This window comes from Rutidosis leptorrhynchoides, chromosome 1, assembly GCF_046630445.1.
Source record: "Rutidosis leptorrhynchoides isolate AG116_Rl617_1_P2 chromosome 1, CSIRO_AGI_Rlap_v1, whole genome shotgun sequence".
Classification (NCBI taxonomy): Eukaryota; Viridiplantae; Streptophyta; class Magnoliopsida; order Asterales; family Asteraceae; genus Rutidosis; species Rutidosis leptorrhynchoides.
Genome location: NC_092333.1, coordinates 196,243,258 through 196,387,436, shown reverse-complemented (window position 1 = coordinate 196,387,436; position 144,179 = coordinate 196,243,258).

Genomic DNA, 144,179 nt, shown 5'->3' with positions numbered 1-144,179 from the left:
GACTAGTTCTTTAGGGTCTGCTAGGGAAAGACCATTCGGGTTCCATTTTCGAGAACTACATGAAAACAGACAATCTAACTCTAACAGAAATACATATTATCCTTTAAAGACTTGATTCTCCCCACACTTAGTTAGCTGTGGTGTCGAAATTGTGATTAACTTCGTTGTCGACTTCCATCGGACCATGTATGTAATGTTTAACTCTGTGACCATTAACTTTAAATTCAATCCCATTTGAATTTATCAATTCTATCGTTCCGTATGGGAAAACTCTTTTGACTATGAATGGTCCAGACCATCTTGATTTCAATTTTCCAGGAAATAGCTTGAATCGTGAATTGAAAAGAAGAACTCTGTCTCCTTCTTTAAATTCTTTTGAACTTCTGATTCTTTTATCATGCCATTTCTTCGTTCTTTCTTTATAGATTAACGAATTTTCGTATGCTTCATGTCTTAATTCTTCTAATTCGTTTAGTTGACTTAATCGTAGACGTCCAGCTTCATGTAAATCAAGATTACATGTCTTCAAAGCCCAAAATGCTTTGTGTTCAATTTCTACTGGAAGATGACATGCTTTTCCATAAACAAGTCTAAAAGGTGTGGTTCCAATTGGAGTTTTGTAGGCTGTTCTAAAAGCCCAGAGTGCATCCTCCAATTTAATGGACCATTCCTTCGGATTTGATCCTACGGTTTTCTCTAGAATACGTTTTAAAGCTCGGTTGGTATTTTCAACTTGTCCACTTGTTTGTGGATGATATGCGGTGGAGATTTTATGAGTTACTCCATATCTTTTAAGAACTTTCTCAAGTTGATTATTACGGAAATGAGTACCCCGATCACTTATTAAAGCTTTCGGTGTTCCAAACCTTGCAAAAAGACGTTTTAAAAAGTTGACTACAACTCGTGCATCATTAGTTGGGAGAGCTTGTGCTTCCGCCCATTTAGATACATAATCAATGGCTACGAGTATATATAGATTATTATTAGATTTTGGAAATGGACCCATAAAGTCAATACCCCAAATGTCAAATACTTCACATACTTGGATGACATTTTGTGGCATTTCATCACGTTGACTTATTTTTCCGGCCCTTTGACAAGCATCACAGGATTTGCAAAGAAGGTGTGCGTCTTTGTAAATTGTAGGCCAATAGAATCCAGCATCATAAACTTTTCTTGCTGTTAGTTGAGGCCCATAATGCCCTCCTGTTGGTCCTGTGTGACAATGGTTTAATATTTTACTAGCTTCATCTCCAAATACACATCGGCGTATTATTCCATCGGGACAACTTTTAAACAGATGTGGATCTTCCCAGAAATAGTGTTTTATATCACTGAAGAATTTCTTTCGTCTTTGGTACGATAATCCTTTTTCAAGGAATCCACAAACTAAGTAGTTTGCATAGTCTGCAAACCATGGGATTTCTTTATAATCTATCTTCAATAGATATTCATCAGGAAAGTTATCTTGAATGGCCGATTCATTTAGAACTTCTAATTCGGGATTTTCAAGACGAGAAAGATGATCGGCGGCGAGATTTTCTGCTCCTCTTTTATCTCGGATTTCAATATCAAACTCTTGTAAGAGTAAGATCCAACGGATTAATCTTGGTTTAGCATCTTGTTTTGAAAATAGGTATCTAAGAGCAGAATGGTCGGTATAGACCACCGTTTTTGCTAGAACGAGATATGATCGAAATTTGTCAAAAGCAAAGACAATAGCAAGGAGTTCTTTTTCAGTAGTTGTATAGTTCGTTTGTGCTCCTTGTAATGTCTTACTAGCATAATATATAGGTTGAAATCGTTTTTCAATCCTTTGTCCTAAAACGGCTCCCATTGCAAAATCACTTGCATCGCACATTAGTTCAAATGGTAGATTCCAATTTGGTGTTATCATGATCGGTGCATTAGTGAGTTTTTCTTTAAGAATATTAAAAGATTTGATACACTCATCTGAAAAGATGAACGGCGCATCCTTTTCTAGGAGTTTATTCATAGGAGTGGCAATTTTAGAAAAATCTTTTATGAAACGTCGGTAAAAACCGGCATGCCCTAGAAAACTCCTAACTCCTCTAACATTGGTGGGATGTGGAAGTTTAGCAATTACATCTACTTTAGCTCTATCCACTTCAATTCCTTCTTTTGAAATTTTATGTCCAAGAACGATGCCTTCTTTAACCATGAAATGGCATTTCTCCCAATTAAGTACTAGATTTGATTGTTCGCATCTAATTAGCATTTGTTCCAGATTAATTAGACATGATTTAAATGTATCACTGAAGACTGAAAAGTCATCCTTGAATACTTCCATGCATTCTTCTATCATGTCGTGAAAAATCGCCATCATACACCTTTGAAAGGTTGCAGGGGCGTTGCAAAGTCCAAATGGCATGCGTTTGTAAGCAAAAGTACCATAAGGGCACGTGAATGTGGTTTTCTCTTGATCTTCGGGTGCTATTGGAATTTGAAAATATCCGGAAAATCCATCTAGAAAACAATAGTAACTATTTCCGGCTAATCTTTCCAACATTTGATCTATGAAAGGTAAGGGAAAGTGATCTTTTCTGGTGGCGTCATTTAATTTTCTATAATCAATACATACACGCCATCCTGTTACAGTCCTAGTAGGAATAAGCTCATTTTTCTCATTTGTGATGACAGTCATGCCACCCTTCTTAGGCACGCATTGAACTGGGCTTACCCATGGACTATCAGAGATTAGATAAATTAAACCTGCATCTAGCAGCTTAATAATCTCTTTCTTAACTACATCTTGCATATTAGGATTTAGTCTTCGTTGGCGTTGCACATACGTTTTATGACCTTCTTCCATAAGTATTTTATGTGTGCAATACGAAGGACTTATTCCTTTAATATCATGAATCTTCCATGCAATGGCTGGTTTATGAGCTTTCAACACAGAAATGAGTTGTGATTTCTCATTTTCAGTAAGAGAAGATGATATTATTACAGGTAATTCAGATTCACCATGTAAATAAGCGTATTCCAAATGGTTTGGAAGTGGCTTTAACTCTAATTTCGGAGGTTCTTCCATCGATGATTTGTATCGATATCTGTCTTCTTCTTTTAGCATTTGAATTTCTTCTGTTGTTGGTTCATATCCATTAGCTATAAGTGTAGCTAACATTTCAGCTTCATCAATTGGTTCATTACCTTCTCCTAAAGAACATTCTCCTGTTCCTTGTAATTCTGGAAATTCTTCTAATAATTCTGCATGTGCATCTATAGTTTGAATATAATAACATGTATCATCTGCAGATTGTGGTTGTTGCATTGCTCTATCAACTGAAAAGGTAACACTCTCATCCTCTATACTTAGGGTCAGTTTCTTACCGAACACGTCTATCATTGCTTTAGCCGTGTTTAAGAATGGTCTTCCTAATATGAGAGGAACTTGAGAATCTTCTTCCATGTCCAAAACAACAAAATCTACTGGAAATACTAAAGTACCAACTTTAACTAGCATGTTCTCCATTATCCCTCTAGGATATTTTATTGATCTATCGGCTAGTTGTATGCTTATTCTGGTTGGTTTCAATTCTCCAAGGTCTAGTTTAGCGTATAGTGAATACGGCATTAGATTTATACTAGCACCTAAGTCTGCCAATGCTTCTATTGAACTAAGACTACCCAGAAAACATGGAATTGTGAAACTTCCTGGATCAGATAATTTTTCTGGTATCTTATTCAACAGCACTGCTGAACAATTAGCATTCATAGTAACAGCCGAGAGTTCTTCCATTTTCTTTCTATAGATCTTTCAAGAATTTAGCATATCTAGGCATTCCTGAAATCACATCAATGAAAGGAAGATTTACATTTATCTGTTTAAACTAATCCAAAAATTTGGATTGCTCGGCTTCAAGTTTTTCTTTCTTCATTTTACTCGGGTAAGGAAGTGGTGGTTGGTATGGTTTAACATAAGGTTTATCCTTAACTGTGTTATCTTCATTAACCTTTTCAACTACCGGTTCTTTTTCCTTATCTTGATCAGGTTGTGGTTCTTGTGGAGTAGGAATAGCTTCATCAGAAGTTACAGGTATTTCAGGTGGTTTAAGTGTTGTACCACTTCTTGTGGTAATGGCTTTAGCTGTTTCATTCCGGGGGTTAGCATTTGTATCACTAGGTAGACTTCCTGGTTTTCTTTCACCTATTAACCTTGCTAGGTTACTTACTTCTTGTTCCAGATTTTGAATAGAAGCTTGTTGATTTCTAAATGCTTGAGCATTTTGTTCATTGGTTTGTTTCTGAGATGTGAAAAACTGCGTTTGAGTTTCAACTAGCTTTGTCATCATATCTTCTAAATTCAGCTTTTTATCATCGGTTTGTTGTGGTGGTTTGTTTTGAAAATTCGGTCTTTGCTGATTGTAATTATTATTGGATACTTGTTGATTGCTAGGACCTTGTTGGTTGTTGTATGGAATATTTCTGTTATAATTCTGGTTTTGATTGTAAATCGGTCTTGGCGGTTGATAATTATTCTGATAATTATTTCCAGGCCTTTGGTTTATGTATGAAATATTCTCTCTTTGTTCCATTGTTAATTCAATACTGAGACAATCTTTTGTCAAATGTGGTCCTCCACACTGCTCACAACTAATTCGTATTGAGTGAATATCCTTAGTCATCTTTTCCATTCGTCTCTCCACAGCATCTATCTTTGCGGAAATGGAATCTAAGTCATGGCTAGAATCGGCTCTAGCTGCTTTAGATGATCTAATGATATCTTTTTCTTGGTGCCACTCATGTGAGTGGGAAGCAGTGTTATCAATAATTTTGTAAGCATCAGTTTCGGTTTTCTTCATAATAGAACCACCAGCTGCTATATCTATGTCTTTTCTTGTAGTGATGTCGCATCCTTGGTAGAATATTTGTACTATTTGACAGGTGTCTAAACCATGTTGCGGACATCCTCTTAACAACTTTCCATATCTTGTCCACGCCTCATATAGAGTTTCATTTGGTTTCTGTGTGAACGTAACAATTTCTGCTTGAAGTCTTACGGCTTTAGATGCAGGAAAGAATTGTTTAAGAAATTTGTCAACTAAAACATCCCATGTATCAATCGCCCCTTCAGGTAACGATTCCAACCAATCTTTGGCTTCTCCCTTTAAAGTCCAGGGAAATAACATGAGATATATCTGTTCATCCTCTACTTCTCGGATTTTAAATAGTGTGCAGATCCTATTAAAGGTACGTAGATGTTCATTTGGATCTTCCTTCGACGCACCACTAAATTGGCATTGATTAGTCACCATGTGTAGAATTTGTCCTTTGATTTCATAATCTGGCGCATTAATGTCTGGATGAGTAATTGCGTGACCTTGGCCAGTGCGTTTAGCTCTCATTCGGTCTTCCATACTTAAAGGTTCCAGATTCTCCATAATTGAATTTGTTGAATCGGTATCACTAGATGATTCTGATTTAATGGTTCGTTCCTCAACAATCTCTGTTTGAATGATTGGTGGCTCCGGAGGAAAGTTTAGTGGTTCAGGATCTACGAACCGTTCCTGAATATTCTCCGGATTCTCAATTGTGAGGTCGGGTTCAAAAAATGGATTATCGGAAATTTGAACTGAAGTACTTGGTCGACTGGATGACGATTCTAAAGAAAAATCAACGGCGGTTATATTTGCTAAATGTCTTGATCGAGTTACAGGTGGTGAACGTACAAAAGGTGATGAACGTTTTGCTCGGTGCATTCACTGAATATCCTATTAGTTTTTAAAAAGGAAAGAAAAATTATAATAAGTTATCCAATTAATAGACTTTTCTGATTTTGCCCACGTTTCGAATAGCCAAAAGATGCAGCAGAGGGGCAGGATTCGTTTGGTCTCAATATAATTGAGGACTGTTTGGCTCCAATAACCCGGTCCACGTACAAATCCAACTATTACTACGAACCAGAAAATTTTGATGTCTATCAATTTAACCACTCAAAATAAATTTTCGTAATTTTAAGAAATTTAGATAAGAAGTAGAATAAAAATCTATGTCCTAAAAACTAGAATAGCGAGAAATAAGAAAGAAAAAGAGTTCGTCGCAAAAGGTCGAAAAAGAAAAATGGTTGAAAAATAAAAGGTGACGAAAAAAAAAAAAGAAACTTATAAAACTTAAAAATACTTGACTAACCTAATTTTATTACTACAACTAACTTAAAATTATAATCGCAAATTGAAATTACTAATTGGAATGATAATTGATACATAGGTAAAAGTCGTCTAAAAATATTAAAGCTTACAGGAAAAACTAAATCCCAAATGGAAATAACTTAAAAAGAAACTAAAACTTAAAAAGGCGTCGCAAAATTCTAGAGTACCTAAATCTTAGTCTAAAGAAAATGCACTTAAGAAATTCTACGGCAAAGCCTAAAAATCTAAGAGTAAAAATAACTATGGCAAAAACTAAGTTTAAAATTAAATATGAGCGAAAAAATACAAATATTACGCTACAACGATTAAAAAGGGACAAAATATAAAAATATACAAAAAGTTGTAAAAAGTACAATTTTTATAAAAATATTATTTTTATATTATTTATTTAATAAAACTACTAATTTTACAATTTAAGTAAACTAATTAATACTAAATACAAATTAATTAAAAAGTAAAAGTTAAAATAAAACTAATAATAATAATAATAATTATTAGGGTTAAATAATAATAATAATTAATAATTATCCGTAATTAATGCAGGATTAGGGCTTCCTGTTCGCGTGTCAGAGCAGCTCCGCGAGTTGCGGTATTCAATGCTTCAAACCCCGCGACTCGCGGGGTTCAGAAATTCAACTGACAGGTTTAATTTCAACGCGTTTTTCTTTATTTATTTATTTATTTATTTTCTGTTTTTATATAAATAAAAGATATTTAAATAAAACTTATATTTTTTTATAAACTAAAATAAAAATAAAGAAACTTAATCAACTTAAATATTTAACAAAATCTTAAAAATACTTATATTTTTGTTTTTCTTTTTATATTTTCGAATATTTAAAACGTATTTTTTTTTTTTACAAAAACGAATTTTAATAAAAGTAAACTAAAAATCTTTTTTTTTTATTAGCGTTGCGCTTCCGGCGTTTAAGAAGTTCCCCGGCAGCGGCGCCAAAAATACTTGATGTTTTAGCAGAGGGGTATAAAATACTATTGAAGTTTACAACGAAACACTATTAAATACGATACAATTTTACACAAGATATTTATTTATTTAGAGAATGGATATACTTAAACCTTGCTACAACACTTATAGGCAGTGTACCTAATCGTACAGTAGTGTAGTTTTTAGTAAGTCCGGTTCGTTCCACAGGGAATCTTTTTTAAACAAAGCTCAACGCTATATTAATTTACTTTTATAAAAATACAAACATATATATAAGTAATATTATTATTATAAAGGGGGGTTTTTACCGTTTAATGACCGGTTTGTCGATTTTAAGACTTTAGTCGCAGTTAAAACCTAATGTAAAATATAAAATAAATACAAGACTTAAATTAAAGCGTAAAGTAAATAACGATAATGAAATTGCAATAAAAGTGCGATAAAATAAAATTGCGATAATTAAAAAGTACGATAATTAAAAGTGCGATTAAATAACAATAAATAAAAATGCGATAATTAGAAGTGCAATTAAATATAAAATAAAGGAAATTAAATATGAAATAAAAGAATTATGCTTATTTAAACTTCCGTAATCATGATGTTTGACGTGTTGATTTTAGTTTTATGCCCATGGGTTAATTGTCCTTTGTCCTGGATTATTTAATATGTCCGTCTGGTTTTTGTCCATAACAGTCCATCAGTCATAAATATAAAGTGCGAGTGTCCTCGTCAAATTATTCTTATACCCGAAGTTAAATATTCCAACTAATTGGGGATTCGAATTGTAACAAGGTTTTAATACTTTGTTTAATGAATACACCAGGTTATCGACTGCGTGTAAACCAAGGTTTTACTACTTTGTTAACAATTACACCAATTACCCTTGAATGTAATTTCACCCCTGTTTTAATTATTCTAGTGGCTATCAATCCATTTCCGTGTCCGGTTAAATGAACGATTATTCGTACATATAAATACCCCGCCCATCGTGTCCGATCGAGTGTATATGGTAATTTATAGGGACGCCCAATTGTAAATCTTTATATTAACATTAACAAACTATCATTTAGTTAAACAAATATAAAGCTCATTAATAGCTCATAGTCTAATTTCCACAAGTGTCGTTCTTTTGTCCAAACCCCAATTATGGTACAAAGCCCAATTACCCAATTTTAGTAATTAGCCCAACATCATGATTACTTCGTTTTAAATAAGCATAATAATAACTTAGCTACGAGACATTAATATAAAAAGGTTGAACATAACTTACAATGATTAAAAATAGCGTAGCATTACACGGACAGAATTTCGACTTACACCCTTACAACATTCGCTAACATACCCTTATTATTAGAATTATAATTAAAATTAAAATATAAATTATAAATATATATATATATTTTACGTATGAGAAGAAGAAGAAAAAGATTATGAAAAATGCTCAGAATTCGGTTGGCTTTATAGGCAGTTTCTCATTTTTGGGGCTCCGCGACTCGCGGCCAATTTTGCCTTCAAACTCCGCGAGTCGCGGAGTTTACTTTTACAGCTCAGAGGAGTTTGGCTCTTTGTTTACCGACGGTTTATAATATATATATAATATATATATAATTAATATAATTAATTATATATTATATTATATTTATATACATAGTTAACTTGTAATTTTTAGTCCGTTGCGTCGAGCGTTAAGAGTTGACTCTGGTCCCGGTTCCGGATTTTTGAACGTCCTTGCGTACAATTTAATATCTTGTACTTTGCGTTTTGAATCTTGTACTCTTGTAATTTCGAGACGTTTCTTATCAATAATTGGAACCTTTTTGATTGTCTTTTGTACTTTTGAGCTTTTTGGTCGTTTGCGTCTTCAATTCTTCGAATCTGTCTTTTGTCTTCACCTTTTATTATTTAAACGAATATCACTTGTAAATAGAACAATTGCAACTAAAAGCTTGTCTTTCTTGAGGAATAATGCTATGAAATATATGTTCGTTTTTAGCATTATCAATAATATATATATATATTTATAATTTAAAGTTTAATTTAAGTTTAATAATAATTGGGTTATTGTAAGAAATGTTTTAAGGTTTTATAAGACGGAACTCTGTCCGTTTAACGCTACGCGATTAATCACCACTGTAAGCTATGTTCTTCCTTTTTAAATTAATGTCTCGTAACTAAGTTATTATTATGCTTATTTGAGCTGAAGTAATCATGATGTTAGACTAAAAATTAAGATTGGGTTATTAGATTTTGTACCATAATTAAGGTTTAGACAAAAGACCGACACTTGTGGATATTGGACTATGACTATTAATAGATAAGGGGTATTGTCTAATTGAGCGATAACTCATTGGAACCTGTCGAACCTATCTTCAAATTAGTTAATCTAATAATTATTAAAATGATTATGTATGTCCTATTTAGTGATGTTTATACGACATCTTTTACGATCATTTAATTAATTATTCGGGTTGGGTAATTGATTATTCATTCTGATCAAGTGGGTAAATTAATATTCATATCTCATTAAAATAGGGGTGGATTATATACAAGGATAATTGGTGTAATTGTTAACAAAGTATTAAAATCTTGGATTACGCGCAGTCGATAACCTGGTGTAATAATTAACAAAGTATTAAAACCTTGTTACAGTTCGAATCCCTAATTAGTTGGAATATTTGACTTCGGGAATAAGGTTAATTTGACGAGCATTTTATAATTATGACCGATGGACTATTATGGACAAAAACCAAATAGGTATCAAATAATCCAGGACAAAGGACAATTAACCCATGGTAATAAACTAAAATCAACACGTCAAACATCATGATTACGGAAGTTTAAATAAGCATAATTCCTTTATTTCATATTTAATTGCACTTTTAATTATCGCACTTTAATTTATTGTCATTTTAATTATTGTACTTTTTAATTATCGCAATTTTATTTATTGTCATTCTATTTATCGCACTTTAATTATTGTCATTTACTTTACGCTTTAAAATTAAGTCTTTTATATTTTTATATTTTACATTAGGTTTTAACTGCGACTAAAGTTTTAAAATCGACAAACCGGTCATTAAACGATAAAAACCCCCTTTTATAATAATAATACTACTTATATATATATATTTATATATTTTCAAATATAGTTTTAAAAATATAGCGTTAAACTTGGCTAGCTCCCTGTGAAACGAACCGGACTTACTAAAAACTACACTACTGTACAATTAGGTACACTGCCTATAAGTGTTGTAGCAAGGTTTAGGTATATCCACTCTATAAATAAATAAATAACTTGTGTAAAATTGTATCGTATTTAATAGTATTTTGTAGTAAAAATATAACTATTTTGTACCCCTTCGCTTTAACATCAATGATGCATAAAAAGATAAACGTACATGTTTCCCAAAAACACATGCTTGACAAACAGTACTTTTATTTCTAGAATTACAAGAAATGTAATTTTTATTTCTAAGATAGTTATGGACATGCACGCCGGGATGGCCTAGACGATCATGCCATAGACTTGAGGAAGATACTGAAAAAGCTGAATGGTTGGACAAAGAACGCAGCAACTATGGATGAAACGTATAGAGCTCTCCGGTGCTATTACACCGCATTATTGGGGTCCCCTTTGGAAATTCCTTTTCAGTAAAACCGAATGGATCAAATTCAAAAGATATATGATTATCAATGGAAAGACGACAGACAGAAATTAAATTTTTAATTAATTTAAAAGAGTGAAGAACGTTATTTAAGTATAAATTGTGTATGGTAGATGTAGGAAGGAGAGTATGACCATAACCTTGTATTGGCAATCTGTGACCATTTCCTACAATAATGTAACATCCCGCCTTTTTTCGTTTACTTTTCTGTTTAACTATTTAAATCCCGTTATATGTTTATAACATCTCCGGTTAATACGTGTTTTAAAAATATCTCGTCTAGGTATTTCACGCACCCGCAAACGAACTTGAGGGACTAGTTTCGCCAAAATGCCAAAGAGGTGACTAGCCTTTGACTAGTCAACCCCCACCCCCATCTTTTCTTTTTCATTTCCCTTTTCTTCTTCTACTTCCATATTTTCACTCAATTCTCCAATTTCAAGAATCATCATCTAAATCAAATCGAGCAAGCATCCATCTAAACAAATTGCATATTCGGAATCCTCTCATCTTCCTATTCGATTCCATACCGATTTCATCAAGTTTGGGTAACTTTCTAAAATCACTAGATTTTGTGTTCTTGATGTTTTTAACTTATAAAGTTGTTAATTAGTGTCTATGGCTCAAGTCTAACATGATTATATGATTTATATGCTCGATTTCATTATTTGAAGTAACTAGCTTGAATATGAACTTTAGTGTGTTTGATTTAGTAATTTAGTTGCTTAAATGTTGTTATTATGGTAAAGTGCAAGTATTAAAGGTGTTACTAGTAGCACTAGCTTCAATTTGATGTGTAGGTTGTTTTAGAAAACTTCATAAACTTGATTATTGGTTTTGGTGGATTTGGGTTAGGGTTTGATGAACTTGAAATGAACTTTTGATGCTTTGAATGACATGAAATGTTATTTGTAAGTGTTAGGTTGTATTGTATGCTTGATCACCTTCGAAACGGCATATCATTCATGTAAATTGGTTGCGGAATCATCGAATTTCATTTATGAACTTGAGTGCATTTAATGAGGAGCTTTGAATGTGATTTTGGTTGTTGTAAAAGTAAATGTGATGGATGAAATGTGTTTATTATTTTCCTTGTCAAAATACCTTTCCGATGATATAAGATACATGCTTTGGTTGTTTGCGGGTCATAAATGGTGATTGGTTGAAGTTAGGTTCGTGCATAAAACTTAAAAACTGCCAGAATTCTCTGCACAGGTAATGGCGCGGCGCGCCATATACCCGCGCGGCGCGCCAAAGTGGTCTGTCCAACTTTGTCGATTTTCGAATAATGTTTGCTATGCTACGCACCTCCGATTCACATGTAACTTGTTCTAACATGCTCATATATGATTAAAAACCTCAGAAAAATAGTTCGGGACCCGACCCGAACGTGTTGACTTTTTCGTTGACTTTGACCGACTAAAGTTTGACTTTTTGTCAAACTTAACCAAATGATTATGCAACCTTCCTAACTTGTTTCTATACTTGTATCTTGCATGAAACTTGACAAGTTGATTTCACATGCTACATAATCGAGTCGTAACGAGCCATAGGACTAATTGAACATCTTTGACCTATCGTGTTTACCGTTATTGATACGACCTATTTGTTTAGGTCAAGACTAGCACTATCCTTCGCACACGTTACTTTGTGAAGTACTTTTCATACGTGCACTCAAGGTGAGATCATAGTCCCATCTTTCAAACAACTTTTATGCTTTAAACTATGGGATGAGAAACATATACGTATCATACTTTTATACATTGAACACAAGTACGAAAACGAACATTCCACGTACGGGTTTGAACGAAAATCCTCAATTCAATTATCATTAGTTACACTTGCAGGGTGTAAACGTGAACTTATATTATGTGATCACATGGGCTTGACGAGCCTCATTCGGATGGTTCACTACCGTTAGCGGATGAAATATATTTTCGGGTCTAGTGTATGTTCTAACACTACGCAAAGGGTGCAAAACAGTTAAGTTTGATAATTGGGTGCCCGCGAAACAAATAACAACTTTGGAATGCAAATGATTTTGATAATCATATTATATATTAAATCTTGTGGTTCAAATGCAACGTTTACTAAAACACCTATGATTTCACCAATGTTTTCGTTGACAGTTTCTATATGTTTTCTCAGGTCCTTGAAAGCTACTTAATACATGCTTCCGCACTCTTTTTGATACTTGCTTAGATGTCGAGTATGCATGCATAGTTGGAGCGTCTTTTGACTACTTTAAATTGTGTCGCATAGGTTTCATTCGTACGTTAAACTTTGTATTGTAACTAATCTTTTGAACTACATTTGTAAACTTGAAACATCCTTTTACTTATGAAATGAATGCGACATATTTTGGTCAAACGTCATAATAAAGACTTATGACCACGCAACGGGACCGAAGTAGTCGGCGCCGTCAAACATGATTTGGTCGGGTTGCTATAGATGGTATCAGAGCGTTGGTTGTAGGGATTTAGAGTTCATTGGTGTCAACCCCGACTCATAGGGTACATTGGTGAGTCTAGACTACAACCGGCATATAGACTTGAAGTAGGAATTACTTGACTACTTGTGCATTATACTCGAACTCGTCTATCACATCAAATTCTTATTCAACCTTAATCTCATGTTACTTAATTTAATTGACGCGCCACCTTGACTATATGAATTAGTGTCGAATACACATATGAATTAGGGTAATATAATTTTCAGGATTATATTACGGTGACTCATATGAACATTCCGACATTATGACATAAAGAATTTAAGGCGAGTCAAGGAAAATTTTTCTATATCCTTATTCCATATCATGGTTAGTATTATTAAGAATACTAATCAACGGTATTCTTGTGTTTTGAAGGAACAATGCCTCCTCGTCGTGTGCCACGCCACGAGACTCCCGAACAAGCTCTACAACGAATGATAGCCACCGCCGTGGAAGCGGCCATGGCCGATCACTCCTCCAACAATAACAACAACCACAACAACAACAACAACAATGGAGCCGGTAACTCAAACGAAGGGTGCTCCTACAAATCCTTCATGGGGTGCAAACCTCACACTTTTGATGGAACCGGGGGACCGGTTACTCTTACTCAATGGTTCGAACAAACGGAGGCCATCTTTAGCATAAGCGGCTGTCGGGACTAAGACAAGGTCAAATACTCCACTCACACCTTCGCCGGTGTCGCTCTTACATGGTGGAATACTTATGTACAATCGGTGGGTACCGATGAAGCTCACGCCCTCTCTTGGTCCGATTTAAGGGAAAAGATGGTCATCGAATATTTCCCTCGCGAAGAAACTCGAAAGCTCGAACAAGAGCTAAGAACCTTAGAGGCGGTCGGAAACGATCTTAAGGCCTATAATCAACGATTTTACCGAACTATCCTTGATGTGTCCCAACCTCGTGAACCCCGAATCTCAAAGGGTCGAAATTATAAGTATGGTCTTCCAAAGAGCATCAAACAAGGGGTGATGTCATCCAAACCCGCTAACCTACAGCAAGCATTGAACATGGCCCGCCAATTGATCGAAACGGTTGACGAAATTGTAGTTCCGGCACCTAAGGCCGAGGATAAATCGGGCGGCAACAAAAGAAAGTGGGAACCCTCCCAATCAAGCAACAACAACTTTGCTAAGAAGCCTTACACCTCCGACGCCAAGAAAAGTTATGGCGGAAATAAACCCTTTTGCAACAAATGCCACAAGCACCACTATGGTGAATGTAGTAATCTATTTTACCACCGGTGCCAAAGGGGTGGTCATGTGGCCAACGATTGTAGAAGTGCCGCCCCCGTCACTCAAAAGGTGCCCAATGCACCAAAACCGGGTACTTGTTATGAATGTGGCCAAACGGGACATTTTAGAAATGCATGTTCGAAGAAGAAAGCCAACCCCAACAAACGCGGCCGAGCTTTCAACATCAACACCGAGGAAGCCCGAGATGACAATGAATTAGTCACGGGTACGTTTCTCCTCAACAACACTTATGTTACTTGTTTATTCGATTCGGGTGCCGATAAGAGTTTTGTATCCAAGACTTTGACTCATTCTTTTAATACTCCACCACTCCCACAAGATACCACTTATACCATTGAAGTGGCCAACGAAAAACTATTGAGTGCCGACACATATCACCGGGGGTGTACGTTAAACATTTTGTGTAATGAGTTTGAAATTGACTTGATACCCATGGAACTAGGAAGCTTCGATGTATTAATCGGTATGAATTGGCTAGCCAAAACGAAATCTCACATCCTTTGTGATCTTAACGCAATCCGAATCCCTATCGAGAATGGTGAACCTTTGATCGTCTATGGCGATAAGAGTTGCACCGGACTCAACCTCATTTCGTGTATTAAAGTTAGAAAACTACTCCGTAAGGGTTGTTTTGCGATCCTTGCTCACGTTAAGAAAGTCGAGTCCAATGAGAAGCACACCGATGATGTGCCAATTGTTAGTGACTATTCCGATGTATTTCCCGACGAATTGCCGGGTCTTCCACCTCATCGACCGGTTGAATTCCAAATCGATCTTATTCCGGGGGCCGCACCCGTAGCATGTGCACCTTATAGACTCGCTCCATCCGAGATTCAAGAATTGCAAAGTAAAATCCAAGAACTACTTGATCGTGGTTTTATCCAACCTAGCCATTCACCTTGGGGCGCTCCGATTTTGTTTGTTTAAAAGAAAGACGGATCCCAACGAATGTGCATTGATTATCGTGAACTAAACAAATTGACGGTTAAAAACCGATATCCTCTTCCTCGCATCGATGACCTCTTTGATCAACTACAAGGGTCTTGTGTATATTCAAAAATCGATCTCCGCTCGGGTTATCATCAATTAAGGGTTAAGGGGGAAGATGTCTCCAAAACCGCATTCCGAACTCGTTATGGTAGTTATGAATTTCTTGTAATGCCATTTGGTCTCACTAACGCACCGGCGGTGTTCATGGATCTTATGAACCGCGTGTGCAAACCGTATCTTGACAAATTCGTTATCGTGTTCTTCGATGATATTTTGGTTTATTCTAAAAGCGAAGAAGAACACGAGGAACACCTCCGGCTGGTGCTTGAACTTTTAAGACAAGAACGACTATATGCCAAATTCTCCAAGTGTGAATTTTGGTTGAAGGAAGTTCAATTTCTTGGTCATGTTGTAAGTGACCAAGGTATTAAAGTCGATCCAACGAAAATCGAAGCCAGTAGTAAATGGGAGACTCCCACTACTCCTACTCATATTCGTCAATTCTTGGGTCTCACCGGATACTACCATAGATTCATCAAGGATTTCTCTTTGGTTGCTCGTCCTCTAACCGCTTTAACTCACAAGGGAAAGAAATTCAATTGGGCGACCGAACAAGAATCCGCATTTCAAATCTTGAAAACAAAGCTAACCACCGCTCCTATCTTGTCACTTCCCGAAGGCAATGACGATTTTGTTGTGTATTGTGACGCCTCGAAACATGGTTTTGGGTGTGTGTTGATGCAACGAACGAAAGTCATTTCTTATGCTTCTCGACAACTCAAAATTCATGAACGAAACTACACGACACATGATCTCGAACTCAGAGCCATTGTCTTTGCACTTAAAATGTGGAGACACTATCTTTATGGAACCAAGAGTACTATCTTTACCGATCACAAAAGTCTCCAACACATCTTCGACCAAAAGCAACAAAACATGAGACAACGAAGGTGGATTGAAACCTTAAACGATTACGATTACGATTGCGAGCTTCGTTACCATCTCGGGAAGGCAAATGTAGTAGCCGATGCCTTAAGTCGAAAAGAAAGAGCGGTGCCTCTTCGTGTCCGAGCCTTAAACATCACCATCCACACCAACCTTAATAGCCAAATTCGGGTAGCCCAAGATGAGGCTCTCAAGGATGAAAATGTTTCACACAAGCTCTTGAACATTCTCGTCTCTCGATTCGAAATTAGAGAGACCGGACTCCGATATTTCGCCGGAAGGATTTGGGTGCCTAGTTATGGGGACCTACGAAGCCTTATTTTAGATGAAGCCCATAAGTCGCGATACTCGATTCACCCCGGTGCCAATAAGATGTACCACGACCTTAAACAACTATATTGGTGGCCGAACATCAAAATGGACGTAGCTACTTATGTTTCCAAGTGTTTGACATGTTCCAAAGTCAAAGCCGAACACCAAAGACCGTCCGGATTACTTCAACAACCCGAAATCCCGCAATGGAAGTGGGAAAGAATAACAATGGATTTTATCTCCAAACTACCAAAAACGACGGGCGGTTATGATACCATTTGGGTTATTGTTGACCGTCTCACCAAATCCGCACACTTTCTCGCCATGAAGGAGACCGACAAAATGGAGAAACTTGCACGAATTTATATCAAGGAGATCGTATCTCGACACGGTGTACCTTTATCGATTATCTCCGATCGAGATGGCCGTTTTGTTTCTAGATTTTGGCGTACCTTGCAAGAAGCTTTGGGAACGCATTTAGACATGAGCACCGCATATCATCCTCAAACCGATGGACAAAGCAAACGTACAATTCAAACCTTAGAGGACATGTTACGAGCTTGCGTGGTTTATTTTGGAAAAGCTTGGGACAAGCACTTACCTCTCGCCGAGTTCTCTTACAACAATAGTTATCACGCGAGTATAAAAGCCGCCCCATTCGAAGCATTATATGGCCAAAAATGTCGTTCTCCTCTTTGTTGGGCCGAAGTAGGCGACGTACAAATCACTGGACCTGAACTCATTCACGAAACCACCGAGAAGATCGTTCAAATCCGAGATAGGCTTCGGACGGCCCGGAGTCGTCAAAAGTGCTATACCGACAAAAGATGCAACGACCTTGAATTTCAAGTCGGTGACCGCGTCATGTTAAAAGTCGCACCTTGGAAGGGTGTAATCCGTTTTGGGAAATGCGGGAAGCTAAATCCGCGGTATATTGGTCCTTTCGAAATCTTGGAGCGTATTGGAACCGTTGCTTATCGTTTAGATCTTCCGCCTCAATTGAACTCCGTTCATCCTACCTTCCATGTATCTAACTTGAAAAAGTGTCTTGCCGAACCCGATATCGTCATCCCTCTCGAGGAACTTACTATTGATGACAAACTTCATTTTGTGGAGGAACCGGTTAAAATTGTGGACACCTCCGTCAAGACATTGAAACAAAGCCGAATTCCGATTGTTAAAGTCCGTTAGAACGCCAAAAGGGGACCCGAGTTTACTTGGGAAAGGCAAGATCAAATGCAAAAGAAATACCCTCATTTATTCCCGGTTCCGGAAACGCAAGATCATGATGAAGAAACAACGACTACTACGCCTACTTAAATTTCGGGACGAAATTTCTTTTAAGGAGTAGGTAATGTAACATCCCGCCTTTTTCCGTTTACTTTTCCGTTTAACTATTTAAATCCCGTTATATGTTTAGAACATCTCCGGTTAATACGTGTTTTAAAAATATCTCGTCTAGGTATTTCACGCACCCGCAAACGAACTTGAGGGACTAGTTTCGTCAAAATGCCAAAGAGGTGACTAGCCTTTGACTAGTCAACCCCCACCCCCATCTTTTCTTTTTCATTTCCCTTTTCTTCTTCTACTTCCATATTTTCACTCAATTCTCCAATTTCACGAATCATCATCTAAATCAAATCGAGCAAGCATCCATCTAAACAAATTGCATATTCGGAATCCTCTCATCTTCCTCTTCGATTCCATACCGATTTCATCAAGTTTGGGTAACTTTCTAAAATCACTAGATTTTGTGTTCTTGATGTTTTTAACTTATAAAGTTGTTAATTAGTGTCTATGGCTCAAGTCTAACATGATTATATGATTTATATGCTCGATTTCGTTATTTGAAGTAACTAGCTTGAATATGAACTTTGGTGTGTTTGATTTAGTAATTTAGTTGCTTAAATGTTGTTGTTATGGTAAAGTGCAAGTATTAAAGGTGTTACTAGTAGCACTAGCTTTAATTTGATGTGTAGGTTGTTTTAGAAAACTTCATAAACTTGATTATTGGTTTTGGTGGATTTGGGTTAGGGTTTGATGAACTTGAAATGAACTTTTGATGCTTTGAATGACATGAAATGTTATTTGTAAGTGTTAGGTTGTATTGTATGCTAGATCATCTTCAAAACGGCATATCATTCATGTAAATTGGTTGCCGAGTCATCGAATTTCATTTATGAACTTGAGTGCATTTAATGAGGAGCTTTGAATGTGATTTTGGTTGTTGTAAAAGTAAATGTGATGGATGAAATGTGTTTAGTTGTTTTCCTTGTCAAAATACCTTTCCGATGATATAAGATGCATGCTTTGGTTGTTTGCGGGTCATAAATGGTGATTGGTTGAAGTTAGGTTCGTGCATAAAACTTAAAAACTGCCAGAATTCTCTGCACAGGTAATGGCGCGGCGCGCCAAAGTGGTCTGTCCAACTTTGTCGATTTTCGAATAATGTTTGCTATGCTACGCACCTCCGATTCACATGTAACTTGTTCTAACATGCTCATATATGATTAAAAACCTCAGAAAAATAGTTCGGGACCCGACCCGAACGTGTTGACTTTTTCGTTGACTTTGACCGACCAAAGTTTGACTTTTTGTCAAACTTAACCTAATGATTATGCAACCTTCCTAACTTGTTTCTATACTTGTATCTTGCATGAAACTTGACAAGTTGATTTCACATGCTACATAATCGAGTCGTAACGAGCCATAGGACTAATTGAACATCTTTGACCTATCGTGTTTACCGTTATTGATACGACCTATTTTTTTAGGTCAAGACTAGCACTATCCTTCGCACACGTTACTTTGTGAAGTACTTTTCACACGTGCACTCAAGGTGAGATCATAGTCCCATCTTTCAAACAACTTTTATGCTTTAAACTATGGGATGAGAAACATATACGTATCATACTTTTATACATTAAACACAAGTACGAAAACGAACATTCCACGTACGGGTTTGAATGAAAATCCTCAATTTAATTATCATTAGTTACACTTACAGGGTGTAAACGTGAACTTATATTACGTGATCACATGGGCTTGACGAGCCTCATTCGGACGGTTCGCTACCGTTAGCGGATGAAATATATTTTCGGGTCTAGTGTATGTTCTAACACTACGCAAAGGGTGCAAAACAGTTAAGTTTGATAATTGGGTGCCCGCGAAACAAATAACAACTTTGGAATGCAAATGATTTTGATAATCATATTATATATTAAATCTTGTGGTTCAAATGCAACGTTTACTAAAACACCTATGATTTCACCAACGTGTTCGTTGACAGTTTCTATATGTTTTCTCAGGTCCTTGAAAGCTACTTGATACATGCTTCCGCACTCTTTTTGATACTTGCTTGGATGTCGAGTATGCATGCATAGTTGGAGCGTCTTCTGACTACTTTAAATTGTGTCGCATAGGTTTCATTCGTACGTTAAACTTTGTATTGTAACTAATCTTTTGAACTACATTTGTAAACTTGAAACATCCTTTTACTTATGAAATGAATGTGACATATTTTGTTCAAACGTCATAATAAAGACTTATGACCACGCAACGGGACCGAAGTAGTCGGCGCCGTCAAACATGATTTGGTCGGGTCGCTACAAATAATACGTTTAGAGCACGTTTTCAGATAATAAAAGAGAAAATTACCTTGGTTATTAGTCATGTGGGACGTGGCACCCGTATCCAAGTACCAATTTTCATCAGGTGGATTCAGTGTCATGGTATGCATAGCGGCCTCAATATCAGTGGGCTGAGAAACAACAGAACCTGCATAGTTAGCATTGGGCTGAGGGCCTAATAACCTCGGCTGACCATTATTTATTTGTGGGCGAGTTCAAGGAACACTAGGGAAAGGACATGGAGGTACATCCCAACTATTATTAGCCCAGGCCCAAGGGCCATAAGTCCACCCCTGTGGTGGATTTGGGGTTCCAGTACTGTAAGAAGTAGAACCAGAATTAAACCCTTGATAGCTACGTCCCCTGCCACGATTGTTGTAGTTGTTCCGGCCACGATTGTTATTACCTCGATAATTCCCCCTACCCCGAGTATTAAAATATCGATTTGATTGTCCATCAGGAGGTGGCTAATTTGGTTGCGTGGTAGAGGATACCAGTGCAGTGGCAGCAGAAGATGCGGCCTGGGTAGCGAGATTCTGCTTACTTGATTCTTCAAGTATGAGCATGGAACGAGCCTCATAAAATGTTAGGAGTTTTTCCCGATGAGTGATAATGGAACGAAGACTTGCATAGCTATCATTCAGACCGGTTACAAGTTGTAGGACTAAACGATCTTCTTCAATAGCAGGACCCACGTTGTTGATTTGATCAGCGAGTATTTTCAGTTCTTGGCAATAAAAAGAGGCATCAGGAAAATTCTTAATGCGAGTATTTGCAAATTGATGTTGCAAATGGACAGCACGTGAGTTTTTGTTATCATGGAATATACCTTTTAGCCTTTTCCACGCTTGTTGAGCAGTTGCTTCAGGTTTGAAGATTGTTCAAAGAAGGTCATGAGATATTGTTCCATATATCCACTGCAAAACAATAGCATCAAGGCGTTCCCAGGAGGCAGGTCTTGTATGAGAAGGAGATGAATCAGGAGTGAGTGTAGAAGAAGAGGAGTCAATGGTAGCTGGAATGATGTGATCGAGTACTTCATAAGCTCGACAATGAATCTGAAAGAGACCTGCCCAAAAAAGAGTATTGACTCTTTTCCATCTCAAGGGTATGAAATTTTTAATGTTATTAACAGTGATTGCTGGATGAATTTTTGATGTATTCTGTGTATCAGACATTGTGTGTTGCATGTGAATGGAGAAGAAACAGGAAAAGAATAGCAGGAACGAAAGAAAATTTGTGATTTAGAAACTTTTAGCTCTGATACCATAAAGGAGATTGATCCTTGAATGTTTCATTTACATTGAACGTGTATATATATACACAGAATACAATCCGTTATACAAGGCAACTATATAATTAACATGCCATACCCGAACTCACCAACATGGCATTCACCATTTCTTTAAAGGTTCTATTCTTTCTTTCAGCAGTGCCATTTGATTAAGGTGAGTAAGGTGCGGTGAATTCATGTCTAATGCCATTTTCTGCACAAAATTCAGCAAAAGGTGCAACATATTCACCACCTCTATCACTGCGGATAACCTTGATTTTCCGTTCAAGTTGATTCTCAACTTCATTTTTATAAGCAATAAATTTCTCAATTGCTTCATCTTTACTTTTTAATAAGTAAACGTAACAGTACTTCGAGCTATCATCGATAAACGCAATGAAGTACTTGTTACCATTCCTTGTTGGAATGGATTTCAAATCACACACATCAGTGTGAATCATATCAAGGGGTTCGGTTATTCGTTCAACCGATTTGAAGGATGATATTGTTAATTTGGCTTCAACACATGTTTTACATTTATAGTTTGAGTCAATGTGTAAAGTTGGTATGCAATTCAATTTAATTAAGCGACGAATGGAATTAAAATTAACATGACCTAGTCTACCATGCCACACATTAGAAGACTCAAGCAAATAAACAGAACTAGTACTTGTTTTATTAGATTCAGTGTTAATAACCATTGCATTTAGCTTAAACATGTCATTAAGGGCATAACCCTTACCAACATAAACACCATTTTTGGTCAACACGACCTTATCAGACTCAAACACTAGTCTAAAGCCAAACTTATTCAATAATCACCCAGACACAAGATTCTTACGAATTTCAGGAACATACAACACATTAGTCAAAGTAAGTTTCTTTCCAGAGGTCATCTTTAGGATCACATTTCCTTCACCCTTGATATCAGCTGTAGCAGAGTTTCCCATAAACAGCTTATCTCCACTAGTAACCTCTTTTCAAGTGTTAAAGAGGATCCTATCAGCACACACATGACGGGTAGCCCTAGTATCAACCCACCACTCTCTGGTATTAGAACCAACCAGATTAACCTCGAAAATCATAATAGTGAGGTTAGAAACCATAGCAATCAGATTGTCAGCATCATCAACCATGTTAGCTTGCCGGGTAGTCTCTTTCTTTGGCTTCTTGCACTCATCAGCACGATGACCCAAATAGTTATAATTAAACATTTGCCAGAGAAACCTTTCTTTTTGGAAACACCACCTTTAGGTCCAAGCTTGAACCATTTCCCCTTGTTACTTTTCTCAGTCTTTCCTTTACTTTTGCTACTTTTTGAGGAGTGACCATGTTCAACAATATTAACCTTTGCCGAACTAGGGGTAATGCTCTTTTTAAGAGCAACTTTGTTGTCTTCCTCAATGCAAAGACGGACCATCAGGTCTTCAACAGTCATCTCCTTTCGCTTATGTTTCAAGTAATTCTTGAAATCAAGCCAGCTTGGTGGTAACTTCTCAATTATTGCTGCAACTTGGAAACTCTCACTGATTACCATTTTTTCAGCATGTATGTCATGAATAATGACTTGCAATTCTTGAACTTGACTCATAACAGTCTTTGAGTCAACCATTTTAAAATCCAAGAATTTAGCCACTACCCATTTCTTGGTACCAGCATCTTCAGTCTTGTACTTTTTCTCCAAAGACTCCCATAATTCTTTGGCAGTCTCTGTTGTGCAGTACACGTTATAAAGAGAATTCTCTAAACCATTCAAGACATAATTGTGGCATAAATAATCTGAATGTTTCCACGCCTCAACCGCACTCACAGTTTGAGCATCCCCTTCAACAAGTTGGGGAGCGGTTTCAGTTAAGACCCTCGCAAGGTTCAACGTGGTCAGATAAAAACGCATCTTTTTCTGCCAACGTTTAAAGTCCACACCAGTGAACTTTTCAGGTTTCTCAGCATGAGAAACAACCGCATTAGGTAGCGGTGCAACAGTTCCACCATTATTTGGGGTAGCATCCGACTGAGACATTCTGAAAAAATTAATTTCAAAATAGAATTAGTAATCACGAATTCAAGGTTGTGTAGCAAATCTATTAATAATATAAGATAACAAATCGATAATTAAAATATGAGTTTATGATACTCAAAATAACCAGGAGCATGCGAATAGATTAATCATAACCATTAGGCAAAAAGTAGATCAAAAAAGGCCGAGTTAAATATTGTGTAAAAAAAATATATAAAACCACCGAAAGTTAAGTTTATTAAAAGCATACATCATGCATACAAGTCTAAACCATGCATAATAAATATCTTCATAAGACAATTAAATCATATTAGATATCATAAATAAGCTCTACGAATATGAAAAATAACATGTCAGATTATGATCACAATCACTCTATTCCATATTTTCAACCTAATCCACTAACTTATCAATCATTTGATTAAAACAATCAATTAAATTATTATTATTAAAACTGATAGCGGAATATAATTGAAATTGAAAGCGTGCCTATCTCATATTCCACTAACATTCCACTAACATGTTTAAGATTCCACTATATGAGGGACACATGTCTTAAAAGGATAAGCAGAAATTAATAATCTATTTATAAATTGTAAAGGCATATATATTACTGATCTATTCCGTTCAGAATATAGCAGCCAAAACCACTCACATATTGAAAACAAACATTAGCATAACTTCACAATTCAATATAAAAATCAAACTAGCCTAATTTACCAAAACACACAGGGGTCTTAGTCAGAATTTCAAGGCGAACAAAATTGCAGAAACTGGCGGCTAACGTTGGCGGCTGGTGATGGTGAGATTATAAGCATATTAGCAAAGGTTCTACTGTTTAAAGTTTCAAAAAAATAGATGCATACACATATTCAACTCTATTTACCAGGGCAGTTTCGCAGAGAATCTATTTAAGTTTGTAAGAAAAATATACATATGAAGCTGAAAATTACTAATAAAACATGAATATTCATATGCAATATACAAGGATAAACATAAACGTAAAACGATCAAACCGAATTGAAGGGTTGAACCGGGCTTGTGTTTGACACAATTCCCTTAAACAGATTCGACGTCTGTTCCCAGGGTACACCGGTTCAAAGCAGCGTACTGCCGGACAAGAGCACTTGCCTGAAAAAGAGACCGAAAGTGGGGTGACCGAAGTTGTCGAAGAAGAAGCTGGAAAAACTAGTGTAAGAGGGTTATGATTTTTGTTTGTGTGTTAGTTGATGCTCATTTTCTCAATACCAAACTTTGGTATTTATCGTGCAAACATGATCTCAAAAGGTAAGAAAAGATTTACGAAATCACACAAAATATATTTAAAAAATCCCTGATTGATAAATCAAATCTTTTAGGACTTGAAACGGATTTACAAAATCACATAAAATTATTTACAAAATCCTTGATTTATAAATCAAATATTTTAGGATTTGAAAAAGATTTACCAAATCACATAAAAATATTTACAAACTCCTTGGTTGATAAATCAAATCTTTTAATTTCTTACTTTGCACTTAAACTAACAACTTTGAGACGCGATATCTCATTCACCATTAACCCGTTTTGGACACGCTTTAGTTCATTTTAAAGCTCTCATTAGTGGCTACAAATCCCACTAAATAGTCGTTAATATATATCACTTTAATATATATTAATTTGTGTCCAAAAATTGGTGGAACATACTTTTCCAACCAAGTTTTCCAACATGTTCACAGTTTGGTTTTGAGGGCTGTCATTCGGATGTTTTAGTTCATGGTGAGACACATGCCATTTTGGATCCTAATTTGGTCAAGGTTGGAGTGGAGTCGGAGTTTATGAATCCGGGTCCAAATGCTTCTGTTTGTACGAGGGATGGTGCTTCTGCTTCCATTGAGGGGTCAAAGAAGAGGTGAGGAAGTCGAGTTCAAAGATGGGAGCTGATGTGGTGGCCGTTCGAGATGATAATGCAGATTTAGTTTCAGTTAATTCCAACAGTTTGGTTGAAGATTCATCGGTTGTTCCTCCATTAGTTTCGGCGATTAATGTTCCAGCTAATTTAGATGGTCCATACGATAACGGGCTCGAGCTTAGAGACGAAGAGGATTCGGAGAAGTCGTCACTTAGGGGAGATGAAGAACATGGAGTGTCCGTCAATAATGGTACTGAGTCAATGGACAGAGTTTCAACAAGCATGGTTCGTCGCTTCCTACGCTGGTGTCGGGTTTTAGGATTGGTATCAGGTCATCAGATTTTTCATCTTATGCAATTGAGAATCGGGGTGGCAAGAATTTTAATCGCTTGAAGGTTGACGGTGTTGTTAAACCGATTATTAAGACTCGTAAAAGTAAAGGTAAAGGCAAAGACAAAGCGGTTTCCAAGTAGTTTGAGCGTGGCTTGTTCGTTTCTATGTTCATAGTATCTGACGTGTTTTAGCTTTTGTTGTGGTTCTAGTTTGTTAGTATTTTACCATGTACGCTTCTATGTGTTTCGGTGTTCCAAGGCTTGTGTTTAGTTACTTTAGGCTCCATGTTTAGCTTTAGGATATGCTAACTATTCCCGAGCCTTAGTTTGAGTTTAATCCGGTTGTATTTTGTTAGTCTTTTTCATCGACTGATGAAATGACTTGTTATATGTTAGCGTTATTTTAGCAAAAAAAAATAAAAAATTGATATGATGTTTACGACTTGAATGAAATAAGCAACAACAACAACAACAACAACAACAACAACAACAACAACAACAAAACTCAATACCACATAAGTGGTGTATGGGGGAGGTGAAATGTAGATAATCCTTCCCCTATTAGTGAATAAAGACAAGTCATTTCTCCGTCCAGAGTGAAAACACTCTCAAAAGTAGAGAAAGTCATCTCTCCCTCTATTCGACCGATACAGAGATTGCTTACGAGTGGACCTCCGACCAATAAGTAGGAAAAAAACTTTACAAAAAAAATTAATTAAATTAAAAATAAAATTGAGACACCATAAAAATGGTAATATCAAATTTTCATAGGTTTTAAATCCTGCCTGAAATTTACTTTAGGCTCTAAGAGTCAGTCAAGTCGCCAATAAATCGACGCTTGCTGTCGACTCAATAACTAGAGCCGTTAAAGCCTTGAAGGAAATAAGTGACATGGATAATTGATATGTATATTTCTGATCTTAAAATTCTGTTCCTCTAGTTTTTGTTTTTTTTTTTTCTTTTTAAGGCGAATTATTATATTAGAATAAACAATAATTACAAAATAATGGAAGGGAATATCCTAACTCAAAATAAACAACACACCAACAAAACAACCCAACCAAAAAAAACACTTAGATCAAGCTGTCTCATCTTTCATAACATGCTACACCAAATCGCCTCAAAAGTCCTTCTCCAGATTCAAATTGTTCTACTTTAAACCCCATATATCAGCCACCTTCTATGTATTCTTAATTTTCTTCACTTTAAGACTCACAATCTTCAACTGAATGTACACCTCAGTTGCAGCTATAATTTGCTCAACAGATCTAACTTCACCTTTAAACGACCCTCTATTCCTTTCAATCCAAACATTGTAAACAACAGCAGCACTCACCATATGATTAAGGACATTCCAAATATTCTCCTCTAGGTTATCATCTGGTCATGATTGTAGATTTTAGTTAAATTTTATTTAAAGATGAATATAGAGGAGAAGATAAAGATAGAATAAGGTGAACAATAAGATATGTAAAAGACGAAATTACTCTCAAATGTCTAGTAGGTGACGAACGTTATATTTAAGGAGCATTAGTGACGAGTATGATTTTGGGCTAAAAAATCAATTTAAGGACTATTTTTTCAGTTTTTAATTGAAAGGGATGAAAATGGACATATAGACTAGGCAGAAATATGATTTCATTAATTTTGTCTTTATTAATAATTTAACTTATAAAAATTTTGATAAAATATACTCCGTATTAACAACCTGTCAGTTTTTCACGCTACCATCTCCTCAGGTTCAAACGCCAGATATCTAAATCTTTACTCTCATATTGGAACATAAGCAATCGGAAATAAGAAGGCTGGTTCTCCAGTCGTGTTTACCGGATTAAATGACAGCCAAAGAGAGTTCGATTTGGTTACCGGTTTTGAACCGAGAGGAAACTTTAATTTTACAATCAAGTGGTGATAATGGTGGGTCCGGGATAACCGAAACACCTTCGGGTGGTTGTTTAGACAAAACCTTCAAATAGCTACGATAGACCGATAGTGATTATGATGTTGACAGGATTGAAGATACCCGGGGCCCTGTTTCATCAAAAGATCGTGATGCACTACCGCCACGTCATCACGATAAAACGGATAAACAAAGAGGAAAAACAAGAAAACGAGATGATCCGAAGCCTTTACAGAAACGAGAGCCGCAAGATATGCTGCCCGATTTAAATCATACGGACTTGTCTTTTGCTGATTATCAGATTCATGAAAGTGTGCACGAAGATCATACGCTGACAGGTGTCAGACCTCTATTGGTAGACAATGTAACCGAAGTTCAGTTACCTGCACATGAGTTGTTGCTATATCCGCCAGGAGATAACCAGTTTAAATCGTCAATTAATAGTAGCTGCTTGTCACTAGATTATGGGGCATTCTGTCCTCTTACTCTTGGTATGGATGGAACGACATCACTGAATACCGATTTTAATTATCTGCTTGATGAAGACTTTAATGAAGACGAACTCATGCAGTACTTCGGAGGGTAAATATCTAGATTGTTCTTCAATGGTTAATTGTAGTCCATTTTTTTTTATTTTTCTTTTATTTTTTTAACAAACCAACCTTTGTTTTGAGGTCTCAATTTCAACCAACCTTAGTGGGTAAATTCAGGGTTATATTTTTCTCTAATATTTTATCACCACCAGAATGTTTCAACACTACCTTTTTGGCTATTTTCTTAACCATCATATGATTGCCCGATGGTTTGAAGCTGTTATTCCCATAAGAAGTCTAAGGTTCAAGGCTCACTAGCAACACATTTTAGGTTGGAGGGAAAGGGTTGGAAACTGTCACGGGAAAACAGTAAGGCACCGTACATCTAAGTAAAAAAGGTGATGATTCGTACACGACCTATTTTTATCCATACACAACTGAACCTCCTTTGAAGTGTTGTGTATAACATCATAAAGCATGTTTGGTTGTGTATGGATAAAAATTAGTTGTTTACGGATCAATCCCCAAGTAAAAATACTTGCCGGTAACCTGAACATCGGTTTTTTTTTTTTTTTTTTTTTTTTTGCCTAATTTTGCATAGTAATAAAAAAAAAAATTTGTACATGCTCATTTCCGGAACTTGTCAAGGCACTTCTGTGTATGGACGTAGTGTATGTGTATAGTGTAGATATGTATCTCTGATAACATGTAAACGATGATGCAGCCTCATATATATGATTGTCGCATCGGTAATAAACTCCAGCCACAGTTAAGAGTTTGCCCGGGTACATACAGAAGCAAGGTTTGGGAAGTTTAATATTTGCAATATAACGTTTTCTGTTCGATACATAGAGTTACAAAAATGTTAAAAGTTTGATTTAGTGAGTTGTAATTTGCTTTAGGACAAAAACTAATCCTAGTGAATTGTTTTGGGTCATCCTGAACTGTACAAGAAATTAGCCACACAAACCACCCATTTTGTCACCTCATCTTCTTTTATCAAGATTTTATTAGCTTAATTTTTAAAAGCTTAGCTGTCATTGTGGGTACAGGCATTATGAATGCAAGAGAACAAGTATGGCATTATTATTATTTTTTTAAAGGCAAGTATGGCTTTATTTAAGTGATCTTTCTGATAAGGATGTTTCTGATGGGAACACCCTTTCTCTTATTGCTGATTTTGGTGGTTAATCAATAATGGTCCTAAACAGTTGCACATAATCTTTCTTGTTAGATGAATCTTTTGTTTTGGTTAATCAAAGTAAATGTTTAGTGTTTACTCTCTTCGTTCAACAAATTTATTACCATACGGTGGTGTCGCATTGTTTGTAATATATTTGTTCTTTTGACGTCTGTAAATATTATATTTATGTTTTAATGTGATCAATATGTTGTCAATTATAATGTCTGTACGAGAATGCCAACAGCTGCAGTAACCCTATGCACTTTGGCCACTCCCTAGCATTCAGTCCTTTAACCGAACTTCTCTTCTTCACATCAACGTCACATCAATAGAAAAACTAACAATATTTTAACTAATCCCTCCGTATCATATACTCAACCAACTTCAACCCATTCAAATTATTATTTTATTATTTAAATACATTATATAATTAAAAGATAGACACATGCTTCAAATTGGGACCCACACCTGCTCGTTAGAGCTCTGTTCCTACCTAACTGGCAAAAGTGGTCACGAATTGCTAATTATCATCGTCAATGGGTGACGGTTGTTAACGGACTCGTTGACGATCGATAGGAACTGCTCTTAGCCGCTTGCAACAATTGCTCGGACCATGGTCGTATCCAGTTCAAAGTTATAATGATCCCACTCATATTTTTATCAAAAAACTACTAAACTCTGCACTATAATACTTTGTTACCTCTCTCAATACCTCATTCCAAGTTCCAACTCAAGTTCACAAAACGAGGAATTGTGCTTGTCGTTCTTGTAGCAGGCCTGTTGGTAGAGCCCAGTACTATTAAAGTAGGGGTCGTGGGCTCGAGCCTTTGTCAGTTGTTTTTTAGTGGTTGGGGTCATGAGTTTTTTGTAAGAGGTAGCGAAACTCGCTATTCGGGAATTAATCGGTCGGGACTTTGGAAAGAGTAATTGGTAATTCGGGAATTAATCGGAAATTAATTCGGGAATTAACCAGAGTATATTTTATACCTTTAAATACTAAATTTCAAAAATTATATGTGTAAATATAGAAAAAAACCATAAAATTAAATATAAACTTTGACCTAATTGTCTAAATTTGTTCATTTTGTTCATATGCTATAAAGTTTTAGTATAAATTCATGTTAAAATATTGACCAATTTTAACTTTTACCGACTTTGATTACCAAATTCGATTTTGAGTTTTTGACCCATCAATCGACGTTGATTGATTAATTAAGCGGATTTTGGAAAATCGGAACGGGAAGCTCTTAAAAATGAGTAATCGTTGATTAATCGGAGAGTAATCGGGTTTTTTTACAACAATGGTCTTAAGTATAAATGTAAGACCCAAATATTTATTGTACATAAAGTATTTATGGTGTACGATGCGTGTATGAAGTGTACGTGTTGCTTGCTCGAACGTCGAAGGAAACTGGACGTTGTCTGAAGTGACAAGGTGTGTACGTATCTTTTCAACCCCAAATAAAGTTTGTGTTGATGTTTCAAAGCCTTACCATTGGAAAGGAAATCTTATTACGTTTCCAACGATATTTGGTTCATCGAAAACGGAGCTACGGTCAAAAAGTTATGGCCAAAACAAGAAACTGAAAACTGACCTGTAGGTTGGAGCGGCGCTCCACCATTTGGCGCGGCGCGCCGAACCCGTCTGATGCAATTTTCAGCCTTTTTAAAAGGTCTAAATGAGGGGTACTTTGGTCTTTTCATTTAGGATCGGTTTAGGGTCACCAAAACTGATCTAGAACTCCATTGGAGCTCATTTCTCACCCACACAAACACTCTCATCCACATTTAGAGAGAGAGGAAGAGTTCTAGAGTGAGAGAGCTTGATTTGGAGAAGAATGAGTCGAATTCTAGCCAAAGCTCGGGTTTTAAAGTTGTTCATCTCGCTCCTAGCTACGTTTTGGTAGTATTGGTAAGTTCTAACTCCGAATTTCATTTGTTAGATTTGATATTCAAGTTAGGGTTTGAGTTTGATTTGTAGTGAAACCCTCTTAGATGATGAAATGGGTTTATGATGACTAGTCATTCTTGTCACTTGGCGGGTTTTGAGTTGGTTGACGATTTGGCCTTGATTAGGCTTTAATCTTGAGTTTAATCACTAGGTTTAGTGATTATGGAAGTGTTGGAATCACTTTAGGTGAATTTGGGTTGACTAATTTTGACTTGAGTCAAAATTAGGGTTTGGTGATGATTATGACCCAATTGTCGATTTAATAAGGTTTATAAACTTAAAATGGATTAAGTTGAAGTATAAAACCGAGTTAAACATGTTTTGGTGTCAAAACTCGCTAATGGCGCGATGTTGACTCCTTTGGGTCAAAATTAGGGTTTAAGTGTCATTATGGGCAAGATAGGTGTTTAACACCTATAATTGGGTTTAATTGGCGTATTATGACCATTCTCACTTGTGTTAGTGATTATTGGTTAATTTGGGCGCGATTTGTACTTGGAAGTGCAATCGGGTCGATATTGCACTAGGTGTCAATATGGGTTGGTTTGTAATCCACCCTAATTGTGTTGTTTATTATTATGATAATGGATTAGGTACGTTCATTGACGGATCAACAGATTTGGCTTGTTTTCTTCAAGACTTCAAGGTGAGTGGAATAATTATACATGTATGTATATAATTTATTTGCTTGTGCGCGATGTGCACAATAGCCGAGTTTTGGTGCACATCGATGCGACGATAGCCGTTTAGACACCTTTGGGAATAGTGTCACAATAGCCGGATTTTGTGCACTACATGCGACTTAAGATTGTGGACCCGATATATTTATTGTAATGTTATTATTTGACGATGAGTCACATAGCCGTTTTTGTGACCATTGAGGTGTTGAATAGCCGTTTTTGCACACATTAATTAATGGTGTCACATAGCCGTTTTTGTGACCATAGTTGTGGGACATAGCCGTTTTGTCCAATTGATAATTATGCACATAGCCGTGTTTGTGCATATGGTGGTGAGTAATAGCCGTGTTTTACTCCCACGTTGTTGCCCGTATTAATTGTTGCACATAGCCGTGTTTGTGCACATGATTGTGAGTAATAGCCGTGTTTTACTCACACATTGATCAAGTGATGCCATAGCCGTTTTTGGAACACTTGGGGGTGATGCCATAGCCGTTTTTGGAACACCTCGGGGGTTAGCATACCATAGCCGTGTTTGGGCGCTAACGGTTGTTATGAACATCGATGACTTGTTTTGCGAAGTCATTCCCCTGCGAAGAGTTGGTTAACCAAGGATTATAGTTGTTGTGTAGCATTTAATTAATATTATGACTATTATGCTAATGGTGTTGCTAGTTGTACGATTATGATGCTACTAGCTTTGTTACGAGATGATATGCGAGATTATGCTAAGGTTTATGCTAGTTATACGTTTGATGTTACTAGCTTGTGCGAATTGATACACGAGGTATTTATGGTGCGTTTGATGTTACTAGCTTTTACGCTTGTTAAACGAGTTCATTGTGGTAAGATTGATTATGCTAGTTTCTTATGCTTTGACATGCGGGATTAATGTGTGGTTTGGGTAAGGGAGTGCAAGTAGGTAAATTATATATGTACGTGTGTAACTATTGCACTCACTAAGCTTTAGCTTACCCTATCGTTGTTGACTTTTTTATAGATTTGCATGGATGTGGTGGCTCGGGTAAGCGCGGGGACTAGTGGACTTGCATAGTTGCTTTAAAGGCAATGCTTTTGGATTCGATTAGGATTGGGTAGCGTATCCCCAATCGCCATGCTCGGCTTTATTTTGTATTAAAAATCATGTGGTTGAAAACTTGTATTTTGTACGAAAGTCGTAAAACGGCCGATGTGGGCCCGGACTCGTAAAACTTATTTTATGAATGGAACGTGTTAGTTTTTCATATATGAATATGTTGTGAAAAGCGTTTTGCCTAAATACGTCGGAAAGTGGTCAATCTTTTTCGCGTTTAAAGACTTTTTGGACAGACCAGTTTGGCGAGGTTCTGGCGCGCCGCGCCCGTAGCTGAACAATCAAAATTTTTTTTGTGATACTTTAAGCGGGTTCGAATGTGGTTTGGTTTGGGTTGTTAAAAATGGTATCAGAGCATGGTCTAAGGGATTTTGGCGACTTGAGATAGGTGCCTAGACTTAGACTTTTGAGTGTGCTTAATTTGTTGCGGGACTTGTAGGATTACGGGTCGGAATGGGTTATAGTTAATGCCTTGTTTGTAAGTGGACTAACGTTTATATTAGTAATGCGGATATTATTAATATATTATTGTGTTGTGATAATAATTCTCGCGTGTGTTGTTGTCGCGTAGAATTTGTTTGTGTTTGTTTATGACATCAAGCGAGGCGGTCGTTGTACTAACAAGTTGATACGGCGTGTATGCGTAATAAGGACTTGCAAACCTTATTACGGGTGCAAATCATGTCTAGCAAGTGATGTACGACGAGTGTTTAGCAAGATGGGACGGTGTTGTGCGTGTGGTCTATACATTCGTGATCTAATCGTTTGCATCCCTTAGAATGAAAACGGAAGATGGATGCGGAAAGAGTGAGCCTATTCACGAAGGGAAGGATGAGTTAACGTTAAAGATTGAGGCCGTGTTTGAACAATATGTCTCGGTTTTCACCGGCAAAGTTAGAGAAGTAATCAAGGAGTTGGTCGAGGACAAATGACGGAAATGGTCTGAGACCAAGTGACTAAAGTTGTAAAGGAAGAGTTTGAAAAGAGGTTTCCCAAACCTCGAGGTAGCGATGATGAAGATGTACTTGCAAGGTTAGGATTACATGGTGCTCATGGTAAGAGGGCACGAAGTACGCCTGAAGGCGTCGGGAATGTGAAGAAGAAGAGTAAGAAGGGTTACAAGCTCACGTGCTTTAAGTGTGGGGAACGGGGTCATTTGGCACAAGATTGTACGGTGGTGCCTTTAGGCTCAATCAGGTGTTTAATTTGCCGGATGGAGGGACACCGGAAGTCAGAGTGTTCCGAATCGCATGACGATCGGGTTAGGAGGTTAGAGCGCGAATACATGATGGGTAGTGGAGAACGGAAGCCCAACAGCGCTACATCAGGTACCTTTAGTACGAAATTATATGTTGTTCGTTTGTAATAACATGCGGTATGTGCGTAAGTCTTAGCTAAACTCTATTCTCCGTTGGAGATAATTCGTAGCAAGCGGGCGGTTTATGTTTATGGCTCTGGTTTGCTCTCAGTAGAGCGTATAAGTGGTGTGTTGTGTCTTGACTCTATGGTGCGAATCCTTGGGCGCTTAGGCATTTTGGTTGGTACCGGGTCGTTGAGCTCGTTCGAGTGAGACCCTTAAGGTCTCAATTGTGTTGTGCATGTTATTGATATGGGTGACGTTCCTAATGGAAGTACTCTATGGTGACTTTGGATTGTCGGGCGAAGGGCGTAAGACTTGGTGCAACCAAGCATCCCTTAGTATTTGGGAAATGTTTCTACCAAACCATGGAAATGGGTTTTGGTGTTCGGTCGTTAAGCGCATGTTCGCTTTCGCGTAGAAGTTGATGAACCATGAGGTTCGTCGGGTGAATTGAAATTCTTGAAATCGAGTGTTGATCTCGATGCATGTTGGTAAAGGAGTCTACGTGACGCGACATTAGGTGCCTTTTTATACCTACTAGCGTGGTGTTCGACTCCGATTGTGTTGCGGTTACATTGTACTTAGGGTACCGAAGTGAAACCCTTAGGTTCATGAGTGATCGGGTGAAATTCGACAAACTAAAACAATTGGATGATTGTGAGTGTATAGTTCGTGTAATTTGTGGTACACTTTTCGTTCGAAGTGTTTAAAGATAGGTTAGGATCCTTGGTATGCTCAAAGTTGGAGCAAGACATGGTGATGGGCCGTGTGAACCCAATTATTGGTAAAGTCTACCTTTGGTAGCATTGTACGGGTGTACGAGATGCGGTTATGGAACGTAATTCCAAGTGGGGGAGTTACACTCCCGCACGAGGAGGTTTTAGTGTGAGATTTCGGACAATGCTTATGGTAGATCCGAAATTTGTGTCGGGACCTAGATTTGGTCGATTTGTGGTAGAGTACAATTTCGGTTAAATTGTACCTATGATTTTGGATTTGAATTATCACCAAGGTAGTAATGTGGTAAATCTCGTTGAGAGATAATGGACGGGTATGGTGAGCAAGGTGAAATCCCTCGGTTAAGGGATGTGCGTATCGGATCCTCTTTTAGAGAATTATTGTTTCGTGCCTATGTTTGATATAGGCGGTTCTTGCTCGATTGTGTGAATGGTTAGTGGTATCCGTTAGGATTCACTATGGCGTAGCAGAGCGCGATGTTACGCTACTCGTTGTTCGAGGCCAAAAGGGATCGTTGACTGGTGAAGCATGACCTTCGGGGACCTCTGACTTCATCATGAGATCATTGATTGGTGAAGCATGACCTTTAGGGTCCGCTGACTTCATCATGGGATCGTGGATTGGTGGAGCATGACCTTCGGGGTCCTCTGACTTCATCATGAGATCATTGATTGGTGAAGCATGACCTTTGGGGTCCGCTGAGTTCATCATGGGATAGTGGATTGGTGTAGCATGACCTTCGGGGTCCTCTTACTTCATCATGAGATCATTGATTGGTGAAGCATGACCTTTGGGGTCAGCAGACTTCATCATGGGATCGTTGATTGGTGGAGCATGACCTTCGGGGTCCGCTGACTTCATCATGAGATCGTTGATTAGTGAAGCATGACCTTCGAGGTCCGCTGACTTCATCATGGGTGTAGTGTTATATCGGTGAAGCATGACCGTTGACGGGGTCCGCTGACTTCATCCGGTGTTGAGATTTGGGAAGTGGGTCGCGTGTAGTTTTCTGCCAGCCTTCATGTTGTTGGATGTGTGATCTATTGGTTGTTTTATACGCAAATGGTGGGGTCGTAAGGACCACGTTGTGTGAACTAACGGTGGTTTTATACGCCGATGGTGGGGTCGTGGGGACCATGTTGTGTGATTAAGTGATTGCGATAGCCGTGTTTCGCTCACATGATGTTACGGGTGTGACAATAGTCGATTTTGGACACCTTAGGATTAGCGTTGCCATAGTCGTTTTGGGCGCTTTTGGTTTTAGCCGTTGCTTATGATGTTAGGATAGTGGCGTATTGGTTGTATTGCGCACTACAAAGGATGTTTAGTGGTAAGTGTAATCCGTAAGGATTCATGTGGTTCGATCTTTAACGTTCGGATTGTTGACTTTAGGTTGAGACTTGGTCGCATTTAGCGTTGTCCTTGGTAAAGGTACGCTAAGAAATTGATATCTCGGTACGAGATTGGTTGAGTTTTTCCCGATATGGGGAATTGAGCAGGTTTTGGTACTCGGATTGTGGTTTTGATATCGCGGGTGACAATTTTAGTTGTTAAAGGTGATTCATTGGGAAGAATTGTCTAGGAAAGTTCGGATTGAAACTTATGATTGAGGGCCGTTGAGTAGTTCTGGATTGGTTAAGTGGAGAAGATCATGAGGACGTGATCGAGTTTAAGTGGGGGAGAGTTGTAAAACCCAAATATTTATTGTACATAAAGTATTTATGGTGTACGATGCGTGTATGAAGTGTACGTGTTGCTTGCTCGAATGCCGAAGGAAACTGGACGTTGTCTGAAGTGACAAGGTGTGTACGTATCTTTTCAACCCCAAATAAAGTTTGTGTTGATGTTTCAAAGCCTTACCATTGGAAAGAAAATCTTATTACGTTTCCAACGATATTTGATTCATCGAAAACGGAGCTACGGTCAAAAAGTTATGGCCAAAACAAGAAACTGAAAACTGACCTGTAGGTTGGAGCGGCGCTCCACCATTTGGCGCTGCGTGCCGAACCCGCCTGATGCAATTTTCAGCCTTTTTAAAAGGTCTAAATGAGGGGTACTTTGGTCTTTTCATTTAGGGTCGGTTTAGGGTCACCAAAACTGATCTAGAACTCCATTGGAGCTCATTTCTCACCCACACAAACACTATCATCCATATTTAGAGAGAGAGGAAGAGTTCTAGAGTGAGAGAGCTTGATTTGGAGAAGAAGGAGTCAAATTCTAGCAAAAGCTCGGGTTTTAAAGTTGTTCATCTCGCTCCTAGCTACGTTTTGGTAGTATTGGTAAGTTCTAACTCCGAATTTCATTTGTTAGATTTGATATTCAAGTTAGGGTTTGAGTTTGATTTGTAGTGAAACCCTCTTAGATGATGAAATAGGTTTATGGTGACTAGTTATTCTTGTCACTTAGCGGGTTTTGGGTTGGTTGACGATTTGGCCTTGATTAGGCTTTAATCTTGAATTTAATCACTAGGTTTAGTGATTATGAAAGTGTTAGAATCACTTTAGGTGAATTTGGGTTGACTAATTTTGACTTGAGTCAAAATTAGGGTTTGGTGATGATTATGACCCAATTGTCGATTTAATAAGGTTTATAAACTTAAAATGGATTAAGTTGAAGTATAAAACCGAGTTAAACATGTTTTGGTGTCAAAACTCGCTAATGGCGCGATGTTGACTCCTTTGGGTCAAAATTAGGGTTTAAGTGTCATTATGGGCAAGATAGGTGTTTAACACCTATAATTGGGTTTAATTGGCGTATTATGACCATTCTCACTTGTGTTAGTGATTATTGGTTAATTTGGGTGCGATTTGTACTTGGAAGTGCAATCGGGTCGATATTGCACTAGGTGTCAATATGGGTTGGTTTGTAATCCACCCTAATTGTGTTGTTTATTATTATGATAATGGATTAGGTACGTTCATTGACGGATCAACGGATTTGGCTTGTTTTCTTCAAGACTTCAAGGTGAGTGGAATAATTATACATGTATGTATATAATTTATTTGCTTGTGCGCGATGTGCACAATAGCCGGGTTTTGGTGCACATCGATGCGACGATAGCCGTTTAGACACCTTTGAGAATAGTGTCACAATAGCCGGATTTTGTGCACTACATGCGACTTAAGATTGTGGACCCGATATATTTATTGTAATGTTATTATTTGACGATGAGTCACATAGCCGTTTTTATGACCATTGAGGTGTTGCATAGCCGTTTTTGCACACATTAATTAATGGTGTCACATAGCCGTTTTTGTGACCATAGTTGTGGGAGATAGCCGTTTTGTCCAATTGATAATTATACACATAGCCGTGTTTGTGCATATGGTGGTGAGTAATAGCCGTGTTTTACTCCCACGTTGTTGCCCGTATTAATTATTGCACATAGCCGTGTTTGTGCACATGATTGTGAGTAATAGCCGTGTTTTACTCACACATTGATCAAGTGATGCCATAGCCGTTTTTGGAACACTTGGGGGTGATGCCATAGCCGTTTTTGGAACACCTCGGGGGTTAGCATACCATAGCCGTGTTTGGGCGCTAACGGTTGTTATGAACATCGATGACTTGTTTCGCGAAGTCATTCCCCTGTGAAGAGTTGGTTAACCAAGGATTATAGTTGTTGTGTAGCATTTAATTAATATTATGACTATTATGCTAATGGTGTTGCTAGTTGTACGATTATGATGCTACTAGCTTTGTTACGAGATGATATGCGAGATTATGCTAAGGTTTATACTAGTTATACGTTTGATGTTACTAGCTTGTGCGAATTGATACACGAGGTATTTATGGTGCGTTTGATGTTACTAGCGTTTACGCTTGTTAAACGAGTTCATTGTAGTAAGATTGATTATGCTAGTTTCTTATGCTTTGACATGCGGGATTAATGTGTGGTTTGGGTAAGGGAGTGCAAGTAGGTAAATTATATATGTACGTGTGTAACTATTGCACTCACTAAGCTTTAGCTTACCCTCTCGTTGTTGACTTTTTTATAGATTTGCATGGATGCGGTGGCTCGGGTAAGCGCGGGGACTAGTGGACTTGCATAGTTGCTTTAAAGGCAATGCTTTTGGATTCGATTATGATTGGGTAGCGTATCCCCAATCGCTATGCTCTACTTTATTTTGTATTAAAAATCATGTGGTTGAAAACTTGTATTTTGTACGAAAGTCGTAAAACGGCCGATGTGGGCTCGGTCTCGTAAAACTTATTTTATGAATGGAACGTGTTAGTTTTTCATATATGAATATGTTGTGAAAAGCGTTTTGTCTAAATACGTCGGGAAGTGGTCAATCTTTTTCGCGTTTAAAGACTTTTTGGACAGACCAGTTTGGCGCGCTGCGCGAGGTTCTGGCGCGCCGCGCCAGTAGCTGAATAATCAAAAAAAAATTGTGATACTTTAAGCAGGTTCGAACGTGGTTTGGTTTGGGTTGTTACAATAAATCCTGGCTAGGACGAATATTTTCTGGTGGCTAGGGAAGTGTTGAAAACAGTTAGGTTGTTGGGCTGCGTATATGAGATTATAGTGTCAGATTAATCACCTCTTGGGTAACCCGAACTAAGCAAAACCTTCTACCTTTTACGTTCTTGTAGCGGGCCTAAAAGCTTTCGGCTAGAATTCTTTTTAAACAAGCCGTTTTCAAAATCTTGATAGAGGGACTAATTTATAATCGAGATGACACGGTCACATGGACTCATCAAATTCCCACTATCACATGAACTCACCAAATTAATCATATATACCAATTTACAAGTGTAGAAGCCACAAATCGAATTTATTTAAACAAAAACTTCCGTCTTGGATTATGCGTAGTGAAGACATAAGTGAGGGTGAGAATTGAGGGCTGGGACACGGACATTGATGTCCTCGTAAGGGCATGGTGAGGGTGTGGTGAGAGTGTAACCAATGTTGAATGGTATTAGTGGTGTAAAGGAATTGTTGATATGTCGATAATGTGACAATATGTTAACTTGAAGAAGGATATTATGGTTGATAAACGGTATTAGTAATTAATGGCAAACTTAATCACCTCTAACTCCTTCTGACAAATACATAATCTCACTAGTGAAAAGACCCGTAAACGAGTTTGTTTAGATGAAACATATGAATTCTATCTTTTAAATAAAATTGATCTAACCGCTTGAAATGCTCCAATCAATAACATAACATAAGTGTAATGCAACATATCAATCAAACATTTTTTAGATATGATTCATTACGTACTTCGATTCAACAAAAAATAAACATGAAAACCAATTCAAACATGTAAGTAACAAATCACAATCAAGTCTCACAAGAACTTTACATCTTAAATAATAATAATTTACATTTCCTTTACCATCAACACTATTACTCAAAATTTTCTCATGACCAATTTGATTCAACCCATATCACTACTCCGTATGAGATTAGAAAGAAGCAAAACTAGATATGCCTCTTGATGCTTTTTCGTATTCGGCAATTTTTGCTCCTTTTCAATTGCTTTAGTCAATGGCTCAAACCAGCCAGCAAACAATGACTTGACATAAGGCAAATTAAGTGCCAATTTCTTCTCACACGTTTTCATTTGAAACTCCTTGTATTCTTCAGTCATTTTCTCCCATGCTCCAGTTTCTACTTAATTCTTGCTGACAATAACTACTAAACTTAATTCTAACTGTAAAAAAAAACAAACTACAAAATCAGTATGTAATATACATGTACATGTACTACATCAAAACCCACATAAAATAACGATAAGCGTTCAAATAAAAAAAAATTGTAGAAATCAAAACCCTTATATGTATAAATCACAGCCCTAACTCAACAAATAACATTAACAATAATACAATCTAATTTGTGAAATTTAAACCTAGAAGAAAACCCTAAATAAAGGTGAAGAAAAATTGTTACCTCATCGATTGTAGAAAAAGTTAAAGAAATGGGAGCCGATTAAAATAGACGGAGGAGGAAGATGGTGAGTGTCGTCGTTAGTTGCAGTAGTGACGATGGTGGAGAAAACGGCAGCAGCAGTAGTGTTGGTAGCATTCGCGGCGGCGACGGCGGTTCTAGTGAAGGTACTTGTGTGTGGAGAAGAAGATGGATGAGGATGAATGGTTTCTCCACTATCATAACTATTCTGATTTTGAAATTCAAACCTAAATTGAAAAAAGGTTAATGTAAAATTGTAAACCTCTAGGTATAAAAGCCAGCACGCGTGTGGAGCTTTATCGGGTTTTAGGGCTTCAGTGTGTGTTTTGAAGAAAAAACTACATAGTAATTTGATTTTATCACGCATCTTTTTTTCTCTTTTTTTTCAATTTCAATAATATACTCCGTAATTTTTTATTAATTGAATAATTAAGATGTTTTTTTATTATAAATTAAATAATTTAATGACATCACTAAGTGGGTTTAGAATTTTTTTCATTTTAACTTTAATTTTCTTTTATGAAGAAAATTTTTTATTTATGACATCATAAGTTTAGAGATTTAATATTAGTTATAGATAGATAGATTAGATTAGACGAGATGTCCCTCAAAAATTGATTTAAAAAACTATTTTCTTGTGAATAAATATATGTTATCTTACATCCTTACTACGACAACCAGTCTAATGTTTTAGCTATGATCATCCAACGGGTGACCTCACAATTCCATGTGATGAATATATATATATATATATATATATATATATATATATATATATATATATATATATATATATATATATATATATAATGTTGTAAAAAACCCGATTACTCGTCGATTAATTCCCGATTAATCATTTTTAAAAGAAATCCGTTCTGAATCATCAAAATCCGTTTACTTAATTGGTCAACGTCAATTGATGGGTCAAAATTGAAATTGGTACTCAATGTCAGTCAAAGTCAATAATGGTCAACATTTTAACATGAATTTAAACTAGAACATCATAGTTTTTGAATAAAATGAACAGTTTTAGACAATTATGTTAAAGTTTATGTTTATGTCTATTGTTTTCATCTATATTTACACATATAATTTTTGAAATTTAATATTTAAATGTATAAATTACAATTCGATTAATCCCCGATTAATCTCCGAATTGTTGATTACTCTTTTCAAAGTCCCGACCGATTAATCCCCGAATAACAAATTTTGCAACCTTATATATATATATATATATATATATATATATATATATATATATATATATATATATATATATATATATATATATAGGGGCAGGATCAATGGGGAAGTAACCAATCGGGGGGAAGCGGGGGGAAGCAAAAAAAAAAAATTCTTTTTTTGAAAAAACTTTGTTCACGAACATTATATATTGGATGAAAATAAGAACATTTAGAAAAGACACTTCGTGATGAATGTTATTATTTTGGCGGGAAAACGATCGACAAAAATAACATTCAAGATAATATTGTTCGTAAAGAATGTTAACGTTTTTTTTCATGTTTTGTGAAGTAAAATTTAGCCCGATTTAGAGTTTAGGGTTTAGGGTTTAGGGTTTGGTGTTTTGGGTTTATTCCATAAACTCAAAACACCAAACCCTAAACCCTAAACCCTAAACTCTAAACCGTTCGTGTTAAAAACTCAATCTAAATCCTAAATCTAAACCCTAAATCTAAACCCTAAACCCTAAATTTCTAAGCCCTAATATCTAAACCCTATAAACCCTAATATCTAAACCCTAATGTCTAAAACCTCAACATACGCTCGAAAAACATGATAATTGTTATATATTGCTTCTTCGAGCGTTTTCCCACCAAAATAATAACGTTCATCACGAAGTGTCTTTTCTAAATGTTCTTATTTTCATCCAATCTATAATGTTCGTGAACAAAGTTTTTTCAAAAAACGAAAAAAAAAATTTGCTTCCCCCCGCTTCCCCCCGATTGGTTACTTCCTTCTTGATCCTACCACTATATATATATATATATATATATATATATATATATATATATATATATATATATATATATATATATATATATATATATATATATATATATATATATGGTGAGGATCCATAGAGAACCAAAGGTAGTAGAGAACCCAGAGAACCAGCGGACTCACCTTCAGACTAACCTTCAATCTGCTTGCAGATTGAGTCAATCTGCTTGCAGATTGAGCTTATCTTATGTGCAGATTGATCAAATAGATGGAATCAACATATGATATTCAATCTGTTGCAGGCTGATCTTTAATCTGTATGCAGATTGACCTTCAATCTGCAACAAATTGAAACTTTCTTTTTAATTTAACTCTGCAACATCATAAAAACTACAAGAAATGATTAAAGCAAACATGTTATTATCGATTGAACTCAATATGAGTACATATTGAACTCAATCTGTACACAGATTGAGTTCATCTACACAATTAACCTACTCAATCGAATGTGCAGATTCTTAAATCAATCGAATTAATGTTTGAAATTGATGTTACCTTGTTCCATTAGCAGCGACTAGATGATTTTGTGAAGGATTCAAGGTCTGAAAGCAACTGAATCGTAAAAATCAAAGTTGCAGTTCATCTTCATCATTCGTCACTGTTCATCATGAAATTGAGGAATTCGATGATGATTTGGAGTATAATCCTTCAAGGAAGCTGATAATCGATGCCTTAAAATATTGTTTCAATCGATTTTAACTTTCAATTTTATTGATTTTGATGTTTGATAAAATCAGATCGTGGTTCGCTGGATTCTCTCCTATGGAAAGTTCTTCCAGGATCCTTTCACTATATATATATATATATATATATATATATATATATATATATATATATATATATATATATATATATATATATATATATATATATATATATATATATATTGATACTGCTTCTCGTTTAGGTGTATTATGAAGTAGAACAACACTAGCTCACTAGTCTTACAAGTCAAGTAGATGTATAAGTGTGGTAAAGTTGAGGTATGCATATGTTTCACTGTTAATTGAATCTTTTTTTTAGTAAGCGAGGAAACCCTCATATGTGTTAAAGTACATAATAGAATGGATTGATATTATTTGATTAAATGCCAGTACATAATATAATAGTAGCCTTATATAGGCTAAAACCCAAACAATGCTAAAAGGACTAAACCCAATAAGAGTAAGACATGGGCTAATAATAATATAGACTAACATCCCCCCTGCAGTTGGAGCTGGAGTACAACGGACGCTTAAACTGGATCGAAACTCGTCAAACAATGTGTATGGGAGACCTTTGGTGAAGATGTCTGGAAACTGATATCTGGATGGCACATGAAGAACTCGCACCTGTCCCTAGGCAACAAGATCACGAACAAAGTGAATGTCGATCTCGATATGCTTAGTCCGCTGATGTTGAACTGGATTAGTAGATAGGTAGACCGAATTGACATTATCACAATATACCAGAGTGGCTGAGGTAAGAGGACAATGAAGCTCTCAAAGAATGTTACGAATCCAACAAGTCTCAGCAACAACATTGGCAACCCCATGATACTCTGCTTCGGCACTGGAGCGAGAAGGCGTGAGTTGCCGTTTGGATGACCATGATAAAAGGTTATTACTGAAATGTCCCGTTCTTATTGATTAAAAACGTTCCATATTAATTGATTTCGTTGCGAGGTTTTGACCTCTATATGAGACGTTTTTCAAAGACTGCATCCATTTTAAAACAAACCATAACCTTTATTTCATCAATAAAGGTTTAAAAAGCTTTACGTAGATTATCAAATAATGATAATCTAAAATATCCTGTTTACACACGACCATTACATAATGGTTTACAATACAAATATGTTACAACAAAATAAGTTTCTTGAATGCAGTTTTTACACAATATCATACAAGCATGGACTCCAAATCTCGTCCTTATTTAAGTATGCGACAGCGGAAGCTCTTAATAATCACCTGAGAATAAACATGCTTAAAACGTCAACAAAAATGTTGGTGAGTTATAGGTTTAACCTATATATATCAAATCATAATAATAGACCACAAGATTTCATATTTCAATACACATCCCATACATAGAGATAAAAATCATTCATATGGTGAACACCTGGTAACCGACATTAACAAGATGCATATATAAGAATATCCCCATCATTCCGGGACACCCTTCGGATATGATATAAATTTCGAAGTACTAAAGCATCCGGTACTTTGGATGGGGTTTGTTAGGCCCAATAGATCTATCTTTAGGATTCGCGTCAATTAGGGTGTCTGTTCCCTAATTCTTAGATTACCAGACTTAATAAAAAGGGGCATATTCGATTTCGATAATTCAACCATAGAATGTAATTTCACGTACTTGTGTCTATTTTGTAAATCATTTATAAAACCTGCATGTATTCTCATCCCAAAAATATTAGAATTTAAAAGTGGGACTATAACTCACTTTCACAGATTTTTACTTCGTCGGGAAGTAAGACTTGGCCACTGGTTGATTCACGAACCTATAACAATATATACATATATATCAAAGTATGTTCAAAATATATTTACAACACTTTTAATATATTTTGATGTTTTAAGTTTATTAAGTCAGCTGTCCTCGTTAGTAACCTACAACTAGTTGTCCACAGTTAGATGTACAGAAATAAATCGATAAATATTATCTTGAATCAATCCACGATCCAGTGTATACGTATCTCAGTATTGATCACAACTCAAACTACATATATTTTGGAATCAACCTCAACCCTGTATAGCTAACTCCAACATTCACATATAGAGTGTCTATGGTTGTTCCGAAATATATATAGATGTGTCGACATGATAGGTCGAAACATTGTATACGTGTCTATGGTATCTCAAGATTACATAATAGATAATACAAGTTGATTAAGTTATGGTTGGAATAGATTTGTTACCAATTTTCACGTAGCTAAAATGAGAAAAATTATCCAATCTTATTTTACCCATAACTTCTTCATTTTAAATCCGTTTTGAGTGAATCAAATTGCTATGGTTTCATATTGAACTCTATTTTATGAATCTAAACAGAAAAAGTATAGGTTTATTGTCGGAAAAATAAGTTACAAGTCATTTTTGTAAAGGTAGTCATTTCAGTCGAGAGAACGACGTCTAGATGACCATTTTAGAAAACATACTTCCACTTTGAGTTTAACCATAATTTTTGGATATAGTTTCATGTTCATAATAAAAATAATTTTCTCAGAATAACAACTTTTAAATCAAAGTTTATCATAGTTTTTAATTAACTAACCCAAAATAGCCCGCGGTGTTACTACGACGGCGTAAATCCGGTTTTACGGTGTTTTTCGTGTTTCCAGGTTTTAAATCATTAAGTTAGCATATCATATAGATATAGAACATGTGTTTAGTTAATTTTAAAAGTCAAGTTAGAAGGATTAACTTTTGTTTGCGAACAAGTTTAGAATTAACTAAACTATGTTCTAGTGATTACGAGTTTAAACCTTCGAATAAGATAGTTTTATATATATGAATCGAATGATGTTATGAACATCATTACTACCTCAAGTTTAGTAGGTAAACTACTGGAAGTGACAAGAAATGATCTAGCTTCAAAGGATCTTGGATGGCTTGAAAGTTCTTGAAGTAGGATCATGACACAAAAACAAGTTCAAGTAAGATTTTTACTCGAATTAAGATAGTTTATAGTTATAGAAATTGAATCAAAGTTTGAATATGAATATTACCTTGAATAAGAAAGATAACCTACTGTATATAACAAAGGTTTCTTGATCTTAGATGATTACTTGGAATGGATTAGAAAGCTTGGAAGTAAATTAGTAAACTTGAAGGGATTTTTGAAGTGTTCTTGAAGTGTTCTTCCTATGATGATTATAGCTTGATTCTTGAAGTGATTTTTGATGAAGATGATGATTAACTACTGGAAAAATACGTTCATAATAGTGTGTGTGTGTTGAGAGAGAATTAGAAAGAGAATTGGAAGTGAAATGGAGTGAATGATGAGTGGTAATTGGTGAGTGGTGAGTGGGGTTAAAAGGAGTTCTAGTTAGTTGACTAGCTCATGGTAGAAGTTAAAATTGATTATTCATACATGACATAATCAAGAGTGGAATCCCATGCTAGTCCCTATTGGTATATACCCATAGTAAGTACGTTTTGAAGCTGTGTATAATACGGGTAAGAATACGACTAGAATTCTTGATGAAAGAAAGGAATAGGAAAGTAACTGTAACCATTTTCGTTAAGTATGAGTGTTTTGATATATGTCTTGAAGTCTTCCAAAAGTATTTTAATACATCTAAATACACTACATGTATATACATTTTAACTGAGTCGTTAAGTCATCGTTAGTTGTTACATGTAAGTGTTGTTTTGAAACCTTTAAGTTAACGATCTCAATTAATGTTGTTAACCCATTATTTATTATATCTAATGAGATGTTAAATTATTATATTATCATGATATTATGATATATTAATATATCTTAATATGATATATATACATTTAAATGTCATTACAACGATAATCGTTACATATATGTCTCGTTTCGAAATCCTTAAGTTAGTAGTCTTGTTTATATGTATATAACTCATTGTTAATATACTTATGGAGATACTTACTTATCATAATCTCATGTTAACCATATGTATATCCATATATATATATCATCATGTCGTTTTTACAAGTTTTAACGTTCGTGAATCGCCGGTCAACTTGGGTGGTCAATTGTCTATATGAAACATATTTCAATTAATCAAGTCTTAACAAGTTTGATTGCTTAACATGTTGGAAACATTTAATCATGTAAATATAAATCTCAATTAATATATATAAACATGGAAAACTTCGGGTCACTACAGTACCTACCCGTTAAATAAATTTCGTCCCGAAATTTTAAGCTGTTGAAGGTGTTGACGAATCTTCTGGAAATAGATGCGGGTATTTATTCTTCATCTGATCTTCATGCTCCCAGGTGAACTTGGGTCCTCTACGAGTATTCCATCGAACCTTAACAATTGGTATCTTGTTTTGCTTAAGTCTTTTAACCTCACGATCCATTATTTCGACGGGTTCTTCGATGAATTGAAGTTTTTCGTTGATTTGGATTTCATCTAATGGAATAGTGAGATCTTCTTTAGCAAAACATTTCTTCAAATTCGAGACGTGGAAAGTGTTATGTACAGCCGCGAGTTGTTGAGGTAACTCAAGTCGGTAAGCTACTGGTCCGACACGATCAATAATCTTGAATGGTCCAATATACCTTGGATTTAATTTCCCTCGTTTACCAAATCGAACAACGCCTTTCCAAGGTGCAACTTTAAGCATGACCATCTCTCCAATTTCAAATTCTATATCTTTTCTTTTAATGTCAGCGTAGCTCTTTTGTCGACTTTGGGCGGTTTTCAACCGTTGTTGAATTTGGATGATCTTCTCAGTAGTTTCTTGTATAATCTCCGGACCCGTAATCTGTCTATCCCCCACTTCACTCCAACAAATCGGAGACCTGCACTTTCTACCATAAAGTGCTTCAAACGGCGCCATCTCAATGCTTGAATGGTAGCTGTTGTTGTAGGAAAATTCTGCTAACGGTAGATGTCGATCCCAATTGTTTCCGAAATCAATAACACATGCTCGTAGCATGTCTTCAAGCGTTTGTATCGTCCTTTCGCTCTGCCCATCAGTTTATGGATGATAGGCAGTACTCATGTCTAGACGAGTTCCTAATGCTTGCTGTAATGTCTGCCAGAATCTTGAAATAAATCTGCCATCCCTATCAGAGATAATAGAGATTGGTATTCCATGTCTGGAGATGACTTCCTTCAAATACAGTCGTGCTAACTTCTCCATCTTGTCATCTTCTCTTATTGGCAGGAAGTGTGCTGATTTGGTGAGACGATCAACTATTACCCAAATAGTATCAAAACCACTTGCAGTCCTTGGCAATTTAGTGATGAAATCCATGGTAATGTTTTCCCATTTCCATTCCGGGATTTCGGGTTGTTGAAGTAGACCTGATGGTTTCTGATGCTCGGCTTTGACCTTAGAACACGTCAAACATTCTCCTACGTATTTAGCAACATCGGCTTTCATACCCGGCCACCAAAAATGTTTCTTGAGATCCTTGTACATCTTCCCCGTTCCAGGATGTATTGAGTATCTGGTTTTATGAGCTTCTCTAAGTACCATTTCTCTCATATCTCCAAATTTTGGTACCCAAATCCTTTCAGCCCTATACCGGGTTCCGTCTTCCCGAATATTAAGATGCTTCTCCGATCCTTTGGGTATTTCATCCTTTAAATTTCCCTTTTTTAAAACTCCTTGTTGCGCCTCCTTTATTTGAGTAGTAAGGTTATTATGAATCATTATATTCATAGATTTTACTCGAATGGGTTCTCTGTCCTTCCTGCTCAAGGCATCGGCTACCACATTTGCCTTCCCTGGGTGGTAACGAATCTCAAAGTCGTAATCATTCAATAATTCAATCCACCTACGCTGCCTCATATTCAGTTGTTTCTGATTAAATATGTGTTGAAGACTTTTGTGGTCGGTATATATAATACTTTTGACCCCATATAAGTAGTGCCTCCAAGTCTTTAATGCAAAAACAACCGCGCCTAATTCCAAATCATGCGTCGTATAATTTTGTTCGTGAATCTTCAATTGTCTAGACGCATAAGCAATCACCTTCGTTCTTTGCATTAATACACAACCGAGACCTTGCTTTGATGCATCACAATAAATCACAAAATCATCATTCCCTTCAGGCAATGACAATATAGGTGCCGTAGTTAGCTTTTTCTTCAATAACTGAAACGCTTTCTCTTGTTCATCATTCCATTCAAATTTCTTCCCTTTATGCGTTAATGCAGTCAAGGGTTTTGCTATTCTGGAAAAGTCTTGGATGAACCTTCTGTAGTAACCGGCTAGTCCTAAAAACTGGTGTATGTGTTTCGGAGTTTTTGGGGTTTCCCATTTTTCAACAGTTTCTATCTTTGCCGGATCCACCTTAATACCTTCTTTGTTCACTATGTGACCGAGGAATTGAACTTCTTCCAACCAAAATGCACACTTTGAAAACTTAGCGTACAATTCTTCTTTCCTCAATACTTCTAACACCTTTCTCAAATGTTCACCGTGTTCTTGGTCATTCTTTGAGTAAATAAGTATGTCATCAATGAAAACAATGACAAACTTGTCAAGGAATGGTCCACACACTCGGTTCATAAGGTCCATGAACACAGCTGGTGCATTAGTTAAACCAAACGGCATGACCATAAACTCGTAATGACCGTAACGTGTTCTGAAAGCAGTCTTTGGAATATCATCTTCTTTCACCCGCATTTGATGATACCCGGAACGTAAGTCAATCTTTGAATAAATAGACGAGCCTTGTAGTTGATCAAATAAGTCGTCGATTCTCGGTAATGGGTAGCGGTTCTTGATGGTAAGTTTGTTCAACTCTCGGTAGTCGATACACAACCTGAATGTATCATCTTTCTTCTTGACAAACAAAACAGGAGCTCCCCACGGTGATGTGCTTGGTCGAATGAAACCACGCTCTAAAAGTTCTTGTAATTGGCTTTGCAGTTCTTTCATCTCGCTGGGTGCGAGTCTGTAAGGAGTACGAGCTATTGGTGCAGCTCCTGGTACAAGATCTATTTGAAATTCAACGGATCGATGTGGGGGTAATCCCGATAATTCTTTCGGAAATACATCGGGAAATTCTTTTGCAATGGGAACATCATTGATGCTCTTTTCTTCAGTTTGTACTTTCTCGACGTGTGCTAGAACAGCATAGCAACCTTTTCTTATTAGTTTTTGTGCCTTCAAATTACTAATAAGATGTAGCTTCGTGTTGCCCTTTTCTCCGTACACCATTAAGGGTTTTCCTTTTTCTCGTATAATGCGAATTGCATTTTTGTAACAAACGATCTCTGCTTTCACTTCTTTCAACCAGTCCATACCGATTATCACATCAAAACTCCCTAACTCTACTGGTATCAAATCAATCTTAAATGTTTCGCTAACCAGTTTAATTTCTCGATTCCGACATATATTATCTGCTGAAATTAATTTACCATTTGCTAATTCGAGTAAAAATTTACTATCCAAAGGCGTCAATGGACAACTTAATTTAGCACAAAAATCTCTACTCATATAGCTTCTATCCGCAACCGAATCAAATAAAACGTAAGCAGATTTATTGTCAATAAGAAACGTACCCGTAACAAGCTCCGGGTCTTCCTGTGCCTCTGCCGCATTAATATTGAAAACTCTTCCGCGGCCTTGTCCATTCGTGTTCTCCTGGTTCGGGCAATTTCTAATAATGTGGCCCGGTTTTCCACATTTATAACAAACTACATTGGCATAACTTGCTCCGACACTACTTGCTCCGCCATTACTCGTTCCGACACCATTTGTTCCTTTCGTTCTATTAACCCCTGGTCCGTAGACCTCACACTTCGCCGCGCTATGACCATTTCTTTTACACTTGTTGCAAAATTTGGTGTAGAACCCTGAGTGATACTTTTCACACCTTTGGCATAGCTGCTTCTGATTGTTGTTGTTGTTGCGGTTATTATTGTTGTTGGGATGATTGTTGTAGTTGCTGTTGTTGTTGTTGTTGTTGTTGTTGGGCCGTTTGTTGTAGTTGCGATTGATGTTGCGATTGTTGGGATAATTGTTGCGATTATTGTTGTAATTGTTGTTGTTGTTGTATTGGTGATTCTTATCACCGTTTTCCTCCCACTTTCTTTTGACTTGCTTCACATTGGCCTCTTCAGCAGTCTGTTCTTTAATTCTTTCTTCAATCTGGTTCACTAGTTTGTGAGCCATTCTACATGCCTGTTGTATGGAGGCGGGCTCGTGTGAACTTATATCTTCTTGGATTCTTTCCGGTAATCCTTTCACAAATGCGTCGATCTTCTCTTCCTCATCTTCGAATGCTCCCAGACACAATAGGCACAATTCTGTGAATCGTCTTTCGTACGTGGTAATATCAAATCCTTGGGTTCGTAACCCTCTAAGTTCTGTCTTGAGCTTATTGACCTCGGTTCTGGGACGGTACTTCTCGTTCATCAAGTGCTTGAATGCTGACCACGGTAGTGCGTACGCATCGTCTTGTCCCACTTGCTCTAGATAGGTATTCCACCATGTTAACGCAGAACCTGTGAAGGTATGCGTAGCGTACTTCACTTTGTTCTCTTCAGTACACTTACTTATGGCAAACACCGATTCGACCTTCTCGGTCCACCGTTTCAATCCGATCGGTCCTTCAGTTCCATCAAATTCCAAAGGTTTGCAGGCAGTGAATTCTTTGTAGGTGCATCCTACACGATTTCCTGTACTGCTAGATCCAAGGTTATTGTTGGTATGTAGCGCGGCCTGTACTGCGGCTATGTTTGAAGCTAGAAAAGTACGGAATTCCTCTTCATTCATATTCACGGTGTGTCGAGTAGTCTGTGCCATTTCCTTCAAAATAGTCAAATGGAACAAGTTAATCATACAGAATATTAAGAGTAGTTAATAGTATTTCGTAGCATAATATGAACTCATTTATAAAAGCTTTTTCTTCATATTAGCGTTTTATAAGTTTAAATTCGGGTAGTACCTACCCGTTAAGTTCATACTTAGTAGCTAATATACAATTCAACTACTACAATTCTATATGAAAAACTGATTATAATAATATTTCGCGTTCAAACTTTTATACAATATTTTACAAACTTACAATACCGCTTATTTTACATAAAGCATGAAATATAGCACACAATAACTTTGATACAAGATAGTTGTGAAGATAATTCTAGCTAGTACACAAGTCGTTCAGCAAAGGCAATAAAGACACGTAATTCATACGTCCAGAAACAAGTCATGCATTCTGGTTTTACTAGGACTACTTCCCATCCTTGGTCTTGTGGAACATAACCGTTATGGCCGTTGATAAGACAGCGTGTTGTAACGTCGTCAAAGGGACGAGGGTTACGTAATGTCCAACAGTCCCGTAACAATCTAAAAACCTCATTTCTTACCCCAATTACCGACTCCGTCACTTGTGGAAATGTTTTGTTTAATAGTTGTAGCCCGATGTTCTTGTTCTCACTTTGGTGAGAAGCGAACATTACTAATCCGTAAGCATAACATGCTTCTTTATGTTGCATGTTAGCCGCTTTTTCTAAATCACGAAGTCCAATATTCGGATATATTGAGTCAAAATAATTTCTTAACCCATTGCGTAAAATAGCATTTGGGTTCCCCGCAATATATGCGTCAAAGTAAACACATCGTAACTTATGAATTTCCCAATGTGATATCCCCCATCTTTCGAACGAAAGCCTTTTATAAATCAAGGCATTCTTGGAACGTTCTTCGAATGTCTTACAAACTGATCTCGCCTTAAATAGTTGTGCCGAAGAATTCTGACCGACTCTAGACAAGATTTCATCAATCATGTCTCCGGGTAGGTCTCTTAAAATATTGGGTTGTCTATCCATTTTGTGTTTTTATACTGTAAAATAGACAAGAGTTAGATTCATAAAAAAAATACTTATTAATACAAGCAATTTTTACATATATCATAAAGCATAAGCACACTATATTACATATATTACACCACACGAATACAACTATCTTATTCCGACTCGCTTGTTTCTTCTTCTTCGGTTTTGGTTCGTTTTGCCAAGTTTCTAGGGATATATGATGTTCCGCTAATACGAGCCGTCGTTTTCCACATTGGTTTAGAAAAACCTGGTGGTTTAGAGGTTCCCGGGTCATTGTTACAACTTAAGGAATTCGGGGGTTGACGATACATATAAAGTTCATCGGGGTTGGAATTAGATTTCTCTATTTTTATGCCCTTTCCCTTATTATTTTCTTTTGCCTTTTTAAATTCAGTTGGGGTAATTTCTATAACATCATCGGAATTCTCGTCGGAATCCGATTCATCGGAGAATTGGTAATCCTCCCAATATTTTGCTTTCTTGGCGGAAACACCATTAACCATAATTAACCTTGGTAGGTTGGTTGAGGATTTTCTTTTACTTAACCGTTTTATTATTTCCCCCACCGGTTCTATTTCTTCATCCGGTTCCGATTCTTCTTCCGGTTCCGATTCTTCTTCCGGTTCCGACTCTTCTTCCGATTCCTCTTCGGGAACTTGTGAATCAGTCCACGAATCATTCCAATTTACATTTGACTCTTCATTATTATTAGGTGAGTCAGTGGGACTTGTTCTAGAGGTAGACATCTATCACATAATATCAAACGCGTTAAGAGATTAATATATCACATAATATTCACATGTTAAAAATATATAGTTTCCAACAGAATTTAAGCAATCATTTTTCAAGTAAACACGATCGAAGTCCAGACTCACTAATGCATCCTAACAAACTCGATAAGACACAGTAATGTAAAATTCTGGTTCTCTAAGACCAACGCTCGGATACCAACTGAAATGTCCCGTTCTTATTGATTAAAAACGTTCCATATTAATTGATTTCGTTGCGAGGTTTTGACCTCTATATGAGACGTTTTTCAAAGACTGCATCCATTTTAAAACAAACCATAACCTTTATTTCATCAATAAAGGTTTAAAAAGCTTTACGTAGATTATCAAATAATGATAATCTAAAATATCCTGTTTACACACGACCATTACATAATGGTTTACAATACAAATATGTTACAACAAAATAAGTTTCTTGAATGCAGTTTTTACACAATATCATACAAGCATGGACTCCAAATCTCGTCCTTATTTAAGTATGCGACAGCGGAAGCTCTTAATAATCACCTGAGAATAAACATGCTTAAAACGTCAACAAAAATGTTGGTGAGTTATAGGTTTAACCTATATATATCAAATCATAATAATAGACCACAAGATTTCATATTTCAATACACATCCCATACATAGAGATAAAAATCATTCATATGGTGAACACCTGGTAACCGACATTAACAAGATGCATATATAAGAATATCCCCATCATTCCGGGACACCCTTCGGATATGATATAAATTTCGAAGTACTAAAGCATCCGGTACTTTGGATGGGGTTTGTTAGGCCCAATAGATCTATCTTTAGGATTCGTGTCAATTAGGGTGTCTGTTCCCTAATTCTTAGATTACCAGACTTAATAAAAAGGGGCATATTTGATTTCGATAATTCAACCATAGAATGTAATTTCACGTACTTGTGTCTATTTTGTAAATCATTTATAAAACCTGCATGTATTCTCATCCTAAAAATATTAGAATTTAAAAGTGGGACTATAACTCACTTTCACAGATTTTTACTTCGTCGGGAAGTAAGACTTGGCCACTGGTTGATTCACGAACCTATAACAATATATACATATATATCAAATTATGTTCAAAATATATTTACAACACTTTTAATATATTTTGATGTTTTAAGTTTATTAAGTCAGCTGTCCTCGTTAGTAACCTACAACTAGTTGTCCACAGTTAGATGTACAGAAATAAATCGATAAATATTATCTTGAATCAATCCACGATCCAGTGTATACGTATCTCAGTATTGATCACAACTCAAACTACATATATTTTGGAATCAACCTCAACCCTGTATAGCTAACTCCAACATTCACATATAGAGTGTCTATGGTTGTTCCGAAATATATATAGATGTGTCGAAATGATAGGTCGAAACATTGTATACGTGTCTATGGTATCTCAAGATTACATAATATACAATACAAGTTGATTAAGTTATGGCTGGAATAGATTTGTTACCAATTTTCACGTAGCTAAAATGAGAAAAATTATCCAATCTTGTTTTACCCATAACTTCTTCATTTTAAATCCGTTTTGAGTGAATCAAATTGCTATGGTTTCATATTGAACTCTATTTTATGAATCTAAACAGAAAAAGTAGAGGTTTATAGTCGGAAAAATAAGTTACAAGTCGTTTTTGTAAAGGTAGTCATTTGAGTCGAAAGAACGACGTCTAGATGACCATTTTAGAAAACATACTTCCACTTTGAGTTTAACCATAATTTTTGGATATAGTTTCATGTTCATAATAAAAATCATTTTTCCAGAATAACAACTTTTAAATCAAAGTTTATCATAGTTTTTAATTAACTAACCCAAAACAGCCCGCGGTGTTACTACGACGGCGTAAATCTGGTTTTACGGTGTTTTTCGTGTTTCCAGGTTTTAAATCATTAAGTTAGCATATCATATAGATATAGAACATGTGTTTAGTTAATTTTAAAAGTCAAGTTAGAAGGATTAACTTTTGTTTGCGAACAAGTTTAGAATTAACTAAACTATGTTCTAGTGATTACGAGTTTAAACCTTCGAATAAGATAGTTTTATATATATGAATCGAATGATGTTATGAACATCATTACTACCTCAAGTTTAGTAGGTAAACCTACTAGAAGTGACAAGAAATGATCTAGCTTCAAAGGATCTTGGATGGCTTGAAAGTTCTTGAAATAGGATCATGACACAAAAATAAGTTCAAGTAAGATTTTTACTCGAATTAAGATAGTTTATAGTTATAGAAATTGAATCAAAGTTTGAATATGAATATTACCTTGAATAAGAAAGATAACCTACTGTATATAACAAAGGTTTCTTGATCTTAGATGATTACTTGGAATGGATTAGAAAGCTTGGAAGTAAATTAGTAAACTTGAAGGGATTCTTGAAGTGTTCTTCCTATGATGATTATAGCTTGATTCTTGAAGTGATTTTTGATGAAGATGATGATTAACTACTGGAAAAATACGTTCATAATAGTGTGTGTGTGTTGAGAGAGAATTAGAAAGAGAATTGGAAGTGAAATGGAGTGAATGATGAGTGGTAATTGGTGAGTGGTGAGTGGGGTTAAAAGGAGTTCTAGTTAGTTGACTAGCTCATGGTAGAAGTTAAAATTGATTATTCATACATGACATAATCAAGAGTGGAATCCCATGCTAGTCCCTATTGGTATATACCCATAGTAAGTACGTTTTGAAGCTGTGTATAATACGGGTAAGAATACGACTAGAATTCTTGATGAAAGAAAGGAATAGGAAAGTAACTGTAACCATTTTTGTTAAGTATGAGTGTTTTGATATATGTCTTGAAGTCTTCCAAAAGTATTTTAATACATCTAAATACACTACATGTATATACATTTTAACTGAGTCGTTAAGTCATCGTTAGTTGTTACATGTAAGTGTTGTTTTGAAACCTTTAAGTTAACGATCTCAATTAATGTTGTTAACCCATTGTTTGTTATATCTAATGAGATGTTAAATTATTATATTATCATGATATTATGATATATTAATATATCTTAATATGATATATATACATTTAAATGTCGTTACAACGATAATCGTTACATATATGTCTCGTTTCGAAATCCTTAAGTTAGTAGTCTTGTTTATATGTATATAACTCATTGTTAATATACTTATGGAGATACTTACTTATCATAATCTCATGTTAACCACATGTATATCCATATATATATCGTCATGTCGTTTTTACAAGTTTTACCGTTCGTGAATCGCCGGTCAACTTGGGTGGTCAATTGTCTATATGAAACATATTTCAATTAATCAAGTCTTAACAAGTTTGATTGCTTAACATGTTGGAAACATTTAATCTTGTAAATATCAATCTCAATTAATATATATAAACATGGAAAAGTTCGGGTCACTACAATTACCGAGAAAAACACAGTAACCGGATGTAGATCGTCTAGTAGTTGGGCAACCGACCCAATCGGCATCTGAATAGGCAACCAAGCCAGTAGGAGATTATGCGTATAACTGTAAGCCAAGATCAGTGGTACGCTGAATATAGCGAATGATCCATTTTAGGGTGTGCATGTGTTGTTCCCATGGATCATGCATGAAGAGACAGATATGTTGAACAGCGTATGAGATGTCGGGTCGAGTAAATGTGAGATACTGTAATGCACCTGCAAGGCTCCGATAGAGAGTCGAGTCCTTGACAGGAGGACCGTGACTAGTAAGCTTGGCACCCGGTTCAACCGGGGTCCTGCAGGGATGGCAAGTGGGCATTTCAGCCCGCTCAATGATCTCGGTAGCATATTGCCTCCGAGAGAGGAACATACCAGATGCAGTACGAGTCGCGTGGATCCCAAGAAAGTAGTTCAAGGGACCCAAATCAGTCATAGCAAATTCCTTATGTAAGGAAGATATAATCCGCTGAAGTAAACCTGTAGAAGAAGTAGTCAACACAATATCATCAACATATAGAAGCATGTAGGCTGTAACGGATCCGTGACGGTAAATAAAAAGTGACGTATCATAGCGGTTTTGATGAAAACCAATCCGCTGTGCATATTCAGCAAAGCGCTGAAACCAAGCACGAGGGGCCTGCTTAAGGCCATATAGAGATTTCTGCAATAAGCAGACATGATCAGGGTATCTATGATTGCGAAATCCGGGAGGCTGATGCATATAGACAGTCTCAGAAAGTTGTTCATGTAGAAAAGTGTTCTTGACATCTAGCTGGTGGATAGGCCAGTGTCTAGAAATCGCTAAACTAAGAAATGTACGGATGGATGCCGGTTTAACAACCAGACTAAAAGTCTCATCACAATCAATGTCATCCTGCTGGCTTCGACCGTTAGCAACGAGTCGAGCCTTATACCTGCTCAAATTACCGTCTGCATTATACTTGTGTTTGAATTGTGACGACCCTGCAATTTCTGACCAAATTTAAACTTAATCTTTGTATGATTTCGACACGATAAGCAAAGTCTGTAAAGTTGAGTTTCAAAAAGTTTAAACTATATTCATGTGACCTTCGACTGTCCCCGATGATTCACGAACCATTGATTGTAAATATGTGGATATATATAAATATGTGTATATATAAATATATGTATAATATATATAATAACATGAACATTAATAAACTATTATATCACATTTATTGTTATAAATAAATATGTACAATAAAATACATTGTAATAAAAACTATTATTTTATATGTATATTTCTTGTATATATATATTGTTATATTTAATTTAATTATTTAATATATATATTTATTTGCGTAGTAAATTTTGTTATTTACAACTATTTATATATATACATAGTGTATATTAAATATAATTAATTTTGAGTTTAAAGGGTAAATGTCTGTAACTTTCGGTTGACGTTTAATTATTTTTTAAAATAGGTCTAATATATATATGAAGTTTTAAAATAAAAGTTGTTCCAAAATTTGATTAAAAAGATAATAGTTTTGATAAATATTGTTTTTGTACTCCGTACATATAAATTGGAACAGAAAATAAATAATTAATGAACCTTTTTGATCAGGTTTCAAACAGTTAATGATCAGATTAAATAAATGGACTTAACTTAAAAATTGGGGATTTTTTAGGAACACTCTTATATATTAACTGTTTAGCAATGGACTACGAAATATTATCCCTATTGACTGTCGGCAGCATAGGAGTAGAATATTTATTATTTTTACACGTTTGTTATTCTAAGATAGTACTATTATTGTTATTATATATTATTATATTATTTATATAAGGAGTGATTATCTTATCATCATCGAAGTATTATTATTATTCTGTAAACCCGAGATCCACCATCTTCATTAACCCATCATCATTGAATATCATCACAACCATCTACAACCGTTACCATAGCTCCATTTTCTTCCACCGCCATCTAACACCGGTCACCACCTTCTACGAACACCACGATCAACTACCTTCTTTGTTCTAAGATCAACAAACCCACCAACTAACCTCACCATCGACACCTTCTACCATGCCACTCGTCAATCACCACCATCGGTTATCATCACCCTCGTTGATCTCAACCTCAAACCACCATTGAGCACCTTAAACCCACACGACCATTACCTTGGTTTTACTTCCTTCAACAACTTGACAATTCAACTTCATTTTTTTCTCTCTTGTTCCGGTCACTATGCACCATCACCGGAGATCACCTTGATCACCTTTAAATGCCACCTTCAACCATATCAACACACGACCACACAAATATGTTTCTGTGGCACCATCGTTTCTGATTTCTGTTCGGTTCACGAGCCATCACCATAATTGTCTCACTCAAACGCCACCAACGAACCACCATGAACCACCCTAATCATGACTACAACCGAACACCATATCTCTCTTCTCTTTCTCTACCTCACCATCTCTCTACATTTTTTTTTATTACGAACCACCATTGTTACAGCTACTCGATCGAGACTATTTCTACTCCTGTTTTGCTGTACATCATCGAACAACACCATAAATGATCAACGATCGCTACTACTGTATCTTTGTTGTTCCTGCTACTGTTTCAGCCACGGCAAACCAATTGAAACAACCACCAAATCCCACACTATTGCTGCAATTGTTTCCTATATCAAACCGCCATTTTATTTTTTTTCTTGCCTCGTCGATGGGTGCTGCTACAACAATCACATGTATCTGTTTCTATTTCTGCGATGATGAACACGAATGATTGATGATAATGATGGTTGTTCGTATTATGATTATGACTTGTAGGTCCTCTATCTTTGGTCCCACACAAGAAAAGGGAGGCATTTTTTATTATTTATTCCTTTGAATCAAGTAACATGGATTCCCACTGGAAGTATACTACATCTATTATACAAAGAAATGGGTTTATCAAATTGGACTTGTGAAAGTTTAATTTTTTTTCTTTTCTTCTTCACTGGACCGAAGTACACAGGTTTTTTTTATTTAACGTGGGCCAAGTAGTAATGATGGGCCGAGATCCAACTGTTTTTCTGGTGGACCGGGTACTTACTTAGCCTGTTGGGTCGTAAGTCAATTTTTTCTGTTGGGTTTTGGCTTTCGTGTTGGGCCGTGTTTTCTATTGGACCGAAGATTGTTTTATTTGTTGGGCCAAAAATCTGCTTGTTTGTTGGGTCGTGTCCCTGTTAATGAGATTGGGCCAAGATCAGACTTATATTACGTTGGAACCGAGAACGAGATGATGGCGGATTGAAATTGATATTGATATTGATATTGATATTGAGATTGATATTGATATGGATATTGATCGAGTGGTTATATGATGAGATACGATAGTAATAATGATGTTTAGCGAAATGATGTGATGATGAATTAATAATGCGGGTGTGATGATCGTAAGATTGGAGGATGAAAAATGAAGTATTAGATGATAATGATAGTTTATGATGTTGATAAATAGTTGACGATGATGATCACAATAATACTAGGATGAGGAGGGTATAATTTCTATTCTCATTATTGTTGTTATTATTATTATTATTATTATTATTATTATTATTATTATTATTATTATTATTATTATTATTATTATTATTATTATTATTATTATTATTATTATTATTATTACTACTATTATTAATATTATTATTATTATTAAGTATTAATATTATTATTATTAAATATTATGGGTATTATCGTTATTATTATTATTATTATTATTATTTATTATTATTATTATTATTTATTATCATTATTATTAAAAGTAATAATTTTATTAAAATTATCATTATTATTATTTTTATCATTATTATTAGTATTAACATTATTAGTATTTTTATCATGTTTAATATTATTACTATCATTATTATTACTTTTACCATTATTATTATTATTACAACAATATCATTATTATTGTCAATATTACTATAAATGTTATTATTAGTATTACAATAAAAGATAGTTATATAAAAATATACTTAATTAAACTATATTTTGTAAATTATTTATTTAAAGTATATAAAATAAATATATTTGAGCTAATAATAAAACACATGAATTACTAAAATAACAGTTATATTAATAATAATACATAAGTTTATTCGACTTCAATTATAAAATATTAATATATATATAAAATGATATAGGTTCGTGAATCCGAGGCCAACCCTGCATTGTTTTGTGCCGTCATATGTATTTTTACTACAAAATACAGTATAGTGAGTTTCATTACTCCCTTTTTAAATGCTTTTGCAATATATATTTTTGGGACTGAGAATACGTGCACTTTTATAAATATTTTATGAAATAGACACAAGTAATCGAAACTACATTATATGGTTGAATGATCGAAGCCGAATATGCCCCTTTTAGCTTGGTAGCCTAAGAATTTGGGAACAGACCCCCAAATTGACGCGAATCCTAAAGATAGATCTATCGGGCCCAACAAGCCCCATTCTGGAATTTGGAATACTTTAGTACTTCGAAATTATCACGTCCGATGGGTGTCCCGAAATGATGGGGATATTCTATATGCGTCTTGTTAATGTCGGTTACCAGGTGTTCAATCCATATGAATGATTATTTTTGTCTCTATGCATGGGACGTATATTTATGAGAAATGGAAATGAAAATCTTGTTGTCTATTAAAATGATGAAAATGATCGATTATGAAAAACTAATGAACTCACCAACCTTTTAGTTGACACTTTAAAGCATGTTTATTCTCAGGTATGAAAGAAATCTTCCGCTGTGCATTTGCTCATTTTAGAAATACTACTTGGAGTCATTCATGACATATTTCAAAAGACGTTGCATTCGAGTCATTGAGTTCATCAAGATTATTATTAAGTCAATTATAGTTGGATATATTATGAAATGGTATGCATGCCGTCAACTTTCGATGTAAATGAAAGTTTGTCTTTTAAAAACGAATGCAATGTTTGTAAAATGTATCATATAGAGGTCAAGTACCTCGCAATGTAACCAAATGTAATGTATTCTTCCAGATGGATTAGGACGGGGCGTTATATGAATAACCGCATGGAGCGAACTATGTTCGTGTTCGATGGGCGAGGCACTAGTTAGGGTTATGAAGAGCTTCAGAGTAGTGCGGGGAATGGCAGATATGGCGGTTGTGTGAAGGTTGAGATGTTGAACTGGCTTGGTGGTACCAAGGCAGGTGCGGGTGATAATGGGGTGAGTGGAGAGAGAAGTAGAGGAAGATGTAGCCTCAGTAGGAGGAGGTTGTGGCTCTGGAATAGGATGAAGTGAAGGTGCAGGGACTGTAGCCTCAGTAGGAGGAGGTTGTGGCTCCGTAATAGAATGAGGTGGTGGTGTGATATCGGTAGCCTCAGGAGGAGGAGAATGTGTCTTCTGTGGTAGATGAAAGGTTCTAGAAAATAGATTTGGTGGAGGGTCCAGAAAGTCATATGATGGTGGTTGAGTTGGTGTCATGGAACCGAATGGGAAACAAGTCTCATCGAAGGTGACATGTCGAAAGATGATGATTTTGTTAGTTGTAAGATCCAGACAACGGTAAACCCGATGATTGGAGGGGTACCCAAGAAATATACATGGAGTGGAGCGAGGAGCAAGTTTGTGTGTGGTGTGAAAGTGAGGATAGCAGAGGCAGCCGAAGACTCGGAGAGTGGAGTAATTAGGTTTTTGTTTGTAGAGACGAGAGTGTAGGATGTCATGGTTGGTGGCGGAATAGGGAAGAATGTTAAGTAAGTGGGCTGCCATGTGAGGAGCTTCCGCCCAGTAAGTGGGCGGGAGATGAGCTTGAAAGAGTAGGGTGCGAATTAGATTGTTAATGGTGCGGAGCATGCGTTCGGACTTTCTATTTTGTTGAGAGGTGTGAGGGCAGGAGAATCGGAATTGAATACCATTAGTTTGAAGACGTTGATGGAATGCAGTGTTATCAAAGTCACCCTGATGTGGTAGCGGAGTGGTATAAAATAGTTATTAATTTTAGCAGAAAATACTATTAAATACGATACAATTTTACACAAGATATTTATTTATTTAGAGAACGGATATACTTAAACCTTGCTACAACACTTATAGACAGTGTACCTAATCGTACAGTAGTGTAGTTTTTAGTAAGTCCGGTTCGTTCCACAGGGAATCTTTTTAAACAAAGCTTAACGCTATATTAGTTTACTTTTATAAAAATACAAATATATATATATAAGTAATATTATTATTATAAAGGGGGGTTTTTACCGTTTAATGACCGGTTTGTCGATTTTAAAACTTTAGTCGCAGTTAAAACCTAATGTAAAATATTAAAAATAAATACAAGACTTAAATTAAAGCATAAAGTAAATAACGATAATGATATTGCGAATAATAAAAGTGCGATAAAATAAACTTGCGATAATTTAAAAAGTACGATAATTAAAAGTGCAATTAAATACAATAACAATAAAAATGCGATGATTAGAAGTGCAATTAAATATAAAATAAAGGAAATTAAATATGAAATAAAAGAATTATGCTTATTTAAACTTCCGTAATCATGATGTTTGACGTGTTGATTTTAGTCTTATGCCCATGGGTTAATTGTCCTTTGTCCTGGATTATTTAATATGTCCGTCTGGTTTTTGTCCATAACAGTCCATCAGTCATAAATATAAAGTGCGAGTGTCCTCGTCAAATTATCCTTATACCCAAAGTTAAATATTCCAACTAATTGGGGACTTAAACTGTAACAAGATTTTAATACTTTGTTTAATAATTACACCAGGATGTTGACTGAGTGTAACCCAAGGTTTTAATATTTTGTTATCAATTATACCAAGTGTCCTTGTACATAATTTCACCCATGTTTTAATTATTCTAGTGACTATTAATCCATTCCCGTGTCCGGTTAAATGAACGATTATTCGTACATATAAATACCCCTCCCATCGTGTCCGATCGAGTGTATATGGTAATTTATAGGGCCGCCCAATTGTAAATCTTTATATTAACATTAACAAACTATCATTTAGTTAAACAAATATAAAGCCCATTAATAGCCCATAGTCTAATTTCCACAAGTGTCGTTCTTTTGTCCAAACCCCAATTATGGTACAAAGCCCAATTACCCAATTTTAGTAATTAGCCCAACATCATGATTACTTCGTTTTAAATAAGCATAATAATAACTTAGCTACGAGACATTAACGTAAAAAGGTTGAACATAACTTACAATGATTAAAAATAGCGTAGCGTTACACGGACAGAATTTCGACTTACACCCTTACAACATTCGCTAACATACCCTTATTATTAGAATTATAATTAAAATTAAAATATAAATTATAAATATATATATATATATATATTATGTATGAGGAGAAGAAGAAAAAGATGATGATTTGCGATCAGAATTCGTTTGCTTTTATAGGGATTTTTGACTTTTGGGGCTCCGCGACTCGCGGCATATTTTGCCTTCAAACTCCGCGAGTCGCGGAGTTTGAAATTACAGCTCAGATACTTTGGAGTCTTTCTTGCCGACGGATTTATAAATATATATAATATATTAAATAATTATAAGAATTATTTAAATATTATATTATATTTATGTGCATAGTTGATTTGTAATTTTTAGTCCGTTGCGTCGAGCGTTGAGAGTTGACTCATGTCCCGGTTCCGGATTTTCGAACGTCCTTGCGTATAATTTAATATCTTGTACTTTGCGTTTTAAATCTTGTACTCTTGTAATTTCGAGACGTTTCTTATCAATAATTGGAACCTTTTTGTTTGTCTTTTGTACTTTTGAGCTTTTTGGTCGTTTGCGTCTTCAATTCGTCGAATCTGTCTTTTGTCTTCACCTTTTATTATTTAAACGAATATCACTTGTAAATAGAACAATTACAATTAAAAGCTTGTCTTTCTTGAGGAATAATGCTATGAATTATATGTTCGTTTTTAGCATTATCAAATATTCCCACACTTGAGCGTTGCTTGTCCTCAAGCAATATCGTCTTGAAATACTAGAATCACTTCTTTATTCTTCACACTTTGTACATCAGTGATTTCTTTATGGCGGTATAAACAATGGTAGTAACGATATGGTTTACAGTCCCACATGACTATAAAAATTTAGATCCATTAAGGAAACTGGATCTTTATGAAAACATTTGATCTTTTGAAAATTAAATCTAGTTTTTACCCTAGATAAGTTTTCCGGAATAACCCTTTACCGGTGTTTGCAAAATATTTTTGTGGGTTTGGTGGGTTTCAGATTTGAAAATTTTAGCTCAAAACTTATGGTTTTGTGTCACCCACTTGCTAACCTTGTATTTGGAAAGCAACACGTCCAGTTTACTTGTCCCGTATATTACCTTTCGGTAAACTACCGTCCGGTTGTAAAGGAAAGCGTTGAACAAGCAACTGTTAAGGCAATGTCCCCTGACATGCTTTTAATTATGGTCTATAACGTGTCGGACGCAATTACTATCCTTGGTAGGAGCAATAGTAAAGCTCACCCTTATAATTTTTCGGTATGGCACAAGGTCCTGTCTTTGACCACTATGCAACCACCGTTCTTACGGTTGACACCCGTTTTAGTTCAGGTGACCTAATGAATTCCAGGTGAATTCCTAGGATTTTACGTTCAATGGTAATGAACGCATTGAAAATAGGGTTTTCAGAAAACAAATCTGTTTGTAATTTTGATAAAAATATTTTCTCGTTCAAGCTCGAGTTTAGATATCATTGAATTCCATGAGTTTGAATTCTCAATCTTTAAGGTCAATCTCTAGGATTGAATAATATCAGTCTTAAAAGCTGATTTTTAATCTTTAAGGAGATTATCCTTTCTGGGGATCTGATTCATTAGTCTTATTCAGCTAATTTGCATGGTGCCCCCCCATTGTACGAGATAAATCCTTCTCATGGTTAGGATAAATCTGACCACTTGGCGACCCTGTTTAATGCTGAGGTCCGTGGATTTCCTGCTGATTTTAGTGATGACTTTTCTGGATTTTTCGTCAACCTACAGCTGGTCTGGACGACAACTTCATGACCTAAATCAAGAAGCGCGTTTCTTTTTTCGGAAGACTTTACTTCCTTTTAATGATGGAATTGATTCATCGTGTAGATCCATCTCTTCTTTTCTTTCATCGGGTAAAACAGTTTAGTTTAGTCCAAAGCAAAAGTATTTTCAGTTATTTGTTACAGATATATGTGACATATGTTTAAGATAACTTGGTAAATTTTCCCACACTTGGCTTTTGTTTTCCTTTTTATCGTCCTCTATTCCATTTTAAATGAATTTTAACATTTTGGTTTGTTTCTCAATTTATATCCTTTCCGAGGTAACAATAATTTCGGTGTTAAAACCTAGATTTATCGTTCATAAATATGTATAAACATGATTTTGAGTTCATTTAATTGAAAATTTTAAAAATTTTTACTAGAATTGGGTAGTCAGTATATAAGACTAGGGCTGTTCTTTATTATCAGAGAGCACTAGATTCTAATACAACTACTGCTTTACTAGTATTTTTAATGGTAACCAAGTGTATAAAGTAAAAAATTTTAAAATCCGAAAGAATTTAACCCCTTCCCACACTTAAGATCTTGTAATGCCCTCATTTGCAAGAAATCAGGAATAATTTAAATTATTGAGGGTGATTTGTGTGAAAATGATTAAATTTTTACCAAAGTTTCCAAATATATTGGCGTTTGTTTGCTGAATGATAAATGGTGCACATCATTTGTTCATTCCGTCTTGTTGTTATTTCACATATATTTTGCATCTTGTCGTCAAAATTAGTTGCTTTTGCTGAACTTAATGCCAGTCTTTGAAAATGCGTTGTTTTACCCTGTTGTGTACATAAGATAAACTCCAAACATATATACATATTTTTGAAGTTTGATATATTACCCCACAATCAAAAATTATTAAAATCTAAGAATAAAAGTTAGACAATTATAAAAATGATTACAATATTAACAAAAGTATTAAACGTACCAATCATTACAAATTACAAAATAAAAAAAACTAAGTATACTAGGGATGATACTGGTACCAATAGGGGTTCCAGGCATAACCATAGGTGCTATAGAATGCTTCGGCAGGGTCATACGTAGGATACGGTGGCTGCATCTCTATAGACCAGGGAGGGAAGATGGGTTTCGGTGTAGGAATATAGTTTCTACCTATATGTTGGCAATGAGCTATGATTTGGTTCTGATGAACTTGCCAATCTTCAAATGCTCTCTGTCTAGCATTTTCGTACTCCTGAGAAGCTATAAACCTTTGCATTTCTTGCATCTCATTCCCCCCTCCTACATTACCTTGCTGTTGGTTTCTCTCAACCTGTGGATGTCTACCTTGGTATGGTACTGCGGCGTTATTTCGCCTTTTCAAAACTTTCGCACCATGGTATACATTTAAACCTATAGTATCGCGGGGTTCTGGTTCTTCTACTAATAATCCCCCCCCCCGACTTATATCCACACCGAGATATTCACCAATCAAAGTAATAAAAATACCACCTCCTATTATGCTATGCGGTCGCATCCCCCGAACCATAGCTGATAAATAATAACCCACACAATACGGTATACTTACAGCGCTTTGTGGGTCTCGAATACACATATGGTAAAACAAATCCTGTTCATTTACCTTTTCCTTGTTTTTACCCCTTTGTGTAATCGAATTAGCTAAAAACCTATGAATCACTCTTAATTCGGCTCTATCTATATCCAAATAAGAGTAATTTCCCCCTTTAAAACGGTGATGGCTTGTCATTTGACTCCACACACCGTGTGTATCAAAATTTTCATCTATCTTTCTACCGTTTAGTATCAATCCTCTACAATCGGCAGATGCTAACTCCTCAGGCGTATATATACGTAAAGCCTGAGCCATGTCCAGTAAAGACATGTGGTGCATCGAACCGCCTAACAAAAATCTAACAAAAGAACGATCGGTTAAACTAGCTACCCGATCATTCAACTCTATACTACATAACAATTCTTCACACCATACTTTATATACAGGTCTACGCATGGTGAATAAACGTACCCAGTCATTAAAAGAAGAATTACCATACCTCTGTACAAGTAATTCCCTAATTGGCGCGGCCAATTCTAAAGCTTCTAAGGGTCCCCATTCTATGACCCTTGGTACCTCAACAACCTTAGAATGAAGAGTATGCAAACCCCTTTGATATTTTGGATAATCTATCCAAAGTCTGTCAAATCTCAGGTTCGGGTGCAACTCTTCCAAGTGCATATCAGAAAAGGTCATGACTGGATGAGGTATATCCTGCTTGTAGTAGTTATCCACTTCCTGTTGTTCCACATTCTCAGCAGGAGCATTGCGGGCTTGGGATGAAGATTCACCCCTTTCAGTCTGCAAAACACATCAAACACAATTTTTGTGCATCCAAATATGCATTAGTGTCAGCAAAATCATCAATCAAAATAATTACAATGACATGATCAATTTATATCAAACTTAAGCTTATTTTCATATTTTCATCAAATCTACACTTTTTCAAATAAGCATATACGAAAATGTTCGCCAAGTTCATAAGCATTCAACTCAAATAACATGTCAAAATAATCATTACTAGCAATTAAACAAGTCTCAAATGGCATTATCTTTCAAAAATCAAGTTCATGAATTTTTAGACTTGAAAAAGTCCACTTTAATTCTCAAAATCATGTTTAGGCTCAAAGTTTGGATCATTTAACTACCTAGACATGTTACACTACTTAATTTAGCACCAATTCATGACAAAAATCGGCCATAACCTGTTTATATCAAAAAGCCCCAAATTTGCTCAAGAACACAAACCCTAGATTACTCAAAATTTGAAGTTTAAGGCTTCTAATCATGTTAAACAGCATCAATCTAGGTTATACAAGCATAATACATAAACAATTTAAGCATAATTACACTAAAAAGCATCAAAATCAAATTGGGGAAAAAATTGCTCAAGAACACCAAATTTCGGATTAAATGGTGTTTAGGTGTAGAAATTTACCGTTTTTCTTGAATAATTCCTAGATAGCATCCTTCTCAACATGATTTTAGTAAAAGATTTGGTGATTAACGGTTAAAAATTGTGATTTTGGGGGTGTTTTTTCGTTTATTTTCGGCAGTATTTTCGCAGGTTTTTAGTTTTTGTGGGTTGGGGACTGATCTGTTTTGCGGTTATATTTTTTTCTGATTTTTAGTCCCTCCGCGACTCGCGGTGAATAACCCTTCAAACTCCGCGAGTCGCGGAGTTTGATATTTTTTTTTTTATATATAATCATTAACTTATAAAACAATTAAGTACTTAATTTTAAAATTTTGTTTCCCTTGTTATTTAGGACGAGGTCGTTTCGGATCGATGTCCTAGTCCGTCCCTCGACAAAATTTTAAAATTTGTCTTTTTGTAGCGATTGTTTTAAAAGCTAAGATTTTTGGGTTTTTTCAATGTTTTTGGCATACTTTAATTCAATAAGATTAAAAATAATGATAATAAAAGTTCTCGTCCCTCCCTCGGGTAAAGCAATTTCGGTTTAAAGACCTAGTCTTCAACTCACGACGAATTTTAAAAATCATATTTTTAACTTAATGAGATTAAGTAAATTTTTGTTTTTAAATTCACACAATTTAAATATAAAATTCAAAATTAATATTAAAAATTCACACCAAACTTAAAATTTGAAATGCATAAAATTAAAAATTCATATTTTAAAAATTCACACCAAACTTAATTTAAAAATTCATATTATAAATTCACACCAAACTTATATTAATTTTTCAAATATTTACAATTTTAAATATATTGTTTTTACAAAGTTTACAATATTAATTTAAGATTTAAATATTAATTTTAAAAACATGGTAAAAATAAAATTAAAAATCTTTTTGTCTTTTTATCCCACTTTAATCAATCAAATATTATCAAAAATATGCGCCCCTCTTTTCGATAAAGTAATTTCGGTTCCAAAACCTAATTTAACTCATGGCGAATTTTTGAAATATTTTGGGTTGATTGATTAAAGATATTTATACCTTAAGAATAAACGTTAAATTTCGCAGTGATGTAATAAATTTTTGAATGATATCAATAATTTCGGTCGCCAAACCTAATTTTATTCAATACCAATTTAATACTTTTTAGCGAACAAATTAGCGTTTATTATCAAAAAGTTAAAAATAAAAAAAAATAAAAATAAAAACTGTACAGACATACCTGTGAAATAGATTTCTTAGTTATATGATCTATCCCATTCATAAAATAGTCGGTTTAATTGGTTTTCCATGGCTACATAGGCGTAACCTCGAGCATTCAGTGTCTTTTCTTCTAAACATACGAATGGTCCGTCTCTGCATAAAGTAACAAATTCGGTATTTGAATAGGTTTGATTATTTGAACATTTACCTACATGTGACCATTTTCCGCATTTGTGACATCGTTCTAGGTGTCGTGCTCTTCTTTTCGCTGCGGATTTTGATTTTTCCTTTACCAAATTGTAATTTATTATCTTCGCATCTGGATTCTTTTCTAACTCCGTCCATTCTTTCTCTGATTACTGATACTAATTCACTCGGGAGCATGTCATTATTACGTTTAGTGATCAAAGCGTGTAGCATTAGACCATGGTTTAGTTCACAGGCAGTCTTCATTTCGTAAAAACCTAAAAAAATAAAAATTCAGAATGGGGGGAGAAGACTAGTTCTTTAGGGTCTGCTAGGGAAAGACCATTCGGGTTCCATTTTCGAGAACTACACGAAAACAGACAATCTAACTCTAACAGAAATACATATTATCCTTTAAAGACTTGATTCTCCCCACACTTAGTTAGCTGTGGTGTCGAAATTGTGATTAACTTCGTTGTCGACTTCCATCGGACCATGTATGTAATGTTTAACTCTGTGACCATTAACTTTAAATTCAATCCCATTTGAATTTATTAATTCTATCGTTCCGTATGGAAAAACTCTTTTGACTATGAATGGTCCAGACCATCTTGATTTCAATTTTCCAGGAAATAGCTTGAATCGTGAATTGAAAAGAAGAACTCTGTCTCCTTCTTTAAATTCTTTTGAACTTTTGATTCTTTTATCATGCCATTTCTTCGTTCTTTCTTTATAGATTAACGAATTTTCGTATGCTTCATGTCTTAATTCTTCTAATTCGTTTAGTTGACTTAATCGTAGACGTCCAGCTTCATGTAAATCAAGATTACATGATTTCAGAGCCCAAAATGCTTTGTGTTCAATTTCTACTGGAAGATTACATGCTTTTCCATAAACAAGTCTAAAAGGTGTGGTTCCAATTGGAGTTTTGTAGGCTGTTCTAAAAGCCCAGAGTGCATCCTCCAATTTAATGGACCATTCCTTCGGATTTGATCCTACGGTTTTCTCTAGAATACATTTTAAAGCTCGGTTGGTATTTTCAACTTGTCCACTTGTTTGTGGATGATATGCGGTGGAGATTTTATGAGTTACTCCATATCTTTTAAGAACTTTCTCAAGTTGATTATTACAGAAATGAGTATCCCGATCACTTATCAAAGCTTTCGGTGTTCCAAACCTTGCAAAAAGACTTTTTAAAAAGTTGACTACAACTCGTGCATCGTTAGTTGGGAGAGCTTGTGCTTCCGCCCATTTAGATACATAATCAATGGCTACGAGTATATATAGATTATTATGAGATTTTGGAAATGGACCCATAAAGTCAATACCCCAAATGTCAAATACTTCACATACTTGGATGACATTTTGTGGCATTTCATCACGTTGACTTATTTTTCCGGCCCTTTGACAAGCATCACAGGATTTGCAAAGTAGGTGTGCATCTTTGTAAATTGTAGGCCAATAGAATCCAGCATCATAAACTTTTCTTGCTGTTAGTTGAGGCCCATAATGCCCTCCTGTTGGTCCTGTGTGACAATGGTTTAATATTTTACTAGCTTCATCTCCAAATACACATCGGCGTATTATTCCATCGGGACAACTTTTAAACAGATGTGGATCTTCCCAAAAATAGTGTTTTATATCACTGAAGAATTTCTTTCGTCTTTGGTACGATAATCCTTTTTCAAGGAATCCACAAACCAAGTAGTTTGCATAGTCTGCAAACCATGGTATTTCTTTATAATCTATCTTCAATAGATATTCATCAGGAAAGTTGTCTTTTATGGCTGATTCATTTAGAACTTCTAATTCAGGATTTTCAAGACGAGAAAGATGATCAGCGGCGAGATTTTCTGCTCCTCTTTTATCTCGGATTTCAATATCAAATTCTTGTAAGAGTAAGATCCAACGGATTAATCTTGGTTTAGCATCTTGTTTCGAAAATAGGTATCTAAGAGCAGAATGGTCGGTATAGACCACCGTTTTTGCTAGAACGAGATATGATTGAAATTTGTCAAAAGCAAAGACAATAGCAAGGAGTTCTTTTTCAGTAGTTGTATAGTTCATTTGTGCTCCTTGTAACGTCTTACTAGCATAATATATAGGTTGAAATCGTTTTTCAATCCTTTATCCTAAAACGGCTCCCATTGCAAAATCACTTGCATCGCACATTAGTTCAAATGGTAGATTCCAATTTGGTGTTATCATGATCGGCGCATTAGTGAGTTTTTCTTTAAGAATATTAAAAGATTTGATACACTCATCTGAAAAGATGAATGGAGCATCCTTTTCTAGGAGTTTATTCATAGGAGTGGCAATTTTAGAAAAATCTTTTATGAAACGTCGGTAAAAACTGGCATGCCCTAGAAAACTCCTAACTCCTCTAACATTGGTGGGATGTGGAAGTTTAGCAATTACATCTACTTTAGCTCTATCCACTTCAATTCCTTCTTTTGAAATTTTATGTCCAAGAACGATGCCTTCTTTAACCATGAAATGGCATTTCTCCCAATTAAGTACTAGATTGGATTGTTCGCATCTAAGAAGCATTCGTTCCAGATTAACTAGACATGATTCAAATGTATCACCGAAGACTGAAAAGTCATCCATGAAAACTTCCATGCATTCTTCTATCATGTCGTGAAAAATCGCCATCATGCACCTTTGAAAGGTTGCAGGGGCGTTACAAAGTCCAAATGGCATGCGTTTGTAAGCAAAAGTACCATAAGGGCCCGTGAATGTGGTTTTCTCTTGGTCCTCGGGTGCTATTGGAATTTGAAAATATCCGGAAAATCCATCTAGAAAATAATAGTAACTATTTCCGGCTAATCTTTCCAACATTTGATCTATGAAAGGTAAGGGAAAGTGATCTTTTCTGGTGGCGTCATTTAATTTTCTATAATCAATACACACACGCCATCCTGTTACAGTCCTAGTAGGAATAAGCTCATTTTTCTCATTTGTAATGACAGTCATGCCACCCTTCTTAGGCACGCATTGAACTGGGCTTACCCATGGACTATCAGAGATTGGATAAATTAGACCTGCATCTAGCAGTTTAATAATCTCTTTCTTAACTACATCTTGCATATTAGGATTTAGCCTTCGTTGGAGTTGCACATACGTTTTATGACCTTCTTCCATAAGGATTTTATGCGTGCAATACGAAGGACTTATTCCTTTAATATCATGAATCTTCCATGCAATGGCTGGTTTATGAGCTTTCAACACAGAAATGAGTTGTGATTTCTCATTTTCAGTAAGAGAAGACGATATTATTACAGGTAATTCAGATTCACCATGTAAATAAGCGTATTCCAAATGGTTTGGAAGTGGCTTTAACTCTAATTTCGGAGGTTCTTCTATCGATGATTTATATCGATATCTGTCTTCTTCTTTTAGCATTTGAATTTCTTCTGTTGTTGGTTCATATCCATTAGCTATAAGTGTAGCTAACATTTCAGCTTCATCAATTGGTTCATTACCTTCTCCTAAAGAACATTCTCCTGTTCCTTGTAATTCTGGAAATTCTTCTAATAATTCTGCATGTGCATCTATAGTTTGAATATAATAACATGTATCATCTGCAGATTGTGGTTGTTGCATTGCTTTATCAACTGAAAAGGTAACACTCTCATCCTTTATACTTAGGGTCAGTTTCTTACCGAACACGTCTATCATTGCTTTAGCCGTGTTTAAGAATGGTCTTCCTAATATGAGAGGAACTTGAGAATCTTCTTCCATGTCCAGAACAACAAAATCTACTGGAAATACTAAAGTACCAACTTTAACTAGCATGTTCTCCATTATCCCTCTAGGATATTTTATTGATCTATCGGCTAGTTGTATGCTTATTCTGGTTGGTTTCAATTCTCCAAGGTCTAGTTTAGCGTATAGTGAATATGGCATTAGATTTATACTAGCACCTAAGTCTGCCAATGCTTCTATTGAACTAAGACTACCCAGAAAACATGGAATTGTGAAACTTCCTGGATCAGATAGTTTTTCTGGTATCTTATTCAACAGCACTGCTGAACAATTAGCATTCATAGTAACAGCCGAGAGTTCTTCCATTTTCTTTCTATTTGAGATTAGATCTTTCAAGAATTTAGCATATCTAGGCATTCCTGAAATCACATCAATGAAAGGAAGATTTACATTTATCTGTTTAAACATATCCAAGAATTTGGAGTGCTCGGCTTCAAGTTTCTCTTTCTTCATTTTACTCGGGTAAGGAAGTGGTGGTTGGTATGGTTTAACATAAGGTTTAGCCTTAGCTGTGTTATCTTCATTAACCTTTTCAACTACTGGTTCTTTTTCCTTATCTTGATCAGTTTGTGGTTCTTGTGGAGTAGGAATGGCTTCATCAGAAGTTACAGGTATTTCAGATGGTTTAAGTGTTGTACCACTTCTTGTGGTAATGGCTTTACCTGTTTCATTCCGGGGGTTAGCATTTGTATCACTAGGTAGACTTCCCGGTTTTCTTTCACCTATTAACCTTGCTAGGTTACTTACTTCTTGTTCCAGATTTTGAATAGAAGCTTGTTGATTTCTAAATGCTTGAGCATTTTGTTCATTGGTTTGTTTTTGAGATGTGAAAAACTGCGTTTGAGTTTCAACTAGCTTCGTCATCATATCTTCTAAATTCGGCTTTTTATCATCGGTTTGTTGTGGTGGTTTGTTTTGAAAATTTGGTCTTTGCTGATTGTAAGTATTATTGGATACTTGTTGATTGCTAGGACCTTGTTGGTTGTTGTATGGAATATTTCGGTTATAATTCTGGTTTTGATTGTAAATAGGTCTTGGCGGTTGATAATTATTCTGATAATTATTTCCAGGCCTTTGGTTTATGTATGAAATATTCTCTCTTTGTTCCATTGTTAATTCAATACTGAGACAATCTTTTGTCAAATGTGGTCCTCCACACTGCTCACAACTAATTCGTATTGAGTGAATATCCTTAGTCATCTTTTCCATTCGTCTTTCCACAGCATCTATTTTTGCGGAAATGGAATCTAAGTCATGGCTAGAATCGGCTCTAGCTGCTTTAGATGATCTAATGATATCTTTTTCTTGGTGCCACTCATGTGAGTGGGAAGCAGTGTTATCAATAATTTTGTAAGCATCAGTTTCGGTTTTCTTCATAATAGAACCACCAGCTGCTATATCTATGTCTTTTCTTGTAGTGATGTCGCATCCTTGGTAGAATATTTGTACTATTTGACAGGTGTCTAAACTATGTTGCGGACATCCTCTTAATAACTTTCCATATCTTGTCCACGCCTCATATAGAGTTTCATTCGGTTTCTGTGTAAACGTAACAATTTCTGCTTGAAGTCTTACAGCTTTAGATGCAGGAAAGAATTGTTTAAGAAATTTTTCAACTAAAACATCCCATGTATCAATCGCCCCTTCAGGTAACGATTCCAACCAATCTTTGGCTTCTCCCTTTAAAGTCCAGGGAAATAACATGAGATATATCTGTTCATCCTCCACTTCTCGGATTTTAAATAATGTGCAGATCCTATTAAAGGTACGTAGATGTTCATTTGGATCTTCCTTCGGCGCACCACTAAATTGGCATTGATTAGTCACCATGTGTAGAATTTGTCCTTTGATTTCATAATCTGGCGCATTAATGTCTGGATGAGTAATTGCGTGACCTTGGCCAGTGCGTTTAGCTCTCATTCGGTCTTCCATACTTAAAGGTTCCAGATTCTCCATAATTGAATTTGTTGAATCGGAATCACTAGAGGATTCTGATTTAATGGTTCGTTCCTCAACAATCTCTGTTTGAATGATTGGTGGTTCCGGAGGAAAGTTTAATGGTTCAGGATCTACGAACCGTTCCTGAATATTCTCCGGATTCTCAATTGTGAGGTTGGGTTCAAAAAATGGATTATCGGAAATTTGAACTGAAGTACTTGGTCGACTGGATGACGATTCTAAAGAAAAATCAACGACGGTTATATTTGCTAAATGTCTTGATCTAGTTACAGGTGGTGAACGTACAAAAGGTGGTGAACATCTTGCTCGGTGCATTCACTGAATATCCTATTAGTTTTTAAAAGGAAAGAAAAATTATAATAAGTTATCCAACCAATAGACTTTTCTGATTTTGCCCACGTTTCGAATAGCCAAAAGATGCAGCAGAGGGGCAGGATTCGTTTGGTCTCAATATAATTGAGGACTGTTTGGCTCCAATAACCCGGTCCACGTACAAATCCAACTATTACTACGAACCAGAAAATTTTTATGTCTATCAATTTAACCACTTAAAATAAATTTTCGTAATTTTAAGAAATTTAGATAAGAAGTAGAATAAAAATCTATGTCCTAAAACTAGAATAGCGAGAAATAAGAAAGAAAAAGAGTTCGTCAGAAAAAGGTTGAAAAAGAAAAATGGTTGAAAAATAAAAGGTGACGGAAAAATAAAAGAAACTTATAAAAACTTAAAAATATTTGACTAACCTAACCTTATTACTACAACTAACTTAAAATTATAATCGCAAATTGAGATTACTAATTGGAATGATAATTGATACATAGGTAAAAGTCGTCTAAAAATATTAAAGCTTACAAGAAAAACTAAATCCCAAATGGAATTAACTTAAAAAGAAACTAAAACTTAAAAAAGGCGTCGCAAAATTCTAAAGTACCTAAATCTTAGTCTAGAGAAAAAGCACTTAAGGAATTCTACGGCAAAGACCAAAAATCTAGGAGTAAAAATGACTATGGCAAAAACTAAGTTTAAAATTAAATATGAGCGAAAAATACAAATATTACGTTAAAACGATTAAAAAGGGACAAAATATAAAAATATACAAAAAGTTGTAAAAAAAAAATACAATTTTTATAAATATTATTTTTATATTATTTATTTATTAAAACTATTAATTTTACAATTTAATTAAAACTAATTAATACTAAATACATAAATTAAATAAAAAAGTAAAAGTTAATAATAATAATAATAATAATTAGGGTTAAATAATAATAATAATAATTAATTACCCCGTAATAAATGCAGGATTAGGGCTTCTGTAGCGTGTCAGGTTTTCTCCGCGAGTTGCGGTATTCAAGGCAGTAAACCCCGCGAGTCGCGGGGTTCAGAAATTCAAATGACAGCTTTTAATTTCGACGCGTTTTTTTTTTTTTTTTTCTGTTTTTATATTTTTCTGTTTTATAATGTATAATAAAAACTTATAATTAAAAACTTAAATAAAAATAGAACTTCTTTATAATTTTATAAATAAAAATCTTAAAACTAGATTTATATATATATTTTTTTATATGTTTTTAAATAAAAACAAAATACTTAAATAAAACTTATATAAAAATAAAGAAACTTTATAAAACTTAAATATTTAACAAAATCTTAAAAATACATAAAAAAAAAAAATTTTTTATTAGCGTTGCGCTTCTGGCGTTTAAGAAGCTCCCCGGCAGCGGCGCCAAAAATACTTGATGTGGTAGCGGAGTGGTATAAAATAGTTATTAATTTTAGCAGAAAATACTATTAAATACGATACAATTTTACACAAGATATTTATTTATTTAGAGAACGGATATACTTAAACCTTGCTTCAACACTTATAGGCAGTGTACCTAATCGTACAGTAGTTTAGTTTTTAGTAAGTCCGGTTCGTTCCACAGGGAATCTTTTTAAACAAAGCTTAACGCTATATTAGTTTACTTTTATAAAAATACAAATATATATATAAGTAATATTATTATTATAAAGGGGGGTTTTTACCGTTTAATGACCGGTTTGTCGATTTTAAAACTTTAGTCGCAGTTAAAACCTAATGTAAAATATTAAAAATAAATACAAGACTTAAATTAAAGCATAAAGTAAATAACGATAATGATATTGCGAATAATAAAAGTGCGATAAAATAAACTTGCGATAATTTAAAAAGTACGATAATTAAAAGTGCAATTAAATACAATAACAATAAAAATGCGATGATTAGAAGTGAAATTAAATATAAAATAAAGGAAATTAAATATGAAATAAAAGAATTATGCTTATTTAAACTTCCGTAATCATGATGTTTGACGTGTTGATTTTAGTCTTATGCCCATGGGTTAATTGTCCTTTGTCCTGGATTATTTAATATGTCCGTCTGGTTTTTATCCATAACAGTCCATCAGTCATAAATATAAAGTGCGAGTGTCCTCGTCAAATTATCCTTATACCCAAAGTTAAATATTCCAACTAATTGGGGACTTAAACTGTAACAAGATTTTAATACTTTGTTTAATAATTACACCAGGATGTTGACTGAGTGTAACCCAAGGTTTTAATATTTTGTTATCAATTATACCAAGTGTCCTTGTACATAATTTCACCCCTGTTTTAATTATTCTAGTGACTATTAATCCATTCCCGTGTCCGGTTAAATGAACGATTATTCGTACATATAAATACCCCGCCCATCGTGTCCGATCGAGTGTATATGGTAATTTATAGGGCCGCCCAATTGTAAATCTTTATATTAACATTAACAAACTATCATTTAGTTAAACAAATATAAAGCCCATTAATAGCCCATAGTCTAATTTCCACAAGTGTCGTTCTTTTGTCCAAACCCCAATTATGGTACAAAGCCCAATTACCCAATTTTAGTAATTAGCCCAACATCATGATTACTTCGTTTTAAATAAGCATAATAATAACTTAGCTACGAGACATTAACGTAAAAAGGTTGAACATAACTTACAATGATTAAAAATAGCGTAGCGTTACACGAACAGAATTTCGACTTACACCCTTACAACATTCGCTAACATACCCTTATTATTAGAATTATAATTAAAATTAAAATATAAATTATAAATATATATATATATTTTACGTATGAGGAGAAGAAGAAAACGATGATGATTTGCGATCAGAATTCGTTTGCTTTTATAGGGATTTTTGACTTTTGGGGCTCCGCGACTCGCGGCATATTTTGCCTTCAAACTCCGCGAGTCGCGGAGTTTGAAATTACAGCTCAGATACTTTGGAGTCTTTCTTGCCGACGGATTTATAAATATATATAATATATTAAATAATTATAAGAATTATTTAAATATTATATTATATTTATGTGCATAGTTGATTTGTAATTTTTAGTCCGTTGCGTCGAGCGTTGAGAGTTGACTCATGTCCCGGTTCCGGATTTTCGAACGTCCTTGCGTATAATTTAATATCTTGTACTTTGCGTTTTGAATCTTGTACTCTTGTAATTTCGAGACGTTTCTTATCAATAATTGGAACCTTTTTGATTGTCTTTTGTACTTTTGAGCTTTTTGGTCGTTTGCGTCTTCAATTCGTCGAATCTGTCTTTTGTCTTCACCTTTTATTATTTAAACGAATATCACTTGTAAATAGAACAATTGCAATTAAAAGCTTGTCTTTCTTGAGGAATAATGCTATGAATTATATGTTCGTTTTTAGCATTATCACCCCCATTATCACATTGAAAAGCTTTGATTTCTTGGTTAAATTGAGTGCGAACAAATGTACGAAATTTCATGAATGTAGCAAGTGTGTCAGATTTATTGCGTAATGGAAAAACCCATACATAATGCGAAAAATGATCAAGAAATATAATATAATATTTTAAACCACTAAGACTAGAAACAAGAGATGTCCACAAATCTGAATGGATAATATCAAAAGGAGCATTAACATTAGAACTAGAAACAGAAAAAGGAAGTCGCACGTGTTTTCCAAGCTGACAGGCATGGCAAAGAACGGGGGACGAAGATTTATTATAAATAATATATTTATTAGAGAGGAGTCTACGAAAAACATCATGTCTGGGATGTCCAAGTCGCTGACGCCATGTGACTGGACTGGTAAAAAGAGCCTGTTGAGAGGTGGGTGATGTAAGTGGGTAGAGATCCCCGGTACTATCACATCGGAGAAGCAGACGACGTGTCAAATAATCTTTCACAGAAAACCCAAAGGGATCAAATTTAACGGAAACTAGATTATCACGAGTAAATTGACGAACATATATGAGGTTTTTAACGATATTAGGGGTTACAAGAACATTATTTAAATGTAACGGTCGGTGGACATTGGGTACAAGCTATGGCCGGTGTTAGTGACGGGAATGGTGTTCCCGTTACCAACGACGACTGATGAATATTTGCAATTATTAAAAACAGTACTAAGATTATTAATACATGAGGTAAGATGTGAAGACGCACCCGTGTTCATGTGCCACTCGGCACTACAGTAATCGGACTGAGCTGTGTTAAAGCATTGAGCATGTTGTTGGACCTGCTGTTGGGCCGGATATTGGGTCTGCTGTTGGGCCTGAGTAATTTCTAACTAGGTTATAAGTTTCTGATTAGTTTGAATGATGTTCCAGAGTAAAGCATTAGATGAAGCATCTTTATCCGAGTGGACCTGATCGTTAACACCTTCATATGTCATGATTAGGGATGGCAATGGCCACCCGATCCAGTGGATATCCACCTAATCCACCCGCTTCGTGATGGATATGGACGAACCTAAATGAATATGGATACGGATATTTATGAACCTAAATGGATATGGATATGGACATGGATGAAAAGTTTCATCCATGTATATATCCATTACCACCCGAAATTCATATACAAATACATAAATATAGATATATGCTTACATATTTACTATTACAAGTTCATTTATCGTTAGATTTATATTTTGCTTTCAACTTTATAATGAAATAACTATAATATATTACAATAAAACACGCATATCTAATAAAATAAACTTACAAATTTCATATTTAGTTTTTCATAATCCGTGTTTTATAGTAAAATTTAACAAATTTTGTTATATCTTCGACAAAGATTACACATTCTTATGGATAGAATTTTATTATGTCATGTTATACTTATTTCTGCTATGCTACGGTTTTATTTTGCTCGCATATTAGAAAATATTAGAACACTTTTTTAACATCCATTGGATATCCATTAACCCGCTTAATCCATTGGATATGGATATGGATGGATGACCTGAAACTAAACGGATATGAATATGAATATAGATGGACAAAATCTAAATGGATATGGATATGAATGCGGCATCACCTGCTCCATATCCGATCCATTGCCATCGCTAGTCATGATGATTAAGCAACTACCAATGTCACCAATTAATTTATGAATCACTTTTCAATACGACTACGGAGTACCAGACAATTTACGTGATAAATAAATTATTGAGAATCAATATAGTGGAATGGTAGAGAAACAAAAACACACTTGATATGCTCTAGGAGAATAAAAATCATCAATTATTTAGTCACCTAACACACGTATATAATGAAAATGGCAGCCGATTATAAAAATCAATTGATAAAATCCAATGAATATGTGTGTACACGTGTATATCATAGAGGGTTGAAGAGATAAAAAAATCACCAATTGAGAAAAAAGGCAGCGCTTGTTTTGTCAGGATGTTTTGTGATGATTACGGCCGATGATGAATGCGGCGGGACAAGGCAACAAAGAAGAGAGAGAGAAAAAAAACCTAAATTGTTAGACTCGGTACCATGTTAAAGTACATAATAGAATGGATTGATATTATTTGATTGAATGTCAGCACATAATATGTTAGAAATGAGGGTTAGAATTGACTGCCGGATTCGTTCTTGAATCGTGTGTTCACTTTCTCTATAAAGTATTTCGACCCTACGATTGCCTCGGTTACACGAAATCTTTACAGGAATAAGACAAGAACGCAATCAGTGTTTTTGGCAATGAAATCACTGATCAAATTGTAAGAGAATATGTGTATGTTTTCTATTTGTTAGAATGAAAGCAAAAACATATTCCTATATTTATAGGAAGCGAAAAGGTGCGAGTGAAAGTACGCAACCTTTCAACCAAAGGATGTAACCCTTCAACGAAAAGATGCAACTTTTCGTTGACACTTAATGGAAAATGGTGGAATTTTAAACCTTTTCAATACCACAATTTCCATAACAGTATCAAGTTAACTCTTACGGGCGTGTACTCTCCACTCTCCAAACCCGTTATAAGTATAACTTGAATACCTTTGCTTTCAAGTAAATCCCAATTAACTAAAATGATTGTTGATAACACTAAAATCACCAACAAATCCCCCCCATTTTAGTGTAATCCTTGATTTACTAAAATAATTAAACAAACAGAACAAACTAATGCATAAATGAAAATGTTTCAGAAATTGAATTTTCACTTAGTATAATATTTACGAGAATTCGAGTATCAGGGTGTTTCAGAAATTGAACCCTTCCACTCGTATGAAAACTATAAAATATTATACACATCAGTTTCTTACATATCCGTAAAACAATCTTGACACTATTATAAGCCATGTGTCCCAATCCTTCAGTGAACATATTGGCAGCTAAGTCCAAAGCTTCATTGAAGCGGCAAAACTTCATGTTCACATAGGTAGCTCTTTTAGTCTTGCACCCGCATTTGCAATTTTTCAAAAGAACTATTAAGAAGTTAAACTTCAACCTAACTCCACTCACGGGTCTAAACACATACTTTGGGATCAGAATATTTATGTGTTTCAATCTTCAGAAAGTAAGCTTACCTCATTGAATTCAGCTCCTAGCGTTGTACTAGAAGGAAATTGGGCGTCTCACTTTGGAAGATCTGGTTGGACTTCAATCCCACAACATTAGCCGATTGTGCGCACTTAAGTCTGGGCCTAATTCTTTTCGTCAAGTGATCCATTCGAATTTTATTTGAACTCAACAAAATCTATAGATATCACTTCATTCGTGATCAACTCACGAAACACTATTTGTATAAGGCATAAGTGTCTAGACTTTTACTTGTATAAGTACATGCCTTAGTCACAAGACATCCCATCACTAGGGATCACCGTGAACTTAATCTTATTCATTTTGACTTCAATCAATTTCCTTTTCCAATCCTTTTATCCAATGATTTACCAAGTCCTTATTATACCATAAGAAACTCGTGAGTACTCAAATTAATTGATTTATTAGTTATTTCATATGTCCACTTTTCACAAGTCACCTATGTAATCCTATAATTTTTACACCATTGATAATGGGCCCTAATTATCATAATGTGCACAATTATTACCGGTACAGTGAACATTACGATTTTTATTATTATAAACATACTTTAGTCAACTCACTTCTAGAACCAAGAAGTAATGACAACTAGTTTATAATATCAGTAATCTCAACATCATTCTTTTGATCCAAGATACATCATCCATATCAAGTGTAAAAACCAACAACTTGTAGATGTATCATCTTCTTGATCAATAGTAAACTCAATATATTTTAAATATGCTATAAGGATTCTCATTGTGAATTAAACCATAAGCCATGGTTGGCTTTACAAGTACTAAAGTACTTAAGCTCCATCACAATGAATTCCACTAGAACATGCATAATTTTTCTAACACCATGCTATGTTGGTCACTTGATGTAATCACACACATCATACCACCAATTTTCAAAGCATACCGGTACTCGAAAATAATTAAGCAGTATCTAATCTTCGTTTCATATCAAATTATATTTGTTTCACTTACTTGTACCATCTTGTTAAACATCAAAAAGATTTATGGACATATCTCACCAGTGAATAAAGATTTCATGGACATTTTATTTGATAACAAAATAGTTACTTTACAATCATGAAAATTGTCTTGTGACTTTTATCAACGGATTATCATCACCCGTTAGATAGTCCAACATTTGTTACCAAATAAATCATTGTGATCTACATATATTACAGTCACAATTATTAATACAATGGGAGTTTCCATGTCAATTTTCAAAGAGTATATTAACAACCTTCTTTATTGACACCACACATCCATGAATAATTATGATTAAATTATGGCATTAAACACCATCCATCCATGTATCCATACATGACCGTTCACATACCATCGACTACATGGTCAACGTTGTGACATTTCTAATATTCATGACTTATGCCACCAACTGATGTCAATCTACCAATAACAGATAACTAACCTTCAAGGTAATTAAATTTTTGTTATGGAGCATATGAAAACCCGACAGTTATCATGCAAACGCCAACAATTACTTTTGTATGAGATATCAATAACTGTTATGAAATACAAAATCAGAAATGCCATATTGTAAGGGTTGGTCACAACGTTCAACTTTGGTCAAACGATTGACCCAATTCATTATCATATGGCTTTTAACTTTTATGATCATTCAAATAATACTTTTGGAAAGTATTTTAATTCAAACACATCACCGAACTAATTTAAGTCGGTACATTATCAAAGTATCAAACTTTTAACCGTTAATAAACGCATGACACATGTGCAAGCAATTAAGATCAGACGTTGACACATGTAATTTACAATTACATGAAATACCCAATGAAACAAGTTTAAGGATTTACAAAATGAATCAATGATGCATGCCAAACACGTATGCATCAATTAGTTCAGTGGGTCCTTGCATAAAATAATGCTATTTGAATTTTCATAGAATTCATTTGAATAATATCTTGTATTCAATCTCAATTCATTTACCGAATCAACGATTTAACCGTTTCTATTTTAGAACTTTCTGTGATTCAAAATTCATTAAGACAAAAACTTTTCCATGCCCATTATATCAAGTTAATTCCATATAATATAATAGAAACCATGCATATAGTCACATGTATCATTATTATAATTTCCAAGATCAGAAGATACTCATACCATGTTAGACTAAATGTTAATTATATTTATATTAACATATATATCATGATATTAATTCTTATCCTCATATGCATTATGATAAAATAATAAAGGATAAGAAATGTGTACTTGTTTGCTGTCCAGAATTCAGTATCATTATCATGAAGTTTCAATGTCATATCCCATTGGAATGGATCTAGAAAGTACCAGTATCATTCGTATGTACAATTGCCGAATCATTACTCCGCCAAAATATCCTATGTCTTTCTCAAAATTCATCAAAGGTTTTTCCTCACCGATTCCATCATCCAGGATTATCATCGAATTACTTTATAGATTTATTAGAAATGAGGGTTAGAATTGACTGCCAGATTCGTTCTTGAATCGTGTGTTCACTTTCTCTATAAAGTATTTCGACCCTACGATTGCCTCGGTTACACGAAATCTTTACAGGGATAAGACAAGAACGCAATCAGTGTTTTTGACAATGAAATCACTGATCAAATTGTTAGAGAATATGTGTATGTTTTCTATTTGTTAGAATCAAAGCAAAAACATATTCCTATATTTATAGGAAGCGAAAAGGTGCGAGTGAAAGTACGCAACCTTTCAACCAAAGGATGTAACCCTTCAACGAAAAGATGCAACTTTTCGTTGACACCTAATGGAAAATGGTGGAATTTTAAACCTTTTCAATACCACAATTTCCATAACAGTATCAAGTTAACTCTTACGGGCGTGTACTCCCCACTCTCCAAACCCGTTATAAGTATAACTTGAATACCTTTGCTTTCAAGTAAATTCCAATTAACTAAAATGATTGTTGATAACACTAAAATCACCAACATAATACAATAGTAGCCTTATATAGGCTAAAACCCTAAGTCCTAACAATGCTAAAAGGGCTAAACCCAATAAGAGTAATACATGAGCTAATAATAATATAGACTAACACTATGAACGAGTACATTGGCTTCCTCATAGAAGGTAAAACCTCGGGTAATCAAGTCCTTCGAGCGCAAGATTTGGTATCGGGTGAATTGCGCATTATGCACACCCTCTAGTCACACTTCCTTTTTGAACAAGGTGTGCTTCATTGGACAACTCGGTGGCCACTCAGGCAAACCTGCGTGGTTGTTAATTGAACCTTTTAACTTAACTATACTACCATTAAGCATTTAACTATTTTTTCAAACGTGCGAAAGACCGTAAAATCTAGTACTGAAATCTTGAAAAATAATCGATAAAACATCATGGTGGTGTAGCAGCATATAATTTGAAGTATATCACTCCGAGTATTAGTGATTATTTTTAATAATTAACTACAAATGTTTCGATGATCATGTTAACATAGTTGGCGTTAAAAAATTTCTCTATATATATAATATGTAAGGCTAATTGAATTGAAGGGGCTAAAAACTTTGAAAGAGTCATACATATTGATAGAAATTCACACAATCTGAAACAAGCCAACGCCTTGTTTGCGTTGATTGAAGTTAACGATCCGGGTTCTATAAATAAATAAGTTATGGCAAATGTAGCGAACGTCTCATATTGCAATTTATGGGTTGGAGAATCTATTCAATAGCGAAACGATCGAGCTAGTGACTGATGAAATTATTGAGTATAGTTGTTTATTACAATGTTCTTACAAAGCTTTAGAAGAAAAAAATGTTTTGGACCTTAAAGAAATGGCGATGCCGAAAAATCAACAACCGTCGCGGGAAAATTAACCGAAGGATGGAAATTAACCGCTAACGATGGCGATTTGAATTTTCAAACTACTTTAGTCACAAAAGCTGTTAAATCTCAATAAGAAAAGGCAAAGGAAATCATAATGTCAACAGAGGAAATCAAAAAATCATGATTTAAACCATCGAAGCAAATATCGGAAACTCTCCCATAAAAAAACTTTCGTTTGCCAACAATGTATAGAGGATAAAAGTGATCCTTGTATTCAATATGAACGATATATAGATACATATATAGAGTTACAACTTAGACTTAGAGATAAGCTATACAAGAGAGAAAGTAGGACTAGATAAATACAACAATAACTAACTATCCTTATCATGCCCTCTCAAGATGGACGATCGGGAAGAGTGACCAATCTTGAACATAAGGAGATCAAATTTTTGTCGAGGCAAGGACTTTGTGAGAGGATCTGCGAGTTGATCGTTGGTGGAGACGTGGGCAACTCGTAATGTGCCCTGTTGCACTTGTTCACGGATGAAGTGATACGCCAATGCTAGATGCTTCATGCGAGAGTGGAATACGGGCATAGCACTGAGAAGAATAGCGCCAAGATTATCACAGAAAATAACTGGGGGCGTAGGTGGGTGTACACCCATTTCACGCAACAGGTTACAAAGCCATAAGAGTTCAGAAGATGTTCTCGAGACTGCTTTGTACTCTGCTTCTGTAGAAGATAGGGAAATGAAGCGTTGTTTCTTTAATGAACAAGAGACCGGATTGCGCCCTAGAAATGCCACATGACCCATTGTAGATGTGTAATCGTCCTTGTTACCTCCCCTATCTACATCAGAGAATGCGTGCAATTTAAGGGGTGAGTCGCGATAAAAGGTGATGCCTTTGTCAAGTGTACCAGCAAGATACCGTAATAGGCGTTTTAGTGCAACCCAATGGTCAGAGCTCGGAGCGTGCATAAATTAGGACAACCTGTTGACGGTAAAGGCAACATCTGGACGAGTGAAGTTGAGGTATTGAAGACTACCCACCAAGGCACGATATTCAGTAGGATTACTAATCAAGGACCCAGATCTGAGATGTAAAACACAACCACCAGCCATTGGTGTTGAAACCGGTTTGGCATGTAGCATGTCCACACGTTCCAGTAAGTCGGCAATATATTTTCTTTGACAAAGAAACAAACCATGTGCTGATGGGATAACCACAACACCAAGGAAATAAGATAACGATCCTAAGTCTTTTAAGGCAAACTTGCGTGCTAGGCAAGTGATGAACTCTTCCAAAATTGTATCATTGGGACAAGTGAGCACTATATCGTCAACATAAATAATAAAATGTATAGGAGCTACTCGAGTTAAGTTGATGAAAAGAGAAGCATCAGATAAGGACCTTTTGAACCCGTAGCTTTGCAAGAAGAGTGTTAACTCATTATACCAAGGCGCTTGTTTGAGTCCGTATATAGCCTTGCGCAATTTGCAAACGTGAGTCGGAAAAGTGACATCCGGGAAGCCCGGTGGTTGAGCCATATAAACATTTTCATCAAGAATGCCATTTAGAAAAGCATTGTTTATGTCGAGTTGTCGTAAGGACCATTTTTGTGTGACAGCGAGCCCGAAAAGAGTACGAATGGTGGCAGGTTTCACAACGGGGCTAAAGGTTTCGGTGTAATCAACATCAGGGTGTTGTTGGAAACCTTTGGCTACAAGACGTGCACGGTAGCGTTATTGGAACCATCAGGGTTGTACTTTATCCGAAATACCCACTTACACTTTACAATGTTGTGCTTTGGGTCAGGTGGCAAGAGATCCCAAGTGCTAATAGAGTGAAGCGCTTTAAGCTCGGTTAATATAGCATTTTTCCATAGGGGATCCTTGAGAGCCTGAACAATCGCGATTGGTTCAGTGGGTTTGTCATGTAGAGTAGCTGAGTGAGCATACTGATGTTATGCGAGGTGTATACGAAATAGTTATATTTTTATTGCGAAATGCTATTAAATACGATACACTTTTACACAAATTATTTATTTATTTATAGAGTGGATATACCTAAACCTTGCTACAAGACTATAGGCAGTGTACCTAATCGTAAAGTAGTGTAGTTTTTAGTAAGTCTGGTTAGTTCCGCAGGGAGCTAGCTGAGTTTAACGCTATATTTATTTTAAACTATATTTGTATCAATATATATATATATATATATATATATATATATATATATATATATATATATATATATATATATATATATATATATATATATATTATTATAAAAGGTGGGTTTTTACCGTTTAGTGACCGGTTTGTCGATTTTATGTCTTAAGTCACAATTAAAATCTAATGTAAAATATTAAATATAAATACAACTTAATTTAAAGCTTAAAGTAAATGACGATAAATAAAAGTGCGATAATTAAAAGTGCGATAAATAAAATGACGATAAATAAAATTGCGATAATTAAAAATATGATGAGATATAAAATAAAGGAATTATGCTTATTTAAACTTCCGTAATCATGATGTTCGACGTGTTAATTTTAGTTTATTACCATGGGTTAATTGTCCTTTGTCCTGGATTATTCGATATGTCCATCTGGTTTTGTCCATAATAGTCCATCGGTCATAATTATAAAGTGCGAGAGTCTTCGTCGAATTATCCTTATACCCGAAGTTAAATATTCCAACTAATTGGGGATTCGAACTGTAACAAGGTCTTAATACTTTGTTTAATGAATACATCAGGTTATCGACTGCGTGTAATCCAAGGTTTTAATATTTTGTTAACAATTACACCAATTACCCTTGAATGTAATCCACCCATGTTTTAATGAGTCCAGTGACTATTAATCCATCCCCGTGTCCGGTCAAATGAACAATAATTAGTATTTATAGATATCCGGCCCACCGTACCCAGTCAAGCGTATGTGGTTAAATATAAATACGTCAAATTATAAATCTCTATATTAAATCAACGAGATATCATTTAATTAATATAAAGCCCATTAATAGCCCATAGTCCAATTTCCACAAGTGTCGATCTTTTGTCCAAACCCCAATTATGGTACAAAACCCAATAACCCCGTCTTTAATATTTAGTCCAACATCATGATTACTTCGATTTAAATAAGCATAATAATAACTTAGCTACGAGACATTAATTTAAAAAGGTTGAACATAACTTACAATGATTATTAATAGCGTAGCGTTACACAGACAGAATTTCGACTTACAAACTTAAAATATTCGCCAACATAACCTTATTATTAATAAATTTTAAATTAAAATTATAATTAAAATTATATATATATATATATATATATATATATATTTTTTACGTAGATAGAAAGAAGAAAAAGGGATGATGATGAAATCGATCAGAATGCGCGGCCTTTTATAGGCCCACTTTGAACTGTGCAGCTCCGCGAGTGCGGATTTTTTGTGCTTCACAGCTCCGCGAGTGCGGAGATATGGATTCCAGCTCACCATAGTGATTTAAACGTGGGCTGCTTTTAATTATAATATATAATAATATATATAATTAATTTTATATTATATTATATTCTTGTGCATAGTTGACTTATAATTTTTGGTCCGTTGCGTCGCACGTTGATAATTGGTTCATGTCTCGGTTCCAGATTTTCGAACGTCCTTGCGTACTATTTAATATCTTGTACTTTGCGTTTCACGGCTTGTACCCTTGTAATTTTTAGACGTTTCTCATCAATAATTTGAACCACTTGGATTGTACTTTGTACTTTTTAGCTTTTTGGTCATTTGCGTCTTCAAATCATCGATTCTGTCTTTTGTCTTCACCTTTTATTATTTAAACGAATATCACTTGTAAATAGAACAACTGCAACTAAAAGCTTGTCTTTCTTGAAGGATAATGCTATGAAATATATGTTCGTTTTTAGCATTATCAAATATTCCCACACTTGAGCGTTGCTTGTCCTCAAGCAATATAGATCTTGAATAAAACTTTACTAGAATCACTTCTTTATTCTTCACACTTTGTACATCAGTGATTTCAATACGGTGGTATGAACAATGATGGTAACGATGTGGTTTACAGTCCCACATGACTATAAAAATTTAGATCCGTTAGGAAATTGGATCTTTATGAAAACATTTGATCTTTTGAAAATTGAATCTAGCTTTTACCCTAGATAAGTTTTCCGGAATAACCCTTCACCGGTGTTTGCAAAATATTTTTGTGGGTTTTGTGGGTTTCAGATTTGAAAATTTTAGCTTAAAACTTGCGGTTTTGTGTCACCCACTTGCTAACCTTGTATTAGAAAAGCAACACGTCCAGTATACTTGCTCCGTATATTACCTTTCGGTAAACTACTGTCCGGTTGTAAAGGAAAGCGTTGAACAAGCAATTGTTAAGGCAATGTCAAATAACATGCTTTTGATTATGGTCTATATCGTGTCGGATGCAATTACTATCCTTTGTAGGAGCAATAGTAAAGATCACCCTATAGTTTTTCGGTCTGGCACAAGGTCCTGTCTTCGACCATGCTATGCAACCACCGTTCTTACGGTTAACACCCGATTTGGTTCAGGTGACCTAATGAATTCCGTTGAATTCTTAGGATTTTACGTTCAATGGTAATGAACGCATTAAAAATGGGTTTTCAAAAAACAAATCGGTTTGTAATTTGATCAAAATATTTTCTCGTTCAAGCTCGAGTTTAGATATCATCGAATTCCATGAGTTTATAATTCTCAATCTTTAATGTCAATCTCAAGGATTGAGTAATATCAGGCTTAAAAGCTGATTTTTGATCTTTTAAGGAGATTATCCTTTTTGGAGATCTGATTCATTAGTCTTATAAGCTAATTTGCACGGTGCCCCCCATTGTACGAGACAGATCCTCTCATGGTTAGGATAAGTCTGACCACTTGACGACCCTGTTTGATGCTGAGGTCCGTGGATTTCTAGCTGATTTTCGAGAAAACTTTTCAAGGTTTTTCGTAAACTCTACAACTGGTCTGGACGACAACTTCCTGACCTAAATCAAGAAGCGCGTATCTTTTTCTCGGAAGACTTTACTTCCTTTTAAATTCTATTTATATTACAATAAACTGGGTAAAACTGATTAATATTGTCCAAAATAAAAGTATTTTCAATTATTTGTACAAAAATATGTGATATATGTTCTAAATAACTTGGTAAATTTTTCCTACACTTGGCTTTTATTTTTCTTTCTTTGCCTTTTTATTCTCCTCTATTCCATTTTAAATGAATTCTAACATTTTGGGTTGTTTCTCAATTTATTTCCTTTATGAGGTAACGGCAATTTCGGTATTAACACCTAATTTTATCGTTCATAAATATGTATAAACATGATTTTGAATTCATTTATTTGAAAATTTTTAAAAAATTTACTAGAAGTGGGTAGTCAGTATATAAGACTAGAGCTGTTCTTTATTATCAGAGAGCACTAGATTCTAATACAACTACTACGTTACTAGTATTTTTAATAGTAACCAAGTGTTTAAATTAAAAAAATTAAAAAAAACCGAAAGAATTTAACCCCTTCTCACACTTAAGATCTTGCAATGCCCTCATTTACAAGAAATCAATAACAATTTAAATTATTGAGGGTGATTAGCGTAGAAAAATGATTAAAATTTTACCAAAGTTTCCAAACATATTGGCGTTTGTTTTGAATGATAAATGGTGCACTTCACTTGTTCATTCTGTCTGTTGTTACATCACACTTGTTTTTCGTTTTGTCGTCAAAATTAATAGCTTTTCCTGAACTTAATACCAGTCTTTGAAAGTGCGCTGTTTTACCCTATTTTGTACATGAGATAAACTACAAATATATATATATATATATATATATATATATATATATATATATATATATATATATATATATATATATATATATATATATATATATACATATTTTTGAAGTTGGGTATATCACCCCACATTCAAAAATTATTAAAATCTAATAATAAAAGTTAGAAAATTATAAAAACTATTATAGTATCAAAAGAAGTATTAAAAGTATAAAATTACAAGTTACAAAATAAATAAAAATAGGCATAAAAGAAAATTAGGGTTGATGAGGATGGTTCCAGTAGGGATTCCATTCATAGCCGTAAGTGCTGTAGAATGCTTGAGCTGGGTCATATGTAGGGTACGGTGGTCGGGTTTGTGTAGTCCAGGGAGAAAATATGGGCATTTGAGTAGGAATGTAGTTTATATTTATGTATGCACAATGACTTATGATTTGGTTTTGATGATACTGCCAATCTTGAAATACTCGTTGTCTAGCCATTTCATACTCATGTTGAGCCATAAAAATTTGCATTTCTATCATTTGATTCCCCCCTCCCATATTACCTTGCTGCTGATCTCTTTCGACCTGTGGATGATTGCCATCATATGGTGCTGCAACGTTATGTCGTTTCTTTAAAACCTTAGCACCATGATATACTTTCAAACCAATTGTATCACGGGGTTCTGGTACTGCAATTATTAATCCCCCTGACTTCTATCGACACCGAGATACTCAGCAATTAAAGTAACAAAGATACCACCTCCTATTATACTATTAGGCCGTATACCCCTAACCATAGTCGATAAATAATAACCCACACAATAAGGTATACTCACAGCGCTCTGTGGGTCTCGAATACACATGAGATAAAATAAATCATTTTCATTTACCTTCTCTTTGTTCCTACCTCGATGTGTAATCGAGTTTGCTAAGAACCTATGGATTACTCTTAGCTCAGTTCTATCAATATCAGTATAAGAGTAATACCCCCCACGAAATCGGTTATGGCTAGTCATTCTACTCCATATTCCATTCATATCAAAATTTTCATCAACCCTCCTACCATTAACTATCAACCTTTGACAATCAGTAGATGCTAGTTCCTCAGGCGTATATATATACATAAAGCCTGAGCCATATCTAGTAGAGACATATGATGCATCACACCTCCTAATAAAAATCTAATAAAACTCTGATCGGTTAAGGTAGCTACCCGATCATTTATTTCAACACTACATAATAATTCCACACACCATCCTCTATATACATGCCTACGTATATTGAACAAACGTTCCCAATCATTAAAAGTAGAATTACCATACCTTTGTGTAAGTAATTCTCTGATTGGGTCGGCCAATCCCACTGTTTCTAACGGTTCCCAATCTATTACCCTGGGTACTTCAACATCATTTGACTGAAGGGTGTGTAAGTTCCTTTGATATTTTGGATATTCTATCCAAAATCTGTCAAACCTCAAGTTTGGGTGTAAATCTGCCTCATGGATGTTTGAAAATGAAATGACTTGATGAGGTATATTTTGTTTGTATTGGTCGTTAATCTCCTGTTCGTCTGCATTCTCAGGAGGAGCATTGCGAGCCTGAGATGCGGATGAAGATTCACCCCTTTCAGTCTGCAAAACACATTAAACACAATTTTTGTGCATCCAAATATGCATTAGTGTTAGCAGAATCATAAATCAAAACAATCTTAATGACATGTTTAATCCATATTAAACTTTATACGCATTTTCGTAATATTAACAATTCTACACTTTTACAAATAAACATATATGAAAATGTATACAATGTTCCTTAGCATTCATCTTCTAAATCATGTCAAAAATAATCATTATAGCAATTAAACGAGTTCCAAATGGCATTCATATCAATTAAATCGAGTTCATGCATTTTTGACTCAAAAAATCCACTTTAATACTCAAAAATCATGTTTAGGATCAAAATTTTGATCACTTAGCAACCTAAACATATTACACTACTTAATTAAGCATGAACCATCAACAAAATTCCGCCATAACCCGTTTATATCAAAAAGCCCCAATTTTGCTCAAGAACACAAACCCTAGATTACTCAAAATTTGAAGTTTAAGGCTTCTAATCATGTTAAATAGCATCAATCTAGGTTATACAAGCATAATATACAAACAATTTAAGCACAATTAAGCTAGAAATTATCAAAATCAAATTAGGTATAATTTTGCTCAAGAACACTAAAAATCCGAATTAAAGAGTGTTTGGATGTAGAAATTACCGATTTCCTTGAAAAACTTCTTGGCAAGTATAGCCTCATCGTGATTTTAGTGAAGATTTTGTGAAAAATGGGTAAAAATCGCGAGTTTTTGTGTGTTTTTGTGGGTTTTTTCGCAGAAAAAAAATGAGAATGGGAATGGGACTGGTCTGTCGACCAGTTTTAATCTGGTCTGGGTTTTTTGAACTCCGCGAGTGCGGATGTGGGACCACACAAAACTCCGCGAGTGCGGGTTTTTTTTATATAAAATCTTTAATAATAAAACAATTAATTAATTTAAAATTTTGTTTTCCTTTTTATTTAGGACGAGGTTGTTTCGATACGTTTACCTAGTCTGTCCCTCGACAAAATTTTAAAATTTATCATTTTAAAGCGATTGTTTTAAAAGAAAAGATTTTTAGGTTTTTTTAAAATGTTTTTAGCATACTTTAAATCAATAAGATTAAAAATAATGATAACAAAATTTCTCGCCCCGCCAAGGGTAAAGCAATTTCGGTTCCATGACCTAGTCTTCAACTTACGACGAATTTTAGAAATCATATTTTTAACTTAATAAAATAAAGTAAATTTTGTTTTTAAATTCACACTAAACTTAAATTTAAAATGCATATTAAAATTTCATATAAATATTAATAATATTTATATATTTTAGTTTTACAAACTTATATTAAAAATATTAGTTTTTTAAAATATTTACAAACTTAAATATATTGATTTTAAAAATTTACAATATTAATTTTAAAAATATGGTAAAAATAAAATTAAAAATCTTTTTGATCTTTTATCCCACTTTAATCAATCAAATATTATCAAAAATATACGCCCCTCTTTTGGGTAAAGTAATTTCGGCTATATTACCTAGTTTTACTCCTGACGAATTTTTGAAATATTTTGAATTGATTGATTAAAGATATTTATACCTTATGAATAAACGGTAAATTTCGCAGTGATGTAATAAATTTTTGTATGATATCAATAATTTCGGTTTCGCATACCTAATTTTATTGAATATCAATTTAATACTTTATAGCGAACGATTCAGCGTTTATAATCAAAAGGTTAAAAGCAATAAATAAAAATAAATAAAAACTGTACATACTTACCTGTGAGATAGAATTCTCAGAGACCTGCTTTAGCCGACTCATAGGAGAGTCGTGTGATTTGGTTTTCCATAGCTACATAGGCGTAGCCTCGATTTTTCAATAACTTTTCTTCTAAACATATGAACGGTCCTTCTCTGCATAAAGTAACAAATTCGGTATTTGAATATGTTTGATTGTTTGAACATTTACCTTCGTGTGACCATTTTCCGCATTTATGACATCTTTCAAGGTGTCGTGCTCTTCTTTTTGTTGCGGATTTTGATTTTCCTTTACCAAAATGTATCTTATTATGATTGTTCCTGAGTTCTTTTCTCACTTCGTCCATTTTGCCTCTTATGAATGATACCACTTCACTCGAGAGTGTGTCATTATTACGTTTAGTAATCAAAGCATGTAGTAGTAGACCATGGTTCAGATCAAAGGAATTCTTCATCTCGTAAAACCTAAAAAAAATAAAAATTCAGAATGGGGGGAGAAGACTAGTTCTTTAGGGTCTGCTAGGGAAAGACCATTCGGATTCCATTTTCGACAACTACATGAAAACAGAAAATCTAACTCTAACAGAAATATATATTATCCTTAAAAAGACTTAATTCTCCCCAAACTTAGTTAGATGTGGTGTTGAAATTATGATTAACTTCATTGTTATCTTCAATTGGATCATCAACAACTTGCATATCTCTGACTTTGGCTTCAAGCCATTGATTGATTTCTTATGTAACATTCACAAATTCAATTAACATTGCCTTTTCTTTAGGCGACAAATTGGATACTAATCGGTTACATAACTTAAAGTTCCCCTTAATCCTAGCATCTTGAATCCGTTTATAACGTTTCTTCATTGAACTGTTGAAAACGGGTTCATCTAATTTCGTATCAATAACGGGGTTCTTTGTTATCGGGTTATCATTAGGTGTTTCTTCATCTTCCCCACACATAGGCGTTTTTATGGGTTCAATAGTTTTGGTTGTTGGAGATCTAAACTTTCGGTTCATAAAGGTAACCGATTTGTCACCATTCTTAAGTGTCATTCTACCTTCTCTTACATCAAAGAACGCCTCGATGGTTGCTAAAAATGGGAGACCTAAAATTAGAGGAATATCAAGGTCTTCCTCTATATTAATAACTATGAAGTTTGCAACAAAGGTCAAACTTCCTACTTTAACAAGTAAATTATTGGCTATTCCAACCGGGTGTTTAATGGTTTGGTCAAATAATTGAACACCTATGCTGGTTAGTCTTAATTTACCCACACCTAATCTTTTGTATAAGGAAAGTGGCATAACATTTGAACTTGCTCCTAAATCTGCGAGTCCATTATACATAGCACCATCATTAAGTAAGCAAGAAATGATAAATTCACCTGGGTCTCCTACTTTAGTAAGTAGAGTTGGTTTGTTAACCTTTTCCGGGTGATCTTTTCTTGGTTCTTTTACTTCTACTTGAACTTCTTGTTCACATTTTTCTTCGTTTCTTGGAATGGGAGGTTTGTATAGGAATTCTTCTTCATCACTCCAATTTGAAGCTTCCTCGTCTTCCAATTTTGGTTTTTCATATGTTGTTGATAACATATTTATGTTTTCATTCTGAGGGTTTTTTTGGGTGGTGAAATTATGATTGACTTCATTGTCAACTTCCATTGGACCATGTATGTAATGTTTAACTCTGTGACCATTAACTTTAAATTCAATCCCATTTGAATTTATCAACTCTATTGTTCCATATGGGAAAACTCTTTTGACTATGAATGGTCCAGACCATCTTGATTTCAATTTTCTAGGAAATAGCTTGAATCGTGAATTGAAAAGAAGAACTCTGTCTCCTTCTTTAAATTCTTTTGAACTTCTGATTCTTTTATCATGCCATTTCTTCGTTCTTTCTTTATAGATTAACGAATTTTCATATGCTTCATGTCTTAATTCTTCTAATTCGTTTAAGAATGGTCTTCCTAATATGAGAGGAACTCGAGAATCTTCTTCCATGTCGAGAATAACAAAATCTTCTGGAAATACTAAAGTACCAACTTTAACTAGCATGTTCTCCATTATCCCTCTAGGATATTTTACTGATCGATCGGCTAGTTGTATGCTTATTCGTATTGGTTTCAATTCTCCAAGGTCTAGTTTAGCGTATAATGAATATGGCATTAAATTTATACTAGCACCTAAGTCTGCCAATGCTTCTATTGAACTAAGACTTCCCAGAAAACATGGAATTGTGAAACTTCCTGGATCTGAGAGTTTTTCTGGTATCTTATTCAACAGCACTGCAGAACAATTAGCATTCATTATAACAGTCGAGAGTTCTTCCATTTTCTTTCTATTTGTAATTATATCTTTCAAGAATTTAGCATATCTTGGCATTCCTGAAATCACATCAATGAAAGGAAGATTGACATTTATTTGTTTAAACATATCCAAGAATTTGGATTGCTCGGCTTCAAGTCTTTCTTTTCTCATTTTACTTGGGTAAGGAAGCGGTGGTTGGTATGGCTTAACATAAGGTTTAGCCTTAACTGTGTTTTCTTCATTAACATTTTCAACTACCAGTTCTGTTTCCTTCTCTTTCTCAGGCTGTGGTGCCTGTGTAGTAGGAATAGAGTCATCAGAAATTACAGGTATTTTAGGTGGTTTAAGTATAATACCACTTCTTGTGGTAATGGCTTTAGCTGTTTCATTCCGGGGGTTAGCATTTGTATCGCTAGGTAGACTCCCTGGTTTTCTTTCTCCTATTAACCTTGCTAGGTTGCTCACTTCTTGTTTCAGATTTTGGATTGAAGCCTATTGATTTCTAAATGCTTGAGCATTTTATTCATTAGTTTGTTTCTGAGATGTGAAAAACTGCGTTTGAGATTCAACTAGCTTCGACATCATGTCTTCTAAATTTGGCTTTTTATCATCGGTTTGTGGTGGTTTATTTGGAAAAATAGGTCTTTGCCGGTTGTAAATAATGTTAGATACTTGTTGATTGCTAGGACCTTGTTGGTTGTTGCATGGAACATTTCGGTTATAATTCTGATTTTGATTGTAGTTTGGTCTTGGCGGTTGATAATTATTCTGATAATTATTTCCAGGCCTTTGGTTTATGTATGAAACATTCTCTCTTTGTTCCATTGTTTGTTCAATACTGAGACAATCTTTTGTCAAATGTGGTCCTCCACACTGCTCACAACTAATTCGTATTGTGTGAATATATCTTTCGTCATCTTTTCCATTCGTCTCTCGAAAGCATCTAACTTTACCGAAATGGAATCAAAGTCATGGCTAGAATCGGCTCTAGCCGCTTTAGATGATCTAACGATATCTTTTTCTTGATGCCACTCATGTGAGTGGGAGGCTGTGTTATCAATACTTTTGTAAGCTTTAGTTGCGGTTTTCTTCATAATGGAACCACCAGCTGCTATGTCGATGTCTTTTCGTGTAGTAATGTCGCATCCTTGATAGAATATTTGTACTATTTGATAAGTATCTAAACCATGTTGAGGACATCCTCTCAATAATTTTCCAAATCTTGTCCACGCCTCATATAAAGTTTCATTTGGCTTTTGCGTGAACGTAACAATTTCTCCTTGAAGTCTCACGGCTTTAGATGCCAGAAAGAATTGTTTAAGAAAATTTTCAACTAAAACATCACATGTATTAATCGCCCTTCAGGTAACGATTCTAACCAATTTTTGACTTCTCCCTTTAAAGTCCAGGGAAATAACATGAGATAGATATGTTCATCCTCAACTTCTCTGATCTTAAATAGAGTACAAATCCTATTAAAGGTTCGAAGATGTTCGTTTGGATCTTCTTTTGGCGTACCACTAAATTGGCATTGATTAGTTACCATGTGTAGGATTTGTCCTTTGATTTCATAATCTGGCGCATTAATGTCTGGTTGAGAATTTGCGTGACCTTGGCTAGTGCGTTTAGCTCTCATTCGGTCTTCCATACTTAGAGGTTCCTGATTTTCCATGATTGAAATTGTTGAATCTGAATCACTAGAGGATTCTGACTTAATGGTTTCTTCCTCGACAATCTCTGGATGAATAATTTGTGGTTCAGGAGGAATGATTAGTGGTTCAGGATCTCTGAATTGTCCTTGAATATCCTCCGGGTTCTCAATTGTGAGGTCGGGTTCAAAAAATGGATTATCGGAAATTTGAATTGGAGTACTTGGTTGACTAGATGATGATTCTAAATAAAAATCAACGGCGACAATGTTGGCTAGATATCTTGATCGAGTTACAGGTGGTGAACGTATGAAAGGTGGTGAACGTTTTGCTCAGTGCATTCACCGAATATCCTATTAGTTATAAAAGATAAAAATTATATAAGCTATCAAATTAATAGACTTTTCTGATTTTGCCCACGTTTTGAATAGCCAATAGATGCAGCAGGTAGCTAGGACCCTTTAAATCGGAAGCCCACAACTCGCCACTAACAAATCCAACTATTACTACGAACCAGAAAATTTTGGATGTCTATCAATTTAACCGCTTAAAATAATTTTTCGTCGAAATTTAAGGAAGATAAAGAAAATTCTATGTCCTAAAAACTAGAGCGTCGAGAAATAAGAAAGAAAAAGAGTGCGTCGAAAGACGTCGAAAAAAAAAGGTTGAAAAATAATAATAAGAAAGTAGAGCGTCGAAACTTAAAAGTCTAAAAACTAAATATTAAAAATTACGTCTAAAGGAATTAAAGCTTAAAAGGAATTCTGTATCCATAACGGCAATAACTTAATTAGGCACTAAAATTTATTTAAAACTAAAGCGATAAGTGATGTCGTAAAATTCTAAAGCGCTTAAGTCTTAATCTATAGAAAAAGCACTTAAGGGATTTTATAGCAAAGCCTAAAAATCTAGAAATATAAAATAACTACGGCAAAAACTAAGTTTAAAACTAATTACGAACGATAAATATACAAATTACGATTAAACGAAATAAAAAGATACAAAATATAAAAATAAAACTTAAAGTTATAAAAATACAATTTTTATAAAAATATTATTTTTATTAATGTATAAAAGTATTAATTTTATAAATTTATAAAACTAATTAACACTTAAAACTTAAAATAAAACTTTAATTAAACTATAACTAATTAATATTAAATATAAACCCTAATTAGGTTAATTAATAATAATAATAATAAACTATAACTAATTAATATTAAATATAAACCCTAATTAGGTTAATTAATAATAATAATAATAATAATTTAATTAAACCCTAAACCCGTAATTAATGATGTACCAGGTTGCAGCTGTCAGACAGCTCCGCGGGTGCGGATTTTAGCTGCCCAAAACCTCCGCGAGTGCGGAGTATGAAGATTCAAACGATTGCAGGCTCAAATTCGACAGGTTCAGCGTGTAATATTTTTTTTTTCTTTTTACTTTGATTTTTTTCTGTTTTTATTTTATAGAAAATGTAATTTAATTAAAACTTATATTAAAAATTACTTATTAATTTTTTTATAATTTTTCATAATAAATAAAAATATAAACTTTTTAACAAACTTAAAAATATAGATATAGATTTTCTTTTTTTATGTTTTTATATTTTTGTTTTTAATATTTAAGACTTATATTTTTACAAAAATAGATTAAAACTTAATAAAAATCTCTTTTTTTCAAAATATAGCGTTTCACTTTCGGCATTAAGTGTCCCCGGCAACGGTGCCAAAAATACTTGATGTTATGCGAGGTGTATACAAAATAGTTATATTTTTATTGCGAAATACTATTAAATATGATACAATTTTACACAAGTTATTTATTTATTTATAGAGTGGATATACCTAAACCTTGCTACAACACTATAGGCAGTGTACCTAATCGTAAAGTAGTGTAGTTTTTAGTAAGTCCGGTTCGTTTCGCAGGGAGCTAGCTTAGTTTAACGCTATATTTATTTTAAACTATATTTGTATCAATATATATATATAAGTAATATTATTATTATTATAAAAGGGGATTTTTACCGTTTATTGACCGGTTTGTCGATTTTATGTCTTAAGTCACAATAAAAACCTAATGTAAAATATTAAATATAAATACAACTTAATTTAAAGCGTAAAGTAAATGACGATAAATAAAAGTGCGATGATTAAAAGTGCGATAATTAAAAGTGCGATAAATAAAATGACGATAAATAAAATTGCTATAATTAAACATACGATGAGATATAAAATAAAGGAATTATGCTTATTTAAACTTCAGTAATCATGATGTTCGACGTGTTGATTTTAGTTTATTACCATGAGATATAATTGTCTTTTGTTCTGGATTATTCGATATGTCCATCTGGTTTTGTCCATAACAGTCCATCGGTCATAATTATAAAGTGCGAGAGTCTTCATCAAATTATCCTTATACCTGAAGTCAAATATTCCAACTAATTGGGGATTCGAACAGTAACAAGGTCTTAATACTTTGTTTAATGAATACACCAGGTTATCGACTGCGTGTAATCCAAGGTTTTAATATTTTGTTAACAATTACACCAATTACCCTTTAATGTAATCCACCCCTGTTTTAATGAGTCCAGTGACTATTAATCCATCCTCGTGTCCGGTCAAATGAACAATAATTAGTATTTATAGATATCCCGCCAACGTACCCAGTCAAGCGTATGTGGTTAAATATAAATACGTCAAATTATAAATCTCTATATTAAATCAACGAGATATCATTTAATTAATATAAAGCCCATTAATAGCCCATAGTCCAATTTCCACAAGTGTCGATCTTTTGTCCAAACCCTAATTATGGTACAAAGCCCAATAACCCCGTCTTTAATATTTAGTCAAACATCCTGATTACTTCGATTTAAATAAGCATAATAATAACTTAGCTACAAGACATTAATTTAAAAAGGTTGAACATAACTTACAATGATTATTAATAGCGTAGCGTTACACGAACAGAATTTCGACTTACAAACTTAAAACATTCGCCAACATAACCTTATTATTATTAAATTTTAAATTAAAATTATAATTATAATTATATATATATATATATTTTACGTAGATAGAAAGAAGGAAAAGGGATGATGAAATCGATCAGAATTTGCGGCCTTTTATAGGCCCACTTTGAACTGTGCAGCTCCGCGAGTGCGGATTTTTTGTGCTTCACAGCTCCGCGAGTGTGGAGATATGGATTCCAGCTCACCATAGTGATTTAAACGTGGGCTGCTTTTAATTATAATATATAATAATATATATAATTAATTATATATTATATTATATTCTTGTGCATAGTTGACTTGTAATTTTTGGTCCGTTGCGTCGCACGTTGATAATTGGTTCATGTCTCGGTTCCGGATTTTCGAACGTCCTTGCGTACTATTTAATATCTTGTACTTTACGTTTCATGGCTTGTACCCTTGTAATTTCTAGACGTTTCTCATCAATAATTTGAACCACTTGGATTGTACTTTGTACTCTTTAGCTTTTTGGTCATTTGCGTCATCAAATCGTCGATTCTGTCTTTTGTCTTCACCTTTTATTATTTAAACGAATATCACTTGTAAATAGAACAACTGCAACTAAAAGCTTGTCTTTCTTGAAGGATAATGCTATGAAATATATGTTCGTTTTTAGCATTATCACATACTTAGGATTTGGCTTAAAATTTTAATTTTTGGAGCGAGTGATTATAGATGAAGATGGACCTGAGGGAGCAACATGTGAAGTTGGAGGTGAGGCTTCCAATGGTGTAACAGTAGGTGGTGGTAGTGGTGGTGTAGGGGAGGCTGAAATGGAGATGTAGTATGGGTAGGGGAAAAGTGTTTGGTGGAGCAGTATGTATGATAGGTATATTGAGGCTGCATCATGTAGCGACCCGACAAAATTGTTATTGACGGCACCGTCTACTTAGGTCCCGTTACGTGGTCATAAGTCTTTAAAACAACGTTTGACCAAAAGATATGTCGCATTCATTTCAAATGTAAAGATTGTTCAAAGTTTGCAAGAATAGTTCCACCACAAGTTACGTTACAAAGTTATAAGTACAAATGAAACTTATGCGACACAATTTAAAAGTAGCCAAAAGACGCTCCATGTATGCATATATACTCGACATCCAATGCAAGTATCAAAATAATGAGCGGAAGCATGTAACATGTATCGTTCAAGGACCTGAGAAAAACATAGAAATCTGTCAACGAAAACGTTGGTGAAATCATAGGTTTAAGTAAGTAAGTACAAATGAACCACAAGATTTATAACATTTCAATAATAGTTAACCATTCCAAAAATTTGTTATCACGAGCACCCAATTATCAATGCTTAACATTCCTTCCATAGAACCCCATCACCTTAGTGCTAGAACATACACTGTTTCTCGAAAATATATTTCATTCGTAAACGGTAGCAAACCATTTGAATGAGGGTTTGTCAAACTCATATGGCCATATAACATAAGTTCTCGCTTACACCCGGCAAGTGTAACTAATGATAATCGAATTGAGGATTTTTGTTCTAAACTCGTATGTAGAATGTTTGTTTTCCTGTACTTGTGTTCACTTAGTTAAAAAGGAACGTTTATGTTTTCTCATCCCAAATGTGAGTTTCAAAAGAGTAAAAGTGGGACTATGATCTCACCTTGAGTGCACGAGTAGTAAAGTACTTCAACAAGTAAACATGTGCAAAAAACAATGCTAGTCTTGACCTAAACAATAGGTTGTATCAATAACGGTAAACACGATAGGTCAAAGATGTTCAATTAGTTCTATGGCTCGTTAAGACTCGATCATAATAGCATGTGAATCAAATTGTCATGTTTCATGCAAGGTACAAGTATAAAAGCATGTTAGAACGATTGCACAAACATTTGGTTAAGTTTGATTAAAAGTCAACTTAGGTCGGGTCAAAGTCAACAAAAAGTCAACACGTTCGGGTCGGGTCCCGAACTATTTTTCTGAGGTTTTTAATCATATATGAGCATGTTAGAACAAGTTTCATGTGAATCGGAGGTCCATAGCATAGCAAACATTTTTCGTAAAATGACCAACGAAGACAGAAGTCTGCCAGTGTATCTGGACGGCGTCCAGATTTTCTGGACGGCGTCCAGCTTTGAAGGCTGGGACGGCGTCCAGAGATCTGGACGGCGTCCAGCTTTGAAATCTGGGGCGGCGTCCAAGGATCTGGACGGCGTCCAGATTGGTATTCAAGTCGGATGTAGAAACTCCTAAGTGCACGAACCAAAAACCAAACTAACACAATTTATGATCCGCAAACAATCAAGACAAGTATCTTATACCGTTGGGAAGCTATTTTGACAAGGAACACAACTAGATACATTTCCTAAATCAAGTTCATCATTTAAGACAACAAAAACCTCGTCGAATGATCGTTAAACGTTCAAAATCAATGTTTCAAGTTCATCAAATGCATTTTAAGTTTCGGGAAACCAATTCACACATATGATATGCCGTTTTGAAGGTAATCAAACACACATTGCAACCAAACACTTATCAACAACATCTCATAGCATTTGATGCATCAAAAGTTCATATAAATCCTATCAAACCCTAACCAAAATCTCAAAACCAATAATCATGTTAATGTAAGGTTTTCATGTCAAACAACATACCAAAACGAAGCTAATGAAGTAACTAACACTTTGAACATACAAACATTAACATCTAAACACATTTCATCATCCAAAATCAAAGATTTAACAAACACTTTTTCAAGTTCATGCTAGTTATGTCAAATCACAAGATCGAGCATACAAATTACATATACGACATCACAATGAGCCATAGACACTAACTAACACCATTTCAAGTCAAAAACACGAATTTAGAGAAATCTAGAGTTTTAGAAATGTTACCCAAACGAGATGAAGTTGGTACCAAAATGAAGAGGATGAAGAGAGGATCACGAATATGTAATTTATTTTGTTGTAAGCCTCCTAGATCGAATTTAGATGATGATTGAATGAATTTGGTAATTGTGTGTGTGTTCTTGCTAGAGAGAAAGAGAGAGAGATGGAGATGATTGAATGGTGGTGATTGGGGTGGACTAGTTGACCTAGTCAACTAGTTTGCCCCGTGTCAATTTTAGTCCCTCAAGTTTGAATCGGGTGCGTGAATTACCTAATCGAGATAATTTAAAACGCGTATTAACGAAAGATGTTATAAATATATAACGGACTTTAAAATAGTTAAACGGAAAGTAACCGGAAAAAGGCGGGATGTTACATTACCTACTCCTTAAAAGAAATTTCGTCCCAAAATTTAAGTAGGCGTAGTAGTCATTGTTTCTTCCTCGAGATCTTGCGTTTCCGAATTCACGAATAGATGAGGATACTTCCTTTGCATTTGATCTTGTCTTTCCCAAGTAAACTCGGGTCCCCTTTTGGCATTCCAACGGACCTTGACAATTGGAATTCGGCTTTGTTTTAACGTTTTAACGGAGGTGTCCACAATTTCAACCGGTTCCTCCACAAAATGAAGTTTGTCATCGATAGTAAGCTCCTCGAGAGGGATGACGAGTTCGGGTTCGGCTAAACACTTTTTCAAGTTAGATACATGAAAAGTAGGATGAACGGAACTCAGTTGAGGCGGAAGATCTAAACGATAAGCAACGGTTCCAACACGCTCCAAGATTTCGAAAGGACTAATATACCGCGGATTTAGCTTCCCGAATTTCCCGAAACGAATTACACCTTTCCAAGGTGCGACTTTTAACATTACGCGATCACTGACTTGGAATTCGAGGTCGTTGCGTCTAGTGTCGGTATAGCTGATAAGGCTAAAAAGGAACATAAATTTCATAGCAATATCCCTCCTAAATAATAGGTTTTCATATGTAATTGTATTATATTTTCATTGTAATTGTTTAAATAAATAAGTGCGAAGACAAAAGGCGAAAACGAAGATTTGAAGACGCAAACGTCCAAAAAGCTCAAATGTACAAGATACAATCCAAGTGGTTCAAATTATTGATGAGAAACGTCTAAAAATGACAAGAGTACAAGTTACAAAACGCAAAGTACAAGATATTAAATTGTACGCAAGGACGTTCGAAAATTCGGAACCGAGACATGAACCAACTTTCAACGCTCGACGCAACGGAGCTAAAATTACAAGTTAACTATGCTCAAGAATATAATATAATATTTAAATAATTCATAATAAGAATAATAATAAATAATAAAAAGTTGTTAATTGAGCATAGTTAAGGGGTCATAAGTGAAAATTTCAAATCATCAATTGTCTATAAAATGAAATTCACGGTGTAATGAAAAGAACACCTTTTCTTCTTTCTTTCTCTTTACATGTAATATATATATTTATAATTATAATTTTAATTTTAGTTTAAGTTTAATAATAATTGGGTTATTGTAAGGAATGTTTTACGGGTTTTAAAGTCGAAACTCTGTCCGTGCAACGCTACGCGATTAATCATCACTGTAAGCTATGTTCTTCCTTTTTAATTTAATGTCTCGTAACTAAGTTATTATTATGCTTATTTAAGCCTAAGTAATCGTGATGTTGGGCTAAAATATTAAGACGGGGTTATTGAACTTTGTACCATAATTAAGGTTTGGGCAAAAGACCGACACTTGTGGAAATTGGACTATTGACTATTAATAGATGGGGGGTATTGTCTAATTGAGTGACAACTCATTGGAGTCTGTCGAACCTATCTTCAAATTAATTAACCTAATAATTAATAATGATTATGGTTGTCCTATTTAGTGACGTTCATATGGAATCTATTATAATCATTTAATTAATTATTCGGGTTGAGTAATTGATTATTCAAACTGATCAAGTGGGTAAATTAATATTCATATCTAATCAAAACAGGGGTGGATTACATACAGTGATAACTGGTGTAATTGTTGACAGAAGTGATAACTGCGTCACAGTTTAAATCCTTAATTAGTTGGAATATTTGACTTCGGGTATAAGGGTAATTTGACGAGGACACTCGCACTTTATATTTATGACCGATGGGCTATTATGGACAAAAACCAGATAGGTATCAAATAAACCAGGACAAAGGACAATTAACCCGAGTAACAATTAATTAAAATCAAAACGTCAACCATCATGATTACGAAAGTTTAAATAAGCATAATCCTTTTATTTCATATTCTATCGCAATTTTATTTATTGTTATTTTATTTATCGTCATTTATTTATTTTACGCACTTTAATTATTGTCATTTATCTTTACGCTTAAAAATATAAAATCGACAAACCGGTCATTAAACGGTAAAAACCCCCTTTTATAATAATATTACTACTTATATATATATATATATATTTATATAAATATAGTTTTATAAAAATATAGTACGTAATCACTAGCTCCCTGTGGAACGAACCGGACTTACTAAAAACTACACTACTCTACGATTAGGTACACTGCCTATAGTGTTGTAGCAAGGTTTAGGTATATCCCATCCGTAAATTAATAAAACTTGTGTCATATTTTGTAGTATTTCCTAGTAAAAATAATACTATTTCGTACCCTCACGCTACATCACCAAGTTTTTTGTAAGGAAAAAAAAATATATATATATATATATATATATATATATATATATATATATATATATATATATATATAAATTTAAAAAAAAAAAATTAAAATCCTTAAAAAACAAAATATAAAAAAAAATAAAAAAAAAGTTTTTTTTTATTACCTTTAAATTTTTAGACTCTAGTTACAATTTTTAGTATTAAGTTTAGTTTTGCCATAGTTATTTTTATTTCAAGAATTTTTAGGTTTGCCGTAAAATCCCTTAAGTGCTTATTCCTTAGACTAAGATTTATGTGCTTTAGAATTTTGCGACGCCGTTTTTCGCGCTACTTTCTTATTTTTATTTTTCGACGCCTATTTTTCGACCTTTTTCGACGCGCAATCTTTTTCTTTCTTATTTCTCGCTATTCTAGTTTTAGGACATAGATTTTTATTCTACTTCTTATCTAAATTTCTTAAAATTACGAAAATTTATTTTAAGTGGTTAAATTGATAGACATCAAAATTTTCTGGTTCGTAGTAATAGTTGGATTTGTACGTGGACCGGGTTATTGGAGCCAAACAGTACTCAATTATATTGAGACCAAACGAATCCTGCCCCTCTGCTGCATCTTTTGGCTATTCGAAACGTGGGCAAAATCAGAAAAGTCTATTAATTGGATAACTTATATAATTTTTCTTTCCTTTTAAAAACTAATAGGATATTCAGTGAATGCACCGAGTAAAACGTTCACCACCTTTCATACGTTCACCACCTATAACTCGATCAAGACATCTAGCCAATATTGTCGCCGTTGATTTTTCTTTAGAATCATCATCTAGTTGACCAAGAACTCCAACTCAAATTTCCGATAATCCATCTTTTGAACCCGACCTCACAATTGAGAATCCGGAGAATATTCAGGGACAATTTCAAGATCCAGAACCACTAATCATTCCTCCTGAACTACAAACCATTAAATCAGAATCTTCTAGTGATTTGTATTCAACAAATTCAATTATGGAAAATCTGGAACCTCTAAGTATGGAAGACCGAATGAGAGCCACACGCACGGGCCAAGGTCACGCCATTATTAAGCCAGACATTAATGCGCCAGATTATGAAATTAAAGGACAAATCCTACACATGGTAACTAATCAGTGCCAATATAGTGGTGCGCCGAAGGAAGATCCAAAAGAACATCTTCGTACGTTTAATAGGATCTGTACACTATTCAAAATCCGAGAAGTTGAGGATGAACAGATCTATCTCATGTTGTTTCCCTGGACTTTAAAGGGAGAAGCCAAAGATTGGTTAGAATCGTTACCTGAAGGGGCGATTGACACATGGGATGTTTTAGTTGAGAAATTTTTTTCAAAGATTCTTTCCGGCATCTAAAGCCGTGAGACTTCAAGGAGAAATTGTTACGTTCACACAAAAGTCAAATGAAACTCTATATGAGGCGTGGACAAGATTTGGAAAGTTGTTGAGAGGATGTCCTCAACACGGTTTAGACACTTATCAAATAGTACAAATATTCTACCAAGGTGTCAACGTTGCTACACGAAAAGACATCGACATAACAGCTAGTGGTTCCATTATGAAGAAAACCGCAACTGAAGCTTACAAAATTATTGATAACACAGCCTCCCACTCTCATGAGTGGCACCAAGAGAAAGATATATATCGTTCATCTAAAGCGGCTAGAGCCGATTCTAGCCATAACTTTGATTCCGTTTCCGCAAAAATAGATGCTTTCGAGAGACGAATGGAAAAGATGAATAAAGATATTCACGCAATACGAATCAGTTGTGAGCAATGCGGTGGACCACACTTAATGAAAGACTGTCACATTGAACAAACGATGGAACAACGTGAGAATGTTGTCTACATGAACCAAAGGCTGGAAAATAGTTATCAGAATAATTATCAACCGCCAAGGCCAAACTTCAATCGAAATCAAAACATTCTTTACAATCCAAATGGAACCAACAATAACTCGTACAACCAACAAGGTACGAATAACCAACCAACTCAAAACAACACTTTCAATCAACAAAGACCTGGCTTATATAAACCACCACAACAAACCGACGAGAAGAAGTCAAATCTGGAAGAAGTGGTATTTAAGCTAGTTGAATCTCAAACACAATTTATTGAAACTCAAACTCAAACGAATGAGAGGTTTGATCAGTCATTTAGAACTCAACAAGCTTCTATTTTGAATCTAGAAAAACAAGTAGGTACTCTTGTTAGATTGATGAGTGAAAGGAAACAAGGAAAGCTACCGAGTAATACTGAAGTAAATCCTCGGAATGAAAATGTTAATATGGTTTCAACAAATTCTGAAAAACCAGCATCAGAAGATGGGGAGATTTTAGATGTAAGTAACAATGAAGAAGTTACACCACCACCACCACCCGAGTATGTAAAGCCAGTGGTGGCACCATACAGACCACCCATCCCGTTTCCAAGAAAAGGAGTTGAGTATGAGCAAGTAATAGGTAATAAAGTTTGTGATACCTCTGGAAAGAAGAAGAAGAAGAATAAAAAAGTGCAAGAAATAAAAACCGTAGAAGTAAACCCGGTGAAGACAGTTCCACCAAAACCTCTACCTAGGATAGGTGATCCAGGTGAATTTATTGTTCCTTGTCTACTTAGTGACTGTGTCATGTATGATGCACTAGCAGATTTAGGTTCAAGTGTGAGTGTTATGCCTCTTTCATTATATAAGAGATTAGGTGTAGGTGAGTTAAGTCCAACGGATATGAGTGTTCGACTCCTTGATCAAACCATTAAGCACCCAGTTGGAATTGCTGACAACCTACCCGTTCAAGTAGGTAATTTAACCTTTCTAGTCGAATTCATTGTCATTGACATAGAAGAGGACTCAAATGTTCCTCTAATTTTAGGTCGACCATTCTTAGCGTCCACCGGGGCGTTATTTGATGTAAGAAAGGGTAGAATGACACTTAGTAATGATGAGAAATCGATCACCTTTATGATTCGAAAGTCTAAATCTCCACCAACCAAAACCGTTGAACCAGCGGAAACGATTAGTAAGAACCATGTTGTTTTACCAACTCCAACGGTAGTGCTTAACAATAATAAAACGCCTAAGTGTGGGGAAAATGAAGTAACACCTAATGATGACCTGATAACAAAGAACCCCGTTGTTGATACGAAATTAAATGATCCCGTTATTAATAGTTCAATGAAGAAACTTATTAAACGGATTCGCGATGCTAGAACCAAGGGGAACTCTAAGTTATGTAACCGGTTAGTATCCAATCTATCGCCTAAAGAAAAGGCGAAACTAGTTGAAATTGTGGATATTACACAGGAATCCGACCAATGGCTTAAAAAAAAAGTCATAGATATGCAAGTTGATTATGGTCCAAGAGAAATTGACGATGAAGTTATTCACAATTTCGACACCACAGCTACCTAAGTGTGGGGAGATTCAAGTGTTCTAAAAAGAAAATGCTCTCTAGAGTTATTTGTTCTGTTCTCGTGTAGTTCCGAGAATGGAATCCGATTGGTCTTTTCCGCTAGCAGACACTAAAGAACTAGTTTTCTCCCCCCATTCTGATTTTTTTTTTATTTTGTAGGTTTTATATGAAATTAATATGCTTTTTAAATTTAAGTTTTGTGTGAATTTAAAAACAAAATTTACTTTATTTCATTAAGTAAAAAAAATGATTTCTAAAATTCGTCGTGAGTTGAAGATTAGGTAGTTGAACCGAAATTACTTTAATCGAGGGCGGGACGAGAAATTTTGTTATCATTATTTTTAATTTAATTGATTTAAAGTATGCCAAAAAAAAATATTAGATTTTATAAATTTTTGAACGTGGGGTAATATACCCAACTTCAAAATTATGTATGTTTGTATTTTATGTTATATACAAAACAGGGTAAAACAACGCACTTTCAAAGACTGTCATTAAGTTCAGAAAAAGGTACTAATTTTGACGACAAGAAACAAAATATCAAATGTGAAATAACAACAATATGTTTGCAAACTCGGTATTTTTAATCATTTTTCTACACTAATCACCCTTATGAATTTAAATTTTTACTGATTTCTTGCAAATGAGGGCATTGCAAGATCTCAAGTTTGGGGAAGGGTTATAAATTCTTTCGGGTTTACACTTATTTTAATTGCCAAATTTTGTGAAAATTTGAAAAAATTTCAACTAAATGAATTCAAAATCATGTTTATACATATTTATGAACGATAAAACTAGGTGTTAATGCCGAAATTATTGTTACCTCGAGGACATAAATTGAGAAACAACCTAAAACGCTTGAATTCATTTAAAATGGGATAGAAGAGAATAAAAAGGCAAAGAAAAGAATAAATAAAAGCTAAGTGTGGGGAGAATGTACCAAGTTATTCAATTAAAAACTATCTATCACATTTTTGTATAAGAATTATTGCAGGTACTTTTGCTTTGGACGATACTAATCAGTTTTACCCGGTTTACTGTAATATATTTTAAAGAAAGATGGATCTACACGATGAATCAATTCCATCATTAAAAGGAATTAAAGTCTTCTGAAAAAGACACGCGCTTCTTGATTTAGGTCAAGAAGTTGTCGTCCAGACCAGCTGTAGGTTGACGAAAAATCTAGAAAAGTCATCTCTAAAATCAGCAGGAAATCCACGGACCTCAGCATCAAACAGGATCGCCAAGTGGTCAGATTTATCCTAACCATGAGAAGGATTTATCTCGTACAATGGGGGGCACCATGCAAATTAGCTTGATAAGACTAATGAATCAAATCCCCAGAAAGGATAATCTCCTTAAAGATCAAAAATCAGCCTTTAAGACTGATATTACTCAATCCTAGAGATTGACCTTAAAGATTGAGAATTACAAACTCATGGAATTCAATGATATCTAAACTCGAGCTTGAACGAGAAAATATTTTGATCAAAAATAAAACCGATTTGTTTTCTGAAAACCTATTTTCAATGCGTTCATTACCATTGAACGTAAAATCCTGAGAATTCATCAGAATTCATTAGGTCACCTGAACCAAATCGGGTGTCAACCGTAAGAAACGGTGGTTGCATAGCATGGTCGGAGACAGGACCTTATGCCAGACCGAAAAATCATAGGATGATCTTTACTATTGCTCCTACAAAGGATAGTACTAGCATCCGACACGTTTTAAGACCATAATCATATGCATGTCATTAGACATTGCCTTAACAGTTTCTTGTTCATCGCTTTCCTTTACAACAGGACGGTAGTTTACCGAAAGGTAATATACGGAACAAGTAAACTGGACGTGTTGCTTTCCCAATACAAGGTTAGCAAGTGGGTAACACAAAACCACAAGTGTTGAGCTAAAATTTTTAAACCTGAAACCCACACAACCCACAAAAATATTTTGCAAACACTGGTGAAGGGTTATTCCGGAAAACTTATCTAGGGTAAAAGCTAGATTAAATTTTCAAAAAGATCAAATGTTTTCATAAAGATCTAATTTCCTTAAGGATCTACATTTTCATAGTCATGTGGGACTGTAAACCACCTTTCAAATGTGCACTTTGCTTTGGAAACCGAAAGTAAATCGGCTATTTGATTGCAAGTGTCGTTGACCTAAACCCGAGGCAACTATGGATGACACACCCACCTTTAACCATGGTTCTATCGTTACTATCATTGTTTATACCACCATATCAAAATCACTGATGTACAAAGTGTGATGAATAAAAAAGTGATTCATGTATGTTTTTATTTCAAGTTCTGTATTGCTTGAGGACAAGCAACGCTCAAGTGTGGGGATATTTGATAAGGCTAAAAAGGAACATATATTTCATAGCAATATCCCTCCTAAATAATAGGTTTTCATATGTAATTGTATTATATTTTAATTGTAATTGTTTAAATAAATAAGTGCGAAGACAAAAGGCGAAAACGAAGATTTGAAGACGCAAACGTCCAAAAAGCTCAAATGTACAAGATACAATCCAATTGGTTCAAATTATTGATTAGAAACGTCTAAAAATGAAAAGAGTACAAGTTACAAAACGCAAAGTACAAGATATTAAATTGTACGCAAGGACGTTCGAAAATTCAGAACCGAGACATGAACCAACTTTCAACGCTCGACGCAACGGAGCTAAAATTACAAGTTAACTATGCTCAAGAATATAATATAATATTTAAATAATTCATAATAAGAATAATAATAAATAATAAAAAGTTGTTAATTGAGCATAGTTAAGGGGTCATAAGTGAAAATTTCAAATCACCAATTGTCTATAAAATGAAATTCACGGTGTAATGAAAAGAACACCTTTTCTTCTTTCTTTCTCTTTACATGTAATATATATATTTATAATTATAATTTTAATTTTAGTTTAAGTTTAATAATAATTGGGTTATTGTAAGGAATGTTTTACGAGTTTTAAAGTCGAAACTCTGTCCGTGCAACGCTACGCGATTAATCATCACTGTAAGCTATGTTCTTCCTTTTTAATTTAATGTCTCATAACTAAGTTATTATTATGCTTATTTAAGCCGAAGTAATCGTGATGTTGGGCTAAAATATTAAGACGGGGTTATTGAACTTTGTACCATAATTAAGGTTTGGGCAAAAGACCGACACTTGTGGAAATTGGACTATTGACTATTAATAGATGGGGGGTATTGTCTAATTGAGTGACAACTCATTGGAGTCTGTCGAACCTATCTTCAAATTAATTAACCTAATAATTAATAATGATTATGGTTGTCCTATTTAGTGACGTTCATATGGAATCTATTATAATCATTTAATTAATTATTCGGGTTGGGTAATTGATTATTCAAACTGATCAAGTGGGTAAATTAATATTCATATCTAATCAAAACAGGAGTGTATTACATACAGTGATAACTGGTGTAATTGTTGACAGAAGTGATAACTGCGTCACAGTTTAAATCCTTAATTAGTTAGAATATTTGACTTCGGGTATAAGGGTAATTTGACGAGGACACTCGCACTTTATATTTATGACCGATGGACTATTATGGACAAAAACCAGATAGGTATCAAATAAACCAGGACAAAGGACAATTAACCCGAGTAACAATTAATTAAAATCAAAATGTCAACCATCATGATTACGAAAGTTTAAATAAGCATAATCCTTTTATTTCATATTCTATCGCAATTTTATTTATTGTTATTTTATTTATCGTCATTTATTTATTTTACGTACTTTAATTACTGTCATTTATCTTTACGCTTAAAAATATAAAATTGACAAACCGGTCATTAAACGGTAAAAACCCCCCTTTTATAATAATATTACTACTTATATATATATATATATATATATATATATATATATATATATATATATATATATATATATATATATATATATATATATATATAGTTTTATAAAAATATAGTACGTAATCACTAGCTCCCTGTGGAACGAACCGGACTTACTAAAAACTACACTACTCTACGATTAGGTACACTGCCTATAGTGTTGTAGCAAGGTTTAGGTATATCCCATCCATAAATTAATAAAACTTGTGTCATATTTTGTAGTATTTCCTAGTAAAAATAATACTATTTCGTACCCTCACGCTACATCACCAATAGCTCTTTTGACTACTACGGGCCGTCCTAAGCCTATCTCGGATTTGAACGATCTTCTCGGTGGTTTCATGAATAAGTTCGGGACCGGTGATTTGTTTGTCGCCTACTTCGGCCCAACAAAGAGGAGAACGACATTTTCGGCCATATAATGCTTCGAATGGTGCGGCGTTAATACTCGCGTGATAACTATTGTTGTAGGAGAATTCGGCGAGAGGCAAGTGCTTATCCCAAGCTTTTACGAAGTCGACAACGCAAGCTCGTAGCATGTCTTCCAAGGTTTGAATTGTGCGTTCGCTTTGTCCGTCGGTTTGTGGATGATATGCGGTGCTCATGTCTAAACGCGTTCCCAATGCTTCTTGCAAAGTACGCCAAAATCTAGAAACAAAACGGCCATCTCGGTCGGAGATAATCGATAAGGGTACACCGTATCGGTCTACGATTTCTTTGATGTAGAGTTGTGCGAGTTTCTCCATGTTGTCGGTTTTCTTCATAGCTTGGAAGTGCGCGGATTTGGTGAGTCGGTCAACAACGACCCAAATAGTATCATAACCGCCAACCATCTTTGGTAGTTTGGTGATAAAATCCATCGTTATCCTTTCCCATTTCCATTGCGGGATTTCGGGTTGTTGAAGTAGTCCGGACGGTCTTTGATGTTCGGCTTTGACTTTGGAGCAAGTTAGGCACTTTCCAACATAAGTAGCGACGTCCCTTTTAATGTTCGGCCACCAATATTGTTCGTTGAGGTCGTGGTACATCTTATTGGCACCGGGGTGAATCGAATATCTTGACTTATGGGCTTCATCCAAAATAAGGCTTCGCAAGTCCCCATAACTAGGTACCCAAATTCTTCCGGCGAAATATCGGAGTCCGGTTTCTTTAACTTCGAATCGAGAGGTGAGGACGTTCAAGTGTTCGAGAGAGATGTTTTCATCCTTGAGAGCTTCGTCTTGGGCTACATGAATTTGACTATTGAGGTTGGTGTGAAAGGTGATGTTTAAAGCTCGGACACGAAGAGGCACCGCTCTTTCTTTTCGACTTAAGGCATCGGCTACTACGTTTGCCTTCCCGGGATGGTAACGAAGCTCGCAATCGTAATCGTTCAAAGTTTCAATCCACCATCGTTGTCTCATGTTTAGTTGCTTTTGATCGAAGATGTGTTGAAGGCTTTTGTGATCGGTGAAGATAGTACTCTTGGTTCCATAAAGATAGTGTCTCCACATTTTAAGTGCAAAGACAACGGCTCCGAGTTCGAGATCATGAGTCGTGTAATTCCGTTCATGAATTTTTAGTTGTCGAGAGACATAAGCAATGACTTTCTTCCGTTGCATCAATACACACTCAAAACCATGTTTCGAGGCATCGCAATATACAACAAAATCATCATTGCCTTCGGGAAGTGACAAGATAGGAGCGGTGGTTAGCTTTGTCTTCAAGATTTGAAACGCGGATTCTTGCTCGGTCAAATGAATTTCTTTCCCTTGTGAGTTAATGCGGTTAGAGGACGTGCAACCAAAGAGAAGTTTTCGATGAATCTACGATAGTACCCGGCGAGACCCAAGAATTGACGAATGTGAGTAGGAGTAGTAGGAGTCTCCCATTTACTAATGGCTTCGATTTTCGTGAGATCGACTTTAATACCTTGATCACTTACAACATGACCAAGAAATTGAACTTCCTTCAACCAAAATTCACACTTGGAGAATTTGGCATAAAGTCGTTCTTATCTCAAGAGTTCAAGCACAAGTCGGAGATGTTGTTCGTGCTCTTCTTCATTTTTAGAATAGATCAATATGTCATCGATAAACACAATAACGAATTTATCGAGATACGGTTTGCACACGTGGTTCATAAGATCCATGAACACCGCCGGTGCGTTAGTGAGACCAAATGGCATGACAAGGAATTCATAACTACCATAACGAGTCCGGAAAGCGGTTTTGGAGACATCTTCCCCCTTAACCCTTAATTGATGATAACCCGAGCGGAGAACGATTTTCGAATATACACAAGACCCTTGTAGTTGATCAAAGAGGTCATCGATGCGAGGAAGAGGATATCGGTTCTTAACCATCAATTTATTTAGTTCACGATAATCAATGCACATTCGTAGGGATCCGTCTTTCTTTTTAACAAACAAAATCGGAGCACCCCATGGTGAATGGCTAGGTTGGATAAAACCACGGTCAAGTAGTTCTTGGATTTGACTTTGCAATTCTTGCATTTCGGATGGACCAAGTCTATACGGTGCACGTGCTACGGGTGTGGCTCCCGTAATAAGATCGATTTGGAATTCTACCGGTCGATGAGGTGGAAGACCCGGCAATTCGTCGGGAAATACATCGGAAAAGTCACTAACAATTGGCACACCATCGATATGCTTCTCATCGAACTCGACTTTCTTAACGTGGGCAAGGATCGCAAAACAACCCTTATGGAGTAGTTTTCTAACTTTAAGGCACGAAACGAGGTTGAGTCTGGTGCAACTCTTATCGCCATAAACAATCAAAGGTTCACCATTCTCGATAGGAATTCGGATTGCGTTAAGATCACAAAGGATGTGAGATTTCGTTTTGACTAACCAATTCATACCGATTATTACATCAAAGCTTCCTAGTTCCATGGGTATCAAGTCAATTTCAAATTCCTTACCCAGAATGTTCAACATACACCCCCGGTAATATGTGTCGGCACTTAATAGTTTCCCGTTAGCCACTTCAATGGCATAAGTGGTATCTAATGGAAGAGGTGGAGTGCTAAAAGAATGAGTCAAAGTCTTGGATACAAAGCATTTATCGGCACCCGAATCGAATAAGCAAGAGACATAAGAATTGTTGAGAAGAAACATACCCGTGACTAGTTCAGTGTCATCCCGGGCTTCCTCGGTGTTGATGTTGAAAGCTCGGCCGCGCGTGTTGGGGTTATCTTTCTTCTTTGGGCATGCATTTCTATAATGACCCGTTTGGCCACATTCGTAACAAGTGCCCGTCTTTGGTGCATTGGGCCACTTTCGAGCGACGGGAGTGGCACTTTTACAATCGTTGGCCTTATGACCAATTCCTTGGCACCGATGGCAAATTAGCTTACTACATTCACCAAAGTGATGTTTGTTGCATTTGTTGCAAAGAGGTAGATTTCCGGCATAACCCTTCTTGCCGTCGGAGATGAAAGATTTCTTGGCAAAGTTGTTGTTGCTTGATTGGGGAGCTTCCCATTTTCTTTTGTTGTTACCTGACTAGTCCTCGGCTTTAGGTGCCGGTACTACGATTTCGTCCACCGTCTCTATCAATTTGCGGGCCATGTTCAAAGCTTCTTGATGATTAGGGGGTTTGGATGACATTACTCTGTGTTTGATGCTCTTTGGAAGACCATCCATGTAAAGTTCAACCCTTAAAGACTCGGGGTTCACAAGGTTTGGGCACATCAAGGCTAGTTCAGAAAATCGTTGATTATAGGCCTTGAGATCGTTTCCGACCGCTTTTTGAGTTCTTAGCTCTTGTTCGAGCTTTCGGGTTTCCTCGCGCGGAAAGTATTCGGTGATCATCTTTCCTTTCAAATCGGACCAAGAGAGAGCGTGGGCTTCATCGGTACCCACTGATTGTACATAGGTGTTCCACCAAGTGAGAGTGATGCCGGAGAAAGTGTGAGTGGAGTACTTGACCTTGTCTTGGTCCCGACAACCGCTTATGCTAAAAACGGCTTCCGTTTGCTCAAACCATCGAGTGAGAGCAATCGGTCCTCCGGTTCCATCGAAAGTGTGAGGTTTGCACCCCATGAAAGCTTTATAGGAGCATCCCTCGTTTGAGTTACCGGCTCCATTGTTGTTGTTGTTGTTGTTGTTGTTGTGGTTGTTATTATTATTGTTGTTGGATGAGTGACCGGCCATGGCCGCATCTACGGCGGTGGCTATCATGCGTTGTAGAGCTTGTTCGGGAGTTTCACAGCGTGGCGCACGGCGAGGAGGCATTGTTCCTTCAAAACAAAAGAATACCGTTGGTTAGTATTCTAAATAATACTAACCGTGATATGGAATAAAGGTAGAGAGAAAATTTTCCTTGACTCGCCTTAAATTCTTTATGCCACAATGTCGGAACCTTCATATGAGTCACCGTAATATAATCCCAGAAATTATATTACCCTGATTCATATGTGCATTCGACATCATTTCATATAGTCAAGGTGGCGTGTCAATCAAATTAAACAACGTGAGATTAAGATGAACTAAGAGTAGATATGAGTAGAAGCGTTCGAGTATAAATGCACAAGTAGTCAAGTAATTCCTACTTCAAGTCTATATGCCGGTTGTAGTCTAGACTCACCAATGTACCCTATGACTCGAGGTTGACACCAATGAACTCTAAATCCCTACAACCAACGCTCTGATACCATCTGTAGCGACCCGACAAAATCGTCATTGACGGCGCCGTCTACTTAGGTCCCGTTACGTGGTCATAAGTCTTTAAAACAACGTTTGACCAAAAGATATGTCGCATTCATTTCAAATGTAAAGATTGTTCAAAGTTTGCAAGAATAGTTTCGCCACAAGTTATGTTACAAAGTTATAAGTACAAATGAAACTTATGCGACACAATTTAAAAGTAGCCAAAAGACGCTCCATGTATGCATATATACTCGACATCCAATGCAAGTATCAAAATAATGAGCGGAAGCATGTAACATGTATCGTTCAAGGACCTGAGAAAAACATAGAAATCTGTCAACGAAAACGTTGGTGAAATCATAGGTTTAAGTAAGTAAGTACAAATGAACCACAAGATTTATAACATTTCAATAATAGTTAACCATTCCAAAAATTTGTTATCACGAGCACCCAATTATCAATGCTTAACATTCCTTTCATAGAACCCCATCACCTTAGTGCTAGAACATACACTGTTTCTCGAAAATATATTTCATTTGTAAACGGTAGCGAACCGTTTGAATGAGGGTTTGTCAAACCCATATGGCCATATAACATAAGTTCTCGCTTACACCCGGCAAGTGTAACTAATGATAATCGAATTGAGGATTTTTGTTCTAAACACGTATGTAGAATGTTTGTTTTCCTGTACTTGTGTTCACTTAGTTAAAAAGGAACGTTTATGTTTTCTCATCCCAAATGTAAGTTTCAAAAGAGTAAAAGTGGGACTATAATCTCACCTTGAGTGCACGAGTAGTAAAGTACTTCAACAAGTAAACGTGTGCAAAGAACAATGCTAGTCTTGACCTAAACAATAGGTTGTATCAATAACGGTAAACACGATAGGTCAAAGATGTTCAATTAGTCCTATGGCTCGTTAAGACTCGATCATAATAGCATGTGAATCAAATTGTCATGTTTCATGCAAGGTACAAGTATAAAAGCATGTTAGAACGATTGCACAAATATTTGGTTAAGTTTGATTAAAAGTCAACTTAGGTCGGGTCAAAGTCAACAAAAAGTCAACACGTTCGGGTCGGGTCCCGAACTATTTTTTTGAGGTTTTTAATCATATATGAGCATGTTAGAACAAGTTTCATGTGAATCGGAGGTCCATAGCATAGCAAACATTTTTCGTAAAATGACCAACGAAGACAGAAGTCTGCCAGTGTATCTGGACGGCGTCCAGATTTTCTGGACGGCGTCCAGCTTTGAAGGCTGGGACGGTGTCCACAGATCTGGAAGGCATCCAGCTTTGAAATCTGGGACGGCGTCCAAGGATCTGGACGACGTCCAAGGATCTGGACGGCGTCCAGATTGGTATTCAAGTCGGATGCAGAAACTCCTAAGTGCACGAACCAAAAACCAAACTAACACAATTTATGATCCGCAAACAATCAAGACAAGTATCTTATACCGTTGGGAAGCTATTTTGACAAGGAACACAACTAGATACATTTCCTAAATCAAGTTCATCATTTAAGACAACAAAAACCTCGTCGAATGATCGTTAAACGTTCAAAATCAATGTTTCAAGTTCATCAAATGCATTTTAAGTTTCGGGAAACCAATTCACACATATGATATGTCGTTTTGAAGGTAATCAAACACACATTGCAACCAAACACTTATCAACAACATCTCATAGCATTTGATGCATCAAAAGTTCATATAAAGCCTATCAAACCCTAACCAAAATCTCAAAACCAATAATCATGTTAATGTAAGGTTTTCATGTCAAATAACATACCAAAACGAAGCTAATGAAGTAACTAACACTTTGAACATACAAACATTAACATCTAAACACGTTTCATCATCCAAAATCAAAGATTTAACAAACACTTTTTCAAGTTCATGCTAGTTATGTCAAATCACAAGATCGTGCATACAAATTACATATACGACATCACAATGAGCCATAGACACTAACTAACACCATTTCAAGTCAAAAACACGAATTTAGAGAAATCTAGAGTTTTAGAAATGTTACCCAAACGAGATGAAGTTGGTACCAAAATGAAGAGGATGAAGAGAGGATCACGAATATGTAATTTATTTTGTTGTAAGCCTCCTAGATCGAATTTAGATGATGATTGAATGAATTTGGTAATTGTGTGTGTGTTCTTGCTAGAGAGAAAGAGAGAGAGATGGAGATGATTGAATGGTGGTGATTGGGGTGGACTAGTTGACCTAGTCAACTAGTTTGCCCCGTGTCAATTTTAGTCCCTCAAGTTTGAATTGGGTGCGTGAATTACCTAATCGAGATAATTTAAAACACGTATTAACGAAATATGTTATAAATATATAACGGAATTTAAAATAGTTAAACAGAAAGTAACCGAAAAAAGGCGGGATGTTACACACCAAAAATCAGAGGTGGGATGGTTGCTGTCACAAGTTGTCAAGGATAGTTTTGGGTATGGAAAGTCAGTTTCCACAAACTTAACATGGCGAGAGGTGTATATCTTGAGAGTGGTGGGATCGAGACAATGGTAGGCGCTTTGTGTGGAAGAGTAGCCAACAAAGACACACGGGATAGATCGAGTGTCAAGCTTATGTGTGGCGTAGATTCTTAGCCATGGATAGCACAAGCATCCAAAACTACGTAGTTTTATATAATTTGGTGGTTTACTAAATAGTTTGTGATACGAAGAAATGTTGGATAAAACAGGGGTGGGAAGTCGATTAATGAGGTAAGACGCGGTGGTGAAAGCGAGTGACCAGAATTGAGTAGGTAAGTGAGCGTGTGTAAGAAGTGAAAGTCCCGTCTCAACAATATGACGATGCTTTCGCTCAGCTAGTCCATTGTGTTCGGGAGTGTGCGGTGGAGAAGTGAGTTGCGAGATACCATTAGTCGACAAAAAATTGGAGAGGGCTTTGAATTCACCACCATTATCGGAATAAAGAGTTTTAATTGGAAGATTAAAATATTTTTCAACAAGTGCTTTGAATCTGATAAACATAGGTTTGGTGTCTGACTTTTGTTTTAATGGGTAGAACCAAGTATAGGTAGTAAAATGATCAACGAAAATGACATAGTATTTATATCTATCAAACGAATAAATTGGAGATGTCCATAAATTAGAATAAAGTAATTCCAGAGGTGTCGAAGAAGATAAAGTATTATTAAAAAATGGAAGCTTATGGCTTTTATTACAATGGCAAGCATTACAATGAAAAAGTAACTTTATTAGGAACATCTAATTTAAAAGAAGAAACAATGGATTTAAAGATTGGTAGTGAGGGGTGGCCTAAATGATGATGTCATTTACTTGCTAATGCCCGAATACTTGAAAAAGTACAAATGGATGCAATGGAGGAAGAGAGTTGATAAATGCCATTTCTAGTTGGTCCCTTGAGAAGTGCTGCCCCTGTATGGCGATCCTTTACAAAATAAGCATCAGAGGTGAAACTAATTATTAAGTTATTGTCCTTCACAAAGGCGATAAATAGATAGAATATTTCGTTGAATTTTTGGAACATAGAGTACGTTAGTTAAAGAAAGAGATTTGGCAAAAGTTGATAAGGAAGTGGAAACAATGTGAGTTATAGGTAGACCCTTACCATCACCAATGACAATTTCATCGGTGCCATTGTATGGATTGTGCAACAACAGGTCGACGAGATCGTTGGTCACGTTGTGGGAAGCCCTCGAATCAAGTAGCCATTGTTGGGATTGAGCAGATGACGCTCCAGTAATAGCAACATATTCATGTGGTTTATTAGCGCGAAAAGCAGGTGCTTTGATCTCTGGGTGGGTCTCGGCAAACACAGGTGTAACAACCCTTCTTTTTCCGTCACTTCTGTTAACTGTCTGTTAGTTGATTTATCAGTGATTATTTGAATTTTTATGCGTTTAAGTGTATTAAATGCATACGTGATCCTTGGAGGGATATTTGAATTAATATGGGTTAACATTAATCGATAAAATATATTTCGGATAAAGAAATACGATAAAAACGCTACGGTTTAGATAACTGCAAAAACTGCCTTTCGAGCAACGAAACGCTCGGGTTTATTTTAATAATTATTTTAATAATTATTAACTTTTTTAAAAAAATATTTAATTTATTGATTTTTTAATAAATTAAACGTTTGGTTGCGTTTTAACAATCGATTTAGCGTTCCAGGCATTCGGTACATTTAAACGGCACTTGAAACGAGCCACGAATACACGCTTTTACAAAACACGAGCCCGGGAGACATCCCATTGGGCCATTCGGCCGACCCACATCACTTCCCCTTTTTATTTTATGACTTGGGCTTATTGGGTCATTAGCTTGCTAAATTAGGGCCCTAGATTAAATAAATTAGTAACCTAAACTGTACTCTCCCTCCCCACCCCACTTTGCAGTCGAATAATTGCTCCTATCCTCTCCCTCCCAACCGTCGGCCATCACCATCACCTAGCACCACCAATTTTTGATTTTTAGAACAAACCCCGAACACTAATCTTGCAATTCTCTTCGTTCTCTACGCATTGGTGTGCTTTAATTATTGATCAAAGGTATAACTGTACAAACCCTAACTCTAAAAATTCTGATTTTATAAAGTTTCATAGTTTATGTTGGTCAATTGCTCGATTCATCGTGTTTATATGCTTTGTTTGTCGTTAATTTGATCGTATTGAATGTTTTGTGTAAAACCCGAAGTTAATATTGATGATACTGATATTATGGACTTGTTTACTGTAAATTATTATTATCTATATGGAAAGAGGTTGAAAAATTAATAATGTTAGGCTCAAGAATCAATGGATTTCGTTATTGTATGCTCTAGATATGTTAAATCGAAGTTTTGTTGTGATTTTGCTATGAATCTGAATTTTCTAAGTTATATGCTCTGTGAATTATGTTATAACATATTAACCATTGTATATAGGACTCAAAAACACTCAAGTTAGACTATGATTTCATGCGGTTTGGATTTGTATAGCTTCCGTTATGCTTAATTGAATGAACATGAAAAACTGATTTGATCATTATCTTGAAATTGACTTTTTAATTCATTTGGAATGAGTTGATGATTTAGATCTTTACATTTATGGAAAATTTATATGTTATAGTTAACTTTTCATATAGTCCTTGAATCATTTGGATTTGTGAAGTTTGAGAAATATGCGAATTAATTTGATAACCTGAATTCAGTCCATATCTGTAACGTATGTACCTATAGCTTTATAGCATGAGTTGTGGACCTTTTGAGACCTTGGACTTCTGGATATTGAAACTTTGCATGTTATGTGACTTAATTATAGTTTATGTCAAGTCGTGAAACAGATTCATTATGCACAATAAGGCCATAGTTTTGATGACTTTTGATTTGAGCTGAAACAGGATGTCCAACTTGATTGAATTAATTGTACTAATTGGCTAAACAAAAATGTCTGAATTTTGGATATGTGGTAATTTGATTTGTCCTTGAACTATGGCCACTGACCTATCTTGATTTTCATTCCCCTATCTCCGGTTATAGCCAATACGAGATTGGTGCGCAGTCAGAAACTGATTTAGTGAACCATAACTGCATCCATTCTGAAACCCGACTTGTATATATCGTATGAGATCCTGCTATTGCTTTTTGGAAAATTTTATATGTCTAGTTGAGATCTGGAGCTTGTCATACTACCATGTACTATGTGCTATGAGATATTATGCATTATTTTCAACTTGTACATGAACGTTATGCTAGACGATAAACTGTGATAGCGTATTTGACATATTATGATCTGAAACGTGTTAGTTGGCTTAGGTTTGACATGTTGACCAACCTTTGACATGAACCTACTGATGTTGACTTTAGTTGACCACTTTGACCAAGTTTGGCTTTTGGTTTGACTTTGGTTGACTTTTGTTGACTTGCATGAATTAGTTGACTATGTGTTGACTTTTACTTTGAAACGCGTCGAGTCGAGCAGCAAGACAACTTACTCTATGAAACCACTATGTTATAAGACATAAATAATGACCAACCTATATGCGTATACTTAGGTTGCATTAATCGAAAATAAATCATGCAAGTTACTTGCTTACTTTTGTTCAAGAGCTATTTAAAGGTGAGTCTACAGTCCCACTTTTACTTACTATTTTTGGGATGAGAATACACGCTGTTACTTACACATTTTTATAAATTCTTTTATATTTGACACGAGTACTTATTATATATATTGAGTTTTGTTCACAAAGCCCCTAGCGTGAATACTTTTATTACCTTCGAGTAACCACAATTTAGATGGACGGATCCGTTAGGTTAGACAAACCTCACCCAAACAATATTAACTGTAGTGCATTTACTTTGAACATTAAATACACTCGAACAGTGTATACATTTTTATGGGGTAAAGGGAGTGTAATGGGTTCTATACTCTGGTCATTGTTAGTATTCAGGTGCTCATGGATTATGTAAACATTTTGCAACTGGGTTGTACTTATGGAAATCTTGTGGTCAAATGCGATTAAAACTATTGTTCTGAATATTGTTTTTCAGATACTATATTACGCTATTTAAAACTGTGGTTTACAAACAAGAGAGATAAAAACTTGACATGGTATTGTCTATGAATATTTAAAAATTGGCAGGATAGTGTCTACAAACTTTTGAAACAGTACACGGTGTTGTCTACAAAATTTAAACATGAAACCATTGTGGTTCTATATGTTGTAATCGGTCACTTAAACTTGTGTTTTGAAATCAGGAGAAGATAAAACATTTTGAATGTCTTACACAACTGAACTTGGTATTGATGTACACAAATGGACTAGAACTTGACAAACGTAGTATGCAAACTTTTAACATTAAACCTTGGTGGTCTTTCACTAATAAATGTTTTCTAAAAAATCATTTCTTAAACATACTGTATTGTTTTCCTAAAACCTGTAGATTCACTTAACATTATTGTTGATCCGTTTTGCGTGTTTTATTCTCAGGTATTAATTGCTTCCGCTGTAAAACATTGGTGTCACGTAGAAGTCAAGCCAAGCACTGGGACCAGAGTTAACATTCCGTTAATGGATTTTGACAGGGTGTTACATATGGTATCAAAGCCAGGTTATAGGGAACTAGTATGCATTAGTGTGTCTAACCATAGGGCGCATTAGTGGGTCTAGTCTATAGCCGTGTGTCTTGGATGACTTTTATGCACCATACTTGCACTGTTTGCGTCACTATGCTACATGTAGGGCTACACATTACATCACATACATATACACCTTATACCCATATGATATGGACTTGAAATAAACACTATATTACGAATCATATACGTACACGTGACGCGAGATTTAACTGAATTAAGTTGACTATGCCATCTTGAACTTATGAAGTAATGTCGAATGGAAATGTGAGATAGTGTAATGTAATGATCGGGATTACATTACGATAACTCATATAAAAGTTCTGACATCGCAAAATAAGGAATTGGGAGCGAGTCAAGTAGGTTACTCGGATAAACAACGTTTAGAACATAAGCCGTATAATCTCAAATACGAGTAGAAACTCACACTGTGCGAATTGATTACTATTATAACCTATAAGAAGCGTCTATTCACGTCAAACTCGTCACTGCTCGACACTAACCGTCACCACCAATCACTACTTGTCCCTACAAGGACACTACTTGGACATACTCGTCATCTCATACCACTACTCCTTACTATGTATCGCTGCTAACTACTACTTAACGCCACCCTTCACTGCTGGTCTTGACTGATCACTACTTCTCACTACTTGTCATTACTAGTTACAACCTAATGCTACTCGATACTACTTACCACTACTAAATACTACTCATTTACTTACCACTACTGGGTACTACTCATCACTACTAGCACCTCCACGAATTACTGCTAGCTACTATACGTCACAACTCATTCCTGATACACCTTTAGAGGATGAATTCCTGGTAACAGCCCGCACAATACGTAGTAGATATTGTCTACTTGACTTCTAACTTACCTGTCATTCAGCCACCCGCAGTTCACGATTTGTTTCCCAACATGAGCCTACCGAATGATAATTAATATGTATTATTGTGCACATTAATATACATGTGTATATTCTTATGATGCGAGCATGCTATTTAATAACTTATTCGTCACAACTATCATCACTGCTCATCACAACCTATCACTACTTATCGCTAACACCACCACTCATTGCTACTAGTAAGTACTACATTACCGTATCCCTTCTCATTCTGTTTTAACGTACTTTTCTTAAGCGACAATCATTTTCATTATACCCAAAAACAATACCGACCAACTTTGAACACATTGACGCGAACTACACTTCATCTGTTTCCCGCGAGACGCATACGTCTAGAAGTTTGTACCAACCCTTTTCGATTAAATATCAGATTTTATTTGAGTTGCATTACACCTTGTTCGGTATCTGAAACGACTCCAAACCGTTTAATTAAAAACCGACAAAAATTTTTTAAAGCAGGAGCGGCGCACTTCACCACAGATGCGGCGCTTTTGTGACTAAGGAGCGGCACTTTTGTTGCCAAAAGCGGCGCTTTTGATGACTGATCAAAAGGACTACCAGATGCTGACCAGGAGTGGCGATTTTGCCCTAAAAGCGGCGCTCTTGCACCTGAATGTTGCAGATTCGAAATTTGACTAAGTGTCATCCCAACCAAATTTCCCAAACATAAGTTTACTCCCTAAGAACCCAAACACAAGTTCATCATGACACAAAATACCACTGTTTACACATTTTAGTCTTACATAACCATGACAAATCATTAGTTGCAACAAAACGACCCGTTGTAATCAAGGTGACAATTTCGACAATTACACCAAAACAAGGATTAAGACTCGACATCCCAACCCGATACCAAGAGCATAATCCCGGGGACTACCAAATCCCCAACCCACATCCAAAGCCAATGCTACTCCATCATAAGCCAACTTCTAGCAACCTAGCCGAGCTACTAGAATTCTCCAATACAACCAATGGTACCTATACAAAAAGGTAAACAACGAGGGAGTAAGCATAAATCTTAGTGAATGCAATAATTATACATATACATATATAATCTACTTACTTGCAAACACTTACACAAATACCGCATACGAGCTTTCAAATCAACAACCATGCAATCACAATGCATACTAAAGTACCCGTAATTCACAATAAGCTAGCATCACCAATAGCATATAGTTCACAATATAATATGCTAAAACTACAACACATAACCATGGTTAACCAAAATCCAAAAGGGAACGATTCTCGCGAATGAATCATTAGCCACGCAGACGCCACTAGTATGCATCACTAGTCCCTTGGGTGGTATCAAATGCCCGAACTTTAAACCCACCTGTCACATGAAATGTGGTATCGAACGCCCGAACTTTAAACCCACACTTCATGCCCGCACACATACATATGATATGGTATCGAATGCCCGAACTTTAAATCCATATCACATGCCATACATGAATATGAGGTATCGAACGCCCGAACTTTAAACCCTCATCCCATGCCAACACGATGTGGTATTGCATACCCGAACTTAAAACCCACATCGCATTTCGTACAAGTAAATACATTACATACACACATGTATAATTATTTCACTCACCTTATAATGCCCGTACAAGTCATGTACAACATGATCTCTGTCCTCAAATCCGAGCAAGTAACCACCTATATCACACATAGGTACAATATACACATAAATAGCCATTCTCTAAAAGAGAACCTGACACAAACATCCCTTAGCCAAGGGATCACACCTTGCTCGCCAAAACCAGCCCATTTAACACATAATGGATACAAACCAATTACCACTTCGGGTGGTAATTCAAACCCACTCAATAAAGTACAATTTGACCCAAATTATACTCGACACCATATAGACCAAACTAGGTCTTAACACTAAATTACTACTTAGGTATTAATCATTTCAAACGTCGTTTACACCAAAACCCCAACACGTGTAATATTGGCCCATATTGCTTTTGACATATGTTAAAATATTTTTTTTACCCAAAATTACTTCTCACGAGTAATTACATCCAAAAACATAATTTAACACTTAACAAAAGTGTTTAACATCCATTTAATCCAAGTTAGCGTCATCATCAATTTTGACCCCAATTCAAAGTCAACCCATTTTGACATAAGTCCCAAAAATGCCCAAACTAACCAATAATCACTAACACAAGTGAAAATGACCCTAATACTCCAATTAAACCAAACCTCAAGTGTTAAACACGTCTCTTACCCAATTTGACTCATAAACCTAATTTTGACCCAAATCAAAACTAGTCCATCAAACATACCCAAATGGGTTCTAATACTTCCATAATCACTAAACTAAGTGATTATACCCAAAATCAAAGCCTAATCATGGCCAAAACATCAACCAACCCAAAATCCACCAACAAGGGTCAACAATCCCAATTACTAGCTTCAAACTTCCATTAATGAGCTAGATGGGTTTTATTAAGAACTTACAAGTTCAAACCCTAACACGAATCATCAATCAAACTAATAAAATTTAGAGTTAGAACTTACCATCACCATCAAAGCGTAGCTAGAAGGAAGATGAACAACATTAATTCTTGCACCTTGAAGAGAATCAAGCTCCTTCTTCTCCAATCAAGCTTTCTCTCTCTAGAAATGGGTTTCTCTCTCTAGAATTAGATGAGAGAGTTTTGTGAGTGAAAAGGGGATAAAATGAGGATAAGAATCTGCTCCCCCAACCATATACACATTCATAGGTGAATTGACCAAAATGCCCTTCATTTAAAAGCCCAAAAATACAAACAGCACCTGATCAGCGTCAAAAGCGGCGCTGTTGGCACAAGAGCGGCGCTTCTGGAGCCTCTCAGCTTACAACTAGAAACTAAAAACGTCTGCATTTGAATTACGGTATTCTGGGCTTTTGATTCGCCTCAATCCGAGTTCGTATGAGGAAGTTATGGCCCAAACTGTGAATGTGCGCATAACCTCGGAACATACACCAAACTTTAGTACATCAAAATCCCGACGCTCCCAACACAATATCATCATTAGAAATAATAATATTTTAAGTCACTACAACGTCTCGAAACATCTCGATCACCCTTGGTATTATTATATTACCATTTAAAATAATACTCCAAATTTTCGGGATGTTACAACTCTCCCCTACTTATACTCGATCACGTCCCCGTGATCCTCGTCACTCAACAAACTGGACCCACCCTCTATGGTCCTCTGACATACATCCAAACTCGATGTCCACCATAATTTCCATTAATCTGAATGTCTCACCACACGCTAATAATCACTAGTGTGCATTACAGCAACAAGCGGCATCTCTTACACTCAATGTCCAAATGCCCACTTAGGAATATACGGAAAACACCAATATCCCTTCAAGTTCTCTCGGCTAACACTCGTAACAAGCTAGATCCATAACATGATCACCCAATGCGATCTACTAGGTCCACTACGCTGTGAACTAAGTCTTGCATTAATCCAAATCGAGAAGCATCCATGCCACGTCAAAACTCCGTACTCCATCGGTTCATAAACGCACCACTCCACCGGTCAATCATAAATGTTCTCTACTTCAAGAAGCAACTTCCCTCGTCTCCACAACCGGGTTATTCCTTCAATGAAGAAATCTCAGTACACCAAAATATTCCCTTTAGGAACACCAATTTCCCATCAATCAATCCGCACACGACCATCCGTCACCGGATTAATCCAGGATGACAATAATACACCACGAGCTAGGCAAAAACAATGACACTCGACACAGGGTTTCTCCCTTAAACCCTTCAACACATCCATACAATACGGCTTCCTAGTACTAGCATGGAAACTATTCGTGTACTAGAATCCCGTCAACAATGAATTATCATCACAACGATATGCAATTCTTCACGCGACCTCCAAAATATCCACCAACGCGTGGTGAATCCTCTTGCCTCGACCGTCCGTCAAGGATGGCTTCGACATTTCGATGTAACCAACGGGTCACATCGTTAGGGAACACACCCTCACAAACAAACAACATACGCGCGTCTCTAAGTGAGACTATCGGAACCAGCACTCCCCGCCTCACAATCGTCCATAAAGTGGAATAATCCACTGATGATTTCCACGATCACGTTTCCCGACAGGAAAAATACAGCTTCCACCACGATATCGAACTTGTACCCATTCAAATAATACTATCCAAGTTTCATGACAACCCAGATTTTCACTATGAGAGCACCAGCAATGACAACTTCATTCTCTCACTTCCGTGATTTCAAACTTCACACTTGGTCTCATGCCGCACTTTGGTATTACATGACCACCTTATATAAGAAGTCTTACCCTTCACTTGATCTAACACCATCTGGGCTTCCTAGGGCGGCAGTAAAACTCCCCCACTTAGGATTCAGCTCCACACTTTCACCGCCAAGATGATAACATCCCGCAGAATTGTCCTTCCACGACATACATGATCAATCTCATCATTGGTCATAAGCATCAAATCACCACAAAGTCACTTCAGGCTTCTCAGAGCCGACATACTCATTCACTTGATATTTCGTACATGCGACGATATCACACCTCGTACCTCAAATCACAATCAACAGCCCTCCATTGTTAGCGAGGCGAATTCCACCAAAGTCCCACATACGCCTCTAAGCCTTGGCATATGCCTCTCTGCTTAATTAGTCATGCATCTCAGTCAAGATCACTCGACCTTCCACCCAATGAACCTTTATCAGCAATTGCTCACTCTCATGGAGAAGAGTGACCAATCCGACACATTAATTGCGTTGACCGCAATATCAACACTTCATCATAACCTTAGGCCTAACCGACCATTAAGTCCATCACCGGTTCACCGGTCATCTTTACTCGTCTATCACTTGAGCAACAAGATTCACTCATCCGCCACTTCATCAGAAGTATTTACCGCAATGCTCTTAAACTTCGACTTTCGCAACCGTAGAATTACTATCACCCGTCGATCACTATTGTAATCTCTGCTGCTTCCAAGGGTATGTCATGGGAACCCTAAGCACCAAGTGATCACACCATCACCGTAGTTGAACATTACACCAGCAGGTATAAGAAGGCACCTGACGTAGTGTCATGCAGACTACCACCACAATCTACCGAGATTTAGAAACTCGATCCTTAGGTTCCATACATGCGATGTCACCCATCTCTCCACAATAATGACCCGAAGTCATACCTACCTGACAAACCTTACGGGTTATTATCTCATCAAAAGTTTCTAGCGATCATACACTACCAGCTATTTCCACAAGGTCAAATGATGTAGCCTAACGAGGCCTTTCATCTAACACTAAGGAGATGCTTGGAAACACCAAGTCTTACACATTTCCACACTTCGACAAAACCATTACTACAAGTCTACAAGGGATATTCCGTTAGGAATATTACCCGATAATTCACAACACACTAACACACTAACGCAACCATTGTCATGCGGGTCCCATTCTTATGAGTTTAACGACCCGAATACTCCTTGATTCGCCAATTCCAAGGCGACTCACAATAAGAATCCTAACACGGTTCTCTAACCACACACTCTACCGAGTGTAACCCAGTACTACAACCCTTAGGCTTGTTACATCCCATTGCGGAATTTAAGTCCTCGACGCACGCACACGCACACACATCGATCATCCTAGTTACGATGGGTAACCACAACCAATGACAATCTCAATAGTGCACCCACTACTTATGGTGACTAAGCACGTACCAAACTCGTGAGTTTCACTCACTCACCTTAACTAACCGAATCCACCGTAACACTTCCCAACTAATAATGAACCCAATGTGACAATAAGCATATCACCCGAGACAACTATATCCTAGGAACCTTTTAAAGATTCCTAACTCATCCCGATTCTACCCCAACCATGCCACGTCTCCTCCGTTCGGTACTCGTCATGTCATGCTTGGTGTTAAGATACAAGGTTGTAATAATGGTGATCGGTCACTATTACAATTGCGTACCTTACAATTTCCACATGGTCATGCAAAGTACTTTACCCGGACTGACGCAACATTCACACAAAATAACATGCGATAACTCCTAGTACTCGAATGACGAAAGTCCTTACGGTGAACCTCGATCACTCAAAACTGCCAAACATCCGAATCTCCCCAATAGATTCGTCTCTAAGACACTGCACCAATAGATACCTGCATATGCACCTATATACAGTATAATAATAAATACACACATGTACACCGCATCAACACGTCAACCTACAACCTAGGTGCCTATCACTAAAATAACGTTCAAGTTCACCTACTTACATTAGGTACTAGCTATCTAAGGCACTAATTTACACAAGAAATAATGCCCCACATAATCGCACTTTGGACAAACACAAGTCCTAGTTAGTCACCTACTCTAAGGCACTAACAAGTCTCAATCCGACCCGTATTCCTACAAGTCCCGCAAATAACGCACCACTCTCAATAAGTCTAAGAATAGGCACATATTCCAAGGTCACCTAATTCCCTTAGACTATGCTCTGATACCACTTGAAACGACTCCAAACCGTTTAATTAAAAACCGACTAAATTTTTTTTTTTAAAGTAGGAGCGGCGCACTTCACCACAGGTGCGGCGCTTTTGTGACTAAGGAGCGGCGCTTTTGTTGCCAAAAGCGGCGCTTCTGACGACTGATCAAAAGGACTACCAGATGCTGACCAGGAGCGGCGCTTTTGCCCTAAAAGCGGCGCTCCTGCACCTGAATGTTGCAGATTCGAAATTTGACTAAGTGTCGTCCCAACCAAATTTCCCAAACATAAGTTTACTAACCAAGAACCCAAACACAAGTTCATCATGACACAAAATACCACCGTTTACACATTTTAGTCTTACATAACCATGACAAATCATTAGTTGCAACAAAATGGCCCGTTGTAATCAAGGTGACAATTTTGACCCAATTACACCAAAACAAGGATTAAGACTCGACATCCCAACCCGATACTAAGAGCATAATCCCGAGGACTACCTGTGACGTCCCGGAAATATCTAACCAAATTTAAACTTAATCTTTATATGATTTTGACACGATAAGCAAAACCTGTAATGTTGAGTCTCAAAATTTTTGAACTGTTTCATATATTCAATTGACCTTCGACCATTCCCGACGATTCACGAACAAGTGTTGCAAATAAATATAAATATATATATATGATGTTATAATATATATATGTATATATATATATATATATATATATATATATATATATATATATATATATATATATATATATATATGAATATTAACGACTCAGTAAAAGCCATCACATAATATAATAATACATAAATAATGAATGATATTAAAATACAAGTTTGAATATAAGTGATAGGTTAATATTATTATCATTAATTTCATCATTATTATTATTGTTAATATTCATGTTAAATTATGTATTAGCTATATTATTAGTTTCTATATATAATTTATATATAAATATATACGAAAATTTATATATTTAATTTGTTATATCACTAATATTATTGTTATCATAAGTAATAGAAAAATTATGAACTTAGTTATTATTATTATTATTATTATTATTATTATTATTATTATTATTATTATTATTATTAAAATCATTATTTATATTATAAATATAAAAAACAAAAAAACAAAATAACACAATTTGTTATTATTATCATTAGTTTTATCATTATCCTTGTTAATGTTAGCATAATAATTGTATCTTATAAAAATTAATATTACTATTATTAATATCATGGCTAATATTATTATTAATGATTATTATTATTATTATACTTAATTATTAAAAATATTAATAAAATTATTATGATTAATATTTATTTATAATCTGAAAACTAATCAAAAATATGAGTTGTTATAAATCATTATCACACTGTAGAAAATTTGTACTACTGCCTTTAATAATATTAGGATGCGTACAAATCCTATTACAATCAAGTTTACCTTTTTATTTTATTTTTTTATTCTTCTTTCTGTACCCATTTTTGGATTGAGTATATTATGTCAAAATTTTTTTTTATATAAGGACCGATATCCTCAGTTGTTGAAAAGGGAACTCAATCTCCTAATATCATTATCAATTATACAAATTTTTCTATTCCTGTAAATTAACTGATTCATCCAAATTTTTTTTCTTCAACTTGAACACCCCTGTTTTGAACTGTGACTTGCCTTAACTCGAATTCGAAAAACATTTCAAAAAGTAATAATGCAGATGTGTTTGAAATCTTCCACTCAAACTATCTACAAAGTTACAATTCCCAATTCCTGATATCAAGTGAGAATTTCGAAGTCAAAGTTTTTAAATCAAAAAGTCAACTTTTGTTCTTCAATCAAATTCGAACTTTTTGCGATGATTCAAGTTAAATTAACGATTCCAATAGTTTTAGGGATTGTTTTTCAATATTTTTCGTTTTATAAAATTTTTCCAAAACGTGATCGATGTTGAAATTAATTTTTTTTCCAACTGTTGCGACAGCAGCTATACTTTTTTTTATTTTTTTATTTTTTTTTCTTATTCCTTTATTTTAATCAATCATTATTTAATTTTATTTCAGTTTTAAATCCTAGAATCAATTCGTGAATTCACTAATTTAAGTGGGTGTTTGGACTGGGTCGATGAAATTGAAGAAGATAGTTGAATCAGTTTAAATCACGGGCTAAGTATAAATAATCTTGGATTTTAATCAGAAAAGAGGGACTGGAGGAATGGTTAAGGGATGATGTTGGGTAACAAGAGGTCCTGGGTTCGAACCCAGGCCACTACAATATTTTTTTAATATCAAGAGAAGCTGTTATGTTGTTGGGCCGAGGTCCATAGTATTTCCTATGTTGGGCTGCTACGGTTAATGATATATATACGGGTTATAATAAATTAAATACTGTAATAAAAATAGAAAGCATAGACAGTAGAATGGTTAAGTGTGTTGGTCTTAAGCAGGAGGTTGTGGGTTCGATTCTGGTTGTTACCATTCTTTTTGGAAAACATTTAAGGTTCGTGAATCCAAGGCCAACCCTATACTTGTTCAATGTTGTTCTATGTATTTTTACTACAAAATACAGTATGGTGAGTTTCATTTGCTCCCTTTTTCTCTTTACATTTTTGGGACTGAGAATACATGCGCTGCTTTTATAAATGTTTTACAAAATAAGCACAAGTTCATGAAACTACATTCTACGATTGTTTTGTCATACCGGATATCTGTACTTATTATTATTATGCTTGGTAACCTAAGAATTAGTGAAAAACACTAATTGACGCGAATCCTAAAGGTAGATCTACGGGCACCAACCACCCCCATTTTCGAATAGTGGAAATGCTTTAGTACTTCGAAGGGTTCTTGTCATACATTTGAATAGTGGAATGTATGATGCCAGATATCTTAAGCGCTCTATGTTAAGGTCGGTTACCAGGCGACTCAACGTATGAATGATTTTTGCAGTTGTAATGATTCTGCGCATTTAAATGAAATCTTGTGGCTTATTAAATATTATGATTATTATATAGAAATTAAACCTATGAACTCACTAATCTTTTGGTTGACACTTTAAAGCATGTTTATTCTCAGGTATTAAAGAAACCTTCCGCTGTGCATTTGCTCATTTTAGAGATATTACTTGGAGTCATTCATGACATATTTCAAAAGAAGTTGCATTCGAGTGGTTGAGTTCATCAAGATTATTATTAAGTCAATTATAGTTGGATATATTATGAAATGGTATGCATGCCGTCAACTTTCGATGAAAATGAAAGTTTGCCTTTTAAAAACGAATGTAATGTTTGTAAAATGTATCATATAGAGGTCAAATACCTCGCGATGAAATCAACTATTGTGAATCGTTTATAATGTATATGAACGGGTCCTTTCAGTTGGTATCAGAGCGGTGGTCGTAGCGAACCAGGTCTTACATTAGTATGTCTAACTAGGAGTTGTTAGAATACATTAGTGAGTCTGGACTTCGACCTAGTAGTTGTTAGGTTATATTAATAAGTCTGGACTTGAACCTGGTCTGCATGTCAAAAAGTTTTGCTTATCATTTGGTGTCGAAAATTATCTGCTTATCATTCTTAGTCTAGACACGTTTTGCTACATTGATTGCATGAATAGTGTATAGACGAAATTCATATCTTAGCGTATCTGCTAATTCATATCTTAGCGTATCTGTTACTGTAAACTTTGCCTGACATATTCCGTAGATTCCTCCGTAACTTATGGGATTTTAGTATTATATATACATATGTAAATTATGTATTGCAGGGTACTAATCTACATCCTATAATCTATTTCTTATCGAAAATTCTTCATCTGATCGTACAAGATGAATCCCTCAACCAGTTCGAATACCTTGGATTCCGACAACTATTCCGATATGGAGTTTCACCTAAGCTCCGAAAGCAGTGTCACCAGAATGAATCAACCAATTCATCTGATGGGTTTGTAGTCGACTTAACCGGTGGAGACAAGAAGAAGGCGATCCCTTCCAACCACCAACATGCACTATTGGCGAAGAACCTGAAGCATTCACCGGCGAACCAATCCGAAACAATATTTTCGCCCTCATTACCCGAATATCTCGCCATGATTATATACTATCTCAAATTCAAAACATTATTCATCTGCTCGTTCCGACCGACAATTCCCGGAATAATATAAGAAGTCAACGAACTTCGCGCCCGAGTTGTAGCCTTGGAAAATATGGTGCAAAACATACCAGCTTCAGCAACATCACCGGCACCAACAGCACCATCAGCAACAGCACCCATACCATCAATAACACATGCCTCAACATCTCATTCTGTACATCGATTATAATCATCAATCTACGTACCATTCTACATTATTTATCTTCGTTCGACATGATGATTATGTAATCTCTAATGTTTTAGAGATTATGTACTCTAATTCTAACCGAAAAGAAAATGAGTTTAATGTTATATTAACTCATTAAATCCATAATTACATTTGAAGAAAATATATATGTATATATGTTTTCATAAAGATTGTAATTAAAAATTCTTTTGTACAAACTGTTAATGGTGAAAATGGGTTCTATACTCTGGTCATTGTATACATTTTTATGGGGTAAAGGGAGTGTAATGGGTTCTATACTCTGGTCATTGTTAGTATTCAGGTGCTCATGGATTATGTAAACATTTTGCAACTGGGTTGTACTTATGGAAATCTTGTGGTCAAATGCGATTAAAACTATTGTTCTGAATATTGTTTTTCAGATACTATATTACGCTATTTAAAACTGTGGTTTACAAACAAGAGAGATAAAAACTTGACATGGTATTGTCTATGAATATTTAAAAATTGGCAGGATAGTGTCTACAAACTTTTGAAACAGTACACGGTGTTGTCTACAAAATTTAAACATGAAACCATTGTGGTTCTATATGTTGTAATCGGTCACTTAAACTTGTGTTTTGAAATCAGGAGAAGATAAAACATTTTGAATGTCTTACACAACTGAACTTGGTATTGATGTACACAAATGGACTAGAACTTGACAAACGTAGTATGCAAACTTTTAACATAAAACCTTGGTGGTCTTTCACTAATAAATGTTTTCTAAAAAATCATTTCTTAAACATACTGTATTGTTTTCCTAAAACCTGTAGATTCACTTAACATTATTGTTGATCCGTTTTGCGTGTTTTATTCTCAGGTATTAATTGCTTCCGCTGTAAAACATTGGTGTCACGTAGAAGTCAAGCCAAGCACTGGGACCAGAGTTAACATTCCGTTAATGGATTTTGACAGGGTGTTACATATGGTATCAAAGCCAGGTTATAGGGAACTAGGATGCATTAGTGTGTCTAACCATAGGGCGCATTAGTGGGTCTAGTCTATAGCCGTGTGTCTTGGATGACTTTTATGCACCATACTTGCACTGTTTGCGTCACTATGCTACATGTAGGGCTACACATTACATCACATACATATACACCTTATACCCATATGATATGGACTTGAAATAAACACTATATTACGAATCATATACGTACACGTGACGCGAGATTTAACTGAATTAAGTTGACTATGCCATCTTGAACTTATGAAGTAATGTCGAATGGAAATGTGAGATAGTGTAATGTAATGATCGGGATTACATTACGATAACTCATATAAAAGTTCTGACATCGCAAAATAAGGAATTGGGAGCGAGTCAAGTAGGTTACTCGGATAAACAACGTTTAGAACATAAGCCGTATAATCTCAAATACGAGTAGAAACTCACACTGTGCGAATTGATTACTATTATAACCTATAAGAAGCGTCTATTCACGTCAAACTCGTCACTGCTCGACACTAACCGTCACCACCAATCACTACTTGTCCCTACAAGGACACTACTTGGACATACTCGTCATCTCATACCACTACTCCTTACTATGTATCGCTGCTAACTACTACTTAACGCCACCCTTCACTGCTGGTCTTGACTGATCACTACTTCTCACTACTTGTCATTACTAGTTACAACCTAATGCTACTCGATACTACTTACCACTACTAAATACTACTCATTTACTTACCACTACTGGGTACTACTCATCACTACTAGCACCTCCACGAATTACTGCTAGCTACTATACGTCACAACTCATTCCTGATACACCTTTAGAGGATGAATTCCTGGTAACAGCCCGCACAATACGTAGTAGATATTGTCTACTTGACTTCTAACTTACCTGTCATTCAGCCACCCGCAGTTCACGATTTGTTTCCCAACATGAGCCTACCGAATGATAATTAATATGTATTATTGTGCACATTAATATACATGTGTATATTCTTATGATGCGAGCATGCTATTTAATAACTTATTCGTCACAACTATCATCACTGCTCATCACAACCTATCACTACTTATCGCTAACACCACCACTCATTGCTACTAGTAAGTACTACATTACCGTATCCCTTCTCATTCTGTTTTAACGTACTTTTCTTAAGCGACAATCATTTTCATTATACCCAAAAACAATACCGACCAACTTTGAACACATTGACGCGAACTACACTTCATCTGTTTCCCGCGAGACGCATACGTCTAGAAGTTTGTACCAACCCTTTTCGATTAAATATCAGATTTTATTTGAGTTGCATTACACCTTGTTCGGTATCTGAAACGACTCCAAACCGTTTAATTAAAAACCGACAAAAAAATTTTAAAGCAGGAGCGGCGCACTTCACCACAGATGCGGTGCTTTTGTGACTAAGGAGCGGCACTTTTGTTGCCAAAAGCGGCGCTTTTGATGACTGATCAAAAGGACTACCAGATGCTGACCAGGAGTGGCGATTTTGCCCTAAAAGCGGCGCTCTTGCACCTGAATGTTGCAGATTCGAAATTTGACTAAGTGTCATCCCAACCAAATTTCCCAAACATAAGTTTACTCCCTAAGAACCCAAACACAAGTTCATCATGACACAAAATACCACTGTTTACACATTTTAGTCTTACATAACCATGACAAATCATTAGTTGCAACAAAACGACCCGTTGTAATCAAGGTGACAATTTCGACAATTACACCAAAACAAGGATTAAGACTCGACATCCCAACCCGATACCAAGAGCATAATCCCGGGGACTACCAAATCCCCAACCCACATCCAAAGCCAATGCTACTCCATCATAAGCCAACTTCTAGCAACCTAGCCGAGCTACTAGAATTCTCCAATACAACCAATGGTACCTATACAAAAAGGTAAACAACGAGGGAGTAAGCATAAATCTTAGTGAATGCAATAATTATACATATACATATATAATCTACTTACTTGCAAACACTTACACAAATACCGCATACGAGCTTTCAAATCAACAACCATGCAATCACAATGCATACTAAAGTACCCATAATTCACAATAAGCTAGCATCACCAATAGCATATAGTTCACAATATAATATGCTAAAACTACAACACATAACCATGGTTAACCAAAATCCAAAAGGGAACGATTCTCGCGAATGAATCATTAGCCACGCAGATGCCACTAGTATGCATCACTAGTCCCTTGGGTGGTATCAAATGCCCGAACTTTAAACCCACCTGTCACATGAAATGTGGTATCGAACGCCCGAACTTTAAACCCACACTTCATGCCCGCACACATACATATGATATGGTATCGAATGCCCGAACTTTAAATCCATATCACATGCCATACATGAATATGAGGTATCGAACGCCCGAACTTTAAACCCTCATCCCATGCCAACACGATGTGGTATTGCATACCCGAACTTAAAACCCACATCGCATTTCATACAAGTAAATACATTACATACACACATGTATAATTATTTCACTCACCTTATAATGCCCGTACAAGTCATGTACAACATGATCTCTGTCCTCAAATCCGAGCAAGTAACCACCTATATCACACATAGGTACAATATACACATAAATAGCCATTCTCTAAAAGAGAACCTGACACAAACATCCCTTAGCCAAGGGATCACACCTTGCTCGCCAAAACCAGCCCATTTAACACATAATGGATACAAACCAATTACCACTTCGGGTGGTAATTCAAACCCACTCAATAAAGTACAATTTGACCCAAATTATACTCGACACCATATAGACCAAACTAGGTCTTAACACTAAATTACTACTTAGGTATTAATCATT